Raw genomic sequence first — 121,896 nt, forward strand, 5'->3', positions numbered from 1 at the left:
CAATAGCAGTCTTTCCCACTGCCAACCATTATCTTATAAAATTATTACCTTGTACCTCAAAGGTGAGACTGGAAAGGCTTATTAGCTAATTCTCTGGGTCCACTTCCTCCATCCCACCCTGCCATACCAGCAAGTTGGGTATCCTTCACCAGGTTCTCCACTGGAGGTGGAAGTCCCATGCATGGAATCCTGTTCCCTTGGCAATGTTGGCAGCAGGCATCACACAGTAAGCAGCTGGTATTTCCAACTGTTGTGCTGGACATGGCACTACTAGTTGGAGGACTCTAAAAGTGATTCTCCTTTGACTCATCAGAGACATCTCTGGAGTACTAACAGGTTATAAGAAATCTTCCCAGCACAGCTGTAAATAGCATCTCCAAGTCACAGACACACAGACCATATTTGTAGAGTTAAATATATACTTCCTATTTTGATATAGAACTGTGTCCCTCTCTACAGATCCTTGGAGCTAAAGCCAAACAGATACTCACGAGTGAAATTAAATTAAAAAGCTTTCATTTGTGTTCTCTTAAGTAAAACGAAAGAATAACCCAGAGCCAAGAGATATGGCAGCTCTGGACAGGCAAAGGTTAATAAAACTGAGATCAATTTCAGCCACACTTTAAAGTGGGTCTTGAAAGTTAATGACTTTTAATCAATTACCAGTATGAGATGACTGTCCATCCCACAGCACTGTTTTTAACACAAAATCAAGCAGAAGCACGAAAACATTCTTCTAAAGCCATGTACATCTTTATTCTCCACCCAGGCCAGCAAGGATGGGAAAAGAGAATGCAATTAAAAATAACAATCAGCAAACACACACTACCTTTACTTAAAAAAAAACAACCCAAAACCATCCAGACTAGAGCACAGCCAGGAACATACTCAACATCAGAATAACTGGAATTCCCTGCAGTTTGACAGTGGCACATAAGCAAAAATTACTTGCGAGTTTCTGAAAGCAAGGGCAGAACAAGACAAAAACTTGTGCTTTTTTCTATTACAACAACTGATAATGATTATATATCTTGCAGCAGACAAACCACTTCAGGGGATAACGGGCAAGAGAGAAAACAAAACTATCCAGAGTTGTTTTGAGAAGAGCTGGAATAAAACTTTTACAAATAGCACCAGAACCAACCCCAAGCTTAAACTAGCCCCAACCAAAATCAATGTCAGAATACCTTGACATCATCAGGAGCAGAGGCAAGCTTGGTTAAGTGTAAAGAAGTAGAAGACACACAATGGATTGCTCCAGTATATCCCCAAAAAGGTGGCCTCCAACCCCAGAAGTGTAGCTGCCACGGCAGAGGGAGGGTACTACGACTTCTCTGACAGTCTTTTGTGTCTACGTAGCAGTAAGAGGCACAGATTTGGTTTTGTCTCCACTCTGGCAGGCTGTTTGCAATCCTAAAAGCAAATCCTGCAGCTCAGCCAACATTTCACATGGCTGTATTCTGTAATGAGCTAGTATTTATCATTCAAGCCCTCTGTAAGATGAAGACTCTTTGTGCTCTGACCCCAGCCTTTCGTCTAGCCTTGAACAGCTGCTCTTTGGCAGTGACAGCTGAATTGGGTTTTCTCCCTCTGCAGCAATGCACATTTGCCAGTCATCCTTTCCCCAAACCCACTTGTTTGCTGCATGTTGGGGTCAAGATACACAATGCAGTCCTTTCATGCCTGCAGTGTACCTCTAGGCAAAGCCTGAGAACACTTGCCAACAGGCCTGCCTTCCCATTAATGCTTGTTAAGCATCACTTCTTCCCACCCTCTGGCCATGTGAGAGCCTGTGATTTTCATGTGGAAGAAGTAGAGTGGCTGTGCTGGGTCACTACAAACTGCTAGCACAGGCATGACTGATCCTCAGCTTCTCTATTAATTCAGAGGCATATCAAGCCTGATTGAAACAGCCATGTGAAAAGGATTTCACTGCTTGAACTGGTCCCAGGCATAAGTCAGCTTCTTTGAACCCCACTGAATTACCTGCCACTAAGTTGGGGTCTATTTTATATTGGGGTTTTATGTTTTGTTTTGATTTGGTTTTCTGAAAGTTGGTCATTGCCTTTAAAGATTTAGCCAGTAAAAACTGGAAGCTGTGTATCAGCAGGCAGCAAACACAGCCTGGCTGTTCCCGTCCCCAGGGAGCACATCTGCTTTGCCAGTAAAGTGTGGGGCCAAACCTGCTTTTGATATTTAGCTATTCACTATTGGCTGTAACTATTCAAACTGCTAATTCTTGAGACAGCGCTAAGAGCCTGCTTTCGCTGGATCTCCCGGAAGGGGACAGACCAAAGATGCAGCAGGGACTTCACTTATTTATGTGTCAGGCCTAGATGATCAGCAGACTTGTTTATACATCACCAGTTCCCAAATGTCCTAACCAGGACAGTCAGTGAGTGTAGTCTTGAGCTCATCCTTGGAATACAACACAAAACATTAGTTTCTGTGAAACCCAGCTTCTGAATGTTTCTCTACCATTCTAAAACTAAAGCAGCTCCACCTCTGGTAGGGAGACTGGGGAAGTGAAACACCTGGACAGATATGAATGACTGTGCAGCCTGACTGCACACTACGAACGATCTACCTACACACATGCAAATGTTGGGCTCCTCTGGGTTGGGGCCGAACCAGACCTTTTAGCAGCACCAGCTGAACTGGAGCACTCAGAAAATTAATCATGTTTCAGATGTGTAATTCAGTATCCATTAGAATCTATTACACCTCTCTCATTTTCTTCTAGTCCTCCTAAGGCCCAAACAGAAAATGAACTTTTCTGCTAGTCATCTTTTTAAAGAGACAATTAAAATTTCTCCAGTCTATGGTGGCCACCTCAGTGTGGTCTGGGAGCCCACTCAGACACCATGCAAAGTCCCAAAGGAGGGAAACCAATTATAAAAATGAGACAAGAGGGGCGGAGGATGTATAATCCACTGCTCTTCCACATAATTACCCAGGAAGTGTGTGGGGGATGCAGATTTCCAGAGCTGAGGCACTAATGCGTTTGCACTGGCACTAACAGACATGGGCTCACAGATGTCCCTGTTCTGAAAGGGAAGGTCCATCAGCTCTTTCATAAGAGCAACTTCAAAAAGAGAACAACTGTTTCAGTGAGACCTTCCCATCCCAAGCATCTTCAACATTTGATATGGTTTAGTGGTGGTCTTGGCAGTTCTGGGGTAATGGTTTGACTTGATAATCTTAAAGGTCTTTTCCAATCTAGCTGATTTTATGATTCTAACCCCACCTACCTAAATATAGGTGCTGCCACCTGCATTGCAGTAACATGGAAACTGATTATGCTTCCTCAGAGCAGGTGTTTCTTCCCTATAAATGCAACCGTTGACACTGCACCCTGCATACAACTCTCATAGCCTATTCTTCCCTAGCAGTGCACCTATCAAGAATCAAATGTAGGTGTGTCCTAAGCACCTATTTGTGCACCTGGGGGTGCTTGGTGACAGGCCCGTCAAGTCCCCATGCACCACATTACAAAGCAAGTCTTTCCATCATGTGATGGGTGCATTTCAGTGTAGAGTTCACGTGCCTTTCTTGGAAGCTGTGCTATCCTCTCTCAGAGAAAGACCAGGTCTTTTTGTGCTCTGACAGCATCTAAACAGTTAGCTACCTGGAATGTTTGCTGCACTTGTTGGAAGGACTGGAAAAGGACTATTTTTAGGAAAACTGTAGGAACATCACATGATCTGCAATTTAGCCTTCACCTCTGAATGGGTTCTTATCTCCTGAAGTTCATCTCCTGAGTATGGACTTTTTTTCACGGGGTCAATGGGTCACTGTTATGTCCTACTCCTGAAAAAGAAAGTCTAACTTTACAGAAGTGAGTTTTTCAGCATGTCTCTCTGCTGTGCTACAAACAGCGTGAGCACCACAGACCTGGATTTCCTCACCATTCCTAGAAGTTGTAATTAGCTAAAACAGATGGCAAATCCTTGGAGAGTCATGCACCTCCCCACCCAGACCATGTGAAACTAGCACACTTGTATTCTGTGACATTTAAAGAGCACTCCCAGCCCACTATTTTTTTCATTAAGTTTGTGTTTAAATATATATATATAGAAATTCAGTGTGTTGTTTTTTAGATGAAAACCACTTACATATGACTAAAATAGTCAGCCAGGACAAAGGCTCAGACTGCTGAGGTCTCAACCCCCTGTGCAGAGCTCTTGCCAGAGAGACTACCTGAGATATTATCAGAATCTAGCAGCTCGACAATGCTGTATGGAGAACAATCTTCCAAACCCAGCTTGCTGCAGAGCCAGCCACAGAAGCCCTTCTCCATATCCTTGACAGCATGCCACCAGTACCCAAAGGACCACGCTACCTGGGCCACAGCCGAGTACAGGCCTAGGGAAAAAGACACAACCATAATTATAATTGGGTAGAAGATGATCAGAAAGGGACAAAAGGTGATTTTGTGCCAGAAGGTCCTCTCTTCATTGTACACCAAGAAGATGTTATACCATGTAATGGTTCCATAGTAGAATGAAACCACAAAGGACACTACAAAAATGATGGGGAGACAAATGATGGTCCAGAGGATGATGTGGGGTCCTCTGTCTAGCCCAACATCACATTTCTTCTTCTTCTCAGGTACATCCTCTTTAGGAGGCTCCTTTGACTTAGCGAGTTCCTGCAGCTCTTTGTCCGTTAGTGTGACATGGATGTCCACCATCTGACCCTTCTTCTTTCCTCTGGTGATTGTTCCAGTCAAGGTCACATATCGGCTGTCTAAAGGCATGTTCCAGACACCTACAAACACAGATAAACTCATCTACATTAGATTTATTGTGTAAATCCCCAACGACCCCAAAGACAATTAGATAATGCATAGAGAGTAATAGTTTTTAAAAAGATGGAATGCAAGAAGTAATGCAGTATAGAGAAGATTATCATAGAAGAAAATGGAAGAAGAGCTAATGAGGGAGAAGACAAAATTCCAGAATACAGAAACCACAAGAGAGAAGACTCCAGCATCTGCACTAGGGAAAATGTGTGAAGGGAAAGTACTGCAGGAGTATATGAGAAAGAGATGAGATAGAGTGAATGAATCAAAAATGGTATGCCTATTTTCTCTGGTATCCTCATACATTTATTACTGAACAGTGTGGACACTTGGGGTGAATTAGATAAATATGATTAAAACTCCTGTTCTGGAACAAGCACATCCACACATGGAGTTATATTATATAGCTATAGTATATAGCTATGTAATAGAATAGCTAATTTTTCACTTTACATCTGCATTGTGTCTCAATCCAAAATGATTTTCAAAGTCTAGAAAAAACTTAAAAATTCTCATACAGTTATATTTACATTTTAAGGCACCAACAAAGATACCAAAAAGGTAAGTGTTGGGATGTGTGCTAAAAGTCACAGACTGCCTTGGCTTCCAAGTGACACTAGTTTAGGATGGTCCCTGCAGTAGCACTAGCCATAAACTCTTTTATGGGGCTAAAATATGCTTCCTCTTGGTCTTAAATCTGACTAGCTCAGAAGGAGGTCTTCAGAGGCTACTAAAAGGAGGTTGAGCAGTTTGAAGTGGCCCACAAAATTAAGAAGGCAGCAGATAAGTCCTGAGGATAGAGGCAAGGATCATGGGAGAGTCTGGTGCAGCTGACGGATCCAGAGTATGTATTCACATTTACACCCCTCTCAGCCTGCACTGCTGTTTCACAAGAGGATTAGACATAGGACCTGCCTCCCACACTTCTTCCCTACAGGGGATCCAGGACAGACACCAGAAGTGAAAGTTGCTCCAACATGCCCTACAATGACCTTGCAAATAATCACTCTTAATGAGGAAGCTGTGCTGAGAATATGCAAACAGAAGGCAACAGCAAATCCTAGGTAATGAGTAAAACTCCCTATCATGGGTAGAGCCACTAAATCCATCTGCTTGCATCCTTTCACTTAACAGGCAGTTGTTTCAGGCGTGGAGAGGGCCTGGGGTCACAGCATCACTGGCTTAAAGCACACTCTTACAGCATTTTTCTGGATCAACTCCAATTAGCACATGCATTTAAAACTAAGAGTGCAGCAACAACCAACCTCTGCAATGAACTGCAGGAGACAACCCAGCTCATCCTGTAATGGTTTTTATTTCAGAACATTTTCATGTATGAACTTAAGCTGTCCTTGCCTGCAGACTTGGGGGTAAGAGGTTTGGTCTCACAATCACTCTCATTTGACCTTAGTGCATGCTGGCATCAAAAAGTTTACAGAAAAGTTGGTGCTCCCAGGAATACATACCATCTGCCGTGGACTGACCCAGGAACTTGGAGCCTTCCTCAGAGCCCTTCTCCCCTCCTTCTTCATCTGCCTGTTCTTCTTCCACCTTGTTCTCATTCTCTGACCGATACACTATTATTGACTCAGGACGGGACTCTTTCTTCTTCTTTTTCCTCCGGTCCATAGTGGCTTCCCCATCAAAAGTGACAGTGCTTGCCACAGCCCTTCTCATGGAGCCGCAGCGAGGACTTTGGCTTCCAGACTTGCTCTCTTTCTGCATGGTCTCCTCCATCCCACTGCTGCTTTCAAGCACCTCACTTGACATTTTGCAGCACTTGTTTCCAATTTAACAGCTCCTGCACTTTGAAGTCATTGATCAGACAACAGTGCCAAGGGTTCTTTGTTTTGGTAGGATGTCCCACTGCTGGCATCCAACCTATGCACTCCATTCCCAGCCTAAAATGAGAGAGAAGGCTGAAACAGTGTCTTTTTGTTATCAAGTAGAAAAAAATGGCAGAATTTTCCTGTAAAAGGTTACTTCCAACTGGTTTAAATGTCATCTGAAGATCCTTATTACTGTCCTGAACATCAATTTTATTACATGGATACGTGTTTTGTAGTATCACCTAATCCTGATTCCCATGTTCCAATTTTAAACATAACAAACCAAAGCTGGAAAAGGAAAGAGTATTAACATTTATAAGAAGAGATTAAACAAGCACAGCTTACTGGGTGAATTTAACATTCCCCTGCAATGCTGGAACTAAAAAGAAGGCAATGGTTTGGCCCACATACATGAGAATGAAGAAATGAAACCACAGATGAAAAAGAAGTTGACTGATTTAAAAGACTTGCCTAGATGAGAAACAACTGCAGCAGGAACACTGAGCTCACCCTCCATTACAACAGCTATATTAGTGCTAGCCTTTCTCATTTTGAATGTCTTTTGACCACTGCAAGGACATTACAAAAAGCAACCAAATGATGTCAAAATGAATGATGGTTCAAACCATGCCAATTTAGCATTATGTAGTGCTGTCAAACCTTAAAAATATAGCATATACAGTGAATTTAAAGCAAAGGATGACTTCCCTGGAGGTGGAATTAGAAAACACAGCAAAATTTTCTGATTGTGCTGGGAAAACAACCCAAATCTTCACAAATAATTTTGACAAATATAAGGGCTCAGTGTGTACTCTTCATTCAAGCAAAATTAGCAGCAATATAAGGCGACACTGTTATCTATGGGAAAGCTGTGTAAGTAAAAGACATATAATTAACCATGCATCAAGGCAGACAAAGCCTTCTCCATAAACATGGAAAAAGCAGGATTATGGGCTCTCAAATTTCATAGGATCTAAGAAACTGACTGTGTATTCAAGAAGTATTTAGGTACAAATTTGAATACACTGAATAATGTTTTAACAACTCTGAAGAGCTCTGTTGAACACTTACATTTGAAAGAATGCATGTGACCAATAATTAAGCTTCTACCTAGTATCTGAGTCATCTCTTTAACAGGAAACTAAGAAACACAGTTATCATAATTTGTAGCCTACACAGTGCTGGGGAAATTTTTTAACAGATGCTAGAAAAAAGTTGAGCGTTTTTAGATTTGGCAGTATGGTCCTGGTCTTCCCACATATATAAGATTTTGGTAGTTTGTTCTGAAATCCAACTGCAGGTCCTGAAGGAACTGGTGAATGAAGTTGCTAAGACACTGTCCATCATATTTGAAAAATCATGGCAGTCAGGTGAAGTTCCTGAGGACTGGGAAAAGGGAAATATAACCCCCATTTTCAAGGGGCAATGGGTTTAAACTTAAACAGGGGAAGTTCAGGTTAGATATAAGGAAGAACTTCAGTCTTCTCTTGCTCCTGAGCTGAGAAGCGGGAATGGGCAATGGGGGGACAAGCCCCTAAGCAGCGCTGTTGCTGTGGCTGGGTCAGAGCCCTTGAAATAAAGAAGTGAAGGAGCCCAGAGTATTCTGTTTAAGTACAAGCAGGTAAAATCTGATGCCAGTCTGTCTACATCAGAAACAAAAACATGGCAAAGGAGATGCCTTTGATCCAGCAGAGGCGGCTGCAGTAAGATAAAAACCTGAAAGATACAAATATAGGGCAGATGTTAGGTAGGTGTTTAAACAACGTGGGTAGGTGTCATTTGATATACGTCACAGAGGGCTGTGGAGAACTGTCCATAACTGGAAACTTCCAAATCTGGACTGGGTATCTTGCCAGCAGTTGGGTAACCAATATTTCACCCTAAGAGGTATTAATGTGGAAAAGTCCTCTGGCTTGTATTAGGGAGCAGTCAGATTCAAACAGCAAAAAGATTCCTCCTGATATTAAGCCTGCTTTCACAGTAGATGTTTATTTTTTTCTCATCTGTTTCTGCCAGTGGAGCAGCTGGGAATATCCTCTGCCACCTGGTCCAGGCTTGAACACAGCACTTAGAAATAACACCATCAGCCCCACGTCCCACAGGGTTGCTGGTGAATCAGACAGGTTCAAGCCTCAGTTCCATTTTTTCTGGGAATATTTTCTCTGTAGATGCAAACAAAAAATGGGCTCTTGCAGAAATCACAGTAGTGTACACAAAGTTTATTTTTTCTCTCTTCCTTTTCTTTATGTCCCATAAGAACATGACCAGCCCTCACCACCACACAGCTGTCCACAGCACCAGCTCTTTTAGGACATACACCGAGATCTTCAGTCCTTAAAAGCTTTGCTGTGGAGCTGAAACATGGCAATTGCTGTGCACCTAATGCTAGTGATGTCTCCCATGTTGGCAGCACAGGGGCAGACAGGAATCTAATAACTGTCCATAGGAGGGAAGGAAAAGAAATGGTCACATTTCAGATATAGCTGGGAGCAGTTTATTAGCCAAACAATTTGTTATTAATATCCATGTGAAAACAGATGGAGAACCCTGGGGAGGCGGCTCCGCAAAAACACTCTGTAGAGGAATTTTTAGAAGCATAGTCTTCTGTTACTATGAAGGAAAGCTACTGCTGCTTATGCTTCCCATGACAGTATTAGTCTTTGACACACAAAACAGGAGCCTAAAAGTTTGGCCTTGCACCATTTAGGTCAGAGGAGGTTTTTTCCCATTGGTTTTCACAGCCTGATCCTGCTGCTAACAGAAGAGAAATTATCTGGTTTGAATACAGACAGGAAGGAAGAGCCTTCCCACAAGCTAAAAAAAAATCCTTGATCTTAAATCCTGCTACAGCACAAGTAACCTTTTTATGACTGCTCAGAGCAGACATGTGAGCAAAAAACATAGATAGTAAGCAGTGAGGAGCATCAATTCTTATTTTAATGGTCATATAAAATGTACAACATGTAAGAACTAGCAGTGTCTTCACTCACATGATGCAGGGGTTATCTGCAGAAAAAAAAACCAACCTGTGCTTTAGAAGTATTGTGAGTTACCCAGAACGGGAAAGAGATAAGGGGAAATACACCCCAGAGACACACCTTGAGAGAGAGCTCCCCAGCCACAGATCTTCCTTTGCCTGTTCCTTTTACTCCGTAGCCTCCCCATCCCCAATCCCTTCTGCACCCAACTCTACCTCTGATTTTGTGCATGGGGATGTGTATGTTTCTAAAGATGCCTATTACCCAAAGGACTATTTCCAATCCCTAGTATTTTTAATGGGGTTATCCGCTGGCAGGTTGTACACATGGAAAATAGATGGTAGCAGACACATCCAGCTGTTTAGGACAGATTTGTCTGTCACCAATCATGTTATAAAAAAAGGCACTGGTCTAATGCAGGACATGTAACCCCAGACCTTACAAACATGCAGCAAGACCTACGTAAGAATGCACATTTAATTCAGACCTTATGCTTGGGGAGGGCCAAACAGTAGGGCTCCCTCAACACCTCAATACCTAAATGACTCCACATGATCTTTCACGTATATGTCCTCACCATACCCTGCTGAAACAGAGGACGTATGTCTCCTCTTCTATTCATGGTGAAATAGCTCAAACTATATTACTCAGCCACTTGAATGTAGCAAAAAAAACCCTCAAAGCTGTGAAGAATAACGTGTTAGAAAGCAAGAACAGCCCCTCCCTATGGTCTGTGCAGCTGGAGGTAAGCTTGACAGTGATTTGCCTCACTGTAAATAACGCTTTCGCATTTTAAAAGAAAATAAAATGCTATTTTCAGCCAGACGAATTTCCTCATCAGGTTCACCATGCAGCTACCCTTGGAGGAAAGAATGTTTAAGGAGGGGGAGAAAAACTACTCCTCATACCAGTGCCCACTGTGAGTTTTCATGAAGTGTCTGCATAACAATAGCAAGAGGCACAAAGAGAAACATCTGCCTATGCTATCTCAGCAAGGTAGGAGAAAGCAAACAGTAAAGCTCATAGATTGCCCCTGTCTTTTCCTCCCTGCTTAATCCACAAGCTTCAAAGTACTTTCATTTGTCAGAGAGACAAGAAAAAAGACCATGCTCTGTCCACTCAAGCAGAAGTAGACCTCAAGGACTACTTTTTGGGCTGCCAAAAGTAGAGGATGGCACTGAGCACTGGAACAGAGGAGATAATGCAGTAAGATGATTCATGCCACCAAAAAACTTCATGGGTGTTTGCTAACGGAGACCGCACCCCATGTATCCCCCAAGAAGCAGAGGGTTCTAAAAACTCAAACTAAAAGCAAAGGGAGGAGGGGGCAAGCAGCACAGTCCCACGTTTGCACAGTCCTTCTGATTTATCAACTAGCACAGGGCTCTTGCCTGGCAGCAGGTGGCATTAGTGCCAGTGCTGAGCAGCTTCTGGACCTATCCCACTGGCCTACCTGTGTTGGCCAACACAGGCAGACTATTACTGAAGCTGCAGCTGCAGACTCACTCGGGTGTGATTAAGGGCTCGCTGGCTCGCAGTGCCACGCTGGGTGGCTCAAGCCCCTTGCTCTCCCTGTGTCTTTCCATGAGACACACAAACACTTGCTGACAATAATCTACAAATACAGCCAAAACAACAACCAAAAAAAGTAGTGGAGAGAGGTGTTCCAAGTATCACTAAATTGTTTCTGGATGACATTTTCAGAGGATTTTTTTAAAAGTCAAGGACATTTTATAGAGCACTGGGTTTATGAATCAGTTATTTTTATTTTCCTCTGCCGTTAAGTAACTTTTCCAAATGTCACAGAATAGTAACTGCTGTGTAGATCAGTATTACTGAAGGCTGGAAAACAGCATACAAGAATAGCTGTGCATTTCTATTTTATATTAAATTAAATGCCTGATTTTCTTTGCATACAAACTTTTTCAAAATCCTCAAAATGTACTGGTCTACCTTTTATTAGAGTGGAAGCCTGAACTGCTGTCTCTCCTTCCCCTTCCCACTCCTCTGTCCAGACTGCTAGAAAAAAGAGAAATTGAGACAAAGGACACAAAGCTTCCCACTGCCTTCACGGGGATGAGATCTGTTTCTTTGTATTTATTATTAGCATTATATTAGCATAAATATATATATTTATGCTAAAAATGTCAATGAATGGCACTTCCACATTAGCCTTTAAAGAGAACCAAGGCTTTAAAAGGAAAATGACTTGGAAATGGAGGTTGGTTTGAAATCTTCAAGGCAAACCAAATGGTTTAGATATGAATCTTGAATAAAATCAACAGAAGTCCCTTTATCTTGTAAGAAAAAGATCTCAATGATAAAGTGGAGACAGCATGTTCCCCTGTTGCCCTGCTTTACCCCTCACTTCTTCATTTGCCAAAGCAGGCCACACCGCACCTTGAAATAGCAGGTGCCTGTTGTAATTCCTATCCCCATCCACCAGGTCACTGATGGATTACACTGTACAATAGGAACAGCCAAAAGAAGTCAGTCCCACCAACTTAAGCACAACATTCTGCCTCCACTGCAGCGCCCTTAAGCTGGAATCAAGTGTTGCATCTATTTTTATTGGTATAATACCTGATTCATCCTCAGTTTGAAGGCCTGATATTAAATGCGATGGGAAGATGCACTAGGGGCTTGCTGTGCACATCAAACCTATGTTGTGCCTCCTCTAGGCATCCAAGTAGAATGTCTATACCCAAGTAGATGCCAAGAAGACAGTAACACAGCAAGCATATAGGACATTAAAACAGAGTTTGGAGCCTCTCACATCCCCTTTCAGAGCTCAGAGAAAACACCTAAACACACAGAGAAAACACCTTCTAAACACACACACACACAAGTAAGAAACACTGGGAGTTGCTATGGCTGAAGACTGCAGAGCTATGAAGCACCAGTGCTGGGTGTGAAGCACTTGTACTAATGCAAGACAGCACAGTCCTAGCTACAGACCTGGTAGGAAGGTGAATTCAGGGAGGAATTGCAAGACCTCTCTCTCCTCTTCTTAGGAAATCATGCAGTGCTTTCACCAGGATGTTTTAATACAAGCTGGACTCTTGCCTGACCTTTACAATACCTAAAAACTAGGACTCTGTGTTAGCACTTCAGGCTCTTTTTCCATCCCTTGATACTCAAAAGATCCCTGACTATCTCTTTCTCCTCTCCTTTCCTGCCCTGCTCTGTGCTGGCAAGATCAAAAAAACCCCAATCATTTGCTCAAACAAAATTAGAAGAGATCACACATAGAATTACCTGCAACTAGAGAGCAAGAAGTTGCAGTCATGCAGCCCAATGGGAAACACAGTCAATTGTAAATCCAGTCTGGAAAGTATTATCTGAAAAATACAACCACCAAATTACATCATGAAATCATAGAATAGTTAGGGTTCAAAAGGAAAACATCCTGTGGTTCTTATTTAGACAAGATATTTGGGGGCTTCAGATCAGAGCTTTTTCAGACTTACACCTGGCTGCAGCCCAGGAGTTGCTCATGAGCCAAACTGCACAGAGAACTAGAAGATTCCCCTGGGAGTGATTCAAGATTGCTTAATGCATTGCACAGTAAATATAATCTAAGATATTTAGACAGTCTCTCCAGCAGCAGGAATTAGTTGGCTCAGGGGACTCTTGATCTGATACAAGTACAGACACAGATCCATGATGCCAGGGTATTAAAAACACAGCCCTTTCAATTGCAGACAAGTGAATGCTTCAGTTTTATTAGTACAGTATTAGCAGGGTGTATGATTATAAATAAGACCTGTCTACATATCAGTTTCAACCTGTTTGATGCTGATATTCTACATCTTCAACATCTACAAAGTCTGCTTTGAATGGGGTGTCTGCCTTCGGTAGCACCTTTTTTTCTAATCACTGAAATGAAATTCCTAGGGATGACAATGAAAGGTTAGAAAATCCTAATTATCTCCTATTTAGACTAAAATCCCCCAAGAAACTACTGAGAGTAAAGTACCCTTCCAGAGGAGAATTCTCTGAAGAGATGAACCAACCAGAAAGCCTTGACCATCAGCTGGGGCTGGCCAGGAGGCATTCTGATATAGAAACCAGATGCCACAAGACAGAAAGGCACTTAGATGCTGGTGAGATATGATGAAAGGAAAAACAGCCACAGGAGAGAATGCACAGTCAGGAGGTGAAAGTAGTAGGGATTTCCAAAGAGGCTTTCTGCATAATCCCACAGAAAGGTCCAGAAAGGTAAGGAAAGAGATACTCACACCCATTTTCATTTGGTTTTGGCTCAATTCAGGCATTTCTTGTAATAGATATGGGAGGCAGGGAGAAATTACTGTTGTTACACTTTATGCAATTTGGTATCCCATCAAAAAGATACGAAACTGAAGCATCTGTAAGAGTAGGGTTCTGGGAAAGGAGAGGAGTCTGGAGTGCAAGCCTAATTTCTTTCTGATGGCTAACTAGCAGAAACCCTCTGTCATAAGTCATCTCTGGCATGAAAGAGTTATTTCTGGCACTGAGATGCTTTTACTTAAACTTCTTCTACTCTCACCTTGTGAGACTGCTGGCCCCAGGGATACCTCTGCTGCGGTCTGGATCCCACAGAAGTTTCTCTCCTGTTTGGAGCAATCTGTTTTTTCACATCAGGCTGGTATTTAACAACTCGGACCTTCCCCTTGCCAACATGGATTACAAGCTATGGCAGGGCGTAGACGCCCTGAAGAACAACGGGCTGTAAGGAGTTACTGCAGTATATTACATTGCCAGGGTTTTTAAAGCATGGCAGCATACTGGACTGGCATATGTCATCAGATGAATAGCTAAGCCATAGGCTGGCAAAGCACAAAATCAGCTTTTGACATAAAGCAGCTTTTTCTAAAAATGCAGAGTTCCCTATTCATCATGACAACTTGAACTAGTTCATTCAAAGCCAAGACACAATCTGAGAGCTGTTAAACCAGGAAATTTAGTTTTTCCCTTTTTCGTTTTATAAATAAAAAAGTAGATGTTGAAGAATGACATGTGCTAGTCCCACAAATATAAAGGAGCTGACAACTGGAAAAAAAAAAAAAATTGATGAATTCTTTTTCACAATGTCATTTTGATTTTTGAATGGTTAATGTTTTAAGAGATAGATACACCAAACGGGGGTAGGAAGAGGGAAATCGGGAGCTTTTAACTTCAAAAAAATGAAAATTAAGACTCTGAAGCTTTAAATGCAGATTTATTTCCTTCCAAATGCAAACTGACACATACTGAGTAAATAAATAAATAATTCAGCTGCCTTATCGGACAGTTTCCTAACACATAAAAATTAAGAATTTGAACATTGAGCTTGTAGAATAACATAAATATGTAAGAAGAGCCTTCCACTTACTGAATTTACCACTGTGGCTGTGTGTAGTGACAGAACAGCATGTTTTAATGCTACCAATAAAAGAAAACGTTCATTTGCAAATAAGAAAGTACAAACATAGGAGATGATTTAAACTGATTTTAGTTAATAGGATTTTTTTCTTTTCAGCTTAAATAATTTTGAATTTCAACCACTGGAGTAAAATCAATTCACACAAAGGTACACTTTGAATCCTTGGTTCAAAGGCAACCTATATGACAGGAAGTCATTCCCTTGCTGAAAACATCTGTGAGCCTTGGTTATCTCAGCCCTGTTCTTTTTGCACAGATTTTGTAGCAGAAGGGGCTACTGTCCACTGAAAGCCAAGGTATGGATGTCTTTTTTTCTCAGTCCCTTGCTCTCCAGTCTTTGTGCCTTTCACTTTTCTCCTCCCACCCATCACTCACAGAACCTTAACTCATGTGTTCAGCCCCTTACTTATGACATTTCTATGGCTACTGAGAAATTAAAAAAAAACCAAACAACTTATCTATGATTCTATTATGATAGGGAAGAAAAAGTAATTTGCTAGTGCTCTCTAAGAAGAACACTGAAATCAAGCAAGTCATATGAGCAGAGAGGCCCACTGGATTTCCCTTGGTGACCTGCAGCTCAGTTGGGATGGTAGGCAGGTTGGAAGATAAAGACCTAGTTCACTAGCACAGATAAGTGCTTCTCCCTGGGATTAATTAATGATCACTGTGATACAGCCTAAGATATGTAGGACAGCCAGAGACAGTTAATGGGGATCTGTGGCAGTGTCACCCACAGTACTTCACATTTTGCCTCCAGAAAGTAATACCATGCTTTAAAATATTAAGGTATTCTGCAAAGATTAAGCCACCTGGAAGGCAACTTTGTCTAATGGTTGCTTCACTGGCCTAAGTCACTATGCAGAAGTCTATTCCTGTCTTATCATCCTTTGCTGAATGAGTCTGGACACACTGTCAATTTCTCCATCCATCCTCTTCCCTACATTTAAAAGGAGAGTATACAGCTTCCTTTGAAAGCCACTGAACTCCAGGGTGAAAATCTTACATTTGCCTCTGATTTACAGTATTAAACTTTAGGACGTGTTTTGGGAAAAGTAAATAAATTTGTTTAACAAATGAGAAAGACAAAATCGATTCAATAATTTTCATGTTTCATGCGTCTTTCAAAATAAAAACCAAACCAACCAAGCAAACAAACTTTCTCACTCTTCTCAGATTAACCATCTCCCCTAAGGCAAAAATAACGGGACAAAATTGAGATATAATTACAAACATCTCTTCTATTGAAAAGGACAGAGGAGATGGCTGGAAAGATACTGAACATGCACACACGCCCCAAGGCACATCACTGCTGGTTAAAATCACCTGCAATGTACAGTGATGCTTTGTCACTTCACTGTGGGATACACAGGAAAATAACGTTGTCTGTCTTCTGCGCCAACTGAATAATACTGAGTTTATTGAGGGCGATTTTAAGTGGGAAAAACAAACAAAAGGCACGACAGCACACAATGGCTATGTTAGGGACAAGTAAACGGCACCACCTCAGCCTTCACAGCCTCTTCCTCACAAAGCCCAAGCCTGGAAACAGGATTCTCCGTCCGCGGCTGCCTGACAGGAAACACCAGCGGCTTTCTCTGCTATTTACGACACTTTTAGAGCATTACGCTGTCTCCTCCTGGCTGGGGCTCCGTTACCCTGCTCTTCACGGTGTCTTCCCGCGTCGCGGCGGAAGGTGACCCGAAACGGTGCATAAAAACACCAGAACCCCTCCCTGTACAGTAGGCGAAACCAGGGGTGGGGGGTAGCTGGGTTTGCTTCGAGGCTCCAGCAGGCTGAGGCGACCCCGAGGCAGCAGGAGGAACCGACCCCTCCCAGGTGCTCGGACGACGGTCCCTCCACCGCAGGGACAAACCCGGTTGCCACCCACCCGCGGATAATTGCCCCACCTCCCGCCCCCTTACCTGCCGCCCGCGGGGCTCCGTACCGCGCCATGCTGTGCCGCAGGGCGATCCGTGCTGCCACAACCCCGCGCACCTCCAGCACCTCTCAGGCAGCACCGTGCTCTGCGCACCCGGGGCGGGCGGGGCCGCGTGTCACGTGGCGGGGGTGGTGGCCGTGGCGGCCGTGGCTGCTGTGGCTGCTGTGCGAGGCGCTGTGTGAGAGAGGAGGAAGATGGCGGGGACGCACGGGCTGCTGGCGGCCGGACTGTTCCGCAGGCGGGTGGCCATCGTCACTGGCGGCGGCACCGGCATTGGCAAGGCCGTTGCCGCCGACTTGCTGGCGTTAGGTGGGCACGGGGAGGGTCCGCGAGGAGACCCGGTGGGGTAGCTGGGCAAGGTGGGTGTCGGGGGAGCGGGGCCGGGAGTGAGGTGAAGGCGGGGGATGGAGTTTGAAGGAGAAGGCTCGGGGGATTGTGTTGTGTTTTGGGGGTGGGCAGCGCTCGGAAGCGGCTGAGGAGTTTGTGAGTGGGACGTTGTGACAGGAGTCAGTGAACAGTGAGGACGGGATGAGGTTGATGTGGGACTGTATCTTTTGACCTGCTTGCACTTAAAAGGAGACATTATTTTAAACTAGAGTGGTCAAAGTGAAGCTATATTAAGCTCGGACCCTTTCATATTTTCTCTTAACCGAGTTTTCATCTTGCTCAACTAGAGGATTTACTTGGTTGTTAAACTGAATCTTATGGAGTTGTATAGTTTTGAACTGTTGTCTGCATGGGCAGCTTAAGAGAAATGGTGCTTCTCACTCGGTGCTTGTGACAGAAATGTCCTGATGTTAATCTTAGCCGCTTTGTGGGTTTTCTTACCATATTGATTGTAGAGAAATGGTAGAGTCTGGAGTGAAAGGCAATCTTCTGAGTAATCTACCTTGCAACACCTTTTATGCAGGTTTCAGCGTAATTGCTAGGGATCATTGGCATCAGGCTTGTTTCAGATAACATGTGTTACCACTGTTGATCAGCTCTCTTCGGATTACCAGCGCTATTATGCCATACTCCCTGTGGTTTGTGCTCTTGGAATGAGCACTGTGCTATTTCGGTGGGTAGTAAAGAGCTTTCTTGGTTAAGACTCTGCTGGGAGTCATCTTTGCCTCTCCTGGCCTTTATCACAGCTTTCCACATATTCAGTGGAGATGAAGTGAGGACTAGTTGTGCTACCTTTGTATTACTGGTGAACTAAGCAGCTTTTTTAAGCTGTAAGGACATGCTGCCTCGAAGAGGTGCTTTTTAGGCATCATTGTGTTGTTGTTCGATGAAGTTACACAGTTACCTTAAAATTGTACTTAATTTGATCTGCACTATTTTTCTCAAAGTAACAGAAGCATGTATCCATAACATCCTAAATAAAAAACAAGGCTACAAATCATATGTGAGAAAATGAAGAAAGAACTATGGCTGAAGTTCATCTGTGTAACTGTGTTTACCTGCAGTTTTGCTGGCTACTCCTGACAAGAAAACAACCAGGAATTATTTCCATGTATACTTTGCACTGTAGGTTGTATCATTTTGGAGGAGTGCTGGATGGACAGAAAATGCCTGTAGAAGCAGTGACAGATAATGCCAGTCGTGATGTAGTTTGCTTTTATAACCAGTCTTGTATGAAGCCTTATGTACAGGTTTAAACCTTCTATCTGGAAAACTGTGCTCTTTCTCCCCTGACTTTATCAGGAAATGGCCTGGTTATTCTTTGTGAATTAAAATAGGTGAAGTTTGTATAGTAAGTACCAAGTGTACCTCAGTGAGTTAGAATCTCCCCATCCACCAGTTATTTAGCAAAACGATAGTCTTTTACTGGACCTTACTCACTATCAGTGTGTGTATTAATAAGCACTTAAGTTGGTAAATATAACTGTGCTACTATGATTTAGTATTTTGTGTTAATTGTTAATTGTGTGTGCCAGTTTATGAGCTCTGCGTTAATCAGGTGGTTGTACAAGTGATTGGAGTTCTTAATTTAAAAATCAGGAGATGTCAGAGACTAATCTTTACTTGAGTTGTTTTAAATGGCCACTGATTGAAGCTGAAGCTCCCATTCCTAGGAATATGTAGTTACAGCACTTCCATCTGGAAGAATTAAACTCCTTTATTTATTTAGTTTTATGTATAGTTTTACAAAACAGCCTGAGCCAAATGAACAGCTTGCTGCTCTTTACACCTACTAGTTATTTTGAGCTGATTCTCGTGGTTTTTTGATCATGAGAGGCCAAATTCTACTCAGCAAAATAGCAACAGCAATAACAAAAAAAACAACCAAAAAACAACCCCCCAAAACCCCACCAACCCACCTGTCAATATGTTAATATTTTTTTTGTGGTTTTGGCTGGTTGAGGGTGTTGAATTGGTCTATGTTGAAGCAGATGAGCAGCAGAGCTGCTGGATGGCTTCTGCTGGGCTTCTGAGACTATGGAAGGAGGGAACTGGGAGCAAGATGTCCTTGCCTGCTTGGCAGTAGAAGCTAGTAATTTGCTTATCCATAATACAAAATTGTATGCGTACTGGATTTGCATTAGGAATTAATTTGGTGTGCTCTGCTTCTGTCTGTGTAGTAGCAATTGCTGAAACCTGAAAGCTGTCCTGAGTTCACTGGTGTGACAGAGAAACTAGACTGGTTGTAGTGTAAGTGCTTGCCATTAATTTGGCAGCTGCATTGTTTTTCTCTGTAGAATGAGTCCTCCTGCCTCCAAATGCTGAAATAAAAAACAACAGAAGACTTGAGCTCCTGCATATTTTTTCTTCTCCTTTCTGAGCTAGGATTCTGCAGTGTGTGGTGATGCCACAGGGAAGTCTCTGTTCTTGCTGTCTATAGTCTGCAGGTAGGAATTAATCTTGTGAGGCTGTCATCCTTCCCTTCAGTGTCTGTAGTGTTAAAAAGTATTTTCTCACTGCTAGTTCAAATTACAGCCAGACATGCAGTAAGATTATTTTTTGTGGTTTTAGGAGCAAGTGGTTTTTTGTGATCAAGACCTGCTGAAACATCTTTAATTCATGTAATTGATAAACGCAGCTGTGAGCAGAGGCAGCAGAAGTGATATCTAAGAGCTGGTTTGCCGACTCTGCAATTCATAGCCTATCTTCCCTTCTGCAGGAAGGACAGGAAACCTTGTAGACATTTTTTTGATTGCTCTTCTCCTGGCACAGTGGGATCTTGTTGATAAGAAGCACCTGACATCAGTAACTTCTCTTGCAAGAATTTCAAGACTGTATCTTCTAGACAGTGACTAATAAACTTGCATCCTACAAGATACCTCCACAATGTTATTAAAAAAGCCCAGCATAACTGTAACTATGTTACCTGAAGGATGTTTCATTTTGTCTCTACAGGTTGCAATGTTGTTATTGCCTCTCGTAAATTTGACCGATTAAAAGCTGCTGCAGAAGAACTGACTAATAAATTTTCTTCCATCAGTCCTGCCAAAGTGACTCCCATACAGTGCAATATCCGCAATGAAGATGAGGTAAAGACTAGTGATGTTGTTCTGGGGATTAACATGTCTAAAGTATATTCTGTATATAAATTCCCAGCTCTCCAAAGCTCTGCTCTGTTCTTCTCAAAAGTGGCTTAGGATAGTGCAGTAAAGCACTGTTAAACTGATCTAGATAAATTTGCTTTCCAAGGGAAGACTGTTTTTTAACCACCTAAGCAAGAAAGCATTTTTAACTGCAAATATTTTTCTGACCATGCATACGTATTTCAGATATTTCTGGGAGAAGCAGACTTTGGAACTGGCATGTTCCACAGCCGAGTCGGAGCCCACTTAGCATGGTTCTTTGTCACATTGCTGTGACAGCAGTGAGGGGGTGTTAACTTGTGAGGATGGAGTACTCAGAATAGTTCCTTTAATCAGGAAGTCATAGCATGGAATCTCAATGCCTGTGACTTGACACAAGTGCCCGGCATTGTCAGTTTGGCTTGTATTGAAGAAAAAAAAAAACAACAACCAAACAAAACAAAAAACAAACAAAACCAAAAAACACACGCACACACAAAAAAAGCCAAACCCAAATGCTATGGATATTATTATTTTTAGCCACATTTCAAATTTTGGTTACAATTTGTGGTGTGCCTCATTACGAACTCTATTACTATCCCACTCTAGTTGCTTTTTTTTCTTCAGATTGCAAAGAATGGAAGATGAAAAGCAAAAGTACTTAATCCACATTCTTCAGAAGTCAGCATTCACATCCTAGTTTTTTAATCTATGTAATTAAACATTTAAAAGTCTATCATCAGGTTGGACTTTTAACTTATCGAAGAGAAATTGAAAATATTCTAGTAACCACTGACTGGTACATTTTTCTTAACCTTTCAAAGTCTCTGTTAAATTCTAGTGTAACTTAAATTCTAGTATAACTTACTTAATGACCTTCACTAGCTATGTAGGTTCTGGAAATAGCCTAACTTACAACCATAAAGCAAATAAAAAATAAAATTCTTCCCTCAGGAACAGCTAGTGCTATAAAATACTTAGTGATATACTCAGACTTTCTCTCCTGAAGGAGGTGAGCCTTGAGGCTGTGCAGTATGTCACTTCACCTACCAATGAATTTTAGGTTAGTATTTACTAGCATCAGCAGTATGATATAATAGGTTATGGCAGATGTCAGAGGGCAACTTACATGATTAAAGCTACGGGAAAGAAAAGGGATAGAGAGAAAAGGCTTAAGCCTTCTTTCACATCACTGTTCTTGCAGAAAGTACTCTCAGCATGCTCAATAACCTTCTGCAGGTAAATCTTATTTCTGCGTCAGTTTAAAAATGAGTTAGTGGGAACTGCAGTGTTCTGTGAGATGATAGGGAGCTTGGACAGCAAAATGAGGTAACCTGCACTAAACAAACTACCATTCATTTGTTCCCTGTTTTTATTAAGTGTGACTACATATTTGACAAAACAGCCTTAGATGGCTTTGGAAACTTTTTTGAAGGTGCTTTTAAAGCCTATTTTATAGTGCAGTGTAAAGTTTTTTGGCATTATTCTGTTACTGGTAGCCAAGCTGATAACTTGGAGAAAACTTCTGCTTTGCTATTACTCTGCACTTTTATCATAGAATTGGCTTGTTTCACATGTAGTTTTAAGCTACTCATTTACAGATGCACCTGAACTTTTAATACAGTGTTGGAGAAGCCTCTATTAGGCATCTCCCGCCAGTCCAAGTTCTCTTAAATCATAGAATCATAGAATAGTTACGGTTGGAAAGGACCTTAAGATCATCTAGTTCCAACCCCCCTGTCATGGGCAGGGACACCTCACACTAAACCATCTCACCCAAGGATTCATCCAACCTGGCCTTGAACACTGCCAGGGATGGAGCATTCACAGCCTCCCTGGGCAACCCATTCCAGTGCCTCACCAACCTAACAGGAAAGAATTTCTCCCTTATATCCAGTCTAATCCAATTCCCCTGTTTAAGTTTGAATCCGTTACCCCTTGTCTTGTCACTACAGTGCGACTGTTAAATCATTGCCGTTTCATGTCTGTCTCTATTGAAGAGAGGATTGAGAAGAGTAAGGTAAATTAAACTCTAGTCTTGCATTTTTCAGTCATCAACTCTGTCTTATAGTTTGATTCATTTCAGTTCTCCAGCTGCTCTTACTACTTTTTGTTGATATCTTATTTAGAAAAAAAAACACTATGAAAACTTCATAAGCCTTTTGTGGAAGTTTTAAATAAGGAATGCAATTTCTGTTGCTTGTTAACATAAGAACTTCAGTATTCATGCTAAACAAATATTGATCCATTCCAGATGCCCATCTCCAAGACCAGATATTTTTAATGGTTAGAGACATCCTGTGATTTTTGTTCTTTAGCTCGTTTTTCTGTTTCAACAAGGGAAAAAACTTCGGAGTTTAGGTCCTCCTTAGATCTCAGAACTGATCCATCACAAGCTACAAAGCCCAGGAAGCTTCCTGAAGAACTACATAATTCATTTAGTATTTCCTTCTGTTTGACATCTCACTGAAACCTTTCTAAGAGTAAGTCTTTCTCTAAAAGGAAGCCACAGTTATCACCTTTAAGAACAAGCCATCTGTTTGTACAGTGGCATGCCTTTTGTTTTTTTGGTTATTTTTTTACATCCCTACATCTCTACCAGTTGTTCTGTGTTTCTTTAAAGGTCCCTTTGAACTTTGTCATTGCTTTAATTTTATAATAGGGCAAACTAGAGGGAGAGATTCTCAGTAGAGGAGATTTGAGGAAAATGAAAGTGCTTTCAAAATTGCCAGATGGTCTTTTAGTTTGCTTGGGCTTTTTCACCTCCTAGTAGAAATCTTAAACTAACTGACCTGCTTTGGAGGTGACACAGCTCATTCCTCCTGTGTATCTTAGTCTGGATCTGTGAAATTCAAGCATTAGAATATCCAGCCCTCATCATAGAGTGCAGTTGGTTTGTTAGAGCTCTTTCTGACATAGGGAGAGTCAGAGGAGGTGCAGTGAATTAATTGCTGCAGAAGCTTGATGGCAGATATGGCAATAGCTTAAGGAATTCACGTTTTGAAGTCTCTTAATCTTCTCGGAGGCCTTCTTGCTCTCTAGCAAAGCTTACTTTTAATTTTATGTACAAGAAATAATCTTACTTGATGGAAGATTTTCAGCCACTGCATAATCTGTCAGGCGTATTTGATAAATTTGCTGCTGCTGCTTTTGGCTAGTTTTCTACCAACAGTTTTGTAAAGGCTAACATATCTGGTTTGTTTTTAAATATGGAAGAGTAAAGGGTTCTGGGATGCCAGTAAGAACAACTGAGGTTTTTCTGCTTTGTCTTCATTGAGCCTTATTCTGAAGTAATGTCTGTGCACCTGTTCCTTGTCCCGTGGTCTGGAGTATGTGGTGGTCAATATGGCTTCTTAGTGATTATGAAGCTGAAGTGATTGTAATTATTTCAATGTTTTCTAGTACTGCCCACATAATTGTTGAATATAACAACAGCGGATCAGGTTGCTCTTGCTGAGATGCAGGCTAGACAGCTCTGCATGTGCCTTTTGAAACCAAGCTGTTTTTCCAAAATCTAATTAATTAATTAATTCCAGTGCCTCAGTGTAATTGTGGTCATACTGGAGGAGAGAGATCCCCTCCTTTTTCCATTATGAAAAGAGCTTTCTATTTATCTTTGTAGGTGTTGGGAAGGGGAAGCATTTATTTGTGTATCTTAAATACTGAACTACAGAAAATCTGTTGACAGGGGAAAGACAGACATGAGGAAGTTTTTACCTTTGTAAAGCCTTTGTCATACATGCTCTGGACAAACATTTACTTAACTGACACATAGATAAGTAGAAGACATATCTGGGTAAGTGGAAGATAAAACTTTTTACTTCTAGTAGGCCAGTGTTTTTGAAATCAGCAATTCAGAATTCTGTACACAGTGTCCCCTTTCTGTACTTAAGCTCCAGCATTAATTGTGGCTGGATCAGACCCTGAGGGTAAAACCGATCACTTGGACATCTGACAAACGGGATTCCTTGAGACAGACTCAGTGCAGTACTATTTAGTGCTTACTTTGTGTCTGAGTTCACTAGTAGCTTTTCTTTTCCAATCAACTTTATAGCTTGGCATAGTCCCAGTTGCTTAGTAAATACTGTGTGAAGCCTGTAGTGGAAGGTTGTGGCTTGGTGGAGAGCTATGGGTAAGAGATTCTTCTTGTATTTTAATACAACAGTAGCACAATGAAAAAGTAACTGTTATCACTGGGCAAGAATGGCTGCTGGTCCTAGTCCCCACATAGAAAATCTCTAACACTCTGTAGTGGGTAGTTTGCCTGGTGAGCTTTACTCAAGCTCCAGGTGACATGTGGACATGCAAGTGGACATTTGTCCCTTTCCTGTGTCAGCAAGTACTGTCTGTGCAAGTGTGCTAGTGCGTAATACTTTTGAGTTGCAGTCACACAAAAATGGTCCTTACTGAACAGCACCAGTTTTCTGGTTATGTCTGAAGTGCCTGGTTTTGTTCTTTTCAGTCTTTTTCAGAAGAGCATCCTAAACTGTTAACTCTGCCTTGTACAGTTTTGCTTTGCTTCAGAGAGTCTTTAGTAGCTTTTTAATAAAGTTCTTTCTGTGTGGATTTTGAATATTTAGGAATAGAAAGGAATCTTCTTCAGTTCTCACTGTGATTTAAATGTGTTCTACCAGACCTTCTTTCTTGCTGTGCTGGTGGCTGCTGTCACCATGTTTACTGTAACCGGGAGAAGCACTGCAATGGTGCTTTTTCTATAACACAGAAGACATTGTGAAGATTGCTACAGCTGGAGCCATCCGAGCTGTCACTAGAAAGCTGCCACCTGCTAGCTTTTGCTGGTTTTCTGAAAGCAGAACTGATACATTTTTTTTAATTGCCTCTGGATTATGGGACAAGACGTAAGAACAGTTTCTTAAGATATACGTGGCCTATTTTGAATTGATTTGTCATAGCATGTTTTGTCTACCTGTTGAAAACTTACTTGTAATTTTTTTTTCCCCAGTGGATTTTTCTTCTGATAACTTACTGGGTTTGTTGTTTGTTTTTTTTTTACTATTATTAGCATTTTCCTTTTTCTCTCACCCACCCTGACCCCCCAGCCTGAATAGCCTTAGTCTGTTCAAACATTCCTTGTACCGAAACCATTTCTCTTTCGTAAATAAGACCATACTTCAGTGGCTTATGGACAACAATATTCAAAGCAAGATTTTCAGGCTAACAAGGAGAAGAGTTTGATAGGCTGAGCAAAGCATGATTTTTGTTGCCTGTTGAGGTATAACTTGTTTTTCTCTGGTTGTGAGCAAACCCACAAGTCTTTGTGGCATGATGCTTCTCAGAAGCCATGGGTTTGGGACTGCAGTCACAAATGCCATATTGTTTGTTTTTTCCTCTCAGATCCCTCAAGCTGCAGTGACTGATCTGAGGAATAAGATGACATTCAAAACTTAAGATGGTGATTTAGGCATCAAAATTATTTTCTTAGGCAATTTTTTTTCTCAGGAAGCATTAGTTTTCAGTCAGGCTTCAGCCACTATATGTTTAGATTCTTTTCTTCAGGGAGGTGCATCCTTACAGGATCCATACTGTCCTGTTAAACAATCCTGAACTGTAAGGCAGCTATTTATGGGACTGAGTCAGTGACACTCTTGGTGAGATACAGATCGTGCATTGCTGGTTCTTTCATTTTTTGGTGTTTTCTACTGCTAATTCAGTATAGAGGAAGGCTGATTGACATCTTTCCCTTAGCCAAATCTCAGAAGTAGCATTGCTCCTAATGTTTGGTTGGGTTTGGTTTTTTTTCTTGTTTGGTTTTGTTGTTGTTTTTTTTTTTCGTTTTTGTCTGTGTTTTCTTTGATCACAGAAGATAGATTAACTTTTTATGTGTGCTTGAGTAGGAATAACTGATGCATCCTATCTAGTAACGGTAGGTAATGTAAACAGGAAACAGTCATGTTGTCCCATTTCCCCTGCTTCTTGAGATAAAGATTAAATTATTAAGCAGTTGCTACAGAGTTATTACTCTCTTGTAGTAGGAAATGTACATCAGCTTTGATATCTGTAAAATCTTTGAATGCTTTGAAATATCTTCTCCTCCAGAAGCTCTCTTGTGCTTAGTGTGAATGTGTGGCAAAACTTCTCTACTTCCAAAAAAAGACAATGTAAAAAGGCTTAATTTACAGCCTGTAGCTCAGATTAGGTCAGTGTCAGAGCTAGGTTTAGGTTCTCAAATTCTCTTTCTTTCCGTATGCACTTAAGCCACTTTTTTTCTGCACTGACAGCTGCTTGAGTGAGTGAATAACACGTCTACTGCTATTTGTTGTTAATAACTTCTCAGAGTACCCAAAGGTAAATAGTGCCAGACAGGGCTCTTAATTATAGTATTCATCCTGCTTATAGACAGACAGTACCTGCTTAGTCAAATATTCACCTTTCTTTTGCTAAAGAACACAGCCTGTAGTATTTTCATATTTTTTTTAGAATTTATGTGTTTTGGGATAACAAACTAACCTTCTTAGTCTCTGTAAGAAGAGTGGCTGTTGTTAACTCATATATCAGAGCTTTAATGAATGTACAAAATGTCTAGATAAGAGTGTTAAAACTTCACAAGATGACTTATGTTTTATATGTAAAATGCTCAGGTACATATGTCAGAAGAAAAATATCATAGTTTTTTTATAAGGAATGTTTCCAGCATCTGGTGTGAACAACCCACTCTTGTGAAAAATGTCCTAAGGTGGTTCTTGGTAGGTCTTAAGTAGCTGGCTTTTGTGTATGTTTGCTTTTATAAACCTTCAGCAGCTTAAATCCCCTTCTTTTTTTACTGCTGGTATTTTATGTAGCACCTGGGTTATAACAGGAAGATCTCCTAAGTAAACATGGACTTGGCCTAATTCTTCTTGGTTGACTAAACTTGTCATACTGATCTTCCAGCCTTTATGAAGGCTGGTGCCTCCTGTTTATGTCTGAAAAGGGTATGAGAGAGAAAATACTGTCTCAGAATGAAATTGGGTATATAGTTTAATCAGAATACTATACTAACAAATATTGTTTCAGGTAGAAGCTGTGGTGAAGTCTACACTAAGTCTGTATGGGAAGATTGACTTCCTGGTGAATAATGGAGGGGGCCAATTTGTAAGGCCGTCTGAAGCCATAAGTGCAAAAGGCTGGAATGCTGTGATAGACACAAATCTGACAGGGACCTTCTACTGCTGCAAAGCAGGTAAGAACTGCACATAAAGCATTTTTTGTTGGTTTGGTTTGTTTTTTTTTACAGCAATGCCAGAAGACAAGAAACATAAAGCTTCCCTACCTTCTTTTTTCACGCACTTACCTGACAGTGGATATTTGTTTTCACAATCTCATCCAAAGCTTTATGTTAAACTGTACATTACATGTGTTCATATATACAAACATACATTTAGGGAACTATGATCTTAGGTTAAGTGCAGATTTGGGGAGTCAATTGGCTTGGATACTCACTTAAACAATTGTAGGAAAACCACTTAATTTCTGTGGCCTGAATCCACTGTGTCTAATACAGGAAAAGATTTCTCTCCTATCAGGGGTGTAAATTTAGCTTTAAATTTAAGCATGGTACACAATTCTTAGATAACACTGGGAATGTGGAAAAGAAAGTAACTTATGTGGAAGAATGGATTCTTGACTTCCACCAGAATGCTTCTTGAAGAAGATCAAGCCCAATCTGGACCACACCTGTTACCCACCCAGTGGTGAGGCTATAGTACAAAGAGCAGATTGTTTTATCTAAATCCACACAGGAAATGTGCAGTGTAATTGGAGTTAGGAGTCCAAATTTGGCTCCAGTTGGCCAGTTTGTTTGCCTGCATTTCTTCTGATATTTATAGATTATCTTCTTCCTTCATACAGTGTACAATGCTTGGATGAAGGAACATGGAGGAGTCATTGTCAACATTACTGTTACCGTGAGAAATGGGCTTCCTGGAATGTTGTAATATATATTTTATTTTTACATTTTGCTATGTTTTCCCCCAGAAGTGCTAATTGCTCCAAAAGACTTCGTTTTAGAAAGGGCAGCAGAAGAGCATAGAAATACTGCAGTTAGGTCAAGAGAGGACAATCGTATCACTTGGCTGTATGTGTGGGGATCTCTTCCTAATTCAGTGGAGACTATAGGAGTAGATGGCATCTCTGTTCTCTGACAACTTGTTTGTAGGAAACTATGAAGCAAGACTTGCTAGCAAAATGGTATGCTAGTGGGACTAGTTGCACTTAAATGCAACCTTTACTTTCTCTCCAAATTTCTGGAGAACTTACGAGAATTTGGCCTCTGTTGTTTTCGTTTTCTACTGTTGGTGTAGAGGTGCTGATGGTGTAATGAGTTACGGGAATAGTGGAGTAGGAGGAACATTTCTAGTATGTTCCCAGGTTTTGGCTTTGTCCTTTGGGTCATGTAATGTCTGCCTTTCCTGTTTTCCTTTTTGCTCTCGCTTTTGTAGCCATCCTTCTTGGAGAAGGTCTTGGATACAGATAATTGGTTCTCTTTGCTCTGCACCTTTCTTGGAGCAGGAGTGTCATGGGTACAAACATACTACCACATTTGTAGTTCTTTTATAGTGACTCAAATGATCACAGCTGTCTGTATGAAACTGCAGCATCCTCCCCATATCTCTGTGTATACTATATTTATGCAAATTCCTTTATCCTCAAAATGGAGGTGAGCCAGGCATCATCCAGTCTGACACTTTTCCACCAAAAAAAAATTTTTCGAAAGAGAAATAATGCTCAGAACATGAAGTCAAATTAAATCTCAAAGTTGGTAAAATTCGGCAATTTGTCAGTTTCTTAATAAAAAGTCTAAATTTCTTCTTTGAAACCACTTATTTTTTAAATTTGAAATTAAATTTCTATTGAAGAAAATATAAAAATGTAATCTGAGCAAATGTTACATTGCCTCTCTTTGTCCTGATTCAGAGTTTAAAGCTTTAATTTTTTTTTATTTTTTTGTTTTAAGTAGCAACAGTATTTTCTCACGAGCTTGTTGGCAGTTCAAAATACATTTAGATATCCACAGGGTGGTGCTGAAGTTACAGTTGAGTTTCTCCATTTTGGTTAAGTCTGGTTGAAATGTCACACCAGATAGGCTGAAGCTCTATTTGAGAGTTGAACCAAGAGATAAAAAACCTAACCCCGAATAACAGTGGGAAGAAAGTTTTCCAAAAAACTGTTGTGTGTGGATGAGGATGGACAAAACTACTTTCAAATTAAATTCTTGTTGATTTGAGACTTGGTTTAGAAATGTACTGTTGAAAATGACTTGCCTTTATGAATCCAGCCACCACTTGTGCCAAAAATCACCTGGTACATTTTTCCAGAAATATAACTTCTGAACATAAAACTAGTCACATTTTTTTTGCTCATAGTGTGCGTGGAGGTTATTTATTTATGGCCTAAACATATGAATAAGTTGGGTTTTGTTATATTTTCCTTAAGTTTTTCTTATTTCTTTCCTGGTATTTGAGAAGCTATTGTATCTATCTTCTCTAAGTCTGTTTTGTTAGTCTAAAGGCATTAAAGTCTATTAGTTGTCTCTGCATCCCACTTTCTGCTGTTCATCATTGCAGTCATTTTGTGTGCATTTGCTCAGCCTTTTAAACAGTTTACATTTTGTAGTTTTACACAGTTTGAACTTTGCCTTCAGTTGAAAACAAAAACATTTTATACGCCTGCTTCTGCAATAAAACATAGCTGGCCTCATGTTACACTGGGGAAGAGGTGATAAGTATTTCCCGATGTGACAGGAAATCATAGCATAGATTGTTTAAACTGTGACGCTATGATCAAACTTACAAACTAGAAAATCTCTCGCAGCTGTTCCAGTCATAGAATACCCTGGTGAGGATGTGGTAGAAGTAACATTGGGCACTGTTAGCTGGGGGAACAGATGCTTCTTTTGCTTTTTCTCAATAGGCATTCAGGAGCTGCAAGAGCTGCAGTGAATAACCTAACCAAGACTTTGGCTTTAGAATGGGCCCACAGCGGAGTAAGAATCAACAACATTGCTCTTGTAAGTAATGGCAAATGATTAGCCATCATACATGTTCAAGGCTAAAACTTTCATACTAAAAGGGATTTAAAAATCTATAGCCTGTAACTGTTTGTGGATTATTTATATATCTCTTTATAATTTCCCTATCTACATTATTCAGGTCATTTAGAGTGTTTTGTACTGTTCAGATGATGAACCAGAGATGGAGGATAAAATTGCTTCTGCTTTCTCCTTTGATTTGGCACTCTTGTTTTGATATGGGGTTTGTTTGTTTGTTTGATGGGGGGGGGGGGGGGAATGGGGTGTTATCTAGCTTAATGAAATGATACCTGGGAGGGTTGTTGACCTGTCTTACACACCCTTGACATAAAATTACCAAATGCTTTGCATTTCAGTAATGATTACGTTATTTCTGAACTCATAAATTTTTTTCTATTTGAGGTGCAGGTATGTTGATGGTTCCCACCTGTGTTTACGAAGTTATTTTGAAAATCTTTTGAATGTGTCACAATGTCTTCACTTTGTCTTCTACATGTTAAATTAGTTGGGTTTAGGCATAAAAAGACTGTATTTAGAGTGGATCCTCTCTCAAAGATATTACGTATAAAAATGTGTATTCTGATTATTTTATTTTTTTCTTATCAAATATATGCAGACAGGAAACCACTATACAGGTCAGCTAAAATACACATGTCACATTTCTGAGGAAGTAGTTAGCATGTAGCAGTTGTTTTGCATACTTGCATAGAAAAAGCAGCTATATTTTTCTAGTGCATGGTGCTGCAGACATAGAGGTTATATAGAAGCCCTGGCTTTAACATTTAAGATTGTGTGATCTGTTGTGATCTGTGTCATCTTCAGTCTTAACCACAATTTATTTTGCACATTTACTCCCTTGAGAGCAAAAGAGGAAAGGAAAACTTTGTCTAGCTCTTTCTACATTCAGCGTTTATCTTATCTCACAACACAGTTAAGCGTCAGATTTGTTTAACTGGTCCCTAGGAAAATCTTTGTACTATCTTTGTAGGATGTCTGTATATCCTATTGTGCCTCTTGTCCTAAAACATCTGGCTCACTTTCTTTGGCATAGCACAGAATGCTTAATGACAGATGTGTGTTGATCATTCAGGTAGTGGCTCTTACTTAGCCTCCCTGAGGCCCAACTCATCAGGAGACTTGTTAAGGCTCATTTTTCCTGTTTATTTGTTTTTTTCTGATTTATTAAGTCATTGATAAGTCATTGGGAAGTCATTAAGACAGCATTATTATGTGAATATATTTTTCAGGCATGCTAATTACCTCATGAATCATACTAATTATACATTATAGCATATGTCAAAAGAAGTTTTTGACAAGCAAACACTTCAGTGGTTTGGCTTTTTCAGAAAGATTTGCTAGCTTTGTTACTGTGGGGGTCACAAAAATCCATGTAATAGTTACAGTAACACTTCATATCCTTCCGTCACATTTGTGGACACAAATAAACCTGTGGTAACCATATAAAACAGTAAACATTTTATAGGAGCAGAGTAATATGTAGGGAATAGGCACATAGACAGGGAAATGCATTCTAAAAAAATAGTTTCACATACCAGTTACTTCCCTGGCTCCCAAAACCTAGCATTCACATTTCACAGATACCTTAGAAGAGAAATCTTAGCATGTATGCCATGGATGAACTGAAGTTTTGTTATCTTATTTCAACTTGAGTCCCAAAGGTTCTGTCATAACTCATCTATGTAATTCTGTGTCACCACTGCTGTAGACTTTATCTTCCCTCTCAAGTCTAACCTGGACTGTATAATTATCAGAGCAAAGACAGTCACCTTTTTCTGTTTCTATAGCAGCTAAATAGGGAGAGTCCAAACTCTGATTGTGAAATCTGTCTGCTTCCATAATTCACAAGAAAACCAATCTAGCATTCTTACAGATTACAAGAAACTGTTGAGAATTTGTCCTTGGGGCTTTGTAGTTTTCTGCTGTAAGTTAATATGAAATGCTTGCCATTTCAAAACGGCCTTCTTCCTGTGCCCTCCACTGTAATTATTGAAGTGACAGCAGAGAATTAGAATAATCTGAATTACTTTGCTTGAATAGAGATGTGAGTAGCAGCCAAATTACCTTATTCTATAAATTATACTCTTCCATTAAATTTCAAAACTTGCATTCAAGTGCTGTTTGGGTACTTTAATGCTACAGAAAATGACAACTTCACAGTTTTACAATGATCACAGTTTAAACAATATGCAAGAGAACTTAATTTTCACTATGCTGTTTTAAAATAGGGACTAGTTTTTTCAGAAACTGCTGTTGCAAATTATGGAGAACAAGGCACAATGATGTGGTCAAAGATCATACCAAATATTCCTGCCAAGAGGTCAGCGGTTCCTGAGGAGGTAATGTACTTCAGAACATTTGTGATATTTCTACTTCTGTGTCTCTATTTTGAAGCCTCTTTGTTATATGGAGAATAAAAAAGATTTAATTTTGCACTGTGATGGATTATTAAAAAAGAAAAAAGCTTGTGGTAATGTGTAGTAGTGCCAAGCAGGAGACCTAACCAATAGTCACTGAAAGTTTAATTTAGATGCTTCTTACAGTTGAAGTGTTTAATAGTAGATAACCAGTTTCTGAAAAAGTTGCCTTCCAACAAGAAGGACTGAAAGAAGGAATTTAATATGTGAAAAAAAGTGTATCTTAAAAGTACTTAGCTCTCTTCCACCAAGAATGTGCATCTTTGATAAACTGTTCAACTCTTTTGTTTGATTTTTTTTTTTTTTTTTTTTTTTTTTTTTTTTTTTTTTTTTGTTGTTGTTACCTGGTGTTGATCCTTGAGAGCTTACTGGTTTTCAACTGTTATGTACCTGAAGTTTGAGGCTGGAAATATGGCTTTAAGAGTCTTTAGTTTTCATTTCTGAGTAGAAAACTTTGGTATGTCTTGCCTGCAAAAGTTTTTACAAGAACAATTCCCAACAGTTTAAGAAAGATTAAAATTGTTATTCTTGTGTTAGATCTCTCCTTCAGTGTGTTTCCTGCTGTCTCCAGCTGCTTCTTACATAACTGGGATAACTCTGACTGTGGATGGTGGCCAAAGTTTATATAGGTCTCCCCTAGAGATCCCCGGTAAGAAACGGGATACAAAACAGTGCCCATCAAGTTACTGAAGTCAGGCAATGGGAGGGCACAAAAGTAAAATGCCTCAATTCTCAATCAGTTAAGTATATTGTTTTATTTGTTTTCTTCAGATCACGACAGATGGCCCTCACCACCAGAAGGAAAAAATTCTGAAATGCTTCAAAAGCTTCTTTCTGGCAAATTCAAGCCAAAACTGTAAAAAGAATGATATTTCACCTTATTCCTAGTTGCACACTTGCTGGTAATCTTGCTTTGTGATTTGGGCTGCTTACTCTCGGTAAACTTTTTATTTTTTTTCCTTATACATAACTAGAAAACACTCACTGCCCTGAAAACATTCAGTCTCCCAGGGAGGGAAGGTATAAAAGACATTCTCCATTTGTACAAGCATTAAGAGTCTGAGACAGAAGTGAATAAATAACACTTATTTTGAAGTAAAGGGAGTAGAGAGGGAATGTTTCAGAATCCTTCTGTTGCTGATGAATTTGGAGAGAACGTTATTTAAATCTCTGTTATTAGTTCCATTGATAACCCTTGATGTAGCTGTTAGCTCTAACCTATTTCTATTCTGCCACACACTGAGCGTTCAGCGATGATTTGAAGACTGAGTAGGTATTTCTCTACTCAGAGTTAAAAATACTCTCTACTCTCTCCTCAGAATTAAAAATAAGGCAGAATACTGTTATTAATGTTTCAAACTCCTATAGGCATATCATATTGGAAGCATTTTTAATTGTTTGCAGATACAGCGACATAATGGAGTTAAGATGGTGGCAACTTGAGTTTGATAATCAGATAATAAACTTAAGCTTTAACATACAGTGATGGAAAATAGTATAGATTCAACAATTTAACATGAAAAATCTTGAAGCAAAACCTGTGGTGTACATTGCAGTGCTTTCTGCAGTATTCTATATTGTGAAAGCAGAAACTTGGAATCCTTCATTTACTTCTTAAAATGCTTTCTATCCATACTCTGTTCTCTTACAGTGTTAATGCAGTTTTGTTCTTCCGTGTCTCAACACGGTGTGATTTTTGTGATCAATGGAGAGATTCCATTTAAAAAACAGGAATCTTGCAATATATCACTTGAAGAGGCTATATTTGTCATTACTCACTTTTTAAAATTCACTTCAAGGCAATTGTTCCCGTGTCTAGTAACTTTATGTTTGCTGCAACAACTGAAATTCGTGGAATCAAGTTGCCGCTATAGAAGCGATCTCTTTAATACTTCATTTTGGGTCGAATGTAAGAGTGTCTGCAAAGAGAATCTTTGCCTGTTTGTTCTATGCAAAGTGTTTGACTTTTATGTCTTTCATTAAAATATGGGAACTTGCATACCTACATGTAAATTGCTTTTTCTTTTGAAAACCTGAATGTGAGTTTGAGGGGAGGGTGTTGGGACCAAAATGCTTTCTCCTTTTGATATGGCCTCTTTCCTTAGTAACTGGGTGCTCATTCATATGGTATAAGCTTGTACAAAGATAAAAATCAGCCTTTTTCAAACTTCTTGTGAAACGTGTATTTTTATTATTGCAAATATTAGTTCAGGGTACACAGCAAGAAAATTCTTGGAAGGCACCCATTAGATAACTAACTATAGCAGCCTGGCCCATTGCATTTAAGGAAAATTATTTTGTTTGTTAAGAGATTATTTCTACATTCTTCACATTTTTCTGTAAAAGAAGATTAAACAGGAACAGGCTTGAGACTTGTGCAATTTATTTTCTCTTCACATTTGACTGTGACCTTTTGTGATACATGTGGACTGTAGATTTGATGTGAAATGAAAGTGATTTGCTAAAACTAAATTACTTTCACTATATCCCAGAACTTGCTTGACCATAAACTTGGAAATAATGATTTTACACTGTTGCAAATTTCCTCTTTAAGTTTGCTGGAGTATGAAAATCCATGAAGAAGGGAAGTTTATACATAATGATGGTGAAATGCATCACTCAGTGAAATGGAACATTGGTGAGCATCATCCTGTGTGGGAGACATGTTCAGTCTAGAATTAATAAACTCCTCCACAAGTAAGAACTATAACAAACCTTTCCACTTGCACTGAAAACAAGGAACTTTTATGTGACCTTACGTTCTTCAACTTCCAGCAGAGCAATGGATGTATTAGAAAGATATGAAGAGCCTTGTTCCTATGTGTGCTTTTTTCCTTGGCAAGAAACAGTATTTGTGAAGTCATAATGCACTGCAGCTTAGTGCAATAGGAGAACATACTCAAAATAGTCTAGGGGTAAGTATGGTATAAAAATACAGAAAATACACCCTCAAAAAGAGGAGAAACATCAGTGTTCTCTGCCTTTTTCCTGTTTGGTTGTGTTTTTTTCTCCAGTAATAATACTGATGTCCCCCATGTGCTTGAGGCTTACTATGCACAGTATTAAAATGCTTATCACATTATATTAAAGGATAGTAACTCCTTTGCTGTGATGGTTTTGAAATGATCACAGCCCCTCTTTTTCCTTTTATTTTTCTTTTGGTTTTGCGTATTTCTCTTCTTGCACCAGGAAGAACATAAAATGTTTAATTCTTAGAATAGAGGTTTTGTTTTGGTCTTTGCCTCTTCAGTCCATTTTAATGCAGATTAAAATTATTTGTAAAGTTTTGCAGTGCCTTGCAGAAACCCAGTGTTGTGTTGGCTGCAGCATGAATGTTTCAGGTTTCTGCTGCTAGTGCTGCAGATAAAATCAGCTGTAGCAAAGCTCTTCCTACGCTATTGTACCAACAGCTCTTGATCAAAGGGCATTGAAAGATTAAAAATAAAAGTAAAAATAACTGTGGTACCAAACCATCCCTGACCTGCTTCAGATTTGGGTATGTGAAGTTCAGAGAATAGTTTGATTTTTGTTTTTTATTTTATTTATTTTACAAGAGAGATGAATACAACTGTTGGAAAAGAGTTAAGGAACCTTAGGAGGAATCAAGGGTATTTATTGACCAGACACTGAAACTGAACCGTTTGCTGTGCTGTACAGTTGTAATAAACACAGAGAAAACTGTTAGAATGACAGTTACGTTTATCATTCTGTTAAAAATCTCTTTTCAGTTGCTTTACTATTTACCCCTAGTTAAACCTGTACCTATTCTACCTACCCCTTATCAGATACTCATCTGACTGACAAGTAGGTGCTTACCAACTGCTACTTTGCCTCACTGTCTGGTCTTGTATCTGAATATGTGTTGTAGAACTTCACATTTATGAAAACAGCGTCTTTCAGTGAAAGGGATTTTTTATCAACTGTACTTGCCTTATGTTTTACAGATACTCTTTGTGTTAATCAGAATATTGATTATTGAGGGTACTTATGTAGCGTAAAATGAAGTTTGATTATTCAGGGGTTTAACTTAGTGTAAAATGAAGTCTGTGTTGTAAAAATCGTCATTCTGTAAAGATAAACAGTCATCATGTTTGCTGAAGGGAATATAGTCTGAGCAGTGTCAAATACAAGACTTTCTTGTTACAAACTTTTATGGTTATGCTTAGTCTTCTGAATAGTTTTATAAAGTATCCTGTGTAATCTTTAAGAAAGCATGCTATTTGCCAGACATTGTAATTTCATCTACTTCTAATCAACATCTCCTAGTTTACTCTTGCCATCTCGAATAGCTGGCTTGTGTTAAATGGCTGAGTAATGTAGCCATTAGGGGAATAATCTTACTAGTAAAGTCAACACAGTTCTGGGTAACTGAATGTGGCTGAGTCCTAAAGGTAAATAGGTTCATCTGCTCCAACCCCATCATTGAAGTTTATGAAGCAACCCATCAGTACTGCTGCCTAGTCTCATTTATAGCGTGCTTGCTTTTTCTAGAGAAGCAACTCCATACCTGAATAACTACTGTATTTTCCCACATTTTAGACAAGTTTCAAGTGTTGCAGACAGATCAGTAGCTGGCTGCTCTTTTTTTCATTTTGCTCTGGAGCTAAACTGAAATGTCTTGAGCAGTGGGACTGTATAATGAAGTCCAAAATACTGATTATGATGGGAGATTCCAATGTGAGTAAGAAATATATTTGCTAGCGGGAAGATGAAGCCTCTTCTCTAACTCTTTCAACAGAGGCTTAGGACTGTCTTCCCTGAGCTATTTGCTCTTCGTCTCTTTTGGCATCAGCCTCACAGTGATGGTGCATTTGTATAGGGAGGAACTGGAACTGCTGAGATACAGGCATGTGTTTCTTCTGTCTTGGAAAGGCAAAAGAGCACAGAAGGCAGGTAAGGCTAGCGAAGGCTTGAAGTAGTACTATTGTTTGCTCAATGCAGGAGAGCTGGATTTAAATTTATAATAAGAATGTTGGCCTCCTGCCAGTGAGGATCACATTATAACATTTTGGCATCACAAACACTATGCTGCTGCTGCTCCCAGAAGAAGATATTTTGACTTCCCTTACCTGCTCTGTCTCTAGCAGCTTGTTCCTTTGCAGTTAACCCCTCTTCTGGATTAAAAAAAAAAAAAAAAAGAAAGAAAAGAAGTATTAAATTGATCACCTAACTGGGTCCTTTTCTGGATGTAGTTCAAAATATGGTAATATGGTGCCAGCTATAGGAAGGACTGGTGGGGAGGCAGAGAAACTTGGGAAAGAAATGGAGGACTATGTCATGGCCATGAAAAGGAGCTGTTTTGTTCCTTTTTAACGTGTTCAGAAGCTGTGTCTTTAGTGTTAACTAACAGTCACTTGTTAGCCTCAAGCAATACATCTAGAAGGTGAAAACCTCTTACTGCAATGAGGTATTGATTCTGGAATCCATGGAGAGTCTTACTGCCAAATTTCAGTCAATTGCTTGAGTAGACCATCCTAAGATGTGCTTATCCACTCCTCCTGACTTCCATCGCTTGTAAAGGGCTTGTGCTGAATGCTTCAGGAGCTAATACACTTTGCTGAAACTTCTGTCATCTATTTTTATACTCTTTTTCCATATCAGCAATTATACTTGTCCCTATAAGCTTTATTTTGCTCCAGTAGCATGACACATGATCTCAGAACCATGCCCCTGGGTTTGGGCTGAGCTCACCATGAGCCACTGTCATTAAGTGCTGGTCACTGATGTTGATGGATTTTTTTTTTTTTTTTATCTCAAAGTCAGTATTTAGCTCCTGATACTGAAGGTGTTCTGTTTTAGGGATTATGGCACAACAGATGTCTGTCAGGATGTACATCACCTCTGCGAAGCACTCTCAGGACAGTGCTCACAGTGCAGGGAGTGTGCTCTGTGCCAAGATGGCTTTGTGCAGAAGTACAAAGGATTGCATGGGCAGAGGAATGTGGGATGATTCTCCACAACCCTTGTCAGCTGCTTCTATAGTGAAGGAATTCTGACTTCAAAACCTACTGTTCACTAACCCTTCCTCCATCAGTGAAATCTATTTGCAAGATGCTAAAACTGACAAATGGCCATGAACTGGAGCATTAAGGCCAGGGAAACACTGAATGTTTTCCAAGCTGTGTAAGCAGCTGTGGCTCATTGATCTTGCTTGATGGTGCAGGAGCATCACACGTCAGCATTTTTCTTGGCTCTTTCCCTGTCCTTTAGCAGAAAAGGTAACCTTTTTAACTTTCTAGTTAAAGGCTCTTGGTCATAGCAGGTGTCTCATGAACATGGCTGACGATTTTGCCTACTGTGAAAAAAGTGCCTTAGCTTTGAGAGGCAGCTGCATCTCCATCATGTTGGCTCTGGAGTTCTTATTTAACCAGTGTGAATCAGAGCCTTGTGCCCTTTTTGGCTATGCTTCATCACATGGTCTTTCTTTAGCACAGTCCTCTTCAATCCTTTTTTTTTTTTTTTTTAAGATGACAATTTTTCTTTTAGCATTTTCTGCAGATGATTTCAGTGGAACATCTCAAAGCTCTCAAGCTGTGGCCCTTGATGTGCAAATCCTGAGTTTTATACGTGGTTCCCACTGGAAGTTTATGTGCCTGGGTGTGCAGCTTGGGGTCTTGTCCCACTGAAAACTTGCCTGTATTACCAGCATAATTATGTATGCCTATAATAACAATGTCTTACAACTTCCATTCAAGTAGATTTTCCTAGGTTTGTTTAGGGTGACCGAAATAAACCCCTAGCCCTTGTTTTGGGTAAATTTTGAGGGCTTGTCCAGGCTTTACAAGCCTCCAATTGTCTTAAATACCTTTGCCCACGTAGCTGGAAAGCAGCGCTTGAGTGCAGCTGTGCTGCAGTGGGGTGCATCAGCACAGCTCGCTGCTGCCCTCTCTGTATATCCGTTGCCCATCATCAGTGTCACTCGAAGGGTTTGCTAAACACGCTGTCACTCGTGCATTTTTACGCAATGGTTCATGGCTGCAAGCTTATTTTTAAATCTGTACAAAACTGATTACACTGCTGTAGTAATATTTACAGTCATGTGCTACTTAGACTGCGAGGATAGCAGTCATAGCTGTCCTGCTATGTACTGGGAGGTACTTCCTCACTGATTAACTTCGGGTAGCATCCTTCTTTTTTGCATGTCTTGACTTCCTGAAGGAAGAAGGTGGCTCCTGCAGAGAGCAGTCAGGCTGCACTGTGAGAAAAATGGACATCCTGAAGGTGGCAGACCAGCATTTTGGATAGTCCTAAAGTCGTATGTGGCCTGCTCAAGGTGGAGTTTGGGGAGCCTGTCCTACCGCAGGGCAGCTACTCCGGGCACGCCGGGGCTAAGAGGTTTTTTTTGAGCTAAGCAGCGAAGGAGCCATGATTGCCCGGCGGGGAACGTTCGCACTCTGCCCTTGATCATCGGAGATAACAAACCCGCAGTAAGCCAACAGCTCAGAGCCTGGCAGAACGAGTAGCGCTGCCCGGAGCGCTGGAGCCCTGCACTCACCAGGCCGCTGTGCCCCGGGCGGCACAGACCCACACCACATAAACCCTCCTACCCTTCCCTGCTTGCTCCTCCTGCGCGTGCGCAGAGGAGGAACGCTCTCCTCGTCCCGCCCGTGCGCCGTGACGCTCCCTCCTTCCCCGCCCGCCGCTGGCAGCGCAGCTGACGTCACGAGTTGCTACCGGCGCCTCACGCCTGACGGGATTCCCCCCGCCACCACCCGACGCCCGGGCTCGGTCCGGCCCGGCCCGGCTCGGCGCGACGCGGCCCGGGTCTGTCGCGGCGGCAGCGTTCCGGGAACCCCTTTCCCACTCGCCCCCTTACGGGCCTGCCGCGGCGTGCGGCTCCCTCCGTGCCGGCCTCGGTGCCTCCTGTCACCCTCCCCGCCGTGCCCCCGGGCGGGCAGGCCTCTGGCCCCTTCCCCCCCTCCTCCGGGGGGGTGGGCTGCTTTCCGGAATCCTGGCCGCTCCCTCCCCGCCGCCCGCCCAGCCGGGCCTGCGCCCGCCGCCCCCGGGCAGTGCGGGGGGTCCCTCGCGGGCCCCGGCCTCCGCTGTGACACAGGTTGGTGCTGGCGGGGCGGGCGGGAGTCGCTCTGGGGAAGGGCGGGCGGGAGCGGCCCGGATGCGGTGTGCTTTTCAAGGGGGCGGATTTGTCAGAGCGCGTTGAAGGGGCCGCTGGTGCGTGGCCGCTTGGGGCAGCTTCGGTGTCCAGGAGGTGTCGGGCCGGATTGGGGGGTTGCGGGAACCGCACTGCTGAGAGCCTCTGGGGGCACCGGCCCTCGGCAGATGGAGGTACGCGGCGGGGTAGCTCTTTGAGGTGGGGCGGGCGAGGGGCTTATTAGGCATTTACGTTAGAACTGCAGAATCCCAAGGATTTTACGAGCTCTACAGATATTTGTATGTCACCGTAAACCTTGCTGTGATTGCATACTGATGCTGTAGCATCCTGTCTTTAAATTGCTCTACAGTGATAGCAGCACTATGATTTGGGTATGTAGGTCAGATTCTGTGAGATATTTTTGTCAGAGGAAAAGTGAACGTTGGATTATTTTTTCCTTGTATTTGAGGTGCATTGCAGCACCCATGAGGTTGGATGGATTTGGGGTTTTGGATTTAATTTTTTTTTTTTTCTGGCTTAATTTTTTGCCTCATAAAGCTGGTTGTATTTTTTGGTTGTGGAATTACTGAAGATCAAAGCATTAAATAAGCTGAGTGCTTCAAAGATGTATTGTATCATGAAATGTCCTCCAAGAGGGTTGTAAAAGATAATAGAAACCTGCTTTGAAGTAAGGGGAATTTCTGGTCTGCAGAAAATGTTTCTCAGCTATAGCATTTCTTTTCTTTAAACAATGCAGCACGTTGCAGAGTGTGAGAGGCCTTCAGTAATGTGTTGCTATGCATATGGCAAAGATGTAGTAGTATTTGCAGAATAAATTTCTACATGCTTGTCTTGCACTGCATCTTGGATTCTCTGATGGCATAACATTTATTAGCAGAATACCCTAGAAAGTGCTCTTTCCTATGGGGTTCCCTTATGGATCTTTTTAAGTGGATGGGCAGTGATATAAGTTAGTACTTAGGCCACACTGAAAAACCTCAGAAGAATTTTTTTGTTTTGGTTCCCACTCTTCATGGAGCCTGTCACTGTCACTTGAAAATGAGAGAAATACTGCATGAGGAAATTTTATTGTCACGTATGCCTTTGCTGATTTTGGAAGTAACTGCTTTCCTCAGGAATACATTTAAAAATGAGAACTTGCTGGAATTCTTGTTTTCTTCACACTTTGTGTTTGTCACAATTGTCACAGAAATGTATTGAACCCAAATATTAATTCGGATAATGTGAGGCTGTATACAATTAATTTGAGGTTTTTCCAAGGTTCTGTTGCATTTTGATAAAGCAGAATAGCAGGGAAATGTTTATCAAATGACTTGCTGCTGGAGGAAGATCTGTGTACAGTTTGTCTTGATGAACTCTGTCGGTGGTTTGCCTGACACTAATGGAAGACTATGGTGAAGAAAACAGATGTTTCTGAATGGCTTGTCTTGGCTTGCTCAGATTTCTAAACTGTCAGAAGAAACTTTTCTGAAGATAGCTGTGGCATCTGGTAGTATTGAGAGCTTTTATATATATGTGGGTAGGCAGATACCTGCAACGGGTAGACTTTATTAATGTAGGTTAACAAGAGCATACCGTGTTGTTTAATATCATGGTAGAGAAGCTTTTTGTAAAATGTTGATAAAACTCTAGTTATTTCAAAAAATGAATAGCCTTTCAAATGTGGTCATAGACCCATCAGTGTTTCTTTGCTGTGGTTCTTGGGAAAGGGCATAAATGAACAGACTTGTGGAATTTAGAGCCTATTGTGGCTAAATGCATAAGAATTACCTTTTTATTATAAAGGTAAAGCTTTCTTCTGGAGAAAGCAAGGAAGTTGGTCATGCTGTAAATTTAATTCACATTTATATTTTTTACTTTAAATTTTTTCTTATAAATTCCTAAAATACAATGTTAACATTTAGGTGCAAATTACAGTTATTGGTTTTTAAACCTTTATCATTCTTAGGTATTCATGGAGCACGTTTTGAAAAAACTTTGTGTATTAGTAATCTTAAGTTTCATTTTATGTTTTTCATCTTTATTATCTTTACTGCAGGCTGACTTTTTACCACAGTAAGCTGTCAGAAGTAGTGAGTAAGATGTAACATACTTTTTGATGGATTATTCAGTGACTCTCTAGCTGAGCGTTCTCTGAACTGAAAATGTTTTTTTAGGAAATACAACCTGAGAATTATAGTAGTAATTCCCTTCACTGATTCCCCCTCTCCCACCAAACACACAACCAAAGGTGTTTTGATCTATCCAGAGGTACACATTTGGTTTGTAGTAATGAATGTATTTTCTAATAATTTTGTTTTAGATTGTTGCTCTTCACATTAGTCTCTTTTTAGACTACTCTTGGAGAAAAAGCAGTAAATTAGGAAAATGTGACTGAGCAACATAATTAAGTACATCTTGTTACTTTTGCAGGGCTTATTTTTCATGCGTATGATAAAATAATGTAAATATATATATTGACTACTGACTCTGCCTAGGCTTATCTAATCGGCAAAAAACTAAGTTTGAAAGGTTAATTTCTAAACTTAAGCTTTCTAAATTCTGAAGTAGAAGTGACACAGTATTAAAAAACAAAACAAACAGACAAACAAAAAAAGGCCACAAAAGCCCCAGTGAATTCTATTAAGTACGCTGTTTTTTCTATGGGAGAGAATAAAAGTCTTTTTTTAAAACAATAAATACTGCATTTGCTCTTTTAATAGTTTGGTGTGTTGCAGTGCTAAGGAATTACATGTAAACATATAATTGGGCAGTGGGAACATGCTCAGAATGTGGTGCAGTCCTGATTCTCACTTCTGGATCGTAGTGTGACATCTTGATTTAGTAATACAGTAATAATAACAAATGCAGCTTATGGCTGTATTAACTGATTTCTTAGTTTAATATGCTGTTTGCATTTTATTTTCTGAGGTGTCTTTAATATATTCACCTTGTGTAGTTTCTGAGGAGCTGTAGAAGGTTTGGTGACAATAAGAAAAGGAAAGGTGGAATTCTGTGAGGATATTACATTGATTTCCACCTGTGCGATCCACTTCTCTAGGGATACTTGACCCAGAAATATATATATGGCATAGTTTAGAGCCCAGCTTAATGAGGTCATTTGAAGTTGGACTTACTAGAGCAAGGCCAAAGCGAGGGGTATCTTCAATGTGCTTTAAAAACTGGGAGTTGGGAATTGGTAATGTAGGGGGGCCTGTAAAGATGTGACTTTTCCCTGTCCATTTGCAAAGTCTTTTACTTACCTTAATTTCTGTATCTCAAATTATTGCATGTTTTTGAAATTATACTAGCAAACTGTAACTTAGTTTTTCGCATGATAGACAAAAATAATTTTCTTCAGGCAGCAGGTATTTTTCTTTGCTGTAGCTTTGTTTTCAGCCATATTTTTTGTTCTTTGAGTCCTTTACTATGTTATCCTCACTTGCTTTTCTTTCTGTATTTCCATTCAATCATTTGTCCACTTCTGTGGATTATCTGCAGTAGTAAAGGATGCTTCACAAAGTACACTATCAGTCTGACAACAGCAATGTGATAAAATTCAAATGTTTCAGATATTTATGTTGCAAGGACTGTACTTCTAAAGCTTAGGTATGGTAACATGGATAAACAGTTGTCATTTGGATAAATGAAGAAATTATAGATGTGTAAGAAGGGAAGGGATTTCATGAAGTCAGCCCCTGCTGTGTTTTCGAAACAAACACACTGAAATCAGGTCTGACAGGCATTTGTCTGATCTTCTCTTAAAAAATTCAAAAGAGAGGAATACCACACCTCTTCACAGATCTATTTGTAGCTAGTACATAACTATTGTTATAGTTAGGAGGCTTTTTTTTAATATTTAACTTAAGTCTCTGTCTTCATGCTATTTGAGCCAGTTAGTTCTTGTCCAAGCATTATTACTCATGCAGGATAATGATTTATGTACTCTTTGCACCAATGGTTTGCATATGTGAAGACTCCTTCTCCTTTTATTTCAGACTTCTCTTTACTAAACTGTGCAAACAGGCCTTTTCTTCACAGATCGAGTTTTCTCAGGGTTGTTGTTGTAACCTCTGTTGGACTCTGTGTGATTTGTCTATATCTTTTTCAAAGTTCCCCTGGCAAAGTCTTACAGCACCAGAACAATTAACTTACTCTGTAAGTTGCAGGAGAAGTAACATGACAGCCTTATTAAAATGTCATTCTGGGGTGTGTGTCTGCAGGTATGGTAGAGGCTGGTGCTTTTTTTGGTGTGTTTTTTATATGTTTTTTGTGGGGTTTGTTTTTTGGGGTTTTTTTTGGTTGGTTGGTTGTTTTTTTTGGGGGGGGGAGGGGGTGTAGTTATTGGGGTTTTTTGGCTTTTTGTTTTGCTCCTGCATGTTAACACAGGAGCTTGTATTACTGCTTGTTAGATCAGGTATCCCTTTCTTCATACGTATGAGTTTGAATTATCTCTCTGAAGAATAGCACCTTATACTATATTGAATTCAGTCTTTATTTCTGGTTAGTTTTCTTATAGTAAGCATTTCTAGACTCAAACCAGGATCACTGTTCAATAAATTATTCTACAGGAAAATGTGCAGTTTCTGCTCTTCCACATCTATTTGCCAGCACATACAATCCCTGTGGCTTTTGAACATATACCCTGCTCTGTAACAGGAAACTTGATTGAGAACAAGTTCTCCTAGGGTTAGATGCAGCTTTTATTGGCAAAAGTGTGTCATTACCAGCCTGTTTTATACATGTACTGTCTTTCAAGTAAGTCATTTTGCTAAGGTAACTTCTGTCAGTCCAGCAGTACATGAACAAGCCTTTTGCTATTCTGAGACGTCATACAGTCCAATGACACAGTAGAAGAGATTTTTATTATATAGGCATGCCTTATTGGAAGAATTGCAGAGTGAACTATGGAGCAGATGTATTCAGCACATCTGTTATGCTGTTATATATACCCTGGCTTACACCACTTTATCTGACTTATATAAATGATCTTAACCATAATTTTCAAGGCTAGATCACAGATGGGACAAATTCTGCAATTCTTTCAGCAGTGCTGCCTTCACAAAAAAACAAAACAGACATCAATAATGATTCTTAAACAAGGTCTTTAACTTTTTGCAAAAATAAGTAGTCAGTGTTGATTACCTCTTGCCTATCCCAAAATTATTTCAAAATAATTTGGACAAGAGAGTTCTCTAAATGCTAACAAATTGAATGTCACGTTACCAAAATGATAACAGTGGGAACTATGGTCTCACCTTTGAACCAGGATTTGAAAGCTAGGATACATCTAGCTCAAGCTGTTTGAATTTTAAAAGAGAACTAAAATCCTGACACAAGCAGTAATTAAACTGCTAAAGAAAATCTGAAGAAAATAAGATATTCTACATGAAGATGTTCATGTTCTCTACAACATGAGAATTGTAACCCTAAATATTTTTTGATGTTAACTGCTCATGACTGGTGAAACTCAACCTGTATTTAATTGTTGTTTTGTCACACCATGTGTATTTTTAGAAATGTCACAATTATTGTAACTCCAGCATGAAGCTTTTAGGCTTTTTTTTTTTTTTTTAATAAAAAATCAATTGGAATAACAAACCCCAAATCTTCAAGTGCTGTTTTGTATTTTCAGTAATGGCTTGTTGATATTTGAATGGGTATAAGGAATTAGAAAAGCATTTCTTGCGCTGCTGATACCAGTAAGTGCAGTAACTTCAGGCAGGGATAAGGTGGATAGTGTAATGCATAACTTCTTAAACCGCTGCAGTCAGTTCCATTAGAGAATATCTATTATGGCTCTGTGACTGTGATACTGGCACTATCATGAATACCAAAAAACTGTAGTGAAATCAAACAGAAGATAATGAAGTGTTTTCCTCCAACAGGTGAGCATGAGTGAATGCTTATGGAAGAGTGAGGACAGGGCAAGCTTATATAGTACTTAGCTTGAATATTCTTTCAATCCCTAAATATTTTCAGAAATGTGTTTGTTCTAAGTCCGATGTGGTTTTTGTGTGGCTAGTAGCTTTTGGACTTTTATCCTCAACTTTGGCAGTTGTTGGATTTTTTTCATGCTGCTAAATGTCTGGTATCCAAATATCCTTTGGTATGGTATTTGTTGCATTATTTGTTTATTTATAATTTTTGAACTTAGCTTGTACTGGTATCCTTTGGTGCCACATTTCTTTTGGGAATGAACAATCCATCTCTTTGTTCCTCATATGAGTTTGTAACTCTTTATCGCTTTCTTCTTCCACCTGAATATTTCTGAAACTTGCCTGTTTGTTTTGCCCTCTAGAACCCATTCTGTGCCTTCAATTTTACTTTTTGCTCTTCTCTGAAACTACTCGTCTCTTCTGGAGCTGAAGGCCCTAGCATGACTGATAGTATTCAAGATGGGCAGAGTGTCATCTGTTTTGAACTGGTTTGTGTTTCCCCTCACCCTCCTATAAAAATTAATAATTCCTAATTGTCTTTCATTTGTGAGTGTTGGCAGTATTCAGTGCAAAGCCTATTGGTTTGTTGTCTGCAAAGTTAGAGCTGCTTTTCTCCACCCTCACCTCTGCCCCCCAACCTGTATCACTTTCATTCATCTGTGCTGTCTCCTGTTTTACTTGCTCAGTCCCTTGAGTTTGATAAAGACCACCTCCTCTACTTTGATTTCCCAAATATTGTAATATTGATAGGCACAGTATTGTTGGAAAACTTTTCACCTTGCTCCTGCCTCTTGAATAGTTTAGAGTATCTTGAACAACACAGACTCATGTGGAGCTTCACTGGTACCCTCCTTTCTTATGAGAACAACCATGTCTGCAGTTTTCTGTATTTTAACTGATTTATTGATGCAAGGGTCTTTTTCCTTCTGCTGTGACTGCAAGAAAGCCTTTGAGGAGACTTCCAGCACTGGAAGTCCAAGTGTACCGTGATAGTGACTGAATGGCTTTAAACTGACAGGGGGTAGATTCAGATTAGATATTAGGAAGGAGTTCTTCACTATGAGGGTAGTGAGACACTGGCACAGACTGGCCAGAGAAGCTGCGGCTGCCCCATCCCTGGCAGTGTTCAAGGCCAGGTTGGACAGGGCTTGTAACAACCTGATTTAGCATAAGGTGTCTCTGCCCATGGCAGGGAGGTTGGAACTAGATGATCATTAAGGTCCCTTCCAACCCAAACTCTTTTGTGATTCTATGATTTTAAAAAGATCAGAATCTGTGCAGTGGCCAAGAGGGATGGTCCCAGCATGAGTTCTTGCTCCTTTTTTTTGTGTTGGTATTGGTTCTTTAGAACTGTGGGATCAGTTACATAGGCTGATGGTTAATTAAAACTTAAAATAAATCTTTTCAGCTGGATTAGCAGTTTGCCCTGCACCTCCTGCTTGTCACTGCGGTTCATCTGGGAAGTAGCAGTTCCTGTAGAAAAGCAGGACTATTCCCTTGACAGAAAAGCGACCTTGGCAGTGGAACTGTAGTGTTAAAGGTGATTATTAGATGTGGGCATGTGCATAGTAATCCTTCCACTGGAACTTTTGAGTCTCTAGTTAGTTTACCTTATTATCTGTATTTATGAGGGTTCTTAAATTTTTATCACTTGAGAGGAAAGTATAATTATGTAGCATCATAGATGTCACTGTGATGATTTAGTACCCACTGTTAAGGGGTGTGCAGGGGGAGATGTAAGAAGGAATGTAAGAAGGAAATGTGAGGATACATTGTGTTCATGTCTTTGTATTTGATTCTGGAGTGTTTTGACAAAGTGAGGCTTTCATTGTTACATTCTGGTTTAAATGTTATCGTGAGGGACTGAGTTAAATTACTTTTTTTATATATATATTTTTTTCCTCTGGTCTGCAGGAAGCTGAAGGTTGTTAGCAAAGCACAAAGTGAAAGTGTTTGTATACTTGCAGTATCTTACTGTGTCAGTCTGTGTGGATCATGCTATTTAAAAAACAGTGCATACTGAATATGGATATGAAAATGGACAAGTTTGTCCATTTAGACCTGCTCGGTGAGACCTGCTGGCTACAAAAATGATGCACAATCTTCTTATGCATGTGGTAAAAAAAAATTCTTGGATTTTGCATAGTACTTTACCTATGCATGCACATGTGGTTTTCTCAGTTTCCATTAATGTATATTAAGGTTATACTTGTCTGTCTTCTCAAGTCCTCTGTATAGTTCCAAATGTGAGATGTCTGAGTATACCCATACCTGTGGCTCCCTGGTTAAATTTATTGCTCTTTGTTGTTGTCATTGGTGAATGTTTTACTCTTGAATTGGAAATCGATTTGGGAGGTTTGGTTTTGTTTTTTTTTTTTCCTACGCTGTGTCAGAGTTCTGTATGACTCCTGTGTTATCCTACTTAAATATTCCATGTTAATGTATTATGAGAGGCTTTTGCATTTTGTATTTTATTAAGGATGGAAATAATGGAATAAATGCCTGACAATGTGCAGAGTTAATTTGAGTTATGATGGGGAGAGAGCCCACAGGGTATTGAACCAGGAAGATCGGTGTGTGAGCCAGGAAAGGCATCTTAAGCAGAAGCTCCAGGCAGTGGTGTGTGAGCCAGGAAAGGCATCTTAAGCAGAAGCTCCAGGCAGTGGTGTGTTAATGGAGTGTGAAAGCTTGATGGCAAGACAGAGGAAGAAGATGAGAAAAATCTTAGTTATATTGCCATGCTCTGGTTTTCCTCATTGTATTGCTGCCTTATTTAGTGTGTAGGAAGAACCGTGCTTTGAGGAATGAGTAAGATAGTGTGTAATGAAGGCTGTTCATTGAGGAGGATTGCTCCTTGAGCTGTTGCAAGATTTAGAAGACGTATAGCAAATGAAACCTGAGATGCCTTCACAGCCAAGACACATAAATGACTGTGGAGAATTAGATTTTGTCCTTTCTGGTGTCACAAGAAGATGCCAGGCAGACCATGTTAATCAGAAAGGTTTGCATGTATTGTTGTGTTCAGGTTTTTTGGTACCTGATTTGAAATGATATTAATGGGATTTGCAGCTGTGATTAAAACTCTCATGCCACAGTGACTGTGAAATCAGTGAGTTTTGCTGAATGGAAGGTGCTATCAATTGTGATGGTTATATTGAAGAAAAGTGAAGCTTCTTATTACCTGAAGATAGATATTAAAACTAGCTGTAGAAATAGAAAATGAGTTTATTTCTCTGGCTTATTTCCTAAAATAGTCTCTCAGTCCATCACTGACACAGAACTGGAAGATGAACTGAAAAGAACAGAGGTACTTACTGGAGTTTAAGGATGTGCTTTGTTTGTTGTGTTCTCAAAAGCAAAATCTGGCTGATTTACACGTAATTCCTCTTGTACATTAATTTAAATGCTCCACTTGTTTGCAGTATTCAGTTTCTGCTGGAAGCCTCCTTTTTCTTTTTACGTACTTTATTTTTGCTTAAAGAGCGCTGGTCATAGATGCTACGTGGTTTGGGATAGGTTTACTTTGTAAGCGAACAGTTACTCTTAAAATTAATTTGTCACTGGTTGTAGCACAGTGTTCCATTCTTAGAGTTGTGAAGGTTGCAGAAATTGCCAGTATCAATAGTGCTGGTAAGATTAAGTTTGCTTACTGTGCCCAGTTAGTCCTTTGGTTTGACTTGTGATCTTGAATTCTGTGACAAGGGAGAGAGATATACTCTATTCTTTTAAAGTGTATGCTGTGAACAGTCTGTGACACACACTTACGAAAAAGTTTTCTATCTGTGGGATCTCAAATAGGGGACATGTAGTTACATTTGTAGTGGGGAATAGTTTACATGTAACACCTTTAGCACTTCTTAAATATTTTGACTTGCTTAAAATATCTGAGTCCTAAGTTTGGAGTAAAACTAACACTGATGCCACTCATGACAGCTTCAGCAGAGGCCTCCAAATGACAACAGCAGCTGCTGAGTGGAGAGCACCACTGAGATTTTTAGAAGAAACAAAAGCACCTAAATCTGATTATGACATTCACTGTAATGCATGCTTCATGGGAATGTATGGATTGAAATTTCATACACCTGTCTTCTTTGGGAAGCCTTTTATGGGGATACTCAGTTCACATACGATAGTTAATTAGCAAAAAAGTTACAGACATCACAGAAGTGTTTTACTCTATGGGCATGATAACGTAAGCCATCAGTGTTTTTTTGATGTGAGTATAGCATATAGCTTATTTAATGACAAGGAATTTGTTATTCTTAGGTGTTGTGATGCTCTGAGGCTTCCCATCATGATGGTGGTAAAAAATTTCTGAGATGCCAGAGTGATTTGGAGGCAGTGACGCGTTTATTTGTAGCCCAGTGAACTGTGTCTATTACTTTTTAACATACCTTTGTAAGAAAATCTGCTTTTGGATAAGAGTAGAGGAGTATGAGCAGTCGATTTGTAACCACTGTGTTCTGTTGCAAAATGGGCAACACTAAAATATTTTGCAAGGTGTCACTATGGCATCTGTCCACAAGTTACAGCTGTTGTGACCCTTTCTCACTTTAAAATGCATGTGTTTAAGTTTGGTCTGTTGTTTTGTTTTTTCTTGGAATTGTGAACAGGTCTTAGGAAGCATTATGACTTTCAAGGCAGGTTTCCTTGATGTATCAGCAAAGTCATATTTCAGTTAGGTCAAGAAATGAGCTGTCAGAGTGCTTTGGCTGCTGCTGAGCAATAACAGATACAGGAAAAAAAGAAGTTCTGTAAAACTTGAATTAGGTGAAGAAAGAGGTCTTGCTGAGGAAAGCAGATGCTTTTCTGTTTGAGGCCGATTACAGTCTTATCTTTTTTGTGTACTTGAAGTGGAGTGGGCTCATGAAGGGTTAGCCAGTAGAGGCTCTTGATACCATTCGGAAAGAAGAGGTTCATTCAAAGCAGGAAACTTACATATAAGTGCATTGAAACTCTCTAAATATGCTTATCGCTCCCTATCAGCTGTAAAGGAAGTATAGAGAGATTAGCTTTCCTAGACTACAGTTACTCTTTGTGAATATTGCTGTAAGTGTTAAGATACTTATCTCAAAAGCATAATTTTGCTATACACTCATCTTGAAGTAAATTATCTGCTACTTTGCATTTTTATGAGAACAATCCTTAAAAAACATCCCTGCATTCTCAAAACTTCCAGCGCGCGTTTTTTCAAGTCAAGATCATTGTTCATCAAGTTGATAAATGTTCTATGAATGTGTCAAATTACTGTTTATGGAACAGCAGGAACTAAAGATTTAATCAGAGTAGGATGAAGATTTGCTTTTGTCACTGGGCATGTTGGATCTTTCAGTTCATTCTGAAGTCTGTTTCTCAATGTACTTTGAGAGATGAGCTGCCTTTTTGGTGCTAGAACTGACAGTACTGCTTTAAAGGTTTTGTCCTTCTTGTAATGGGGAGGGCACTATCCATAATTAAAAGTTGTATTTTATGCAAGTCTGTGTTTCTTTTTTTTTTTTTTTTGTCCTTTTTTTATTAAACTCTAGCAGGAGAACAGCTGGTAACCATTCTTTTTAAAAAATAAGCAAGTACCAAATTGTATCTGTAGCTGTACAGATGAGGTAAGTCTGCATGGTCTTGTATGCTAACTTAGGCATAAATTCACTTTTTTTTTCTTGCCAGGAGGATTTTGAAAGTCTTAAGTTTAAGAAATTTCAAGTCTGCACATTGTAGAGATACCTGATACATCTGTAACAACAGTAAAGGTATTGAGGCTTCAGCCATCCCACACTTGTTGTCTGCAGTCTGTCTGATATTCTGCACTGAACAGTGTATGTGTAGGTTGTGTACAGAAGCGAGATGGCTTCTGCATACGCTGCATTTTTATACAGGTGAGGATTGCATTATCCATCTAATTTTTTATTGCACTTGTGTTAGATGGTACGTTAGATATGTTGTGATTTAATAATTCTTCTGAACTGTCTTCTGGTAGGACTGTCATATCTTGCAGCAGCCACTTTTTCTTCTAATTTCCTTAATGATTGTCTTTATGTCAAAGTGCATTTAATGCAAAACCATTATTAAATAAACATAATAAACAACAATATTTAGGCTTATATAAAATATATCTTCTGATTATGGGTGTTGCCCTCCCAGCTGCAGGGAGGATAAAAGTTCAAAAAGCAGTTCTGTCAGTTTTAGCACCATAAATGCAACTCATGTCCTTTTTTAAAAAAATAAACGCAATAACAATTAAAATTTAATTGTGGAATATCACAAATTATTATATGTATTAAAAATATTAACCGTGTATATATATACAAAATGTATAAATACATTTTGTTGGACTTTTAAATATGATTCAGGTTATTTGCTTAAGATGTAATTTGTATATTTTATTGTGTCTACTTGATCATTGCTGGTTGAAGGGGGTTGCGCTAGGAATTGTGATCATTAATGTTTTCTGCTAAATAGGAATATGGATCTCAAAATGTTTTATTTTAGTCCATCAACAGAGTTTCTTATTAGTTGAGACTTTAAAGCAAATAATAAAAATTTCATGTGATGTTTAGCCAGATATGTTGGAAAAACCTAAGTAGGGTAGTCGCTGTAATTAGTTCTGTTAACTGTAATCATTTCAAGAAGCCGTATTTTGCTTGGCAGTAATAGTAATCCTTGAAATCAAGGCATTTACTGTGGTTTTGCTTTTAATTCTGAGGTGGAAGCCAAGCTAATGATTGTATTCTTTTACTCTCAACTGATGTGAAGATAAATAATGGCAGCTCTTAGACCCTTTCTCTTAGCCTTTTCAGTTATTTATACAATATTTAGAATCCACTGGAATCTTCTTGTTTTCCAGGTATTTCCAAATATTTTCTAGAATGGTCCAGGAAACTGAACCACTAATCTTGTGAAGAGGTGTTGTTAGACTCCTACATGTCCCTGGATCTTTAATTAAAAGTATTTGATCTGAAGTATATTATAGCTAGTGCATTGTATCTGTTGCTGTTGTAGATGGTGAAATTTCTATTCCAGTACCACTGTGCTGTGGTTTGGATATATACTGTTGATTTTTTTTTTTATTTTTACTTTTTTTTTCCCCCCAAAACCAGAAAACAACTGGATGCTGGCTATTTGTTCCTGTTTTTTATCACCACTAGCTATTTCATCCTCTAAATTCAGTAAAACACGTGTACCTGAGTGGTTCCCTATTCGCTTAATACATTTTTATTAAATTAAAAAAGAAAGTTTGTTAACTTTGGGTGGATTGGGTGCTATTAATTTATGAAGCACTTTATGCTGATCTAGGTAGTTGGCTCATGGTGCTATATGCTTAAGGTTGTTTGATCTCTGTAAAATAGGTTAAAATAGCTCAGTCTTCTGCAGAACTGGTTTAATTACAAGAGAGAGAAATTCAGGGCCAAATTTAGAAGTATACTGACTAAGCTACATACAGTCAGACAATCAAAAAAAGACTTAATATATTTTTGAAAAATAAACCCAAGTCCTTTGCAGGAAATAAACCAGAAATGCCTTTTTTGCAAAGGAGTATTTGATATGTTTATGGTACTTACTCTGTCAAACAGTCATCCTAGTGGTAGAAGAATTTAGTTCAGCTGCTCAGGATAGAATTGTTGAATGATGGCAACTATGGAAGAGCAAGCTGTAAAGGGGAAAAATAGAGGGGAATACAGTTTCTCATGCTGTCTTGGGTCCAGGACAGGTAGTCACACCTGAATTGCTGCCTTGTGAGAAATGCTGGTCTGGATTGTGTCTCTTCCTTGCTCTGTGGCATCAGCTGGGAGAGCTTGGTGGGTTCTCCTGTTTCGTCACTCCTTCCTAGTACAGCAGAATTAGGTGAACTTTCTCAGTGTATCCTGGCTTGTGTAATTAATCTCACTATCAGGATTAATTAAGAGGAGAAGAAAGTGCTTCAGAATATGAGGGGCACATGACAGAGGAAGACCTAAGGAGGAGAATATTACTGCTCTCTGGCTCACAACCTTTATGGCATGCTGCTGATATGCGAGATAACTCCCTGCCAGCTTTTGGACCTTAAGATTCCTTGAGGTGTGCAGAGAAGGCTGGAAGCTTAACAGCTTTTTTCCTAAGCAACTTTCATCTGTTAATTCCCCTGTGATATGTTTTCATTTTAAAAGATCCCATGGTACTGTGACAGGAATGTTTCTGTTATCGTATTAATCAGTTAATTTCTAATGTTCCAAATTTGACATACAGACTCCCTTGTTTTGTTTTGTCTTACAGATGTTACCTTCATATATCAATGCGTCATTGGCTTTTGGTTTGCATTGATTTAATCTTTCTTTCCCTTTTCTGCTTTCCCTGTGAACACCTTTTCTTATGTATATTTACAATAAGTTAAAGATCTGAATTTTTCTAAAACTGAATTAATATCTGATGGGTTATTGTTAGACTCCAGTTATTGCAGACCTTTCTGTTATCTGCTTAAATATTTTTGTTACTGCTTTTTGCTTCTCTTTTTTTCTCTCCTTAATGATTTTGCATTGTTGCCACTGCTTTCATAGTCTTTGAAAAGGGTGGTTTTTTTGTCCAGTGTGCATTTGTGTGTATGTCCAGATAAAATCCTCTCTCTTACTCTTGTTTTATAGAGTTACCTGCTTTTAGGTATCCACTAATGTCTTGTAACAAGAATGAATTTTCTTCTATGCTTGCCATGCTATGTAAGTTGCTGTCATTTATGCCAACATTTGCTTTGAGCTATGAAAAGGTCTGCTGTAGAAATTCAGATTTAGGTATTATTATTTGCAAGTAAATATAGTGTCTTGTTCACAGGCACTATTTTTATTTGATTTTTTTTTTAATTTAAAAATCAGAGTGAGCAGTGCTGCACATTATTTTGGTTAAAGGTTAAGTAGGTATATTTGATTAGGTGATCACTTGAGGTTTTGTTATCCTTGCTTACTGTGATTTGTAAGAGGTTGGTTCTTTACAAGTAACACTTTAGAGGTAAAACCATTTTTCCTGGCTCATTCTTCTTGTTATGAAATAAATTTTTATAGTCTTACTTTATATTTTAGCCATTCTGCAGTCTGAAAAATTCTCTGTGAAAACTCACTCTTAATATTTACTTGGCTCTTTGTATCATCTACTTTTTTATAGATAGACATGTCTGAATAGCAATGCTAGCAAATTTTATTTTGGTTCCTGTCATTTTGGTTTAACTTGCTTATGCCTAATATAGCATAATCTCCAATTTAATCTTCACCTGTGGCTGGAATAATTATAGTGCATCTTTCTTCTTTTGAGTTCACATTGTGTCATTTTGCTCTGGTGCAAGAATGGGGAACTATGTATACTTGGACTGATCTACTTTAGTGAAGATTTGTAGGGAATTGATATCCTTGAGATTCCTGCTCTGCTATTGTAACAGGTTTGGACTCCAAGGGTATAAGGCACCTTTCTATAATGATAAAGTGTTACTGTAGAAGTCTGAGTTCCCTACAAAATCAGGCTAAATTAGATTGCTTGCTTCACTATATTTTTTTTCTCAGTTTTTAACATAGCATAGCCTTATGTTCTTAAGTTCTTTTAGATACTACCTTTACTGTTCTCATATGATTAGTTAATGGCTCTTATTGTAGCCATAGCTAAATTTACTCTTTAGAAATTGCACTTATGTTATGAAATTGGATGCCATAGAGACCATTTAATTTCTGCACACTGTATGGCTCCATATTCACGGAACTAAAACACCCTTTCTAGCTTACTTAATAAATACTCATCTCATAGAGTATCTGCTTGCTACCTTCCTCTGCTGTGTGAGGGTAAAGCTTTCTTATTTTATTTTTTCGTTTGTTTCTAGCCTACAAATTTTCTGAATGTGACCAAGCCAGTCATGAGAGATGATAGAACATTTATGCTGGTGTTGTGTGCTTTAATCTATCAGTTACCAAGAGGCAGCTTAACCCTGTTGTGTTTATTACAGGGAAAGTTGTATACATATGGACAATCAGCACAGAGTGTCTGAACAATTGGATTATCATCTGCATGACTTAATTACCTTCAGGCTTTTTTTCATTTGCCATGAGATAGCTAAAAACAATTTCCAAGAATCACCTGGATGTTTTCTTCCATCAGCAGCTTTCACACATTCTGAAAGACTTCCAGGCTCTGTGGAAGGTGGCTGATGGGAAGTGAATCATGAATATAAATCAACATCTCTCCACCCTTATATCCAAAATGCTGTTGCTAGGATATTCTTCTTTGTTTGCTACTCTTATCACATCATCACCTTTTTGAAATTCACTCTCTGTCATCCTTTCTTTAATTACATTCAAATTCAAGCTGCTTGCATCTCTGCGAGACCTAGACATAATCTTATTCTACCTTTGCATCTGCTCTCATATTTTGCTGCCTTTTCTTCTCCAGAGTCTTTCTCTGAGTTCCAGTTTTCTGTTTTGCTTTCTTTTTGTTCTAGATTGTCATCTACTTTGCTGTGTGTTTTGCTAATGCTCCTTTGTAACCATAGCTTAGGGTATGCTTTTTTCCCTTTCTACTGAATGAATATTTTTTTGTTTAAAGAAAAAAAATATTTTTGGCAGCTTCCTTTTTTAGCTTTCTCCCCACCACCACCCTGTTGTTACAGTCCATTGCAAAAATGAGCAGTTAAAACCAGAATCATTTTAATGTTATTAGCTTGTTTTTGGAGTCGCTCTAAATGCTAACAAAAAGTTTGCTAAGAAGTTTAGTTGGTGATTAATTATATTTTTTTTTGATAGAAAGAATTTTGATCAAAAGGGATGATAAAGTGAGAAGTCCCTGAGGTACACAGAGAAATGTAATTGCAGTTTTTCTAGTTTTTTGCTCTCTTTTTTTTTTAATTATTATAAGAAGGAAGTAGAAGGGATAAGAGATAGATGCTCACTCATTAGTTTATGTTCTTCTAATGAGAGATGCCACAGATGAAGTTTAACCATGCCAAGTGCAAGGTCCTACACCTGGGTTGGAGCAATCCCAGGCACAGCTACAGGTTGGGCAAAGATGAGATTCAGAGCAGCCCTGTGGAGAAGGACTTGGGGGTGCTGGTCGATGAGAAAATGAACATGAGCCAGCTTCAGTGTGCGCTTGCAGCCCAGAAAGCCAACCATATCCTGGGCTGCATCAAAAGAAGTGTGACCAGCAGGTCAAAGGAGGTGATCCTGGCCCTCTACTCTGCTCTTGTGAGACCTCACTTGGAGTATTGTGTGCAGTTCTGGTGTCCTCAACATAAAAAGGACATGGAACTGTTGGAACAAGTCCAGAGGAGGGCCATGAGTATGATCAGGGGACTGGAGCACCTCCCGTATGAAGACAGGCTGAGGAAGTTGGGGCTGTTCAGCCTGGAGAAGAGAAGGCTGTGTGGAGACCTCATAGCAGCCTTCCAGTATCTGAAGGGGGACTATAGGAATGCTGGGGAGGGACTCTTCATTAGGGGCTGTAGTGATAGGACAAGGGGTAACGGGTTAAAACTTAAACAGGGCAAGTTTAGACTGGATATAAGAAGGAAATTATTTCCTGTTAGGGTGGTGAGGCACTGGAATGGGTTGCCCAGGGAGACTGTGAATGCTCCATCCCTGGCAGTGTTCAAGACCAGGTTGGACGAGGCCTTGGGTGATACTGTTTAGTGTGAGGTGTCCCTGCCCATGGCAGGGGGCTGGAACTAGATGATCTTAAGGTCCTTTCCAACCCTAACTATTCTGTGATTCCAAGAATGAATTCTTTTAGCTGGAGGAACTTGCAGAAGATTTTTCCTAAGATGTCTGGGTGAGATGGTTTAGTGTGAGGTGTCCCTGCCCATGGTAGGGCGGTTTTAACTAGATGATCTTAAGGTCCTTTCCAGCCTTAACTATTCTGTGATTCTATGTTTCTTCTTCAACTTGCCTGCCCTTTATGACCCCTGTAGCTCAAATATCTTGAGCTTCCACATATGGTTATTTCAGCTAGGTTAAGGAAGAACATTTAGGGTATTTTTGTTTGGAGATACAACTTCTTTTAACTTTCTTCAAGTGTGGCGGAAGTTTTAAAATGTCTTACAGGACTTATGTATTTCTCTGAAATGCTTACAAGGAAGTGTTACAGAGTAATTAATCCAAAGCCATGAAACACATTTTATGATTAATGTAGTAACACAGCTCATTAAATCATGCATTTTATAAAATTGCACTATCTCACATTCTAAGACAGTTGGATCCAGCACAGAATTAAATACGTGTTTTATAGGGACTTTAGTGAATAATTCTGTGGAAGATTCTCCAAGAGTACTGCTGATACAAAAAACATGGCAAAGGAAATAACTGAACATCTGTTCTGGTTTACCTTTTTGACTCCTGGGGATGAAAAAGATGCAACGAATCAGATGTGGGGAAAAACATTAGTGGTATTTAAGACTTTAAAGGTAATCCCAGTTTGCAAAGTAAGTCAGATTTCCTGGAATCTTGTGTACCATAGCAGCTTGCTTTTTTGTTGTGTTTTGTTTTTGTTGGTTTTGTTTGTTTGCTTGTTTGTTGTTGTTTTTATTTTTTTAATTGACAGAAGCTGGGGATCATGTTAGCAGCAAAAGTTGGGGTTGTGTCTTGAGACTGTGGGCAGCTCAGGCCAGATGTACTAAACTCACTCTTGCAGGCTTCAATACTTTACAAAGTATTAGAGGGGAGTTTCTTTCCCACAACACTTGGAAGCTATTTCAGGTACTGTTTTGAGGTGCTTGATGTACTTGGGAGTATGTAACTCGGAATATGCTTGAATCATATTTTCAGCTTTTAGTTCTAATGTGCTCTCTTGCATGCACTCTCAGCTGAACTGATTTCTGATTGTAGAGTGGGACCTCTGAATCTTCTTTGAAAGCCTGATCTCTACTTGGGAGCTTGAAATACTCAATAGTAGATGAGTCCTCTGATATGTAGCTAAAAAGCAGTATATAGGAAAGACTTTTTTTTATGCCTCTGAAGTCCAAATTTCTTTCTGAAAAATATGCCAGAAGTACTTTAAAGCTTTCTAGTTCCACTGATGAAATAAATATTGCTTGAAAAGGCTGTTTTCATGAAATCACTATGTAAGAGAGATGGTGCCAGAAACTCTTAGATGCCTAAATGAAGATCCTCAGAAATCCTTTGGAAAATTGTAACTAATTTGTTATTAGCTAGAAAATTAGCAGAATATTAAAGCAAGTAAGCCTGACTGAATGGTGCTGAAAAAGCTGCCTGCCTCCCCTCTGTTCTCAGCATGTGCTCCCAAAGGTGGTCCTGTGTTGGTGTCATGGGTCATATGACACTGGCAAGGAACTAAACCATGAGAAAACACACAAAAAAGGGTCATTCTGTTGGTTTAGCTTTTTGAATGAACTTGCAGGGAAATCATCTGTGTTATCAGAGCAGGGTAGATTTTTCTTCTCTGAGTCAGAAGGATGAATAGTCCACTGCAGCCGAGAAGAGGGAGAGGGGAATAGACTCTCCCTACTTGGTCACAGTGACTGCTTAAAAAATTGAAGAGTTACCTTCCATGATCTTGGATTAAAAATTCTGATTCTTCCTTTGGTAGTCAGGATTACAACAAACCTCATTGTTTATTTAGGGATATGTGTTTAGTTTTCTGCTCTTAAGCACCGTAATAGAATCTCATTGAAAGATTATTTTAATTGGCCCTTAATTATTGTGTTGTTGTTTTTTTTTTAATTGGCTGGTGTTCAAGATATTGTGACAGACAGGGTTTGTTCATAAATGTGTTCCCTGTGTTTCTGATTTTCTGGATAACTTCTATATTGTATACAAAAAGTTAATACCCTCTATATTCCAGAGGTATTTGCTTTCAGGGGTGTTGGGGTATCTGTGTAATGCTCTTGCATTATCATTATAAAAACCTTACCAATTAAAGTTTTCTAGTTTATATAATCAGTAGGTATTGATGATTCTTGATTTGTACTGTGAGTTTCATATATATAAATAAATACATATGAAATATATGTAGTTCTAAACACAGAACTTTGTATACCAGATACAGGAACCTGTAGAAAAGGAATTGGTTCTTTATAATCTGGACTAGTGAGTAACCCATGTAGCACTGTTATGGCTAATTAAGCTATTAATCATCATTTGGAGGTTCATCTTGAGTCTAGAAGAATGTTTAGTTTGGGCTTTGTGTCTTCTGAAAGCCTGTATATGTTGCTGATAGCCCAGTGAGGCTTTGGGGACAATATCTGTTTTCTCTGTATGTCTTATCCACATATGCAATCTTATTTGTAGTTTATACATGTTAAACAAATTCAGCTAGCACAACTTAATTCACAACAATATGCATATTTGATATCTGGGATATTAAAAAACCTTACTGTAAGCAATGAAGAGTTGACTGTTTTACATTGCTTTGACAACTTCAATAACTGTGTGTTTGATTTTTACATTTTAGGAAATAGAATAATGCTAATGAAGCAACAGTTTCCCTGAAGTTCAAGTTTTCAGACTCACTGCCATTATGGGTATGTCTTGTTGTCATGTGTAGGAAAAATTTAATTTGGACACTTTTGATTTCTGTTGAAGACCAGAACCATTAATACCATTCCTAGGAAATAAGTGCTTTTGCTGTGAAACCCAATGCAATGTGTATGGGAAAGGCAGTGTTCAACCTTTCATAATACTTCTGTGTTTTTTCTATTGGAATATAGCACTTTTCCCTCACTATGTGGTAACTTAAAAATTCAGGTAAAATAAGATTCATGGTATTAGGGTACTGGGCAATATCTACTGTGCTCTTAAAAGGTAATGGTTATTTGGAACAAACACCACCACCACCACCACCCCCAAATTCTATATTAAGAATCTTATTGTGTTGCTTTGTGTCATTGCAGTATAAAGGCAGGACTGTGTAGATGGTCTGTGCTTTTCTAAATATGTAGCATATTCATATTACTTCAAATTTGGTATTAATTTTTCAAGTTGTGCATGCTTTCTAGTGAGTTGACGGTGTTGTTATTATAATCTAACAAACCAACCAAAACATGGTTACTGGTATTGCCTTTGTTTACCTGTTATTGTTACACTAATTTGTCTTAACCTCATGCTTAAAAATCAAGTAGCTGAATCTAGGAATACATCACTCTTTAGATTTCTGATATTCTCCAAAATTTTGTAGGAGAGAAATGGCTACTGGGTCACACTGGATATCCAGCAATCTTTAGATACTTTGCCACGGTTCTTTGATTCTCTTTGTATGAAATATGCTACTGAGCGACCACTGGAAATTCAGTCTCCTCCAACCAACTGCTGGAATAACAGCACTAGAATAGGCTGTAACACCATAAAATAGTTTAACTTTTAATTGTGGCAAGATTTGAATATATTTCAGTGTAAAAAAAGGAATAACTGAGTTGCAAGAATGCCTTCAGTTCTGCTATTAAATATTGCTAATTAGACTTGCTTTAATAGATTTCACATCTTAGTAGTTATGAGTAAAGACAGCATGAGTGATGATTGAAGTTAATAATTTTCAGACCAGCTTTCTGATCTGTTAGGAAACTATTAAACTAGATGCTGGAACTGCACAATTTCCTGATATAAAAGAAATATTTGGTTATATTTGAATAGTGTGTGAAGGAGTTCTCATCACTGGTGAATACCTGAAATATTTGCTTGCTGAGTTTTATTCAAGACCACGTTTGAGAAATACTGTTTTTTGTAAATCACAGTGCTTAGGAATTCTTTAACAAACACATCCTTTGGGAAGTAGTGTGAAGGCATACAATCAACACCTTTTGTCGATAAATTTTGTTATCCAGAGTTCTAGATGCATGTTGAGTATGGTAGCTTTGCTGTGGCAAGGAATTAATATAAAGTATTAGTGACAGATTTCTCTTAATGATGGATGTACAGGATTTTGAACTTCTAAGTGCTTTCCTGAAGGAGCATCCCATATCCAGGGCAAACCATGTCTAGCATGGCCTCAGTCCATCTCAGATGCAGCAGATTTTAATGGTGGGCAGATGGATGAACAGAGGCATTCCTGTGTGTCTTTGCTTTACTGTAGTTTTAATTGCTTTTCAAAAGTGAGGGCATTTTTTGTTTGAATTTTATAGTAAATCAGGTCTTTTGTAGACTAATTAAGCATGCTTTTCAAACACCATCTTCATGATACCTTGTGTGACCAAACACACTGTGGAGATCAAGTCCTAGGAAGCTCCGGAGGACATACAGCTGCAACCCTGCTAAAAGCAGCATACATGATAGAGGACTGAAACTTTCTGGGGTTGTTGTGTGGCAGGATTTGTAGTAGTAACTTTTGCAAAGTCTGGGAAAGTTGTTGGCTGGATTCTTGCACATTTAGTTGCGTTTTGTTTTTTTTTTCACCAGATGTTCCGAGTATAATGTTGCTGAGGGTCTCTAGAAATTTATGCATTATATATTGAATAAAGGTGATGTTTGGAGAGAGCTATTCCACAGGTTGGAATGGTGTCTCTGTATTGTTTAAGAAGTGCCTTATGTTCAGTATGGCCCCTAAGTATGAGAGCAGCACTGGGTAAAACAGGTTTTTCTCTCGTAGAGGCTAGCTATTCCTGCAAGGAGCAGGGAGTTGGACTCTGACCCTTATGGGTCCCTTCCAGGTTGAGATATTCTATGATTATATGATTTATGATTTTGTGTGAACTTGATATCTAAGCTGTATAGCACTGGGTTCAGTGCTCCTGTTTTTCCTAGCCCACCAAAAAAGGCCTATATTTGCAGTCCTAGAGAAGTTTTGGGTTTTTGTTTTATTTGATTGGTTGGTTTGGTTTTGTTTTTTTTTCTGGGGTCGGGTTTTTTGTCCCCCTTTTTTCCTTTTTTTTTTTTTTTTTTTTTGTAATTCATGAACTGTCAGCACATGCACAGATGAGGAGCTCTTCTGGGAGTTTGTATATAGTTCCTACATGCATGACAGTACCAGTTCAGTAAAGAACAAAACGATTCAAAAGTACGTGCTTTTATTTTATGAATGGGGGATGGCAGGTCATGATTTCTAGTTACATCTGATCCATGGACATCGAAACAAAGGAGATAAAACTTTTTTTTTTGTTGTTGTTGTCTTGCCTGCCCTTCTCTTACAAATGTTGCCTGAAGTTTTGCAGTTAGCAATCTGTTCTGACTTCAGTTTTTTAAACCTGCCATGTAAGTCTGTTTACTAATTGAGCTGCTTACTTCCTTAAGCATTGTTAATGATAAATAAAATTAAAATGTTTGCAACATGGCAGTATATTTTTTTAAATTTGGCAATTATGTATTAAAGTGTAATATAGTCTTCTAGATTTTAGTGTAATGTTTGCCTAATTGTGAGATGAGACAGTAACGCACTTCAGATTTAACAGCCATTTACACTTCTCTTACCTGGTCTCTGTCTCTGAGCAGATGAGCAGCAAGCTTTGAATTCAATCATGCAGGATTTGGCTGTGCTTCATAAGGCCAGTCGTCCTGTATTGCCCCAGCAAGAAACAGGAAAACCAAAGTCATCTTCACCTAAAAAACAGGTAATCTTCAATACCTTTACTAACCTATTGAACATGGAATGTCCTGCTTTGACTTCCATAATTATTTTTCTTGTCCGACCAGTGAGCGTACCAGAATGAGCTATTAGTCTCTGACATGTACTGCCATTTTCTTTGTTCTGGTTTTTAAATTAGCAGCAAAATGAAATGGTGGCATTTCAGACCAGATGATAGCGTTTGCCTAAATTAATTTGATCCTGATAAATTGAAGATTATAGGAGTATTTTGACGTTATTGACATTAGATTGCTTATTTTTCGTTGTTTTTTGATAGGTATTGGAATGTTTAAAAGGTCAAGGTGTTCTAGTATCTCTTATTTGGAATGCATTGTTAGAATGAATTTTATATATATATTAGATTGCCCAGTTGTCAGATTTTTCTTAAAAAAAGAATGTCAGTATAGCAGCAGAAACATACGTTCATTTACTGTATCTTTGGCCTTGATTTTTTTTTTTTGTTTGCTCATAAACTGAAAATGTGAGTTCTTTTCAGCTGTATTTGTTTTTCTGCAGATGCTGCGCGCAGATAGAAAAGTGGTAAATACTTAGCTGATATGTTTGAACTGTTATATAGAGAAATTAGGAGAGGATGTAGATTTTTTGACCCAAATTCTAATAGCCCTTTTGAGTTACCTGTATGTTTATTTGGTCATTTAATTGACAGGCCAATATTTCATGAAACTTCACTTTTTGCAGTCTTGTTTTAACCTGTTGAAGGCCAGAGCATTTGAATATATTTGGCTCTTAAACTGTCAAAAAACAATGGCTTTTTTTTTTTTTCATTCTGTGCTTTAAAAGCTGTATTAGTTCAGTATATAACACAATGGTGCTTTGCTCACGTCATCTAAATCACTTCTGAGCTGTGACTTTAAACAGTGTAGTGACGTGCATATTGATCCCACGTGATTTGAACGTAATACTTGTTTAGAAATTTAGAAGAAAAACAGTTGATCCGTTTCCGAGTTTAAATGTGGTAGTGGTAAGAGGGAGATACATGTTTGTCATTTAAATTTTTGAATTTGGAATGTAATCACTTGTGAATTGATTAATTCTTTTGGAACATGCAACATTGTTATTTGGATATAATCTCTGTGGTTCAGTGCTTTTTTGGTTGTGTTTTTTTTTTCCTGCAATAGTGAATACAATTTGATTCTTAAAATTATGATTATTTTTTTTTTAACAATTTTATTTCCATGTAACTTCAGATATTTACAGGTATCTTTGTTACTGGGAGGTTGATTGCACGAATGCTGGCTTAATTACATGTGTGGGTTTCTATGGTAATGCTTATGAAACAAGATATGTTTCTCAAGCCTGGAAGGCTCAGCTCTGAAGCGTACATAAAAACCTGTTATGGTAGAACCTACCTGCCTGTTCATGATAGGTAATTCTTTGGTAATCAGTTCCATGCTGAATTTGAAATAATGAATCTGTTATATTGCTAAAATATATTGGTAGAAAATAGTGGTTTTACTTTCAGAAGAATTTGTTGTACTTCAGAACTTTTTTTCTTATGCACTTTAAGCCTCTATCAGAAAACCCTAGCAGAAGTAGCTTGTTAAAATGCTTGCTATATTGGAAAGGACAGAAAATTAATATGGGCTGCTTAAGGATTTTACTTGTGATGTAGGATTATTGAATGTGATTTCATGACCTTCACTAAAGGATGTAGTAACTAACTAGTAGTGGTTTCTTTGTCTCTTCTTACAGAATGATGTCAGAGTCAAATTTGAACATCGAGGTGAAAAAAGGTAAGGTGGTACCACAGGAAACAATCTTGCCTTTTAATTATTTATAGAATTTTGTTGTGTTCTTATAAAGTTTTAAATAAACTGTGCAAAGTGTTTCAGATCTCTTAGTGTATTTAATTTGAGCTTAAGTCTAATTTGGATATGAACACAATTTAAGGAGAATCTGTTTAAAATGTGGGCTCTAAGTGTACATAAATGCAGAAATGTCTTACTGTAGCTGTTGCATGTAATATCCTTTATTTTTTTACCCTTCAGATAGATGTTTGTAGCCTAGAACAATCACTTGGATCATTAGCATAGATTTCAAATAAGACTAGTCCAGCAAATAAATATTTTTGCTACATCATGTGCATAATAAATGCACAATAATATATTGTTACTGTAGCACCCAGGATAAGAAGCCTGTATCTTAAAGCCCAGTATTGCATTGTACTTTGGAAAAAACAGTCTGAGAACTGTAATAGAAAAATCGATAGACTTCAGATTGTTTTCATTGATAATTTTGAACAATCAGCTTTTACTTTCATTTTGTGTATGGGAGGTGAATGATGTACATGCTTAAATTATACAAACATCCATATATATCTTTGCTGGCTGCTCAAAAGCTTTTCCAGAAGTTGATCTACAATTCTGTGCAAAGCTCATTTGTGGGCAACTCATTCTGTCTGTGTCTTTCTGAAAGCATAAAATCTTCTACCTACCTACAGAGAAGTGGTTATAGAATATGATCTTTGAAAACGTGTACTGAACAGGAAATAATATCCTGGTCATGCTGTTTTTCAATGGAAATGGTAAATTCCTTGGGATGGCTTCAGAATGCTATGCTGCTTCTGGGCAGTCCCTAGTTCAGTGTGCGAAAGATCATATGCTGATTATAGGACGTGCCCTGTCTTTACATGGGGTAGTAAAATAGCATTAAGTTCCCTAGGTATTAACATTCTTCAGCTTCTTTCTATCACTTTTGTGAACATAACATGTAACAGTGCATTGGTAATGGTTGAGTGCTATGAGTAATTTGGAGAAAATAAGTCTTTTCAAAAGCTTTGAAAATTGAGGACTCTTATCTAGTAATTCATGTGAAGTAAGCGGCAGCGTGAGTATAAACCAGAGGTGTTACTCACTGCCAGTCTGCACAGACAGTACATTCTTGCAGTTTGTTAATTCACTTTCACAGTGGACTAAATTAATCAGTTCAATATGAATGCAAGTATAAAGTAAGTGTATAGGAAGATATCGTTCCCAAGCTTTTATCCTGATGGCCTAGCTCTGGTTTGGAGTGTCCCAAGTAATTTGAGCCTGGTTGCCCAGGGGCTTGTTGCTCAGCATGCTTTGTAGTACTCTGTTGCCTGAACATATAGATCTAAAGATAAAATAATGAAATTATGCAAGAAAAATAAGTTATGCAATGGCTTTCTCACTAGTTTTGAAAAGGGAAATGGAAGAGAGAAGTTATTCTAGAATTTGTTTCACTAGTGAACATGGCACTCTGTACCAAGGAGTGGGAAGTGTGATGGGCAGAGCTCCAGGCATGCTAAATAAATTAACTGCAGTGAGAACTGGTGTTTGTTTGGGGTTTAAGGTTTTTGTGGGGGGTTTTGGTATTTTGGTTTAGGTTTGTTTTTGCAGTTTTGGTTTTTGGTGGTTGGTTGTTTGTTTTTCTTGTTTTTTTTTCTTTTGGTGTGGGTTATTTGTTTTTTTTGTTGGTTTCTTTTTTCAAAATAATAATTTTGAAAAATAATAATTTTGAAAAATTATGATTTTGAAAAATAATAATAGGTTTTTTTAATTGCAAGTGGCCTGGCTTCTAGCTTTACTTCAGGGAGAAATACTGTTCCCTAACCAGTGTACTACCTGAAACACTGATGAAAGCTTTTCTGCTTCACAAAATTGGAGTGCTGTTTCTTTTTTGAATGTACCTCACTAGGTTAGTCACTTCTAAAAGTGTTTTTTCTTTAATGGTGGTGTGTCTCAAATAATACAATAGTTTTCTATAGTAAAGGCCAGTTACAGGCGTTTTAGGTTATGTATTTTGTGAGACATTGAGTTATAAAAAAATCTGAATTGTTGACCTACAACTGCCCCATTCGTACAGAAACACACTTGAAGCACAGATGGCGGTGGACTCAGCAGTTCAAGCATGTAATTCATTATGGTGAAAATGGTGACATTCAGTTACCTTCCTCACATAAGATACTCTTTTGAATTTCCCAAAAATGGGGACCGTAGGAGTAATTATTTTCTGATACTTAGGCTTGCCAGTCTGTGGTACTCATTGTCTTAGTTTTCTGAAGTGTAAAAAGTTTTAGAGGTTTCTAAGAACTTGCCTCTGGAATGGAGGCAGGCAAAGCATTAGGTTAAGAAAGAAGCCATTTTCAAGCAAGTAAAATAGTCATAGTGAGATCTAATGTTATGTGTGATTACCCTTATAACTTTCTCACTGCTTTACTCTCCTTTTTAAAATAACTCAAAATACGGAGGTCAGTGAATAAAAGCATAGCCTCTTATGGTCTTCCCAGTAATAAATTCAATTTTGACCTCATTCTTGAGTAATGAGGTATCAGATTTTCATAAGTAACAGACAAAAATTCTTTACAACTTGAATTGTGTTTCAGGATCCTGCAATTACCACGGCCTGTTAAACTTGAAGATCTTGCAGCTAAAGCTAAAGTTGCCTTTGGACAGACTATGGATTTACATTACAGCAATAATGAGGTAATATTCTGTGTCTTGTAAGTTCTCAGCAGCTTGTACATTGATTATTTTAAGGCTGAAATTTCCTCACGTAAGCAGTGAGAACCACTCCCATGACAAAAAAACCCAGATTCCTAATGTGTGTATTCTCAAATATGTAAGGCTTGTCTAAATTGGGATGAACAGGAGATGCATGAAATGTTTTATGAGAAGAGTCATATCTTAGTGAATTACCTCTCAGACTTGATTGGGAATGGATAAATTGTCTTCCTGCTCTGCTACAGTCCTGTTTCATCACTTTGGAAAAGTCTTTATTGCTTTGAGCTTTGTCATGTTTGTAAACTTGAAATAACATTTATCCTTTCTTGTATAGTTTTGTGGTTTTTTTTTTTTCTTTAAGGTTTAATCTTGTTCAGTAATTGCTAGAATGCTGCATTTAGTAATGTATAGATTGGAGAACTAGGCTTAATTGTTGCTCCTCTTAAAGTAGCTGGTTCATAAATATTTCTTGGCAACAGTTCCAGTGCCATTAAGCCACTTATGCCTGATCAATATTGCTTCCAGCTTTCCTTTAGAAGTAGAGATGGAATCAGTAATGGGAAATACATTTGCAGATGCAGGATCCTTTCTTAGGAGTTACTTCTGGTTTTTGAATTGAGTCAGCAAAGTGCATGGAGGATTATGTGTGCTTGGTTATGCACAACATAATTGCTGCATCTGATCTGCATCTTTGCAGAAGAAAATGCCTGTAATTGCTGTTTGTTGGTTATTCAGTACCTTACCAGGCACTTCTGTGAAACTGATGCTCAAAATGAAGAATTCCAGCACAAGTCTTTTGGAGATTAGGTTGGTCAGAAGAAAAGTCCATTCATGATACTTTAACCTCGGCTCCTTCCTCTGATAGGTTTTGAGGCATTTAAGCAGGTTTTCTGCATGTCAACTTCTACACTAGTTGGCAAATAATCCTATAACCTTTCAGAAATGTGATGCTAATTACCTGTCATTAGCATTAAAACTGCAACTTAAAATGAAGAGTGTATGTATGTTATGAAGACCATCCCCCATTCCCATTTCTTTTTTGTATAAAAATACTGTATTTCAGTTGATGTTGTGTTTGAGCAACATTGAGACTATTACAAGTAGAATACATTTTTTAAAACTACATTGCCTTGTTCTTTTGTTCCAACAAGCAGAAATTATAACTTACGCTCCTGAAACATAAGCCAAATTTTAATTGTTACAGAACTCAAGTGTGCTTTAACAGCATAACATTTTCTGTTCTAAAGATACATGTGTGCCAAGTTAATTCTTATTAATTAGATTCAGGTAAGAGTTTTGTGAGGACTACAGTTGTTCCATGTGAATCACATCATGCCTGATAGAATTCCTTAAAAACTCTGTTTTTTCAATGGAGAAATTCTTAGTGATGCAACTTCAAACCTGTATACAAAAATGTACTTTATGCCCTGCAAAATAGGTCTTTCTTTATTTTAGACTTGCATTAATTTAGGCAATGGCAGATACATTGACACTGTTGCACATGTTTCTGTGAAAGTTGTAGGATATTAAGTTGTGCATATGTAAAATGGTTGTTCTTTCATTGTGAATGTTTGTTCCACCATGCTGTGCTATTGAAGGCATCAGAAGGAAGAGTTAAGGTTAAACTTCAGATATTTTGGTGCTAACTTGGGGCATCATTTAATACATTTTCCTTTCAAGTTCTCTTGAATGAAAGGAAAGGTAGAATCAGTTTATTAGTTTCTCTGCACTTCCTGATTTTTTTTTTTCCTTGTATCCTTGTTTAAGATCTTGTCTTGTTTAAGACTTTTTTTTGTTTTTTTTTCCCATTTTTGTAGCTTGTAATTCCATTAACCACACAGGATGACCTGGACAAAGCTGTTGAACTGCTTGACCGTAGCGTTCATATGAAGAGTCTCAAGATATTGCTTGTAATACATGGAAATACACAGGTATGAGTTGATGTGCTAAATGTCTTTTTCCTCAGTTTTCGTATAGAAATTTTATTTTTTTTTCATATAGAAATTTGTATTTTTTTCTTCAAAATGACGTTTTTCTAATTGAAAATATTACTGATTGCTTCTTCAGTGCACTTCAAGTATCTTAGTGTTTTATATTGACTTGGTTTTAACTTATTCCTAGATCCTATTCCTTCCTCTCTATTTGTTTGCCTTTCCTACATAGTTAGAAAAGTGTTCCTTAATAGGATGATGATGTGATACAAGTTTGAGAAGCACATAGAATTTAAGTAATTGTAGTTACTTGAAGCTGTTCCTTAAATCCTATGTTGTTGATGCTCCTTTGTGGCAAGTTAAATGTTTGTTGTAGCAAACAGTAGTAGTGGAGTATGGGCTAAATACTGAGTTATTTTGGTAATACCTAACACATCATGGCCATGGTATTGATAGGATTTGTGTACTAGTACATTGTGAAAATGATCTTTAAATATTAAGAATGAGCTACTAAAGATTAATTTTTATATAAATTGGCAAGCTGCTTTTTGACTGCTTGAAAAAAAGGAATGTGCTGCACAAAGTCTGTAAAGTTAGTGGAGTATTTTCATTGCTAGGAGTATGAAGTAATAGCTGCAGGTTATAATATGTATGCATTTTCAGTCACCCAGTGTAAATAATGTCGAACCCTTGCCCTCACTGGAAGATTTAGACAATACAGTGTTTGTGACAGACAGAAAAAGGCGATTGTCTGTAATAGGTAAGCTACATATTTTAATATCTTTAATTGTAAAACCTTTCTTTTTGTAATAGTCTCTTTATTAAGATCTTGCTATCAACACAAACTATTTGAATTTCTCAGTGATTCTAATATAGAGTTGTACTTGGGGAGGTGGATTTTGAATTTTTAGTCAAAGGTGTTTTAAATATATATATATATTTATCCCAAGGAAATGAATCTATGTAGAATTATTTAAGATAACTGATGGGTATCCCAAAAAGTTGATGTTAGTACTCCCTTTTATTTTCAGGAACAGGAAAGAGTTTCTGAAAAAAGAATCTGTTAGTTTATATGGCAGTGAATTTCCTTGCTCAATTTAGGACTTGTATGTTTTTCATCTTAATGTGTGAACATTTTTTAAGATACTTTTGGCATTGATATAACCTTTTTGTTTATTCATGTTTAAAATCTGGTGTAATATTAACTTCCAAATTTAATTATAAAACTGGAGAGTTTAATGAATAATTTTCAGACAATTTATTATGCATTTATTATGAATAGAAGTATTCATATTCTTGCAGACCTAATATTCTACAAGGAAAAATTGAAATTCTCAAGAGCTGGAAGGAATGAGTTGACATGGGTGAAAGGGTTTGGATCTTTACTTGTTTCAAAAGAAGAAATGCACACAGCTGGATGTGGAGGGAAATTATATTTCTGTTCCTATAGAACCAATATTCTTTTTAAAGCCATTGAGGCAACCCTGCTCCATACTTTTCATAATTCCTGGATTACAGATTTTAAATGCTATATATAAGTATTGCATAGGCATTTGGGGAATTTCTAAAGCAAGCAGTGAGCCAGGCAGGCTCAGTGCCTATGAAGCATTTGAATAAAGCCCCTGGGTTCTGGGTTATTGAAGAGACTCTAACTAGCCCTTTTCTTTCAAAAGTTTCTAATACTCGTGACAGAAGTTCACCTCCCCCAGGATACATTCCAGATGAGCTGCATCAGGTGGCCCGAAATGGGTCCTTCACCAGTATCAACAGTGAGGGTGAATTCATTCCAGAAAGCATGGATCAGGTGTGTATGTGATTTATTAAAATTAAAGTTTTTGTTAGTTTGATCTATTAAATACTGCTATTCAAGAAGGGTGTGGAATTGTTGGAAAAAACCAGCTAAGAAGTGACAACCCTAGAACATAATTTGTGAGAAAAGGTTAAAATAATTATGGTTTAGTCTCATAAAACCTGTTTTAAACTCTGTAAGTCTCTTCAGTTATTTAAATATTTTCCTACAAGGAGAAAGATAATATTCTTCATTTCCATGATAGTTGAGTGAGGTAATGATATAAATTACAGCAAGAGATGTCTACATTAGAAAACACAACCCCCTTTATTTTAATGAGAAGTATCTGTAAGCAAGACAAGTTGTACAACTTTCCCAGGTGATTAGAAGAGTTTTTAAAGAAGAGTTTGGATCTGGGTTGATACTCTGGTGGTGTAGAGGCAAAGGGATGGAGATGGGTCTGGTACCAAGAACCTTTGAAATAATTTCCACAGTCATGTTTTTGTGTGAGGATCACTGTATGCTTTTTTGTTCTTATTCACCTGCATTATTGGTGTGGGATTCATCAGCACACTTAGCATGAATAAAATGCTCTCTGAGTATCAAAATTGCCCTTAAAAACAGAAGGAAAAGATGGAGGAATGTAATGGCTCACAGAACTGGCAATAGAGAAAGAGTTATTTAAGGAGGAAGAAAAAATAAGGCTGCATACCCAAATCACATTAAGTTCTTGTTGACATTGGCGCTGTATTCACAAATGGCAACAGGCAATGGTTTTTATGAGCTGACTAAATGAGACACAGATGATAGAATAAAAATAGAGGGGGAGAGACTGTGCAATTTGTTGCACAATTTTAATGACTGAGCTGGGAATAGAGACTGAATCTCCTAATTTCCAGACCAAGGTGCTATTCATTAGCATATCCATGTGGTCAGATCCAGCCCAGATCATTCAGTGGAATGATTGCTTTTGGCCTGGGCAAAGTAATTTTTGGTCACTGGTCAGACAGACAGATGATCTCTGAAGCCCAGGGTGTCCTTTTACTCCAGAGTATTCAAGGTTACAGCCTGGCATGTATGCATGGCTGTGTAAGCTGTCAGCAGTATTTAAATACAGGAATGTTACTTTCATGGGAAGCCAGGATAGTTCAACCTAAGAAGCCTCAAGGGCCAGATTGGGGCGTTACAAACTCACAACCTTGGTTTGCTTCCTTTCCCTTAAGTTGCCAAATCACATTGGCAAGTGTTGACCATGCTGTCTACATCTGTCACAGCCTGCCTTACAAAGACAAGAAGGGAATTTTTGAGTGGAGGGCTTTGCTCTGCTTTCCTGTTGATCTGCATGAGCCCAGCTATTCACACTCTGACAGCCTACCTCACACTTTCTCTGCAGAAGAGATGATGGGTTAAAGTGGGTCATGGTCTGCTAGTTTTAACATACTGCATTGTTGATGTCGTTGATTGGTGCTTGGCAAAGTATGTGCCCAGGACTTTTAAGATGCAGCACAGACCATAAAAATTGGAGGGTAACTGTTCAATTTACAGCAAAATACTGGTGTTCAATTCACAGAAAATAATAGATCTTATATAATAGCCAAAGGAAACTTTATTTTAGGAAGCAACTCATTTTAAGACAACAGATGAGCTTTCCTCTCTGTTTGTGAAAAGGTAAAATTGTCGCATTTAATAGTTCAAAATTTAGATTCTGTTTTCACTTCTGCAAAATGAATCTGTGAAACATTTCAGATTGCTTTACTGCAAAAGAGAAGGGAGTGATGTTTGTCATTAAACTTAGCACAGGTAGTGTGAGATAAAATAGATGTCAGCCATAGAAATGGCTGGTAAACAAGAGTATGCTCATGATAATCAATTTCTTTTTCTCTGGATTAGAGTTTAAGAAGCCAAGTTTTGTTTTCATTATGTAATGGATCTGGCCTAGATAGGTTTGGCTTCTTCAGACTGATACCTGGCAGGTTTCATACAGCTCATGAACATTGATTACTAGATCATCAGATGTGTTTGGGAGGGAAATAATATGTCTTTGATGTTTTTGTAAACTCCAGTTTCACATGAAAGTTTAGTTTATTTGGAAAACGGAGTGTGTTTATGTATTTTATGAATTCTTCCTCTTTCTCCTTCAATTTTCTCTTCAGTTCTATTTAGAAGTAACTCAGTTGGAGTCCTAACTAGAGATGTTAACAGCATTTTAGAGTATTTGATTTCAGCTGGTTTCTGTGACTCCTAGCTGGCAAAGTTTGAGCCATTACAGAAACTATATAAATTGTAAGCTCACAATCTGTCACGTTTGAGATTCTTTTTTCTTTTTTTTCTTTGACATTATTTTTTTTAACAGTCTCAGCTTTTTATCCTTTAAAGGACTTACTTTTGTTACTCTGTTTAGCTACCCTTATGCAGATGTTGCCATAATATTAAAAGACAGTGGTGTGTTCAGGAAGAATGTAGCAGTACAGCTTATGTACAAAGCATGATAGAAGATGAAATACCTTAACTAAATTTTATTTAGAAGTGAGAAGAATGAAAGAGTCCTTTCAGGATTGCAGAATGCAGTGCAGGTTCAACTATGGCAGCTAACTTTAGTAATTAATTTTTCTGGTTTGTTAAGTGTTTCAAAGCAGAAACCTTCATTTAAAACCAACCAACACACAAGCAAAAACAACAAACCCAACCCAAATGCAAACAACTTGAACTTGCTGGTCTTTCTCTGTTTGTTATTTATTAGATGCTGGATCCACTGTCTTTGAGCAGTCCTGAAAACTCTGGCTCGGGAAGCTGTCCCTCACTTGACAGCCCTTTAGATGGGTAAAAGTTACTTGCATTCATTATTCATCTTGATTAGATTGCATAATGTATCTGTTGTAACATGTAATAACTCTCCAGTGACAGCTTTTACTGAACTTCTTCCAGAAACTCTTCTGCAAGTTACAGAACATTGATAAAAGCTCATTGAAACTTAATTGCTTACTAACACATGGAAAATAGAATTATTTGTTTTTTTAGTAAATTGTATTTCAAACACAGAAATTTAGACTTTAAATCCTACAAAAATGTACTGAAGGTTTTTACTCAATTTTGCCCATTTTATATATATGTGAATCATATTCCATGGCAGTGAGCCACCCCATCAGACTTTAATTTCTTAGGTACTGTCCACAGTTTCTCAGCCACCAGGTAAGCCAAACAAAACATACTCCTGTTTCGCTTATGGTTGGTCAGACAAATAATAATTGGGTCTTACGTTGTGCAGATTTGCTCTTCTTTATTTGGAACTGCTATACAAATAATACTGCTAAATAAATATTTAATTGATAGATAAAAAGTTGGAAATCATTACCTATGGCAATTAGAGCTACAGTATTGCATAATAACATTTCATTTGAGGATATGTGATCTGAGGACACAGATCCATTTAATCTAATAAATTTTTGAGTTAAATAACTAGTCTCTATTTCACAAGTAAGAGAACAATACATGCAAAAAGTATTTTGTGATTAGAGTGTGATAGGTTATACACACAGGGTGTTTGATGCAGCTACACAGCATAGCAATTCTACCAAATTGCCAAACTTTTAGGGTTTTGTGCGGTAAGGTGAGTGCCAGAAGGGGAAACAAAACCATCTTAATTCAACTCCTGTTTCTCCAAAACTTCTTTTTGTTGTTTATTATTTACTTTTGTCACCTCTACTTAGTTTGTTTTCCTTCTTTTTTTTTTTTTTATTCAAGTATTTCCTACAAAGATGTAGGTTTTGTGTCTCCATTTAGCTTCTGTTACCCATTAGAGAAATTCTTGCCAGAGAAAGGAGGACATTGTTTTGGTATATTTATCGGTTGCTCTGACTGGCAATCCCATCCATTCCTTTTGGTGGCTGGGAGTTACATACCAGCTGTAGGTAAGAAATGATATGATCGTATAAGAGCCAAAAAATTCTTCATCATTCTATAACTCAATAAAATTACTCTCTTAATCCTATGAATTCCATGGAGAGAAAAGGAACTATTTTGAGACATTAAAAGGTTCTACATTTCTTTGTTTCGATTTCCTCAAGAGTTTTTGTAGGCTATGTAAGACATTTTGCCAGTCTATAAAACTTTGCGTTTAGCCATAAAGGTGTTAAACACTACAGTGCTCCTTTGTGGCTTTACTTGTGATAATTCATGTTTTTACTAATACCATTGCTCATTAACAATCTGTTGCTTTCTTACTACATTAAGCTCATCAAGCAAACTTTTCCATTGTTACTGATCTTGAATTGTTATTGATACCTACTAGATTTTATTCTCAAAATTGGGTTCCACATTTGTAAACCAGTGCAGCAACTTGTATAACAGTAATTTTTCATCAGTCATAAAGAACTTTGAAACAGTAAGATAAAATCAAGTACCAGATTAACATTTTTTAGATACTGTGTGTTTTCACGCTTCCAGAGACAACTATCCCAAATCTCGGATGCCAAGAGCCCAGAGCTATCCAGATAATCATCAGGAGTTCTCAGGTAGGCAAAAATCACTGAATATACTATCTAGAATTATTATTCTTGTAAATAAGGGCTTAGAAGGGAAGTTCACACTGAGAAGTATTGTATTACACAAACTTAATATGGTAGGAGAAAACAAAGTCACAGAATCCAATCCCAACACACAGAGTAAAATATATGATGAAATATAATATCTTCCAAATGTTTTTTTTTTTCCTGGATTATGTGTAATACCACTGTTAGTGTGCGAAGTATTAACTGTGTGCTTCTCTGAAAAGAACAAATGATGCAGTGGGGCACACAACAGTTGTTAAACTGGACTGTAATATCCATGTCGAAGTTTGCACATAACCTTGGTTAACTTATTTAATTTTGAAGTGTTGTGGTTTAACTCCAGCAGGGAGCTAAGCACCACACAGCTGCATGCTCTCTCTCCTGCAGTGGGATAAGGGAGAGAATTGGAAGGGTGAAAGTGAGAAAACTTGTGGGTTTAGATAAAGGCAACTTAATAGGGAAGGCAAAGGCTGTGCATGCAAGCAAAACAAAACAAAGAATTCAGTCACCATTTCCCGTTGGCAGACAGATGTCCTGCTTTCCTGGAAATGGCTAAACTTCATTACATGTAATGGTTGCTTGGGAAGGCAAACACCATGACTCTGAACATGCCCCCTTCCTGCTTCTTTCTCCCAGCTTTTATTGCTGAGCACAACCTCATGTGGTATGGAATATCCCTTGGCTCAGCCGGGGTCACCTGTTGCAGTTGTCCCTTCCCAACTTCTTGTGCACCCCCAGCCTGCTCACTGGTGGGGTGGTGTGACAAGCCAACAAATAAAAGAAGCCTTGATGCTGTATAAACATGGTTCAGCAATAACTAAAATATCTCTCAGTGCTGGTTTGGCCAGAAATCCAAAACATAGCACCATATAATATACTAAAAATAAAACTATCCAGCCAAAACCAGTACATGGAGTCTTAATTTTCTCCTGCGTGAAATGAGGATCACTTTAAAGTGTTCATGACTTCTGTAATTGAAAGCACTGCAAAGTGATAAGATGGAGAACTGTGTGCTGTGCCTATAAATTAATCATCACTACTAATACTGTTTTCATATGATACTCTGGCTCGAGTCCAAGTTGTTGTGCATGGTTCAGGATATGAAGTGCAATGGGTAACCCCAAAAGTGCTGTGAAGTGTCTCTCATGGACATGCTTTGCTACAGAATTTTGCTGTTGAACAGTAATTAGCTCCCAGTGAATCTGGGGTGTGTTGTGGGGTTTGGTCCATTCTGTACTCTGTTGTCTTCATATTTTGTTTATGAAACTTTATCCAGGTAACTCTGTGATGGTGTGTTTTTTCTTTTAGGGATTCTAGCGTGTTTAAGAGATTGCACCACTTTTAAATGAAAATAAAAGCAAAACTATGTAAAAGAGGCATTTAGATGCCAGAGATAAATACCAATAAAGTTAATAATGTCAAATTAGTTTGCCTTTGTTAATCTAGTTTATTTGTGTTTATTACAGTTACTTATGAGATAATCTGGTATATTAACAATGGGATAGATAGTGCTCATTAGTTCAACATTTATTCTCATGATTTGATACGAAACAAAAGCAGAATAGTATACAGAGTCAAAAAAAAATATCTATCTGGCCTAGTTCTTCCTCCTGCCACAACCAGTACCAGGTTTCTGTAGAGAAGCATGTCATATTCCTTCCTCAGAATATATTCCTGGTCATGTATAGCTTAAGGGTTCTGTAAATGGAAGAGACTCTTCTGTGATTCGATGGATTCCCCCCCACACACAGATTTTTCAGGTCTCTGTTTCAACTTGTATAAACTTCTTCAGTCTCAACAGTATGTTGTGACAAGAAGTTGTGCAACTTACTGCATTTTATGAAGAAGTATGCCCCTTGTGATTTTTTTATAATAGACTTTGTCTCCTTTTCTAGTCTATAGAAGCCAACATTTCTTATGGAGCAGCAATTTTGTATCTTTGATCATCTCTGTACTTCTAAATCTTTTCCAGTTTTACTAAATTCTTTGAAATTGAGTGGACCAAAACTTCGTTTAGTGTATCTTAATGATTTATAGCATTTAATTTGCTTCTTAGCCAGTACAGGGAATTCAGCAGCTGCTTTATTTTAACTCTTATCACAAAAAAAAAAACAAAATCCCCTTTACACTAGCCTACATTGAAGTTCATCTGCCATTTTAACATCAAATCAGATAGACTCTTAAGGGCTTTCTGTAATTCTTCTATTGGCTCCAAATGATTTTGTCACCTCAATATTCATTGTTCTGTCCAGAGAATTGATGCATAATTAAATAGTGCAAATTGTAGCCAAGATTCTTGTGCAACAGTTCCAATAGAACTGTTGACAATTCACTCCCATCTTTCGGGCTTATCTTCAAACCAATTATTTATGCATGAGGGACTTTACCCTTCATCTTATGAATGTTTTTCTCCTTCAATATTTTTTTTAAGAGGACCTATTGAGCGATTTTTCATAATTCAAGCTTTGTTGACTTTCTCACCAATTATTCATGTTTATGCATATTCAAATTTTATTCCTTGTAATGGCTTCTACCAGTTTTCCTCTAGAAACTGTTTTTTAAACCAGAGCAATTAGGCATGCTGCAGTACTCTAAATTCTTTCAAGCAAGAGGTGCGAAACCACTTGATCTGTTGATTTTTTGATCCTTTAGAACTTTTGGCTGAATGTCATTATAATTTCTTGGGATTTTTTTAGATTTGTGGCTTTTGTTCTGCAGTTTTTTTTTCTCTGATACTGATCTTGAAAAAATCCTCTCATATATTCCACTATGTTTTAGTTTATTATACCAAACTGATTAACATGCTTTTGTCACATTTAAAATTTTGAAATGTAGCTTTTTATTTTCTAGTAGAGTATGATATTCCAATATTTGAGAAATTTGGAAAGGGGGGAACTTATCCCCGAAGATACCATATTTCATATAATCAGCAAGACTACAATGATGGTAAGTGTTAATATTGTAGGAGTTCTACTTTATTAATATGTTTTCTCTCTTAATCGCTTAAGATTGTAAAATCTTAATGCATAAAAAAATTGGAGAAATTAAAGATTAATTCTTTCCCCAGACTCACTTGCTCAAATTCTAATGACTGGTAGAGCTCCTGAGCAGACTTAACCTCTGGTAAAGTTACAGGTTACAGAATTCATGACTCATGCACAGCTATCAAAATGCGCATGCCCAAAGATAGAGAACAAGTCATCCAGTATAAGCTTTTGACCTTTGTGGCACACACCCCTTCCCCTTCTCGATTCTTGTAGTGGCCAAAACCTGGTAGACTGCTGTAGCTGAGGCTTTTCTCATGGCCAGTTTATGTATAACATAGAATATAACTCAGTATGTAACAGTCATGTTATTACATTCCAGAATGATACTTAACTTTTTTTCATAGTCACCATACTGACTGCTGTTCAGTCTCTGGTCCATTATAGATCCTATATCCTTTTATTTTGTTCCTTTTCCTTTTGTACATGACTTTTAACCAACCAATTACTTTATACTTTGTGGTTTCTGTATTTGATTTCTCTTTTTATCTATGTTGTACTGCCTTACTGAATTTCATCTTGTGGATTTCTGAATCATCTCCAATTTACTAACATCATCATAAATTTTGATTTTTATCTTTAAGTAGACTTCCAGCCACACCTCACTTGGTGTCATCTGCAATATTTCAATGTATCGTGTTTATCATATATATATATATATCATCAGTTAAAATAGCATATGGAAGTGGACTGAAGGTAAACTGCTGGGGGTGTCCACTTAAATTATCTCCCTCTCTGAGAAATAACTTGTAACTGCTCTGAATGTCTTGGATATACTCTACATAGTAATTTGGTCTATGCAAAACTTCACTGGTTAGCTTAGGAGAATGTACCAATGAAATACGGAAATTGGATTAGCTATATATGACAAACGAATTATGGCTGCTTTATCACCTTATCTTCTCAGTGGTTTATAAAACTGCTTAATTTGTTTGCATATCTTTCTTGGAATTTATATCTGCCAGACTAGTATATAAGTCTGCATCTATTTTTTAAAGATATTTTTTCTGCCTTCTTCAGTTCCCCTGGGAACATCTTCTCCAATGTAATACCTAATGAATCAGAGACTACTTCAGCTATTTTTGAGTTCTGTAGGATGAAACTTCATCAGGCCATGCTAACCTAAAACTGTTAGTGTTATCCAAATAACTAACACAAGTCATGTTAATATATCTGGTTGTAATTATCATTTTAGAAGATCAATGCCCCCCCCCCCTTTTTTGTTTTGTTTTGCTCTAATGCTGTAGCTATCTCTGAATTATGCATTGTTTGTGATTTCTATACATATGTATATGTATGGTCTTCCTGTTGATTCCATGTGTAGGTCTTTCTCTGCATTCAGTTCTTTCTAGCTTACAGGGTGAAGATGCCAGCCTGGGCACCACTGGAATGTAAACAAATACCTCTCTCTCCTATTTATCAAGAGAGTTTTATGTCTTAATAAAGCAACAGAAGTAGAGGCAGGGCATGTTCCTTTTTCCTCTCACAGCCCTCTTGGTTTGTGAAGCACATTGATGATGTTTCAGAACAGTTCCAGAATTTGGTCCTAATTTCAGTCACTTAAATGTAAACCAGTTCTTGTTTCAGTCTAATTCTTAGATACATCTGTGGTGAATGTTTGTTTTTGTCTAGGTGGACAGTTAAACCAGTAAATTTCATGATCATTACATCATGGAATCATAGAATAGTTAGGGTTGGAAAGGACCTTAAGATCATCTAGGTCCAATCCCCTGTCATGGGCAGGGACACCACACACAAACCATGTCACCCAAGACTTCTTCCAGCCTGGCCTTGAACTCTGCTAGGGATGGAGCATTTATCACTTCCTTGGGCAACCTGTTCCAGTGCCTCACCACCCTCACAGTAAAGAACTTCCTCCTTATATCTAACTTAAACTTCCCCTGTTTAATATAATATGCTGCAGAAGATCTGAACTACATTATGTGGAATTCATAAAATACTGCATACACATATTGCATAGCAGTGTTTTTTGTAGTGTAATATTAGTATTCTTTGTATATCACTGAAGGTCGTAAAACTTTTCCAAGAGCCAGAAGGACTCAGGGGAATAGCTTCCGATCACCAGTTAGTTTCAGTCCCACTGATCACTCACTGAGCACCAGTAGCGGAAGCAGCGTCTTTACACCAGAATATGAAGATAATCGAATGAGGAGGAGAGGAAGTGATATAGACAATCCTACCTTGTCAGTAATGGACATCAGCCCGCCCAGTCGCTGTAAGTTAAAGCATTTTGTGAACTCCACTGTAAAGCTCTCTTACCTTTCAAGTATATAATGTCAAAACTAAGTGTGTCATCAAAATATGTATAATTGAATAATGGTTTTGTCTCTCTAATAGGGAAAAGTCAAGACTGTATGCTCAGCAGTTTTTTCGTTGCTTACTGTGCCAACCTTCATGCAGATTTTCACATGGGAATTGCATCTGTAATAACAAAACACTGTAAAACATTTCTGATGATTTGTTAGACTCTTGAGGACCTGAGAAAGGTTATCTAAATTGTAGTTACCATTCATTATTGCAGATGTTGTTCACATCTTCTGATAAACTGTAGGACTTAAGTGGTACTGGTTTATACCTGTGGTGGCATTTCAGGAGCAAATTTACTTTTTGATTACTTCAGTAGCTGGTACATTTTAATCATGCCTCAATTCTTTTTAAGTTGTTACTAAATTATTTAATATGCTTTTCTGTTTTAAGTATGTCTGTCTCTACCACAAGGTATTTTGTGAATAAATTTAAGTAGCTTGTGTTTTCCATCTTACAGGAAGTTTTATTGATCTTTAACTTAACTGGGAAGTTTTAGGACACGTAGTTTCTGTTGTTGAAAATGTAGTCTTTTAAAAAACTATTTTCTATGTATTCCAGTTTTTCTCGATCAGCTGAATAACAGGCTCATTTGAAAACAAAAACATACTTATATTTTCAGCACCACGAGCTCCAACTAATTGGAGACTTGGTAAGCTGCTGGGTCAAGGTGCATTTGGCAGAGTATATCTGTGTTATGATGCTGATACCGGAAGAGAACTGGCTGTTAAGCAAGTTCAGTTTGATCCTGACAGTCCAGAAACCAGCAAGGTAAGCAATACCAAAGAGAGTTTGCAAGGAGCTTCTGTTGAAGTGGTGTGTTCTAAACTAGACTGATGTTACTTTTCTTGAACAGCCTGATGTTTTAAAACATGATGTGTTTTCATGTCTGTCAGTAATCCTGTTTTGTAAGTACTTTAAGGAATTAGTTTGGTTAGCTGATTTTAATGTTGCATCCCATTTTTTTTTTTTGCTTTTGTTTTCAGACATATCCTTTATACAGCAAACATACGTATCTTAATTTGGTATAGTCTCAGCCTTTAGAACTAAACAATTATTATCAAGTGTGCTCTGAAATAGGGAATTATTTATATGTACAGGAATTGGAACCAGTTCCACTCAGAAGCAGAAAAATCTGTACTAATTTAAGTATTCCCAAAAATAAATTCTCAAGGATATTTTGTTTGGCTTTGAAGACAGTTTGAAATTTATATCTTTTGGGGGGAATTGTTTGATTGCTTTTTTGCTTGGGTTTTTGTTTGGGTTTTTTTGAACCTTGGGCATCAGGGGAAGTTACTGTTACTTGCTGTATTTCTTCTTGAAGAGCAAAAGTTTCATTGACAGTTTATTTCACTATAAAATGAAACTGGTCCTTCTTTAAATACTGGACACTTGAGGAAAGAAGCTATTTTAAAGTAGCACTGATCTTCTCTGTCTTTTTTCCTAAACTGTACTTGCTGCTTTCAACAGGATGGAAAAAGAATTACTAACTTCCTGCATTAGGACTGCATTCTGCACTGTGGGGAGCAAGGCCAGGGAAACAATGGGTGTAAGCATGATTGCAGAACTGAATAGCTACTAGTTGTAGTTGCTGCTACTAGTGATGTAGGATCAATGAAAAAAAGACAAGAATCATTTGTGCTGTAGATTCTAGTTGTTGTTGCTACTTCTTTAAAATGTAGCAGAAACACTGATTATGCTTTGAAGTGTTAAATATAAAATACTGTAGTCTGTCCTGTAGCAACAGTTTTGTGACCTCTGTTGTCATAGCATTTTGTAATGTGTCCCTTTTGGTATCAAAAAATGTTTTTCTTCTAACCTCAAAAGAGCAAGGATATCAGTAATAGTCTGTGATAGATATAAAGTAAGTTTTGGTGAAAGACTTATAGGTGAAATTTGGAATCCAGTCGAGATTGAATTCATGGGTTAGTGTTTTTCCAGCATCTTAATACACAGGCCATTTCAAATATCTTTCTGTTTGCAAAAGTTCTAATATTTCGGATAGCTCTAGGGAAAGCACTGTATGTGTTGATGTCGTTCTTTGTTGCATGTTATTATCACAATGCTAAGTGGTCTTTAAAGGTGTTCTTAAAGCATAGTCTGTCATCCTGGAAAAGTCAAGAATTAATGCTAATTATTGCATTACAAAGGTATAAAGATTTTTATTTTTTTTTTGTACCCACTTGGAGGATTGTGACATTTTGCATAATGATCACTTCATGCACATAGTGGTACCTGCTATGCTCTGAAACAAATGTAGCTTCAAAACCAGAAAAAGACTGGCGTAACACCAAAATCATCTTAAAGTCAGTTTATAGAAAAGCCATAGTTTTTATTTCCTTCAATCTAACAGTTACATTTTCTTACTATAAGATGTATAAAATTTACATAAGCTACAAGACTTTTTTTTCTTAGCTTGCATAAACATCCAGTCATGCTTAAAAAAAAAACAAAACAAACCCACAAATCCAAAACATTACTATTCCTATGTCAAACATGGTAAATTTTGTCTTGATTTTTCCTTTTAGGAAGTAAATGCACTTGAATGTGAAATTCAGTTGCTGAAAAATCTGCTGCATGAAAGAATTGTTCAGTATTATGGCTTCTTGAGAGATCCACCAGAAAGAACACTCTCTATATTCATGGAATATATGCCTGGGGTAAGCAAGAGAGACTGTTCACTTCAGCCATCATTACTATGCAGTATGACAAGCACCCAAGTAGACGGCTTTTGCAGTAGTGCACATAGATATTAAAGAAATGTCCAAGTGAAAAACAGTACCCAAAGATGGGTGCTGGCAAGAGCTTGCAGCAGCTGACATTATCTATTGCTTTTTGGGGGGGTTCAGAGTTAGATTGATTTGTACAAAAGTTCTTTGCATTTGATTTTGGCATAAGACGTGCCTGGCAACATCTTTGAAAAACAGTGTTATCATTAATGAACTCACAAATCTTCCTGAATTTTAATGTTCCTCCTTGCTGTGCATCAGCTTGTGCTGTTGCAAAGTCACCATGTGAAGTGCTCAGTTATTTAAAACAAAAAAACAAAAAACAAAACAAAACAAAAACAAAAAAAAAACCCACCTAAAGCAGCTAAGATGGGTGTGGGAATAAGTGCATACAGAAAATAATCTTGGTGCTTGCTTTCTGTGGGGCATTCAGGTACAGTTGGATGATTCTTCTACTGTTTTGTTAAGAAACTAAGGTCAGAAAACTGTAGATTTTCATTTTCTCACTAGGTGGGGTCAGCAGAGCTAAATAAAATGTGCTTGTATAAAAACACAGGCTCTATTTCTGCAGAGTTACAGCATTTACTTTGCTGTGACACTCCAGAAGAACAGTGGCAGTGGGGGGAGTTGGTGATGGAAGTGAGTTGGAGCTTTCTTTATTTGTTTCTTTTTTGGAGTTTTTTAGGTGAGTTCTGCACTCTTAGGAGGGGCCTTGTTGAATTTTTCTGAGATTTGAAGGACTGTCACAGAAGTAATTTTCTGAGATTTGGAGGACTGTTACACAGTTTGTAACTGTGTAACAAAGCCAAGTTATACAAAACTGTTGCAAAAGCATTAATTTTTTATTTCATGTTTTTTTAAGTCAAGAATTTCTTACCTTTTAATTTTTACATACAGCACCATCTTCCAGCATTTGGTATTTTTGACAATCTTTTTTTTGCCTGAGTATAAACTAACCAGAGTGAATGGTGTGTGTTCTGTTCAAATTGAGCATCATCATTTAACCATCAAAAAATTAGAGTGGTGTTTAAGTGAAAGTACTGTTCTTTTACTGTACATCGTACTGGAACTATTCAGCTGCTTGACAATTTTAAAGCTAATAGGTTAGCATTTCAGTATATGAATTCTCTGTCCAGCCTTTTTTTTTTTTTTGTCAAAGTGTGTATTTTTCTCACTGGAGATAAAACTTTAGCTGTGCTTATAAGCCAGTCTATATAAGTACTGCAACTTTAAGTGTCTGCATTTCAGGCATAAATTTTATTGAAGTTCAGCCACAGTATCAGCCCACTTGTGATTCTAGAAATGTTAGTGGTTTATACTTTTTGTTTGCCGTAGGGTTCCATTAAAGACCAACTGAAATCATATGGAGCACTCACAGAGAATGTGACTCGTAAATATACGCGGCAGATTTTGGAAGGAGTTCACTATTTGCACAGTAATATGATTGTCCATCGGGATATTAAAGGTAATGATAGTTCTGTGCACAGTTCAGTGCTCCGTGCTACAGATTCTGTACCAGTTTTGTGTGAAGCACTAAAATGTGTAAGTTTGAAATGCCAAAATACTGACTTAAAATCAATAAGGTTGCTTTCCATCATTTATTCTTGTTCACTGTTGTATCCTGAAGGGGAGAATATAAGCATCTTTGTGATGTTCTAGCAGACTTCTGGCAATGCTTGTGGCGTCTTGTCTGCAAAACAATTATAACAGATTTCTTTCTAGTTTTAATATTAATAGTTTTGAACATACCCAAGGATGTCATTGCAAATAGAATGTGCAGAGGAAAGTATCATGATTTGAAAGCTTATTTTTACAGAGTTTTGTTTCATCTATTATATAGAAGTTACCAAACATTTCACTGGTACAAGAAATGACTGCAGAGGTGACTTGCCTGGTCAAATGACTTGGACTTCTTCTATTTACTGACAGGAAACCTGAGGAAACAGACATTTTTACTTTCTGCAGATAGATAGGTACAAGACGGCTTGTGTAAGCAAATTATAAATATGTAGAGAGATGGTGATGTGCCAAATAGGTGCATTGAGCACAATGTTGTGGTATTCCCTAAAAGTTTCACAATTTTCCTGTTGCTTTCTATCAATAGTGTTGTGTTCCAAAAAAAGTTGAGTTATCATTGTCAGTTTGTACATACTTATGTACATAAGTGTTCTGAAAAAACCTCTGAGACAGCCTGAGGTTTTTGTGCCTTTCATGAATGTAACACTGTATTCTCTTCCTTGCAGGAGCAAATATTCTGCGAGATTCAGCAGGCAATGTGAAGCTCGGTGACTTTGGTGCCAGCAAACGACTGCAGACTATCTGTCTCTCTGGCACAGGAATGAAGTCTGTCACAGGAACTCCATACTGGATGAGTCCAGAAGTTATTAGTGGAGAAGGGTACGGCAGAAAAGCAGACATCTGGTATGTTAAAAAGGAAATAATTTTCTTCTGAAGGTTATTTCAGAATGGTCACTTTTTCGAGTGTGTAGGTGTTTGTTATCTGAAGTTGGAGTGTTTTGTGCTGGGATTTGAGCTGAAGAAGGTGGCAAGTATGAGCACTTAGTGTCATAGGATATTTGGAGAGTGTAACACTGAAATTTGGGAATTTTTCATTTGGCAGTTTCTTGGCCCATCAATTTGAACAACATAAAATTATCCTGTGGACCAGTCCTGCATGAAGTTAGGATTACCAGACTGTGGGTCCTGGAGAGGGACTGGGTGATAGCAAAATGGGAAGCTTTGAAGCAGCAGTTAAGTCAGTGTCCTGTAATGAAATTTCATTAATGAAATACCTTTGATGCAAGACAGAAAATGAAATGCAGGTCCTTTAAAAAATGAGCACATAAGAATGAATTTACCAGATTTAAATGGGAAGTATCAAAAAATAATTTGGTTTAAGTTGTTATTAAATACTTAAGAATTAAGAGGGAAAGGTAATTTTAAAAAATGAATGCCTGTGATACACTGTGTAATATGACATAGTCTAGCATAGGTCCAGCCCGGTGGACAGATGATTTTAGTGATTAGATTCCTTGCACTGCAGGTGATCTGTGAACACACAGAATAATGGGTAGGCAACAGTAGAGATGCAGTAGTAATACTTTGTTTAAAAAAGAACTGTATTTTATCCAACCAGTGGCAATACTTTAAATATCAGGGAAATTAATTTAGCCTACTTCAGATCACTTATTCAAGTATAGCAGAATAATTACTATTAGAACAGCCTTATAGATTTCAGGCAGTTGGCTTGTTCAACATTGAAGTATTTGTACCAAGGTTAATAGATGTTTTTGTGATGGAGAAAATTCTCATTAAAACTAAGAAAAAATACTGAAGTTTGACTTCAGACAGTCAGTAAATCCTATTGTGTAAATAAATGTGCCTCTGTCTAACCATAAATTTCTTGCAAACATATTAGTAAAACATAAAACTTCATGAAAAACGGGAAATTATTCCAGCTGTCCATTTTGCAGTATCATTTGCTTGTTATTGGAAGAGGCTGATCTTGCAGGACTTACGGAACAAAAATTTTCTGGCCACATGCATATCTTTCTGCCTTCCTAAATCCTTTAAACATAAGCTTTGTATACAAAGATTATTTAGGATCTTAACATTTTGTTTGGCAATTTAAGTGTATTTTTAGTATCCTTAACTAGCAGAGGAAGGTACCATTGAAGTATGGTTTTCAACTTTTGAAGTGGCCATGTTATGTTTGCACATTACTCATGTATTTTTAAGGAGCTAGCAATATGTACAGGATACTCAAAGCATTCCTGTTGCTTTGCATTTCCGTTAGGCCTTAAAGAGAACGAAAGCTTTCAAGTGCATCCAAATCCTGCAGGCGTCTGAAGAGCTGGGACACACAGGTTGTGCAGCACTGGTGGCCTGCATCAACCTGCTGAGCACTGAATAGTGCAGTGCCATAACACAGTTGGTATTGCCTAGATAAATACCTGATTACCTCTTCCTTGACATAGTAGCTTTTTGCCCAGTGAAGTAATAAAGTGAAGATGTAGGTAGTGATGTGTGTAACTTTAAGATAGAGCATACAGCTATTACATGCAGGTTTTTTAGAGCTGTTTTCCACTGAAGCTGCTCTGTAGAGTTAAGTGGACACTACTTACCTGGGGCATTTTAGTCGCGTTCTGCTATTTCTTTGTTTTCATAAAAGGGCATGACTCTGTTGTAACCTGCTGTTTCACTTCTGCCTCTGTTTCAGGAGCGTAGGTTGTACAGTGGTAGAAATGCTAACGGAGAAGCCACCATGGGCAGAGTTTGAAGCAATGGCTGCCATCTTTAAAATTGCCACTCAGCCCACCAACCCCCAGCTACCACCTCATGTCTCCGACCATGCTCGGGATTTCCTGAAACGGATTTTTATCGAGGCCAAGCTGCGACCATTTGCAGATGAACTGCTAAGACACACGTTTGCACACTATCACTAACAGCCTGCCTCAACTCGGCTTGCATCTACTGCGTTTATTTTCTATTTGACTGCACTTTTATTTTTTACAAAAAAAAAAGGAGAAAAAAAGACAAGAGAGAATTTTTCTCTTGAAACTTTGTTTCACTTAGATTGTAAATAATCTAAATTTTGTATCTAAGATGAGAATCTTCTCTCCCCAGCTCCCACCAGGACTAGAACTTTTAGTTCCTATGATGTACTGATGTGGTTCATGTAGATAAAGCACTTTAGTACATATTTGTTCCTTATTTAACGAGGAAAAAAAAGAAGACAAATGCTTGGACAGTCAGGAACTGTGTGACTTTTTCTGACACCACTGACTGACTCAGGGTGCAGGGAAAAACAGACATGCAGCTAAAGGACAGAAGGTTACTTCTCTGTGATTCTTCTTTACATTGTAGGTACTTTTGTGGCAGAGAGTTCTAAGTTCTTATATTTTAGCAGTTTAATCAGTTTCTGGATTTTACAATTTAAGTTGGAACGTGCAGTTCTGAGAGTTAATGATAAAGCTAGAACTTGGAACTCTTTGTACACCAGTGTGTCTAATCGGTACTTCTATGTGACCAAAAGAAAATAACAAAAAAGAACTCAACACTGATGTACTAGTTTGAGGTTTCGGTGTAGAACTATTGCATTTTCTTATTAGGAAAATAACTACAGGCAAACAGATTATAGAACCAGACTCCTCAGAACTACTATACTGCAAGGGGGAAATTTCCATAATAGACAAGGGTCAGCTGTTGGATGTAAATAATTAGGAGAATGCCTCCTGCTGTATCTGCCAAAGAGAACCTCTGTTGCATAAGCTTGGAGGGCAACGGTTATCTTAGGTAAGGTATAACATTGATGTTGAGAATCAGTTCTCCTCCACAGTCCCATGAATAGCTGGAGGGGGAGTGACTAATCCTTGTGCAGTATATGAGTTACTTGAGTCAGAATGAGCTATAAGAAATGTTTTCAAAGCTGTTGAGAGGCACTAGGATGGAATGTATGTCAACATCAAGTGCCTGAATAATACAAAATTCTCCCCATTATGCACTAAAAAACCTGTTCTAGTAACACAGTTCAGTCATCTGGGATGTGTTGAAAATTCCTGAAATAATTAAACATCTTTAATGCCAGGAAGAAATCACTGAGAAAGGCAACACTCCATTTACATTTTTAATAAGGTCGTGATGTTGAATCCACATAAATAAGGAGGCAGAGCACAAAAGACTGTATGAAGAATAATCCAAATGTGCAAAGAGGGCCAGCAGCTAAATAACATATGTGATTACTCCAGCCTGATAATCCAGATGATTGGTGTTTGTCGGATTTCCAGCTGTCATAAAACATACGTTAATCACTTTTTCCATTGCTGAAAGAGTATAATAAAAGAACAAAAGGAAAACTCTGAAATACTTCTTCTCAGTTGAGAAGTCCAGGTACTGATCAGGTGTAGAATGACTGACTTTTCATAACAGAGAAGTCGAACTCCCATAGCTTTGTAGAAGAACACAACACAAATAATTTAAAGGGTATTTGGAAATAAACTGTTGGACTACAGAACTGAAATACTGTATACTGTTTTGAATGATTCATTACTTGCTTTTGTTGTTTAGTGAAGGCAGAGCAGGTTGGTACTGTGAACCGTATCCATGTTGACAAGGTTCTACCTGTTTTGTATCTTTAGAGGACTATCGGAATTATGAAGTGCATGGAGACAGAAGAAGCAGCTTACCCATTCCCATGGTAGCTCACTCATGAGATTTCCACATTTATGCTGCTAACTTCCAAATTTTTTATCGGAGCATAAGCAGGAGTATGGCTTTATCCTAATCACTTTTACCTGCAGTGGAGCAAGAATGACTTCTTTTGAGTCTGTCATCTCTCCTGTGACTGAGGGCAGTGGCTTCTTTGGTTTATATGAGTATTTTGCCCAGCACTTAGAATTTTCTCAGTCAAGGTACGCAACTGCGCAAGGTTTTCTGAGCATGGGAAGAACTAGCCAAGCCAGGGAAGGTTTAGAAGACTGAAAGAAAAAAAGAAAGTCAGTTTGTACTGACATTTTTTTAGTCACTTCTCTGTCACTAGATCAAAACTATGGAAGCAGCTTTTGAGAACTGATATGTACTCTGCTGTAAAGGACTTTTGCTTTATAAGCAAAATTTAGTGACAGCAGGGATGTAGAGCATAATAGTTTATGTAGGTAATTTAAATATCATATCATCAAAATGATTGGTTTCAAACAGATAAAGAAGGTACCAAAACCAAGATGAAAAATGTATATAAAAATCAGTATTGGACAGTGATACCTGAAAAGGTAAGGAAATTTTCTATTACCAAAAAGGACATTAAAGGGAAAATGTAACCAGGTTTATCTGTAGCATTCATAACATTTAAATATACTATTCTAAAATGAAACTGCACTCTCTGAAGCTTGACAGTTTTCAGAATCTAGTTTTCTTATAATGTGTCCTTTTTGTGAGGCAGTGCTGGCTCATGTATATTGCAATATCACTTTCTTGTTGGGATTTTTTAATTACTGAATAATCAAGTTTGCTGCTTTTGTGCCTTTTTGAAAAAAATGGCATTCAGTCATGACAACGGTAAGCATTTTGGAGCCAGGAAAAAGGGAATTGCCCGAAGGCATTTTCCTTCATTTCTTTGCTGCATCAGAAAGCTGCCAACATAGAATGCTTCTTAAATGAAGATGCTATTTGCCAGTTAAAGTGATTCTAGTAAAATTTTATTAATTTAACCAAGATTAGGCTTGAGCTGTTGTTTTTTTCACCCTATGGAGACTTTGTCTGCTTGTTAAGCAACTTACAGTATATTAGATAGATATTAACATAAATATTTTGAGCTAGAAATAATTACGAAGCTAAATCAGACTTTTAGCAAAAGGCTAGCCTAGTATGCATCCCTTACTGCGGTAATGCGGTAAAACAATCTGTAGTACCTCTGTATACAATGTCTGTAGAACACTTACGTTGGCTACTGATAATGAACAAACGCTAGTTCTAGAGCCTGAGAGAACTTGAGAGGGCGCATGGAACTCCATATTTAAACTTCCAGTTTAAATCCCTGCTTGCACCTTCTTGTATTTTACTAACAAAGATACCAGCATTTTAGAATCATGAATTATTCTTAATGTTGGATCCAATGACTCGAAAATGCCAGTGAAAACAATCCCATTGCAGGGTGTTTTGCTTTCCTGTAAGTGCCACGATGAAGCGGTTCTTTCAGTCAAGAAGGACCGAGGTTCCCAGTGAGTATGCGTATCTTCAACACTTACTTATTGGCCAAAGAATTTTATTATTCTGTCTGTTGCATGTATTAAGTAACAACAGTTGAACTGCTTCTTAATGGTGTGACTAACAGACCTGTTAAAGTGCAACTGAAAATTTCAGTTGTGTTAGAGCAAGTTGTGTATTTTTAATCTGCGTGATAGAAATATCCGTGTGGGGACATAAAAAGGTATGGATCCAGTAACTGCAAAGGTAAATTGGCCTAGGCTTTTTTTCCTTGTCAGTTTTAGTCTTAAAATTTGGAGTTACAATTTGATTTGTAGCTAAACAGTCCTTTCAGTGTAACAACACAAAAATGTCTTTGTTGTTTTTTCTTTTTTTAGCTAGTGCCTTTTTATTTGTATGCCTTAATTTTGTTCATATTTGAACACAGTGTTGAAATATGTCATACAATTCCGTGTCACCAAAGAGTCTTAGAATATGGGCACTTTTTCGCAAAGTACCCAAACCAGAATTTGCCTGACTACGTTGAAAAGTGTGCTTTAGTTAGAACCTGCGGCACACGTTTACATTCAGAACTTTAAAAAGTGATTTTTTGAGCACTTCCTGAGGGCTTCCTGTGCTAATACAGGTTTTGTATTTGTGGTTTGGAGATTGTACACTGATGCACATATCAGAAAAGGGACTTTTCTGTACTCACAGAAATACTGTTAGAGCCAAGATTTAGCTTCCTAGCTCTGGGTACTAGACTCTGGGTTTACTTTAGAGATTGCAGCAGCATTCATAACAGACTTGGAGTTATAGTTGGTACATTTGTAAACATGGTACTGAATTAAAAGCTGTTTACTTTCAACACACAAGATACAATGTGTCTAGCAAATCAGCAGATTTCTCAGTGAGGCTACCACCATGCCCATGACATTCTTTCCTGTGCCTTTTGGGTAAATCTAACCTGCCGTTGTCTTGACTGAAAACTTTGTAGCAGCTGTAGGTACAGTGCAGAACAGCAAGCCATTCTTTGGGACAACACAGAGCAATGTCTAACCACAGCTTGAGCAAATTGGTCAGATCTACAGTTATTTATAACTGATTTCTTACTTTTTTAATCTTGAAAGTCTTTGTCACGCATATAGAAGAGCATAATGTGTGTGCTTGAATGTAAGTCCCTATGGTGTTTCTGGAAAAGCAGAAGTATTACTGCCAGTATCATTTCTTCTTGCTGGTAACTTGCCGTCTTGTGTCAATAACAAGTCTGCAGTGTAAAATCACATACAATTACCAAAGCTTTTCTATCCCCGTATACATATAGCCAGAAGTGATGTTTCATGAATTAGTACTGTTACTTAGAGATATATGTATATCCATCAGAAAGCTACTGCTGATTAAAGCAAGGTACTAGTAAAAAGTGATAGACACTGCCCATATTTAAGAGATTTGGGTGTTTGTAGTCACTGTTTTGATGTGCAAAATTCATGCCAGCATTAAAATGAAGAGTTTTCTTTTTAAAACTCTTAGTCTTGTAATTTTAAAATTAGTGCATAAGCTTGGTGACTAGACCTGGTGACTTTTGCAGCCGGGTCTGAGCTTTGAGAGATTCAAGGCACACCACAAAGATAAGCAGATTTGTGACCCGAGCTGCTCCATGTACTATAGTGAGAACATTTCAGAGCTACTGGGGAGCAGTCTGTTTGACCTTATGGCAACATGTCACCCACAGCTACCTGGGTGTCAATGCTGCCTTCAGGAGGAGCCACAAATGCACACCAGTGGGGGCAGGCAGAAATGCCACCAACCCAGGGTTTCTGAATCAAAGTCCTCAATCAGAACCAAAGGAGCTCCTTTCTCTCTTTATTCCCCCCACTTGGTTTGCATGGGTTTTCTCTCTAGTTGGCGTAACTTCGGTACTGCATAGGTGGTGGCCACCCACAGCTCCTGAATAAGGTGCGAGTTCATGCACAGCTTTATACCAGGGCCCTGTCACTTGAATCCAGGTTGCTGCAGCTTCCTGCTTGCTGGAGTAACCCTTGAGTTTTCCCTGGCAATATACATATGTGTGCTTGAGGGGTCAATGGGGTGGAGTAAATGAGCTTCCTCACGTGTCAGGGCACCGATGCTAGCAGGCACGCTTCGTCTAGGTCTTAGTTTTTATAAATTTATTTTAAAGGGAGAGGAACTGGATAAAAACAAATTAAAATTTTATCTTACAGTTCAGCCCTTAAATTTAGGCCACCGATGAGGATTGGAGGTCAGGGTCTTCTGGAGAGAGAGAGAAGGAAAAGGATACTCTTAACTCCAGAGTGCATAGTCATAGGAAATATTTCAGAGGTTTTTCATGTCTTTCTGCCCAAAACTAGATTATCCTTTTTCCCAGAGGTTATATAATGTGGATTTAAAACCAAGGATTGCATTTTGTTTTCCGAACAGGCATAAGATTGTCAGTTCCGTAGTGTTTGTTTCTCATTAATATCAGTAAAAAAGGTGGTGTGCTCCTAAAATTGGAACAGTTTATTAAAGCCTAGTGTCTGTCATCTCAGGCCTCGCAGAAGTCATGTAATGGAGTATCACTGTAAATACATGGAGGAGACTTAGATGAATTGGAACGTAGGCTTTTAGTTTTCATGAAGCTATGAATAAAAATTTGTAAATTTTCTCTTGATCTAATGTACATTTTAATGTAGCCATTAAATTCTCTATTTAATCTATCAGTTTCTCACTGTAAATGTTTTTACTCTCAGTTGAATGCTGGGCACAGTTTGTAATGTATGTACACAAAGGTGTTTTTTTCTATCAACGTTGACTTTTTTGCACATTTTTGGAAATATTTAATTTGTACACTGATTTAATACTCTGACCAATTGTTGATGGGTGTATGGGAATCACGTGTGCGTGCAATGTACTACTGTCTGGATGTATGGGGTTTTTTATTACTTTTTGAGATGTTGCTACCAGTAACTGCACTGCTGTTGCTGCTTTACATGGAATATCTTGTGTATAAAAAACAAAAAAGAGATAAAAAATACAATTAAAAAATTAGCCTATGGTTATCTTGGTTGAGGAACTCAGGAGTTGAGTATTGCTTGCTAGTTCCGTTTGTCCAGCAACCTGCCAAACCGAGAAACAGACAAACAGACCCCCTTGTAATTCTGTGTATGCATTGAATGTGTGTGTATATATGTATCTCCCGGTAATCTTATTCCACAATTTCATTTCTACATTTTTATGAACTTGTTTTTTAAGGATACAATGTTTAGTTAGAATAATTAAAATATATAAAAGCTTTGAGAGATGATTTACTAGATAAATATATTTTCAGCTGGCTGATGTTCAAAATATTTTTTTAATTTTTGTTTTTAACCATTCGAAATGTATTTGTATTTCCAAAATCAGACACGAATTGTACTTAGAAATCTATTAAAACACTCTGTAGGGACAACAGTGTCATTTCTCTTTTCAGAGTTGTGTGCTGTACAGCGATGCCGGATGTCAGGAGGGTTTTTTTCTTTACTTTATGTGCGGCAGCCTGTAGTGTTAGGTATTGATTGTTTTACCCCTCTTTCCCGGTCTCGGCCCGTTCTCTCCGCTCTGGACCGGAGCCACAGTTTCGCCGCCCTCCCGCGTGTCCCCCGCGAGGAAGCGGCCCGGGGAACAGAAAGTTGACGGCCCTGGGCTCAACTCCCCCGCTCCCTGCCTCCTCCCCTCCGGCGCGGCGGAAGTGACGAGCGGGCGGGCGCAGCGCTGCCACGGACGCAACGCAGACCGGCGGCCATGGGCAGGAAGGAGCGGGGTGCGCGGCGCAGGCCGGGGTTGGGGGGGGGGGGGGTCGGTGCCGTGCCTTGTGCCGCGGGCCGTGTCACAGCTCCGGTTTTGCTTGCAGAGAAGAAGAAGGGTAAGAAGCGCCATTGCGATGAGGACGAAGACAATGAAGATGAAGCTCCCGGCAAGGAGTCGCAGGAGGCAGTGCCGTCCGCAGCGGGGAAGCAGGTGGAGGACAGCGGCACCAAGCTGGACGAGTACGGGGCCAAGGACTACAAGCATCTGATGCCCCTGAAGGCTGACCACGCCTCGCGTCCGCTCTGGGTGGTACGAGTGGCCTCGTTCTCTCACCCCGTCTTGTCTCCCCGCAGAGGTGGCGGCTGTGCCCGCTGCGAGTGGCCGCGCAGTTAGGTGCGCTGCGGTCGGGCTGCTGCAGGTGGGGTTTTTCTCTCTCCCGCCGCCCCGTGAAGGCGGTGGGCCTGCGGCCCAGGCCGTCCTGCAGAGCAAGCCCCGCTCTCGGGGGCGGTAGAGACGCCAAGAAAGGATGGGTTGATTGTGTGCGCGGGTGTAGAAGGCGAGCGTCAGAGTTTGGCTCTGGAGCGGGATTTGCTCTGGTTTAGGTGTGAGGCTGCCCCTGGTCAGCCCGGGAGCCCCAGAGCTGCTGCCATCCCACGCGGGGCTCCGCGGGCTGCGGCTGTGCCATGTACCGACAGGGCCGTGAGTGCCTTAAGCCAGTTGCTTTTGCCTGTGAGGTAGAACGGCTTATGGAACTGGCTGCGTTGGCTGACGGCACGAGTGGGGTCTGTTGTTGCAGTGACGCAGCAACGGGGGCTTCTGTTTTGAAATGAAGCAGACTTAGGACAGGCTGGTCTCACCATCTGTAAACGGTACCGTTTGTTTCTTCTGCCCCAAAAGGGACATTGAGAAACTTACCCAAGACTCTGTCAGTAGTGCAAACATATAGAGAAGAGGTGGTTACCCTGCCAGTGTCTGCAGGGTGCTCTTCCTGAATGCTGTGACATGCAAGTGCTGTCTTTCCATGCATTCCATGTAACATGAGTGAAGAGTTTTGTATTGGTTTAGAGGAGCATGGCTGAAAGGTTGTGCCTGCTTGCTTAGTATTAAAGAAGAGATGAAATACCCCCATGTGTTAGTCTGGAAAAGCTTACTCGATCTGAGAGTGGTTTATTCTTAATGCTGTGGAAGGGACATGGACGAATCAATGTCTGAATTCTTTCAGAAGACAAAATTTGCATGTTCCTGTGTTTCCCTCTTCTTATGTGTTTGCCCTAACACAAAAGTCATTTTTTTGAAACCCTGTGACTTGTTACTACCTAAATAGTGGACTGTCTCTGTATTACGGCTGCCGTGTAGAAAAATCCTGATCCTGTTCAGCTAACACAGTTGTGCCTTCAGTGTTTCTCTTTATTTCTGCAGGCTCCTGATGGCCATATTTTTCTTGAAGCCTTCTCTCCACTTTACAAATACGCACAGGATTTTTTGGTTGCCATTGCTGAGCCTGTGTGCAGACCAGCCCACATTCATGAGTACAAGCTGACTGCTTACTCACTGTATGCTGCTGTTAGTGTTGGGCTGCAGACAAGCGACATAATAGAGTATTTACAAAAACTGAGCAAGACGGGTGTCCCAGATGGAATTATTCAGTTTATCAAGGTAAGACTGTTTTATTAGCACTGGAAGTACATCTGCTGCTACTAGTGACATCCTTTCCTGCTCCCTCTGCTTAATTGATTTTATTTTGTTTTTAATTATTCTGTTTCAAGATGTCATGGTTTAGCCCCAGCCAGCAGCCACTTGCTCGCTCCCTGCCCTGGGTGGGATGGGGAGGAAACTCTGAAGAAGGTTTTGAAGACAGGTTGAGATAAGAACAGTTTAATAATTGAAATGAAGGACAATATAATAATAATAATAGAAACAACAGCAATAGTAAGGAATTAGAAGAAGAGAGAAAGAGAAATGAAAATTCAGAAAACACAAGTGATGCACAACACAACTGCTCACTACCTGCCGACCAATACCCAGCCTGACCCCAGCAGTGATCTGCCCCTTGCGAGTATCTCCCCCCAGTTTATACACTGGACACGACATGCTGTGTCGTATGGAATACCCCTTTGGCTGGTTTGGGTCAGGTGTCCTGTCTGCTCCTCCCAGCTTCTTGTGCCCCTCCTCACTGGCAAAGCATGAGACTGATCAGAGTAAGCATTACTTAGCAACAACTAAAACATCAGTGTGTTACCAGCAGTGTTCTCAGACTAAAGCCAAAACACAGCACTGCACCAGATACTAGGAAGAAAATTAACTCTATCCCTGCCAAAACCAGGATACGAGAACAGAGGCTTTATCTTATTGTTTGCCTTTGATAGTGTATTGCTGCACATGTGATTTTTACAGTGTATTCTGTGTGGGGTTTATGCCTTTTTCAAGAATAAAAAATATCCCCAAGCATATCCAGACTTTAAGCCAGTAGGAATTGTACGTGGGGAAAGTTTCCTCAGATTTGCTCTGGAAGAAGACGGTGGCTGTGAATGTCTTTAATGGCCAGACAGAATAAAATAAAACGGAGCCTACCTAATCCTGCAAGTATGCTCTTGCACGTCTTGGAGGCTGATGGAATTGGCTATAAAAAATGAGTATCTGTGACCGATGTGCATGAGATGATGTGTGCATCTTCTGAAAATTCCTTTTTAGGTTTCTTCTGTAAGCAATACGACCTTGCAAGTAAATGTTCTGTGATAACTATGCTTCCTCAAAGACCTAAACTGCATTGCAGCACTTGGTCTCAAACACAGAATTGCTTTTCTGCCTATTCCTAATGACTGCTTTTGTTCATTTCTAGCTGTGTACTGTCAGTTACGGGAAGGTGAAGCTGGTACTGAAGCATAACAGGTGAGTGGTTGCTTCTGTAACTGCTGTGGCAGAGAAAGACTCCAATGCATGCCTGAGTGGACTCAGTAGCTGTTGAGTCTTATGGCTCCTTACTAAGTGGAGCATCTGTCAATACAAGATCACTTTTTCAGTTGTTGGAAGTATTTAATACGTTATTCAGTGAGTTCAATGAGTTCGGTTTGTCTGTCCTGAGATACTCGTACTTGTCATTACATTTTTAAAAGTGTGTTGCAAATTTGATATTCGAGCTTGTTTCATTACTGCTTGGACTTGCAATGCATTCTTAATGTTCCTTCCAAATTTCCATGAGCCTGGTCAGACAAGTTTTTCCGCAGCTGTCCTTAAGTCTTGTATATTCCGATTCGTAATCCATTGTTTGTCAGGCTGAGAGATCGATTGGCAAGAGATGCATGCTTGTTGCTGGGTTGAATCTGGCTTGTTTTAAACCTAGAAGATAAAGTTGGAAGGATCCTTGTTCAGCTTGAGGTCAGCTTGTTTAGACCTATCCAGTTTTATCTCGACCTGTGATTCTGCAGTAGGCAGAGGGAAAAGAAGGGGATGGGAAAACCACAAAGCCTACAACTGTCCCTTGCCTGTGTTTTCTCTTTCTCCTTTTATTTCTTTTGCCAAGTTCTCTGTTATCTGACAGCCATGGGTAACCTCTGGGACTGTAACCTAACACTGTGCTTGTGCTGCTGCTCTTTTGAAGCTGCTGCTTTGGGTAGAATTAACACAAATATTACTAGCAGGATTTTGTTGTCTTCCTGGGTGTTTCTGAGAAGAAGATACCTCACATCACTTAAGGCTTAACTTGGCTCATATTTTAAGTGGGATCTTGTCGTGGTTTAAACCCAGTCAGGCAACTTGTTCACTCACTCCCAGTGAGTGGTGCCAAGCTGACAACAATCGAAGCCCCCCCCCCCCCGGTGCTCTCCCCTTCCCCGCTCCCGGAGGAATGGGGAGGAGGATCGAAAGAGTACAACTCCTACGGGTTGAGACAAGAACAGTCCAGCAACCAATGTACAACACAAAGCACCACCGCTACTATCAACTACAACAATGATAAGGGAAAATAACAAGGGAAGAGAATACGATACCACCGGCCAAGAAACGAGTCCAACCCGGAAGCCCGTGTCCTTCCGGGTAACTCCCAGTTACCCCCCACCCCGGGCATGACGTGCTGTGGTATGGAATACCTCCCTGGCTAGCCCGAGTCAGGCGCCCCATCTCTGCTTCCTCCCGGCTTCCCCTCCTCCCTGGCAGAGCATGAGCCTCACAAAGTCCTTGGTCAGGGTAAACATCACTTAGCAACAACCGAAAACATCGGCTTCACCAACACTGTTCCCAGGCTGGAAGTCAAAACACAGCACTGCACCAGCTACCACAAAGGAAAAACATGACTGCTACTGCTGAACCCAGGACATATCTCCAGCCAGCATCGTTACTGCTGAATCTTCAGGGAGAGACACAATTTCAGGAGGCACTAATTTGAGTACTGGACGGTTTGTGTTTTGGAGGTTTGGGGGTTTTTTGGACTTTATTGGTCCTGTGGGCAGGACTTCAAAACACCACATCCAGTGTTTTCACAGCCTTGCCTCAGTTCAGTCCCCAAAAAAATGGACTTATGTCACAAATAATCTCTCTCTAGGCAGAGTTCTGCTGCAGTTTTCCCACTTGTGTTAGGAAACATCTGAGCAAGCTGGATAACTGCAGAGTACGTGATGCTTTTGGTGAGGCATCTTTGATTGCCATGATGCCTTTGGTTTTAAGTGACCAGCCCAAGATTGTCTACTTGAGAGTGCATGTGGGATAGTTATATATTTAAGCATCTGTGCCACTCTTCCTGTAAGTTGATTAGTTCATAAAATTGCTTTTCTTTATTCTTTCATTTTAGGTATTTTGTGGAAAGTACCTTCCCTGACGTCATTCAGCAGCTTCTCCAAGACCCAGTGATTAAAGAATGTCGCCTAAGAATGAAAACTGATGCTGAGGATGATGATACAGAGTTCCTTACAGAGACATTCACCAGTAAATCAGCAGTATGTTTGGGCATGTTTTACAATTACTGAATGAACAGTAGATAAACTGTTGAGTAGTTTGGGATGGTTGTTGTTTTGTTTGCTTTATCGTCAGTTGCTTTTGGTTCTGTCAGCAATGATCTGTGCCTCCTTAATGAGCCCACATTTGGAGGGTGTTAGTCTAATAAAACTCTTGGTGAAAATCTTGTCCATTTCAGATTGCCAAATCCAAAGAAGGTGGCTTCGGTCCATCAACTTCACAGGAAACAGATGCTCAGAATAAGCCAGATGTCCCAGCTGACTTATTTGAGTTTTATGAACAGATGGACAAAGATGAGGAGGAGGAGGAGGAAACACAGACAGTGTCTGTTGAAGTCAAGCAGGTATGAGTATTTTAGTCTCTGCATTTGTAGCATTGGGGAATGAGCCTGGAACTTGCCAATAAATAAGCACAAGAACTTCATGTACTGTGGCCCTTGGTTTGATAGGGCAGATCACTGGAAGTCATTGACATTCCTTTTACCTTCTTAAATCTTTAGAATCTTCCCTTTCTGTACAGAGGGTGACAGGGAATCTTTCCTTCCCAGCCCACAAGGCTTAGGGCTCACAGGCCAGAGAAAAGCTCCAGAGTGTAATCATAGAATAGTTTGGGTTGGAAGGGGCTTTCAAAGGTCATCTAGGCCAACCCCCAAGTAAGGGAGGTTCCCATCATGCACAGCTTAGTGTTGCTTTGTGCAAGACAGGCAAAGATTCAATGGAGAGCAAATCTGCTGTTGGCTTCAGAGCATTTTTATTTCTTTTTTTGCCCTCCCTTCCCTCCCTGTTTCTGTTCTGTGACTCATGTTTGCAGAAGAAACTCTTGAGGTTCTGATTTCATAGCTTAAGAAGGGAGCTGGAGGTTGGAGCACAGCCCTGGCTTGTCCTGCAGAGCTTTTGTGGAATTTCTCAAGTTGTTTTTGGATTCCTTAGTGGGGAAAACAGGAATTTTAAAACCAGGTAACTTAGCAGCTACTTTGTTTATTTTAAAACACCCAAACCAACAACCTCTTGGTGATTGAATCACCCTGTCACTGTGTGGAATAAGTGCATTACCAGGGCATGGAAGTTTTCCAGGTAACAGATGTGCAGCTTTGGTGGGTCCTTTGTAACACAGAACCTTTTGTGTCTGTTCCTGAGAAATGCTGCAGGACTTCAGAGTGTAGTTTAGTCACTGTGGATAAACAACACATCTGAGACTAATGCATCATGTTCTCAGTCTGCCTAAACAGCCGTCTCTTGATATGGAGTGTTATTTAAATGCTTGAGGGGTAGGGGTGATCACAGTGTTTTCTGAATGAACTTTAATTCTTGCAGACTTCATGAGCATGAAAAATAAATGTAACTTCACATGGTACTAGGCCATCTGGTTGGGTTTTAAAAAAAGTTACGTCAGATGCGGAGAGCTTACCTGAAGCTTTGTTTCCTCTTCAGGAGATGATTGAAGAACTTCAGAAGCGTTGTATCCATTTGGATTACCCCTTGCTGGCAGAATATGATTTCAGAAATGACTCTGTGAATCCTGATATTAATATAGATCTGAAACCTACAGCTGTGCTCAGGCCCTATCAAGAGAAAAGCCTAAGGAAGATGTTTGGAAACGGGCGAGCCAGATCTGGTGTTATTGTTTTGCCTTGTGGTAAGTTTGAGTTGGGATTTAGGGGTTTTGGTCTTTATTTACCTGTAGTAAAGGAACTTCCAGATATGACAGCTGCTGGGATTTCAGACAGTTGTAGCTGGTCTTTAGTGAGTGGATTCCGGGGCTGTGGTGAGGGGAAGAAGTGAGGAACATGCAGATTGGGACAACCTACAGGAAGCAATGGGAAAGGGAGGGAACACAAAACTGCATGCCAGTGCCTTTGGTATTGTGGGTGGAGGAAGCACATGGGAGGGAGGGCTTGAGAGAGTGTAGAAGGGGAGCTGGAAGAAGTGTGAAGGAAGAGTGGAAAGAGGTAAGGACTTGCTATGTGGGGGAATGCTCATGGGAGCGGGGGGGGGGGGGCAGGGGCAGGCAGATGGATCACCCCAGGGGTAACTTTCTGTAGCCACCTGGAATTTAACGTGCTTTTGAAATTAAGAAAGCATTAAAATGATTGTTTCTAGTAGGCAAAGCCATTGTTTACAGTGATTCTCTTGAGAAAATGTAGTTAAATGTCCAGTAGACAATCCAGTAGAAGTGAATACTCCATTTCTTTAAAACTATTACAGTAAAGAAACAATGAAGAATTTGTCCTTACATGATTTCATATCCTCTTGCAGTTTTCCTTTGCTCTTTTTTTTTCCCCCCTCTCATACTGCAGTGATATCTGAGAGATGACTAACGAATATCACTCTCCTTCCCTGCAGGTGCTGGCAAGTCTTTAGTTGGAGTGACAGCTGCATGTACTGTTCGCAAGCGGTGTCTGGTCCTTTGTAATTCTGCAGTGTCTGTAGAGCAGTGGAAAGCCCAGTTCAAGATGTGGTCCACCATCGATGACAGTCAGATCTGTCGGTTCACTTCCGATGCCAAGGACAAGCCCATTGGCTGCTCAGTTGCTATCAGCACATATTCCATGTTGGGGCATACGACAAAAAGATCCTGGGAAGCAGAAAGAGTAATGGAGTGGCTTAAAAGTCAGGAGTGGGGCCTTATGATACTTGATGAAGTACATACTATCCCTGGTAAGGAAATGGTGTGCAAATCTGCTCTTTTAGAAATGGTGGTTTTTTTCTGTCTTACTCATGATTAATATAGTGAGTAAACCCATGGCTTAGGGTTGTGAAACAGCTAAACTGCCTTGTTCTAGCTTCTTTTTTGTTTTTCCCTTAATACTACACAGTGTAGCTGACCATGACTTTTCTGAATCCCTTCAAATAAGACACTCTATTTTTCTATAATGGCAGTGTAAAAAACAGGTGCCTTCCCCTTCTGTGTAGGTTGATAAAATGCTCTTTCAATACCCGAATTACATTTGTGTAATTTTGCTGTAGACAGATTTGAACAGGAGAGGAATTCTTCTGCACTCTTTTCTTTTGAGATGTAGTGGCACTGTAGGATAGCTTTTAGTGTCTATTTCTACTCAATGAAATATGAGTAACTGTAGCAATTACTGTCCAGAAATAGCTGCTGTGTTTGATACTACTCTGTAATTGAGATCTGTACTATTGGAAAGCAATAATGTAGTAGTAAAGCATCTGTGGAATAATCCTGGTTAAAAATACCATCCAGGATTCTGTTAGCTGCTCTAGCTTGTTCTGATTGCATTCGAATATATAATTTGGATTTCAGAAGCAGACCTTGATGATTACCTGCCCTTTTATCACAGCAGCATGTTGTTGCCACCGTTCTTTTGCTTTTGTTCTTACTTGGTCTTGTAAAAATTAAGGTACAGAATTTCTTGTGTGATCTCTGTCCATGCTGAATTCTGCAGTAATTCTGCCATATATACTACAAGTCCTAAATGTGGCAGTCAGCCAGGAGTCCTTGCGTCATGGTTCTTCCTGTGAAATCTGTATGACCTAAAACAAGCCATGTAACCCCTGGATGTATTAATTTTGTCTCTGGAAATGGGAAATAATAAAGATGCCAGGAAGTTTACTGAGGTTTTCAGAGTACACTGAAGATGTAAACTAAAGCTGCAGTCAGTGTGCAGTTTTGCTGTAACGCAGATTTGTTAGAAATGTATGCGAGACTGGGTTATATTTCCCAGCCCTGTTCTTGATTTGTGTTCAGGAGTTGACGAAAATATTCTTTTAAGTTGCAGTGTTTGTCTTCCAAATCCAGTCAGGAAAGTAAACAGAAAATTCGTTTTGCATTTTTTAGCAAAGATGTTCAGACGTGTGCTCACTATTGTGCAAGCTCATTGTAAACTGGGGCTGACAGCTACTCTGGTCAGAGAAGATGATAAGATTGTTGACCTGAACTTCCTGATTGGACCAAAGCTTTATGAAGCCAACTGGATGGAGCTGCAGAACAATGGCTACATTGCTAAAGTCCAGTGTGCTGAGGTGAAGCTCTGCTTTTTTGGTACTACTAGTGTTTATTTAATATGCTTATATTTTAAGAAGATGTATAAAATTGCAAGTATTTAACTGGGATAAACAAGACTCCTTATGACTTCTCATGTACTTTATCACTCAGGCAAAGCTGTCGCTAGTCAATATGAACATGCGGCAAATCCAGTAGCCATGTATTCTTCAGAGTGACTTAAGCGCACTCTGTTTGCCAGCATTGTGGTGCTTGTTCAGCCATCTCCAAGTCAGCGTTTGGAAATGTGGACAGTGCTTGCAGTGTTGTAGACCTAGTTTGGTGCAGTTGACATTCGTGTTGCCTGGTCTGACTTGATCTCTTAAGCACAGTTCTCTGCGGTAGTGTAACACCATGTTACAATGAGCCTGACATCAGGCAGCATGCTTGGAAGCTGCCTTTTAGAGACTTCAGCCAGCAGATAATCTGTAGTTGTTTGAGGAAAATTCTTGTAACTCTTAAAACAAAGGAGAATAGCAGAAAGTTTAAAAGCCATAAGAAAATACGTGCTTATTTCAAGCCTGAATGCATGAGAGTGAAAATTGAAAACGTAAGACTGGATCTTACTGTTTCTTTCCAGTATAATGGAACCTCTGTTCTTTCCCACATATGGATGAGAGAAAAATCTGGTATCACAGAAGTGGAAACCTTTCACACAGGCACATCGGAATGTTAAAGAAACCTTTCTGGGTCAAACTAAAGGTGTAACTTAATACAGCATTTCTGATAAATGTCAAGGAAGATACTTAGGGAAGGGTATAAAACAAAGGCAGACATATCTGTTACTTCTCCTGATACTTCTCCAAGCCCTCAATCACTGGTGAGCTGTTTTGGCCATTGTGTAGTCACCAGTAAGTTTCTTTTTCATTAATTTTTCCAGACTCCCATTGAATGGAAGTAAAGTTTTAGCAGCTACAGCATGCTATGGTAGACTATTGCAACTTAAATGTCATCTGGTTTTTGTTTTTTTTTTTTGCTGGCTTTTTCAGTTGTGTGCATTTGGGTTTTGTTTGTTTGGTGGTGGTTGTTGTTGGTTGTGGGTTTTTTGTTAGTGGTGTTTGGGGTTTTTTTAAACCTGTGTTTCTAGTTTCGTGTAATTCTTCCCAGGTCTGGTACTGGAATAAAAGATGCAGGTGCAGGTCAGCTGTTCTCCTTTTGTACAAACTGGAGTTGTAGAAGAAAAAAAACCCACAACTATTTTTAAGTAATATAATGCAAGTAAAGAGCATCTAGAAAGTAAGTAGGTTGAAGGGGGAGTAATCGGTTTGCAAATTCAAATTAGATTGCTTAGGCACTTTGGTTGATTCTGCCTTAGGGGCATGATTCTTCTCAGTCACTGAACTACCCTTTAGACATTGAAAAGTGAAGCATGGGCTACCTTTGTTCTGAATGGTGTGAAAATTCTGCAAGTTTGTATTCTTTAGGTCAATGTTTTTAAGTAACCTTTGATAGGGCTACCAAAAGCAGAGAACCAGCTGTTAAAATCAAGGTCGCTCCTTTGTGAAAAGTATATATATGAGAAAAGGTTGGTAAATTTGTTCTGCAGTGAAGACTAAATGTATCTCTTAGCTTTCAGAATATGGATTAAAATCTTACGGTAAAAAACTGACTGCTGTGACAGGCAGATTACACAGTTCAATCCCTTAATTATTGCTCTGTAAAAAGCATTCAGTAAAATTAAGTATGAAACATAAAGGAAATATCTTCCAGTCTTCTTCCAATCCTGCTGCCTATTTCTGTCATTGATCCCACTGCCAAAGCATTTTGCAAGGCCAGAATATTAATGAGGTTAAACATTTTGGCTGTTCTGGAGGCTACCCCAACCTGTAACTTTCATTTTGGTACACAAATTCCTCTGTTAAGATGTGGCTTGTGCTATCCAGAAGGTTGTAATGCATAATCATCCCCCCGCTGTCTTTTCACTTCCAACTGGAGTAAAATAAATAACAGAGGGTTACTCTATGTGTGTGTGTTTTCTCTGATTCTAGGTTTGGTGCCCAATGTCACCTGAATTCTATAGGGAATACGTAGCTATCAAAACAAAGAAACGGAAACTGCTCTACACCATGAACCCAAATAAATTCAGAGCCTGTGAGTTCCTGATTAAGTTTCATGAGCGACGGAATGATAAAATCATCGTATTTTCTGACAATGTCTTTGCACTGAAGGAGTATGCAGTCAGACTTGGGAAGTAAGTGTACACAACCAGCAATGACACTGTTGTTTTCCAGGGTGCTTCTCCTCAGGTTCTCAAAAAGTCTTAACCTTGTCTAAAAAACCTGGAGACAGACTTTTTGGGGGTCTGTGCTGTACCAGTGCATTGCCTAGAACTACTGTAATTGTTTAATAAATGAAAGGATATTGCTCCCATGAGCTCCTCAGCCAACTTAAATGACTTTAATGCAAGTGCAGTTATGGAAGGTTTTACAGATAGAGTTTACTGACGGGTCAGCATCAGTGTATTTGTCAGGTTTGGAGAGAGATGGTCGGAGAGAGTATTTGTTAGAATCAGGTATAGGGCAATTACTGGGGAAAATAAGCATAGAAACTGGCCTCATCCTTTCTTTGACAAGCTGTGGGGTCTTTCGACTGCATATGATTTCATGTCTAGGAATTTCAGCAGTACCACAAACAAGTGTTACGCTTAGCAGAATTCATGATCAGTTTTGACTGTAGTTTGCAGCCATATTGTGCTGGCTTGCTGTGACATCAAATAGCAAACAGAGCTTGCTAGATGGTGCTGGATGAATTCCAGCACCTGTGGTTTCTTTCATCATTTTTTTTAATCTGTCTGGACAGAGATTAACTGTAATGATGCCTCTGGAATGTCTCTAGCAGTGTTCAGTGCACTGCACAAAAAGCCTTTAGCAAGGGCGATGCTGGGAGGGAGTGCTTGTGAAATTGCACAATAGTTAAGTGGAGCAGATGCTGTAAAAGCGTGTCAGGAAAAACAGTTAAAGAAATACTTTTCACTTCCTTGAGTGAATTGTTTGTTCCTCACATCATTTGTGGAGCTCCAGGTTATACTGCTGTGGGTGTTTGAAATGAAGGAGGCTCACAGTGCTGGATGAAGGTGAGGGAGTCTTTTAACCAGAGGATTTTCCAGCATAATTTGAGCATGCTGAAACACAGAGAACTGTTAGTTTGGGTAGAAATTACATGTGTAAGGAGGAGAGAGCAGCCCAGTAGGTACGGTGGTGGTGGCTGAGGCTCTGCTGGCCCAGCAGGAACACAGTTCCCACTGAACTTCCCATGACCTGATTGAAGTACATAGGGTGGGTGGCTCCCAGGTGGAGGGAGAGACTATGGCTGTCATCTGGCTATCTCTGTTGGCTCTTCCCTTAACTGCTCTTTCCCTTGGTACTGTCAGGGAAAGATCATGCATGCACATGACAGGAATTATTTTTACTACAGTTTTGGGGGCCACAAAATTCAAATGTGCTTAGCCATCTTTTACTCTGTCATGAACCTGTCCGATGTAGTATAGCTCATATGCTGAGTGATTTTGTCTGGTGTTATTAGTATGTTTAAATCACTGTTTCTGAAGGACTATGCCTCTGTGGTTTTGACAGGTATGTCAGTTGGAGAGGGATTTATCTTTGCAAGTTCCTCAAATGCCTTGCAGTGAGGAAAAAGAGTAATTAAAAAAAAAAATTAAAGTCAGCCTGGCATTGGATGTTCTTGAATGAATTGTTGTCAGGTAGGATCTAAGTGCGTTAAAATGGAGGATTGGTAGTCAGGAGTTCTGGGTTATTCTGTTCGTAAGTAAAAAATATGTTTGAACCCCTTCTGGTGGCTTTAAAAAAACAGAAGGCTCACAAATGCTTTAGTTTCAGTTTAAATCTTCCATTTAAGTTTTGGGGTTTTAAAATAATCACAATTTAAATATTAAATAAAAATTTAAATAAGGCTTAAGATATTAATGAATGCTAAAAATTGAATAATAACGCTATTATTTCAGAGTTCACTTGTTTGCCACTTTCATTTTTTAGCTGCATTTTCCTAAAGATCTGGTTAAATACACTAAATAGAAGAATTAATAAAAGTGACTAGGATCACATGGTAAAATGAAGGCTAGAATAAAGTTTGTAGTAAAGAAAGCAAGAGGAGCCAGTGCACCCAAATTAGTTGATAAGAATAGAAAACCTTAGTACTGAGCAGTGCATGTTTATGTTAAGCTGCCACCCATATATGTGCGATAGTAAAAGTTAAGTACAAAATTTGAGGTTGGTTCCTTTTGTTAGAAATAATGTATGGAAGTGTCAACAAAACAAATTGTAGGCCTTGATTCCTGTTATTTGGAGATGCTTGTTATTAATGAGCATTTGGAATCAGTGCCACAGCTGAAGCAGCAGTGGCTATGGACACCTGCAGTCCTCTCATTTTTATGTGGGTTTTGCCATTTTTAGCCTTTTTTTTTTTTCTTTTTTAACAAAACCAACCCTGCTTCAGCTGGAAGAAAACAGCCGGACTCTAGAGAGAGCCTTAGGACATACATAGTAGCCCAGGTTACTCATGAAGTCCGTGGGTGACTGAGTTTGTGTGAGCCTTCTGGATTGAGATATATTCCACAAGATTCATTGTCAAATGTTAGAAACCTTAGGTGAAATGCCACTGTGAGCTGCTTGTGGCCATGGAATGTTTGGGACCTTGTTTTCATTTCAGTAGGTCCGGAAGGTATTAGGAGGGGCAAGAGGTCAGCTTCAAAAGCAAAAATAATTTTCCCAGAACAACATCGAGCAGCCAGCTTGTGACACTTGGCATATAATTGATTGAGAAGCCTGGATTTTCAAGTGTTTAAATAGGAAGCAAAGGTTCCAGCTGTCAATGTGCTAACTCAGTAGATTTGAGGGAAAAAAATGTCTTATTTTAACAGCTGCCTTCAGTCTTTCATGTGGGCTTAACGAGTGTATTGAGTCTGTTGATACAGAGCTTCATTGGTGCATGTAATTGCAAAACATTTGTAACTGTCGGAATTTATTTCTGGCAGCCTGCATTGCTGCAGAGGGTTCCACAAACAACTGGATTGCTGCCATAAGGAGCCAAATGAACTAAAAGTAATCCGTAACTGTGAAGTGCCAAAATCTGTTTTGTTTTTATATCAGTTCAAGTGTATCCTGTGCTCCCTGCCATGGTATTGTAGTACCTCATAAAGAAAACTTGAATTGATTTAATTTGTGTATGTTCTGTTCTTTTCAGACCCTATATATATGGTCCCACTACACAGGGAGAAAGAATGCAAATTCTACAAAACTTCAAGCACAATCCAAAAATCAACACTATTTTCATTTCCAAGGTAAGTGAGGACACTGAGTGTGTCCCTGTACCTGTCCTCAGAGTGAACTTCATTTGAGCATTATACTTGCACATTGTGCATTTGATGTCTTTGTATCACAGCTCACAGAGGTGTACTTTGCATTAAGGCTTTTTGATGATATGTAGAGAAAAGATAATGCTCAGAGACTGCTTCTCTGTTACAGGTAGGTGACACCTCCTTCGATCTGCCGGAAGCCAATGTTCTGATTCAGATTTCATCCCATGGTGGATCTCGAAGACAGGAGGCTCAAAGGCTGGGGCGAGTGCTGAGAGCCAAAAAAGGTAAATGAATGGTTGGTAAGGCTTCCAAAGGACAAAAAAAAAGCTGAAGAAAAATGAACTTCTTGTTCTTTGGTGGTTCTTTCACTTTTTCATTCCTTGATAAATTTCCTCAACATGAAATCCTTTTAAAAAATCATGCTATTACCCTAAAAAGCAAGTCTCTAGAAGGCACGTTCTTCATATTGCAGATTACTTTCTTTTAAAAATGGGATTTGGTTTCCAACTGGTTGTATTTTTGCAAAACATATCCAAGGAGCTTTTAATTTAGAAAATTGAGTCTTAATACACTTTCTGCTTAAGATCTGCAGACACTTACTTTATGTGCAGTTGGTGCTAGTTACAGCTGAGGCTTGCTTTGAAAATGTATGCAAAAGCCATGTTAGTTGTTTAACAAAGTCTTAGCGAAGCCTTGGACTTTAAAAGGGACCCCGATGCTGTTTGGAAAATAAACTTTAAAGGACTGTAAGTTTTAAAAAAACAAATTGGTATACAGGCTGGTATATCCCAGTCTTCAAATAGCCCTAGGAATTCTTATCAAATGATCTTTGTCTTGCTTTTTTTTAATGCAAAACCACTACAGACTCCAGTTTACACTGATAAAGCTTTTCCTTTGTCTTTCTCTGGGCTTTTTTAACATGTACTGCAGTCCTTGCTCTTGATTTTTTTAGTTCCTCTTTACCCAGTTGACTGTAAAAAAAAAATCTTACCTTCCACCTTGTCTAGCTAATAAAGAAGCAGGTTCTTCTCAGAGCACCACTGTAAGTGTGTGGGTCTACACTTCCTTTTCTGTTTTTAACTTTTTACCCCTTCTCAAGTTATTAAGAACAAGGGTAGGAATTACCACACTGTGCGCTTGGTCAGCTTATGTAAGGTCTGGGTGGAGCTAAGCTTTGCAGATTGTTTTTGTGGAGAGACAACTTGTTTTCACTATTCAGCCCTTTGTTGTTCTTTGCTGCAGTGTTCCAAATAGAATTACTCACTTGGTGTCTTTGTCTCCTAGGCATGGTTGCAGAGGAATACAATGCCTTTTTTTATTCTCTTGTATCCCAAGACACTCAGGAAATGGCATATTCAACAAAACGACAACGGTTTCTTGTAGATCAAGGTTATAGCTTTAAGGTAATTTGTACCTTCTATTTTTTGTATTTGTGGCCTGGGAATGTAACTTGGATATTCTTTCATGTTAGTACTAGGTCAAACACTTGAGAATTCCAGTTGTGGAATGTATTAATGAAGGTTTTGCTCGCAAGCAGGAACCTTTCCAGTATTGTTTTATCCATCTGTATTACTGTGGGGGTAGATACAAGCAGCTTAGTACAGCTTCTGGAAAGGTAAGTATTCATACTTCAAACCAAGCACCCACTGGGGAGTGAAGTGGACTGTTACTTGCATGGTTGGTTTATATTTATGCTGTGCAGTTGTCCATCTGTGCAGGCCTCCTCTTACACCTTATCATACGGGTTGTGCGTAAAGCATTGTTGATATGCGTTCATGTCATAGTTGCCAGCAGTAATTAGAAAACTCCCAAAACATCACAAATCACAAATAATATCCAAAGAACTCCAGTCTCAGACCAGTTTTTCAGTATTGGGAGAAAATCTTTTTCTTTGTGGCTAAAGAGAACATACAGTAGACAGGATTCATGCATCCTACATTCATACATCTGACTGTGGTTAGGTGTCTGAAGAGTATAGCAGCACATTCCAAATGAAATAGTTTTTGGGGTTCTTGGTGCATGAGATTAGTGTGTAGACAATTTCCACAATGCTGTCCAGAGCCTGCAGTGCTACAGAAAATCAGGCAGGATGGAGATATGTTGATACAGTGGCTCTGTTAGCAGAAACTGTTCTGGCTGATAGAGGTCTTCAGACTGTGCTTATTTCCACCAGCAGCTGGACCTTCCTCTTGTAATTTTTCTCTGCATGGAATGAAGTATATCACCAAAATCACTGGGTTGAATGTTCATTGATAAAGAGATGTCAGAATTAACTGCAGGAAAATACTCTTACTGGAGAGTAGCGATCTTCCTGCTACAATTAAAACATACTCCTGGAAACAGAACATTTTCAGTGTTGACAAAGTAACAGAGCCATGAGTTGAAAGACAGAAGTTTCTCCCTAAAATCCCTTTTGTAAAGGACTGAATGCTGTCTCATTTCTCCAGACATCCTTGAAAATTGGTCACCCCTTGTACTTGGTTTGTTATATATCTCTGTGTCATCTTCTTCTAAACATAAAATGTCATTCTACTAAGCCTCCCCTATTTTACAGATTTCATGGTGTATCTCATTTAATTTTCTTTTAATCCATGGGCTGCTCTGTATGCTCGTTTGTTGGGTTGTTAAAGGCAACCGTGGCATGATAATTCTGCTTTTAGGTAAATTATTCTTTTACAAAACTGGAATTTACATCTTCGACTAGAAGCCTTCACAATAAGGAATACTGCTGAGAAAAAGAAGAGCTAAGGCTCCCTGTCTGCCTTTAGGGAACAAACTCAAGCTTATGGCATTGACAGAATTGTGCAAGGATTGCACGAGGTGCAGTGGCAAGCAGCTTCTGCTGGGTTGCACTTGAGCTTAGCTATGCAAGAGCTTTGCTTCATGAGACAATGCAGTACAGGATGTCCCTGTGGGTAAAACCTCTCTGAACTGCAGCTATGCTGAAGTAAATAATTGTTCTCTAATCAGTGGCCTTTTAAAGAGAGCTTTGAGGGTGTCCTTACACCGAAACAGGCACGTCACAGTCTTCAAAACATGGTTTTGCTTTGTAGTGAATGTATTTTGACAGAACTGTAGATCTATACTAAGCTGCAGCTAATTACAGCAAATGCATCTATGTGGCTATAGCCAAGAAGATTAGAAAAATCCCTTTACTTGTATTTGAATGCTTTGGATTTTGGAGCTAATAAAGAGGTTAAAATAGAGGAATTTTATTTTGCAAGGAAGAACTAGGCAGGAGCTCTGGTGTAATATGGGGGAAAAGCAGTGCAAGAGGCAGCTGAGTATCTGAAGCAACAGTTTAGCTGACCAGTACTGGGATGATTTTATTTGCAGTGTAGGAACAAAACATTAGAATATCTATTTTCTTCTGTTTGACAAACTTTAAACGTTAGTCATAGCTGGCATCAAAGAATAACAGAGCTGGAAGAAACTTCCAAGAAACCACCGATACCAGCATAGCCAGGATCAACTGTGTGTAAGTCATTCCCAGCAGATGTTTGCCTTCTTATTCTTCCAAGTATGGAGATTCTACCTTATCTTTAGGTGATCATTTCAGTGCTGATGTTCACTCCTTCAGAATCTTTGTTCCTGAATTACTAAAAAATCATTACTCCTCTAAAAGGGTTTTCGCTTTTTTCTAGGACTTGTTTTCTTCCTGCCATCTCTCAATAGCTCCCTTTTATGCCTTTCACCAAAAAGAGAACTGGAATAATACTGCTTTGCTAAGTCACATCTTTTTGTCTTTGCTTCTTAAATAGGAGCCTTGTCATTACAACTTTCTGCTTGGAGTTTACTGCTAGTGGGGTTTTTCTGTTAACTAACCATAGTTTAGTTATTTACTGTATTGTGGTTTTATTTAGAGACTTAATGTAGGATATGTTAAATTTTAAAGCAGTAGTATAACTCATTATATCTAAGAATTGGGGATGACTTTAAGCTTAGCATCTGTTAAACAGCTTAAAAAAATGGTAATGCAGTGGGAATTCTTTCCATTCTATGAATCACATTAGTACTGTTTTTGCAACCAGAACTGGAAACAGGCTGTTGCAACTTAAAATTGCTTTTTGTGCCTCCTTTTTCTTTATTTTTTAGGTGATCATAGCACATGCTCTTCTGAATAAACAAGGGGACCATGTATTCCTTTAGCCATATAATAGGACAGGCTGCTCCCCCGAATGGATTCTTAAATCTAGGACATTTCTCACACATCCATTTTAAATTACAAATTGCCACTGACAACAGCCCACAACACTGATCATTTGTTCTAGGATTTCATGTCTCTGTTTTTCAAAAACAGTACTTTGTAGCTAATGTGGATTTATTTTACCATAAGATGTTTTTAAATTTTTTTAATCAGTCTTTGTGATCAGATCCAGCCCAGATTACTGAGGTAATTAGTTTCTAATAGTATTGACTCGTGAAATAAGCTGGAAAAGGAAGATGAGGAGGGGAAATACTACATAACCAAGGGAAGTAGCTGAATTAGAATGTCTTTCCCATAATCTGTACAAGTGGGAAAACTGAGATTCTGATGTATAAACGTGTATACCATAACGTGTTTAACTGCTGGAAAATTCTTCTGAAATTTTAAAAATACCTCTAATTAAGAAAGCAAGCTGCCTATTGTAAAGCTTTATAACGAAAGCTTGAGAGCTTTTCAGCTGTTCTGAGGAGGTTTTTCAGCTAGTGGAGTATATGGCACTAAATAGCCAGTAGATGGCATGTGCCTTGCATGCAAGGTTATCAGATGAGTTACAAAAGAATTTCAGAGAACAAATCTAACAGCTAAATTACCTTGTGTAAGTACACGAACATTTAAAGGGTCCTTTTGCTCTGCTGCTGCCGTGTTGCAAGTTGCTGCGTTGTCTCTCAGCAACTGTTCATACATCTCAATTTGTTTGTGGGTGTTTTTTTTTCTATATTCCTCAATGTTCATTGCTGCAATTCTCAGTGTCTGGAAATCTAGTGAATTATTTTTCTTAAATATAAAGCACTAGTTCTTAAACTAGACAAATGTAGAGCCCACATCATAAAGCCGACCTTGCAGTAAGTTCACTGTGCATCTGAGCTATATGTGCTTTGGTCAGGCTCTTGATCAAGCTGGTATGGACAGTGTTTGGCTGACATCCTCTGTCCAGAGCTTTCATTTTTCCTTTCTGTTTTTCTTCCAAAGGTTTGTATTCTGCATTTCCAGCTAGACTATAAGAAGGAGGGTGGAGGGTGTTGTATGTGTATGCACCCCACGTCGGGAGATTTTATGTGTATCTGTGCTATTCATGTTGTTAAGCTGTTCAAACCATTAATAGAAGTTGAGGGCATTTCCAAGAGGATATGGCATCAGAAATTCTTTTCTTGGTTTTGAATAGCTAACAGTGAGGAGGAAGATTTGTCACCTTGTACTGTGGTCTATTTCTTAGGTAGTAACAAAGTTTGCAGGCATGGAAGAAGAACAACTTTCATTTTCAACCAAAGAAGAAGAGGAGCAGCTTCTGCAGAAAGTCCTGCAGGCATCTGACCTGGATGCTGAGGAGGAAGTAGTTGCTGGAGAATATGGCTCAAAGTCAACTCAGGTAATGAAGAATGCTTTGAAAAGGATGACCACAGGTGTGGAAGAACTGGATGATTCTATTTTCATTCTAAATGTAATGCCATCATTGATGCTCTCATATGTGGTAACTAATTCTTTTCAGGTTAATGTTTGCGTAAATGGCATTGTGATGAAGTACGTTAGGAATTTCCACTCTAAGGTGTACTTACAGTGAGTGGCAGGCAGTGATTTTCTTTGTAGAAATTCTTAGAAAGAAAATTTGAAAGGCTTTTTGGCATTACAGTTGCTAGATGAACAGTGCTGCCCAGCAGCCAGTGGGCATTGGTAGGTTAGAGTACGACTATCTAATCACACATTGACATGTGGTTTTTTAACTCTTGCAGGTGTCACGACGTACGGGCACAATGAGCTCTATGTCAGGAGCAGACGATACAGTTTACATGGAATACCACTCTTCACGGAATAAGGCATCTGGAACTAAACATATCCACCCACTATTCAAACGCTTCCGGAAATGATGTCCTTCAAGCGTGCATTCAAACTGCAGATCAACACACTGGCTGCCAGAACTAAGAATATGGACTAACGATTTCTTTTATATGCATCTATATAGGCACAACAAAATCTTACCACAGGAAACATACTATCCAGTGACTGGATCCTGGTTATACTTGTTTTCAGGGTAATTAATAGAATTTATTTTTATCAGTTGAAGATTCTTTTTCAGAAGAATTCTGGAAAATTAAGTTTTTACTGATGTTTGAATTGTTATTTATCTCACTATTGTGTCTGTTCTACAAAATACTGGCTTTTTAAATGCTTAAGTAAAAATCATTCATTTAGCTGAACAAATCCTGATAGGAGCACTTTACATAATATTTTTAAAACTAGGAGCTAATTTATACTTATTACTTAACCTGTCTTAAAATTCTAACGAATTGTTTGGAAATATTTTGAAGTTTGAAAACAAGGAGGAAGAGGGACTGTGTCTCCGATGTAAACTCAAGGACAACATTAGTAAATACAATAAAATTCTGTGCTCCATTTATTTTTCTTTCAACTGTTGAGAAGTTGTTAAGGTAAAAGCTGTTTCCCTTGTCTTTATATTATATTTATTAACCATTCAATAAAACCATTGTAACTGCTAAACAGCACAGTGTGACATCAGAAGTTATTATTGAATCAAAAAGTGGTTTGACATGTCATGAGGTGAGTTGGAAGCAGAGGCTGAAGGAAAGATTCCCAGGTTTGGGGTTTCTTTATTAATGAGCACTGTATATTTCTAGAATATTTGAGGAGAGGTGGTGGTTTGTGGCAGAACAGTTTTTAAATATCATCTGATTAATATTGTAATGGTTATTCTACTTGGTACGGTATTATGAGGTGGGGGTTTTTGCTAAGAGTTTATAGAACTTCAGGAACAACTTATGAAATAACATTGATCTTGATCTATTGGTTCAAAATAGGTTAGTATAATTCTTTTCTGGAATGAGTACGTGTGGTAGAGCTATCCTGTATATGACAAACGTGTTTCAAAAAAATACTCTGTTTCTTATTAGCATAAACTCACAAATTGAGAATATAGGAATAATGGAAGCGCAATTCAGAACACATGATGCTTGGTTTCAGTCTCTGTCTCAGAACCATGTAATTCTGAAAATAGAACTGATCTGGTTCAGTTTAAACTTGGTTTAGTCTCTGAGCCCTACACCATAATGCATGGTTCTTCCTATTGTTGAGTTTTTTTGCCTCACAAACTGTGACCAGCCATTACAGTGCTTGAGCTGTATATATGGAAGAGATCAATATGTAGTATTCTGGTGCCAATTTCCTCTCCCCAGTTTTACAGCATTATTTACTTCTAATAGTAGTTTGGACCAGCTCTTGTGGCAACAGTAGAAAAATTGTACTTTAATGCAATGGGAGGTGTCTGTGACAGTGGGATAGCTGCGCAAGTCAGCCAGTGTCCCTCTGCGTAATTACAATGACATGCTGTATGAATTGCTTTGGAACTTTTCTCCACTCTTAATCAACTTGGGGAAAAAACAAAAAAGCACACAAACCCAAACTACTAAATGTGGAAATGGCTTAATACTGATCTTTGTAAGTGCAGTGCAAGTAGTAGGTGGATTTAGGACCGTGCTCTAGTTCTGGCATAGTAAATCTTGGCTATGCTGTCTTCTTACTTATCTTACTTGTCTTATCTTACTCTTCTAAGTAATGGGTCTGTGTGGGATGGAGTACTTCCAGCATCAAATAAAGGATAATGGTTTTACAAGGGAAGAATCACTCCATGCTTCATTAATAGTATGTTAGTATTCAGATTTTAGATGTAATTATTTTGATATGATTACTGCAGTAATTACTGCCTGCTGTTATTCCAAACTGTAGCTGCAAGTGTCAGACTGGTATGTATTTACTCACTACAAAACAGTTCCAGCTCTGCACAGTACCATCCGTACTGGAATATGGTTAGTGCTGCTTTCCAGAGAGGGGTCAATTGCTGAGAAATGCTGCTGGTTCCTGGGGTATTTGTTGTACAAGCTCCTCACTACTACCATCCAGTGCTCCTCACCCAGCGATCGCAATAGACTGCTCCAGAATTCATCTGTAATTACAACCCTTTAGGAAACTAAATTGTCCTGACCAGTCTCAAAACTCAGCACTGTATTTTGTCAGGTGGATGTCTTTATTTGAAGAAGTACTGTAGACTGCAGTTGTAACGCTTCACTATGACCAGGCAGGTGGGTTCTTGCTGCTTCGTGGCCTGAAGCCAAAGAATCTGTGACCCAGCTCTATTGGAGTGCTGTCAGGCCCTCACACGCTTTTACCATATGCTCTTGTTGGCCAAGACTTCTCTTGCAGAAGTGGATTGCAAGCTCCCTTGCTAACTAGACTGTGGAAACAACATAGCTAAGTACTCCATGCTTGCCTTGAAAACATTCACATGAAGATGATCTCGCTTTCTGCCGCTGTGCTGCTGTATACATACCTTTCCAAGATGCTGCCTACATATCTGCAGGAGTATGATGGCACAACACTGCAGCAAGCAAGGCACAATACAGTTTGTGGATCCAGATGACTTGTAAATGGACAGTGATAGATAATTACCCAGAAAGGATTTGTTTGCTGTAAGGCTCTCCCTAAACTGGGTGCAAAATAACAGATTGGTGTGGCCAAAATGTGTTTTACTTGAGCGATGGCAGAGGCTGATGAACTCAGGGTAAGTACACTATTTGTTGGAATTCTGTGAACAGAGGACGTGTGATCTTCCTGGATGTAATTCAGGTTTCCTTGCTGAAATAAAAGCTTTTACTTTGCTTCTTGACCTCCTCTTTAGTTAGGCTGAATTCCATACTAAGGAAATTAAATCTTCTTGAGGAACTGGCATTTCTTATTAGTTCATTGGTTTGTTTTTTTTTTCTAATAGGCTACAATACTGAAACTTGCGTTTATGTGCTCTTCATCCTTGTGGGAAACCAGCAAGTGTCTGTTGCTGTTATTCACTGAGATGGCTTCCTAGACTAAAAGGGCATAGTGACAGTGGGGTGGCAATTTCAGCAGCATTACAGCTCAGCAAAGTACTAAACTACACCCAATTTCTGTTTCTTTGGTTCCTTATGCCCTCCTGATAGTCATAATTTTTAGTAGTGCCTTTTTCCTACTGTTTAAAAACTTGGGCCTTCAAGGCAATGTGGTACACAATATGCAGCATGGGGTTAAAGGTCTAAAACAGCTACAAAAATTCTGCAAGTAGAGCTGAATTCTTCATCTGTTGCAGTGGATTCATTGAGCTTTTGTTAAGCACCAAACTCATGCACAGTGATATCAACACCTGGGATTGGTTAGCTTGCTGTGATTTAAATATCTTCTGTTTGTACAATATTAGATTAGGATTTTAATTGTTGTCATATGATAGATGACAGCAAAGATTGAGAGAAGCCATTTTCATTTCTCTTCTTAAACTGAAGCTGCTTCAGTAGCAAATTACCTGTAAGCTCTGTTCTCACCTCACAGCCTGTTGAGTTCAAATTTGGCCCCTTTTCAGGAAGAAGCATGGGAATTTAGAAAGACTTTAAAATTCCGAAGAAGTACCTTCACAACTTGCAAATATCTTCTGGAAGATGGGTTTGAGGACAGTCAGAAAAGGCAAAATTCATGACTAACCACACAGCTTTTACAGTGAAGAGATGTTTCAAACTGCAATGAAAATTTCTGCATGTATTTCTGACAGCTCAATGCTGTTTTCCAGTTTTTCTTCCCTGCAAATGTCCTGAAGAGCCAGTCTGTACAGTCTTAGCTGAAGGTGTTACGCGGGCAAAGTTAAATGCCTATGAGCAAGTATCTTTTACTTCCATAAAGTATACTTTTAGATGCATTAGCTAAACAGTTATGTAAAGCATACAGTACAATATTTATTATACTGTATATCATAAAAGTATTTCCAAATAATTACAAGCCAGATATAACCAAGACTGTTAAAAAGTGAGAATAATTCTAAGAAACCAGAATTCCTAGTAGGATGATAATGTACCTATTGACTCTGAATATTGATGTTATTAAGACAAAGAAAGCTTCAGATGAACTTTGCCAGAGTTCATGCAAAGAGGAGGGCAAGTTTAAATTGGATTTAGAAATAACTAAGTGAAGGTAACAAAGTACAAATTATATGACCCCACTAGGGGGTCTAGACCAAGAGAACAGTATGACTGTGGATTCGGAGACAAATTATCATCCAAAAATAATACATAATCTAAATTATTGTTAGTTTAATTTATACTGTGATCCCATTACATACCAAAAGTTAACTAAAATTGAAGGACTTCTGCTGTGGAGAAGCATGTGCTTCAACTTGTTTAAAATAACAGAAGTCCTAACCGACTGGTTACATAAAATGATTTCTCAGACTCAGCAGACTGACAGGCTGGGACAAACATCATTGTTTAAATTTAAAGAACTGTGAATGTGTTTTCAAGTCAGTGTTAAGACCTCTGTTAAACATACGTGCTAGAAGATTGTAGAAGTAGGTGAAAAAATATTTATCTTCCAAGCCACAGAAATGTGTCCTGGTTGGCTAGCGCTGATGGCATAGCTTCTCCTTTCTTTACAGTTTGATGGTTTTACATGGATTTTACATAGGAGGTTTTATATCATGGCTGCTACTACACTCACCATTATTACTGGGAATTCTGTGGCAATACTACTGGACTTATGATCACAGACTTCTTTAATGTAATAGATTTGAGAGGAAAATGGGATCAGGCAGTGCTGACCCTTAGAGCAGTTTGTTTGTTGCATCCTAAACCTTTC

General features: G+C 38.9%; 4 protein-coding genes across 9 annotated transcripts; 3 read left to right on the top strand and 1 right to left on the bottom strand.

Annotated features, from left to right (window-relative positions):
• Positions 1 to 3,288: 3,288 nt before the first annotated feature.
• On the bottom strand, positions 3,289 to 16,961 carry TMEM169 (transmembrane protein 169). 2 transcript variants are annotated; one of them, XM_057430339.1, is made up of 4 exons: positions 16,943 to 16,961; positions 12,870 to 12,952; positions 6,271 to 6,705; positions 3,289 to 4,770 (listed from the first exon to the last, which is right to left on the bottom strand). In XM_057430339.1, the coding sequence occupies exons 3-4, from the start codon at positions 6,572 to 6,574 to the stop codon at positions 4,148 to 4,150; spliced, it is 927 nt and encodes a 308-aa protein (XP_057286322.1). In that variant the 5' UTR covers positions 6,575 to 6,705; positions 12,870 to 12,952; positions 16,943 to 16,961; the 3' UTR covers positions 3,289 to 4,147. The 2 variants fall into 2 exon arrangements, with proteins under 2 accessions (XP_057286322.1, XP_057286323.1); XM_057430340.1 differs by lacking the exon at positions 16,943 to 16,961 and having other exon boundaries at positions 6,271 to 9,387; positions 12,870 to 12,972.
• Positions 16,962 to 17,111: 150 nt separating this feature from the next.
• Positions 17,112 to 35,913, top strand: PECR (peroxisomal trans-2-enoyl-CoA reductase). 3 transcript variants are annotated; one of them, XR_008975047.1, is made up of 10 exons: positions 17,112 to 17,268; positions 20,302 to 20,435; positions 27,483 to 27,648; positions 28,317 to 28,398; positions 30,378 to 30,474; positions 32,742 to 32,852; positions 33,468 to 33,579; positions 33,702 to 33,832; positions 35,471 to 35,627; positions 35,706 to 35,913. XR_008975047.1 is itself a non-coding variant. In XM_057430342.1 (9 exons), the coding sequence occupies exons 1-8, from the start codon at positions 17,154 to 17,156 to the stop codon at positions 33,788 to 33,790; spliced, it is 906 nt and encodes a 301-aa protein (XP_057286325.1). In that variant the 5' UTR covers positions 17,112 to 17,153; the 3' UTR covers positions 33,791 to 33,832; positions 35,471 to 35,913. The 3 variants fall into 3 exon arrangements, 2 of the variants coding, with proteins under 2 accessions (XP_057286325.1, XP_057286326.1); XM_057430342.1 differs by having other exon boundaries at positions 35,471 to 35,913; XM_057430343.1 differs by lacking the exon at positions 33,468 to 33,579 and having other exon boundaries at positions 35,471 to 35,913.
• Positions 35,914 to 40,861: 4,948 nt separating this feature from the next.
• MAP3K2 (mitogen-activated protein kinase kinase kinase 2) lies at positions 40,862 to 92,515 on the top strand. Of its 3 annotated transcripts, XM_057430003.1 has the most exons (18): positions 40,901 to 40,983; positions 52,620 to 52,828; positions 61,359 to 61,428; positions 64,325 to 64,443; positions 66,171 to 66,211; positions 68,824 to 68,923; positions 70,759 to 70,872; positions 71,536 to 71,632; positions 72,546 to 72,676; positions 75,402 to 75,481; positions 77,105 to 77,172; positions 80,059 to 80,154; positions 82,282 to 82,488; positions 83,200 to 83,348; positions 85,106 to 85,237; positions 86,642 to 86,771; positions 87,550 to 87,727; positions 89,526 to 92,515. In XM_057430003.1, the coding sequence occupies exons 3-18, from the start codon at positions 61,425 to 61,427 to the stop codon at positions 89,749 to 89,751; spliced, it is 1,872 nt and encodes a 623-aa protein (XP_057285986.1). In that variant the 5' UTR covers positions 40,901 to 40,983; positions 52,620 to 52,828; positions 61,359 to 61,424; the 3' UTR covers positions 89,752 to 92,515. The 3 variants fall into 3 exon arrangements, with proteins under 3 accessions (XP_057285985.1, XP_057285987.1, XP_057285986.1); XM_057430002.1 differs by lacking the exon at positions 52,620 to 52,828 and having other exon boundaries at positions 40,862 to 40,983; XM_057430004.1 differs by lacking the exon at positions 52,620 to 52,828 and having other exon boundaries at positions 40,862 to 40,983; positions 80,062 to 80,154.
• A 4,233-nt stretch (positions 92,516 to 96,748) lies between these two features.
• Positions 96,749 to 117,735, top strand: ERCC3 (ERCC excision repair 3, TFIIH core complex helicase subunit). Its single transcript, XM_057430132.1, has 15 exons — positions 96,749 to 96,785; positions 96,876 to 97,081; positions 98,192 to 98,428; positions 99,612 to 99,661; positions 101,556 to 101,700; positions 101,898 to 102,062; positions 103,150 to 103,354; positions 104,062 to 104,376; positions 105,518 to 105,702; positions 107,710 to 107,912; positions 110,921 to 111,017; positions 111,202 to 111,319; positions 112,320 to 112,438; positions 116,456 to 116,608; positions 116,970 to 117,735. Exons 1-15 carry the CDS (start codon positions 96,767 to 96,769, stop codon positions 117,102 to 117,104), a joined length of 2,352 nt encoding a protein of 783 aa, XP_057286115.1. The 5' UTR covers positions 96,749 to 96,766; the 3' UTR covers positions 117,105 to 117,735.
• The last annotated feature ends 4,161 nt before the right edge of the window (positions 117,736 to 121,896 follow it).

Source organism: Pezoporus wallicus, unplaced genomic scaffold, assembly GCF_028554395.1.
Source record: "Pezoporus wallicus isolate ANWC-B61680 ecotype Strahan unplaced genomic scaffold, APGP_CSIRO_Pwel_v1 contig_5261, whole genome shotgun sequence".
NCBI classification, from domain to species: Eukaryota; Metazoa; Chordata; class Aves; order Psittaciformes; family Psittacidae; genus Pezoporus; species Pezoporus wallicus.

Excerpts from the sequence above, each read along its gene's own strand:
- ERCC3 (XM_057430132.1), top strand. Across the intron at positions 102,063-103,149 it reads TGTCTGTTGAAGTCAAGCAG|GAGATGATTGAAGAACTTCA; the intron begins GTATGAGTATTT and ends TTTCCTCTTCAG. Across the intron at positions 116,609-116,969 it reads ATGGCTCAAAGTCAACTCAG|GTGTCACGACGTACGGGCAC; the intron begins GTAATGAAGAAT and ends TAACTCTTGCAG.
- PECR (XM_057430342.1), top strand. The coding sequence starts at position 17,154 with ATGGCGGGGACGCACGGGCTGCTGGCGGCCGGACTGTTCCGCAGGCGG. Across the intron at positions 32,853-33,467 it reads GGTCAGCGGTTCCTGAGGAG|ATCTCTCCTTCAGTGTGTTT; the intron begins GTAATGTACTTC and ends TTCTTGTGTTAG. Across the intron at positions 33,580-33,701 it reads GTCTCCCCTAGAGATCCCCG|ATCACGACAGATGGCCCTCA; the intron begins GTAAGAAACGGG and ends TGTTTTCTTCAG.
- MAP3K2 (XM_057430002.1), top strand. Across the intron at positions 72,677-75,401 it reads TTCCAGAAAGCATGGATCAG|ATGCTGGATCCACTGTCTTT; the intron begins GTGTGTATGTGA and ends GTTATTTATTAG. Across the intron at positions 77,173-80,058 it reads TAATCATCAGGAGTTCTCAG|TAGAGTATGATATTCCAATA; the intron begins GTAGGCAAAAAT and ends TTTATTTTCTAG.
- TMEM169 (XM_057430339.1), bottom strand. The coding sequence starts at position 6,574 with ATGTCAAGTGAGGTGCTTGAAAGCAGCAGTGGGATGGAGGAGACCATG. Across the intron at positions 4,771-6,270 it reads GGGTCAGTCCACGGCAGATG|GTGTCTGGAACATGCCTTTA; the intron begins GTATGTATTCCT and ends CTGTGTTTGTAG.